This window comes from Tenebrio molitor, chromosome 5 (genome assembly GCF_963966145.1).
Source record: "Tenebrio molitor chromosome 5, icTenMoli1.1, whole genome shotgun sequence".
Lineage (NCBI taxonomy): Eukaryota > Metazoa > Arthropoda > Insecta > Coleoptera > Tenebrionidae > Tenebrio > Tenebrio molitor.
In genome coordinates, this window is record NC_091050.1 from 7,162,689 (window position 1) to 7,263,749 (window position 101,061).

At 34.2% G+C, this 101,061-nt stretch overlaps 12 protein-coding genes across 18 annotated transcripts; 8 read left to right on the forward strand and 4 right to left on the reverse strand.

The window, feature by feature from the left end:
* Nucleotides 1–220: 220 nt before the first annotated feature.
* LOC138131513 (zinc finger protein 271-like) lies at nucleotides 221–3,836 on the forward strand. The gene is made up of 8 exons (XM_069048570.1): nucleotides 221–401; nucleotides 496–757; nucleotides 810–1,277; nucleotides 1,620–1,846; nucleotides 1,913–2,292; nucleotides 2,455–3,128; nucleotides 3,184–3,530; nucleotides 3,585–3,836. Exons 1-8 carry the CDS (start codon nucleotides 261–263, stop codon nucleotides 3,765–3,767), a joined length of 2,682 nt encoding a protein of 893 aa, XP_068904671.1. The 5' UTR covers nucleotides 221–260; the 3' UTR covers nucleotides 3,768–3,836.
* Atg3 (Autophagy-related protein 3) lies at nucleotides 3,807–5,825 on the reverse strand. Its single transcript, XM_069048575.1, has 6 exons — nucleotides 5,597–5,825; nucleotides 5,137–5,469; nucleotides 4,967–5,086; nucleotides 4,763–4,912; nucleotides 4,236–4,363; nucleotides 3,807–4,181 (listed from the first exon to the last, which is right to left on the reverse strand). The coding sequence occupies exons 1-6, from the start codon at nucleotides 5,666–5,668 to the stop codon at nucleotides 4,022–4,024; spliced, it is 963 nt and encodes a 320-aa protein (XP_068904676.1). The 5' UTR covers nucleotides 5,669–5,825; the 3' UTR covers nucleotides 3,807–4,021.
* Nucleotides 5,826–5,967: 142 nt separating this feature from the next.
* Nucleotides 5,968–14,511, forward strand: LOC138131517 (ankyrin repeat domain-containing protein 39). 4 transcript variants are annotated; one of them, XM_069048579.1, is made up of 3 exons: nucleotides 5,968–6,101; nucleotides 13,619–13,929; nucleotides 13,989–14,511. In XM_069048579.1, exons 2-3 carry the CDS (start codon nucleotides 13,629–13,631, stop codon nucleotides 14,210–14,212), a joined length of 525 nt encoding a protein of 174 aa, XP_068904680.1. In that variant the 5' UTR covers nucleotides 5,968–6,101; nucleotides 13,619–13,628; the 3' UTR covers nucleotides 14,213–14,511. The 4 variants fall into 4 exon arrangements, with proteins under 4 accessions (XP_068904680.1, XP_068904678.1, XP_068904677.1 ...); XM_069048577.1 differs by lacking the exon at nucleotides 5,968–6,101 and adding an exon at nucleotides 11,981–12,126; XM_069048576.1 differs by lacking the exon at nucleotides 5,968–6,101 and adding an exon at nucleotides 12,920–13,062.
* LOC138131518 (uncharacterized) lies at nucleotides 12,133–12,771 on the forward strand. Its single transcript, XM_069048580.1, has one exon. The coding sequence runs from the start codon at nucleotides 12,298–12,300 to the stop codon at nucleotides 12,628–12,630; it is 333 nt and encodes a 110-aa protein (XP_068904681.1). The 5' UTR covers nucleotides 12,133–12,297; the 3' UTR covers nucleotides 12,631–12,771.
* A 570-nt stretch (nucleotides 14,512–15,081) lies between the features above and the next one.
* LOC138130265 (uncharacterized) lies at nucleotides 15,082–20,310 on the reverse strand. The gene has a single exon (XM_069046694.1). It carries the CDS (start codon nucleotides 20,308–20,310, stop codon nucleotides 15,082–15,084), a length of 5,229 nt encoding a protein of 1,742 aa, XP_068902795.1.
* A 681-nt stretch (nucleotides 20,311–20,991) lies between these two features.
* On the reverse strand, nucleotides 20,992–23,963 carry LOC138131514 (putative ankyrin repeat protein RF_0381). Its single transcript, XM_069048571.1, has 3 exons — nucleotides 23,682–23,963; nucleotides 22,540–23,631; nucleotides 20,992–22,243 (listed from the first exon to the last, which is right to left on the reverse strand). The coding sequence occupies exons 1-3, from the start codon at nucleotides 23,758–23,760 to the stop codon at nucleotides 21,705–21,707; spliced, it is 1,710 nt and encodes a 569-aa protein (XP_068904672.1). The 5' UTR covers nucleotides 23,761–23,963; the 3' UTR covers nucleotides 20,992–21,704.
* Nucleotides 23,964–24,677: 714 nt separating this feature from the next.
* On the forward strand, nucleotides 24,678–34,129 carry LOC138130268 (uncharacterized). The gene is made up of 9 exons (XM_069046705.1): nucleotides 24,678–25,456; nucleotides 25,516–25,728; nucleotides 25,785–25,820; nucleotides 26,547–26,812; nucleotides 29,073–29,188; nucleotides 31,882–32,122; nucleotides 32,175–32,709; nucleotides 32,762–33,205; nucleotides 33,611–34,129. Exons 1-9 carry the CDS (start codon nucleotides 25,003–25,005, stop codon nucleotides 34,066–34,068), a joined length of 2,763 nt encoding a protein of 920 aa, XP_068902806.1. The 5' UTR covers nucleotides 24,678–25,002; the 3' UTR covers nucleotides 34,069–34,129.
* Nucleotides 34,130–34,223: 94 nt separating this feature from the next.
* On the forward strand, nucleotides 34,224–40,065 carry LOC138130269 (zinc finger protein 11-like). Its single transcript, XM_069046706.1, has 6 exons — nucleotides 34,224–34,644; nucleotides 34,697–36,187; nucleotides 37,747–37,941; nucleotides 38,007–38,880; nucleotides 39,198–39,413; nucleotides 39,465–40,065. The coding sequence occupies exons 1-6, from the start codon at nucleotides 34,507–34,509 to the stop codon at nucleotides 39,857–39,859; spliced, it is 3,309 nt and encodes a 1,102-aa protein (XP_068902807.1). The 5' UTR covers nucleotides 34,224–34,506; the 3' UTR covers nucleotides 39,860–40,065.
* A 253-nt stretch (nucleotides 40,066–40,318) lies between these two features.
* Nucleotides 40,319–43,796, forward strand: LOC138131515 (repetitive organellar protein-like). 2 transcript variants are annotated; one of them, XM_069048572.1, is made up of 2 exons: nucleotides 40,319–40,493; nucleotides 42,398–43,796. In XM_069048572.1, exon 2 carries the CDS (start codon nucleotides 42,399–42,401, stop codon nucleotides 43,692–43,694), a length of 1,296 nt encoding a protein of 431 aa, XP_068904673.1. In that variant the 5' UTR covers nucleotides 40,319–40,493; nucleotide 42,398; the 3' UTR covers nucleotides 43,695–43,796. The 2 variants fall into 2 exon arrangements, with proteins under 2 accessions (XP_068904673.1, XP_068904674.1); XM_069048573.1 differs by lacking the exon at nucleotides 40,319–40,493 and adding an exon at nucleotides 41,257–41,373.
* A 799-nt stretch (nucleotides 43,797–44,595) lies between these two features.
* On the forward strand, nucleotides 44,596–59,283 carry per (period). Of its 3 annotated transcripts, none has more exons than XM_069046929.1 (22): nucleotides 44,596–44,842; nucleotides 53,131–53,244; nucleotides 53,296–53,376; nucleotides 53,430–53,605; nucleotides 53,654–53,761; nucleotides 54,088–54,230; nucleotides 54,339–54,546; nucleotides 54,599–54,814; nucleotides 54,860–55,045; nucleotides 55,105–55,268; nucleotides 55,321–55,440; nucleotides 55,521–55,685; nucleotides 55,924–56,165; nucleotides 56,219–56,383; nucleotides 56,439–56,769; nucleotides 56,824–57,016; nucleotides 57,068–57,375; nucleotides 57,526–57,645; nucleotides 58,072–58,236; nucleotides 58,327–58,488; nucleotides 58,787–58,921; nucleotides 58,984–59,283. In XM_069046929.1, exons 2-22 carry the CDS (start codon nucleotides 53,159–53,161, stop codon nucleotides 59,068–59,070), a joined length of 3,561 nt encoding a protein of 1,186 aa, XP_068903030.1. In that variant the 5' UTR covers nucleotides 44,596–44,842; nucleotides 53,131–53,158; the 3' UTR covers nucleotides 59,071–59,283. The 3 variants fall into 3 exon arrangements, with proteins under 3 accessions (XP_068903030.1, XP_068903031.1, XP_068903032.1); XM_069046930.1 differs by having other exon boundaries at nucleotides 55,521–55,667; XM_069046931.1 differs by lacking the exon at nucleotides 57,526–57,645 and having other exon boundaries at nucleotides 44,597–44,842.
* A 1,655-nt stretch (nucleotides 59,284–60,938) lies between these two features.
* LOC138130270 (putative gustatory receptor 28a) lies at nucleotides 60,939–63,538 on the forward strand. The gene is made up of 6 exons (XM_069046707.1): nucleotides 60,939–61,289; nucleotides 61,331–61,673; nucleotides 61,725–62,122; nucleotides 62,572–62,640; nucleotides 62,694–62,783; nucleotides 63,394–63,538. Exons 1-6 carry the CDS (start codon nucleotides 60,939–60,941, stop codon nucleotides 63,505–63,507), a joined length of 1,365 nt encoding a protein of 454 aa, XP_068902808.1. The 3' UTR covers nucleotides 63,508–63,538.
* Nucleotides 63,539–64,876: 1,338 nt separating this feature from the next.
* Nucleotides 64,877–86,691, reverse strand: LOC138132100 (junctional adhesion molecule A-like). The gene is made up of 7 exons (XM_069049476.1): nucleotides 86,558–86,691; nucleotides 86,191–86,499; nucleotides 73,783–73,988; nucleotides 69,294–69,429; nucleotides 69,099–69,232; nucleotides 67,362–67,626; nucleotides 64,877–65,673 (listed from the first exon to the last, which is right to left on the reverse strand). Exons 2-7 carry the CDS (start codon nucleotides 86,237–86,239, stop codon nucleotides 65,585–65,587), a joined length of 879 nt encoding a protein of 292 aa, XP_068905577.1. The 5' UTR covers nucleotides 86,240–86,499; nucleotides 86,558–86,691; the 3' UTR covers nucleotides 64,877–65,584.
* Between the last annotated feature and the right edge of the window lie 14,370 nt (nucleotides 86,692–101,061).

Below are 101,061 nucleotides of genomic sequence, written 5' to 3' on the forward strand. Positions count from 1 at the left end.
CAGATCGATCTTTTACATTTGATGCTTTTTTTTAATGTAATACTGCCTTTTATTACTTTTTTTGGTATTATCAAGAATAAAAAAGAAACAGTGTTTCATATCTACATCTGCTCAACACATTACTACGTCTTAACTGGTCTTAACGTTTATCAATTTTTAATCCAACTATCAATATTTTCAAAGATGACCACGTGACTTTGAGCTCACGTTCTATTGGCGTTTGTTTGGCAGTAGCAATTGACAGCTAGTAATAAAACAAAATGGAGTTGACAGGCTTGATATGTGAAATGTCTATTTGTAGACTGTGTGGCGAAGAAAATGTAAATGGAACTGAACTATTTTCCACTAAAGAAAATGAACCAGATTTAAGCGAGCTTGTCAATAAATATTTACCCTTAAAGGTAAGCTTTAATTACAAGCGACGGAACCTGCTTTGATTCCTTTATTACTTGCTGTGAATTTTTGCGGGAAATTTAAGTTGGAATATCATTGCAGGTTGAAAATGACAACAAATTTCCGACGAAAATCTGCCCGGGATGTAACATACAACTGGAAGCGACGAAGTCGTTCATGGACTTGATAGTGGAAGGACAAGTAAAATTAAGGCAATTGTACAAACTTCAACAAGATAAATTGTATCGGCAAGAAAAGCAAAGAATACAACTGGAAGAAGCTTTGAAGAATGTCAATCCTAACTCAAGTGTGGACACTTACACAATACAGTCAGATGAAACTGGTGAAAAATTTGTTATACAAAGTATTACCATTATAACATAACTTTTGTGATTGCTTACTTATTGCAATTGTAGTTTTCTCACAAGGTCCTTTATTTCCTCCTGATCATGAATTATCTTTAAAAGCTGAAGGACTTACTAAACCTAGAAGAAAGCGGGGAAGGCCCCCAAAACCACCACAAACAACAAATAAAGAAGATGAAGCATCAACTAGTTATGACAAAGAAACAGAAAAGAATGAAGATAAGGCTGAACAATTTGATGACACTATAGAAGATGGAAAGAGAAAAAGAAGAATCAAAGTCCCTACTAGATATTCTGAGGCTATACAAGGCAAAGAGTTGGATAAGGTGTTCAAGCAAGAAGGTGTTATAGATGAGGAATCTATATCAGATGAAGAGGATGCAAATTTAGAAGAAGGTGAAAATTCAAATAAAGTTGAAGAGGTTATTGGGCGGTTAGAGACAGAGAATGGGGAAGATTTAGGACAGCCAATTATCATAAATAAAACTTTGCATAGGTCAAGACAGAAAAATAAAAGTGGTAAGGTTTATTATAATTATATTGTGCAGGTGTTTGAAATAATGTGACATGAAGTTTTTTGTAAAAAAAAAATACTAAAAACAGTCAGTATGTATTACAGAATGTTCTTTAGAAAAAAATTTCTTCATCTTAAGTACATACATAGTTACAAAAAATCAAACTCTGTGAGGATATTAAAACACTTAAAATTTTTTGGTTTTTAAATTGATTCAAATTTGGTGTGACGCGAAAAAGTAAATTTCGTAATTTTTTATCAAAGATACATAATAACAAAATTACGGCGTGATGCAAATATTTTAGACCACAATATATAGATACCAGATTCATTGATGATTTTAATAGGTGCAGGTGGGCAGTCAAAAAGGCGACGAAAATATCAATGCGAAATCTGCGGTCGAGAATTTTTGCACCACGGAAGATACGAACTACATAAAAAGATGCATGAGGTGGAGTACAGTTGTGCTCACGAAAACTGTAACTTTGAATCAGATAACAGGAAAACGCTAGACCAACACCACAAAGATGCTGGTCATTACGGTCTTGTAATATCAGAAAAAGTTGATAAATATGTAAGTTGAAACTTATGTTTGTCTAAAAATCGTTTTTACAAGGTACTTACATAATTGCATTTTCAGGGAACTCTTCAGCTACCAACAGACCTGAAAACAACGCAATCTCTTCTGAAGCAAGACCAGACTGACAAAGTTAACAACACTGTAAATAACAAAAAAGAGTTTCTGTGTGAGAAATGCAATAAAAACTTTTCCTGCAAGCAAAATTACGAGGTCCATCTGAAAGCCGTTCATGAAGGCGAACGTCCATTTGCTTGTGAACGGTGTAATAAACGCTTTTCTTATGCCAATAGTTTGAAAGTGCACCTCCTTCAGCATTTTCCAAAGTCAGGCGCTGATGACGAAACTAACGCACAATATAAATGCCCATCGTGCCCCAAAAGTTTCCGCCATCCTAGCAGTCTACAGTACCACAGAGACTCGGAACACACCAACGGAAGAAGGTCATTGCTTTTAACACAATTTATCTATATTTTCTTAATACGTTTTTTTTTCGATTTCTGAATTAATTTTACGCGTGATCAAAAAGCTTGACTTCAGATGCAGACAAGCCTTTTGATGACGCATTATCGTAAGATGTCACAAACGTGCTTTTTCTAATACAGATTCGTTTGCAACAAGTGTGATAAACCATTTAAGCATCGCCAGCTACTTCAGCGCCACCAACTCGTCCACTCAGATGAACGACCTCATCGGTGCATTCACTGCAACTCCGCTTTTAAAACCCGCGCTAATCTGATACACCACACCAGAACGGTTCACGCGGGACAGCGAAATCATTGGTGTTCCCAGTGTGACAAAGCTTTCGCTCACAAAACAGCACTCAAACTTCACCAACGATGGCATGCTGGAGTGCGACCCTATCAATGCGATTTCTGCAAAAAATCTTTTTCACAGAAAGGCAATCTTGCCGAACACAGGAGAATCCACACTGGAGAGAAACCGTACCAATGCGATCATTGCGGCAGAGCTTTTACCACGTCTTCACAATTTAGGTTGCACAAAAAGAGACATTTGGATGAGCGACCGCACAGGTGCGAATACTGCCCGAAAAGTTTTCTCCACAAAGTCACTTTGAGATGTCATATGAGGAGGCATTTTGACGAGCGACCTTACAAGTGCCAACATTGTCCAAAAACTTTCCCGGAAGCTTGGGCTTTGAAGAAACATGAAAGATTGCACACAGGAGAAAAGCCTTACAAATGCGATCAGTGTTCTAAAGCTTTTGCAGACAGTTCAAATTTGGCGAAACATCGCAGAACACATCGAAATTTCAAAGGTATAATCTTTCAAGCGCGAATAGAAAGGAAAAATTACTACAAGCTTTATTTCAGATAAACAAATGCTTTTTGTGACCTATGAAAAAGAAGGAGGCGACGCCATTGTTACTTATATTGAGCCTCAAGACCCTGTAGTGATAGAATCAAAACAAATTGTAAACGTCACTGAAGATGTTGAGAATGTGAAAACTATACAGTTTCAACAATTGGTGGATCCTGAAGGCAATCCTATCAGTTTCATCACGCAAGATGGGCAGCAAGTAAACGTTGTGACTAGTACTGAAGACGGCGAAGAAAACATTCAAGGACTGCTTACTGATGGAACTTTGGTCCCAATCAGCTTAACTACAGTGCCAGATAAAACCAGATCTGTTATGACGCAGATAGAAGATTCCACTCAGGTAATTCCAAAGTAACTAAAATTAAGTCACAAATAAACTGTTACTGATTTACAGAAAACAATTGACGTGCCTATTGAAGGACAGCTGTTGACAAATAATATACAATTTTTATCAGATGACGATTCCAAAGTTCACAACAACATCCAGTTTGTTACTGAAGATAATCAAAATATGTGTCTGGTTACCACATACAACATTGAAGATTCAATTAATCCCCAGTATCTTAATATGCCTTAACGAATTGGTGACGAATAGGTGTTAACATAATAAACAAAATTTGTGTAATATACTTTATATTTGATCGTATTTATAACTTGTATAATTGTTTCCATGATTGGTGGGTATATTTTTCAAGTTGCCAATCTCATATGTAGATATTTATTACACAAGCATTTTAATAAAAAAATATAATAAAAAAAACCGCTCAAATATTTTACGAATAAACATAACAGTAATAAGCAAGAGCACATTTAGGATGGCGTAAAGCGAATCTAATTACTATTAATAGTAAAATTTTGGGTGTAATCGTATTCAATGGTTGGTATAACTGATTGCATGAATTTCAAGAATATGATAAGATACATGTGAACCCCCAATTCACCTCCACCCTCAGTTACTGTTTCAATAATGCTTTTCATAACTTCAGCATGTCTGGAATAATTTCACCGTTTTATAAATCATTCGTTGTGTTAAAACTGTACATACCTGCATGGATGAACTGACGCCATCTTTGGAACACTTAAGTGAGGATGAGTCTCCATGGTAACAGTCTTCATCGCATAATCCTTGCTGACGTCTTGGTACAGCTCTTCAACACTGAGTGGTTTGTGGTGCTAACAGATGCAAAATAAAATAAAGAAAACATTTGGAAAAATAGTACATATATCAAAAAACGAGTTTCATAAGAAAGTGTTTTTTCATGAGTCCAAGTTTATAAAATGAGTCGCGAAGTCCGAGTTTTATAATGGACGAATGGAATAAACGCCTTATGAAACGAGTTTTTTTATACTATTTTTTTCTATTTTGCACCTATTAAGCTGTTTTTAAATCAAAAGTAAGAATTTTAAAATTCTGGTGAATTTTATGATTGGCAAAAAACAATTGAAACACTTTGGGATATTCGCGCGTATTGGCTGACACTGGCAGTACCAACATGATAACCGTAAATTGTACTATCGCTATTATAGAACCGCTTTCAGCTGTTATGAACGCAAAATAGAAAGATATTTTACCTCATTGTAACCAGTTAACCATAACCTTGGAGTCTGATAATATTTGTCATATGTAATGTGTAAATCATATGTGCGAGTATGAATTATTTCACCATCTTCATCTGACCCTTTGACTTTAACTGATGATGTGGGCTGAATCACTGTAGTAGCCTAATTAATGTATTGTAATAATAATTCTCTTCATGAAGTTGTTTAATTACAAACCTGTTCATCATCTAACATGCCACTTTCTTCAAAAGCTTCCATGTCAGCTGCTTCTTCATCATCTTCATCTTCATCATCATTCTTCTCATCATTTAAAGCTGCTTCCTCCATGCTGTCCCCCTAAATAAATACTATATTTTCTCATCCATGAAAAATAATTTTAACCATACCTTAGAATTGCTTAGGGTCATTTCTGAAATTTTCTCCTCTACCACAGCTGTGGTCTGATCTTGATCATAATGATGAGTATCTACCCATCCATTATCAGCATCATCAGACACAATAATTCTTTCCAACTCTTCTGAGTATTCCATTTGTTCACATCTTCTTGTACAGGGTACATTTCTAGTTACTAAAAATTGTTTATCTTTAGGTAAATATGGTTTGCTTTTGCTCTCATCTCCTGCTGCCCACTGCCATGTGGGACAGTGGTGTACCAAGTGGTCTCCAGCAGCTACAAATTCTTCAGGTGTTAAGACTCCAGTTTCTCTAAATTTGGATTCCTGTCATCAAAAACAAATAATTTTGTTGGACACGTGGTTGTGTATTGTACTTTGAAACAAATGAAGTAAATACAAATTCTAATCACTTTAATTGTTGCCAGCTCTGTTTATTTCGACGGAAACGTACCTTTAAGACTGGAGTCAAATATTCGGCCACTCCAAGTGCCGTCCCTTTTACGCTATTAATCACGTTCTGCATTTTTACGTACAACTATAATCCAACTATTTCACTTTTTTACTGAACTTTTTGCAAAAATTTATAATCCATACTTTTGAGGTTATCGATCGCTCGTTAATAATTTGACAGATGACAGCGGCGCTGATGATTTGACAGAAGTGACAGAACCCAGCTGATTTTACGAGATTGTCTTCACGTCACGACTTCCATTGATATTCTATTTATTTAGCATCTAAATGTTTTACACTGTGGTTTTACCCCTAGTTTTACCTATTTCACCAGTCATCGTCTTCCCTGTTTATCCACGATTTATGGCCGATTGAAAAGAATGTTTTTGAAGTTATATCATTAATGGCTTTTTTATTACGTCTGGTACATGTAGTGGCGTGTGGAAATTTATTTTTGAACTTTTACTACTTTTTATAAATCCGGGTGTCGGAATAAAACTAACAAGGTGGGTAATGAGAGAGAGATATTTATCAATCGATTCATACATTCTCAAAATTGCCATAAAGATAAAAATGTCACAGTTAGAAGGGACTGTTGTACAGCCGCCCGCAAAAGAATCGAGCCGACCCTCTGCAAGGAAATAATCACCAATCCATATTTCGACAAAGGGACCTGACGACTGTCGTAAACTCATAAATCTAATCTCCAACATTTTCAGGCATTTCGATATACGAGGACAGTACCATTAGTTTTTGTCCATTATTTAAACGGTGTTGACTGACAAATGAAAAACTGTAGAGTTTTTATTGTGCATTTCAACGTTTAATGACGAATATAATTCGGTTGCATTTTTTTTAAATTGTCATACAATGACGTTTATTGGTTAAAAAATCGTATGATTACGAATAACAAATAAACAAAAATTAATACGCTAAAAAGATTTTCACTTATAATCTCCCAAGTGAGTAGATTTATTATCGAAAAAAAATTCCAGTTATTAATCTACTCACAAGGGTTGATTCGATAAGAAAATCGCACGACACAAAGAAAAATTTAAACAAAAACCATATAATTTTCCTTATATCAAAATCCCAAATTTTCTATAGTCGTCTTTGGAATGTGTTCTGTCAACCGCATAAACAATAAATTGTAAAATGTGTCATTCAGGTTTTGGAGTGAACGCACCATTGGTATAAAAACACAAATAACGGTAAGATTTAAACAACTGATTTGTGATTCGTAATCCGCAGTGCGTTCACAATCGACACTTCTACGACAAATTTGACCGGAAATTTAAATGAAGATAGATGAAATTCAAACAAAAAATACAAAACGAAGCAAGGCCAATGTGTGGTGCCAGTTTCAACAGTTCTTAAAAGAGCCCAATGTCAAGTTGGATAGTTCCTTGATTCTACTATGCTGTTGAAGGGGTGGACTGGAAACATGAAACGCAAAAATGGGGCAATTATGAAGAGGCTGTTATAAAACTAATGTGAAAATCCACAGCGAAACTGTTAAAAGAAAAATTATCAAAAAATTACCGCTTATTAATTTTGCTTGGGTATGTAACATATAAAATATCAGAAAATTTTTGAGTTGCTAGGCAGTTATTAAAAGTTCTAATTCATTCATTAGCTGATTTTGAGTGCCGTGCGATTTTCTATTGAAATCTTAAAATAAAGAAACTCCAGCTAGATTGCAAACTATGACATTAAACTTGAGTTTTTTTTTTAAGTAATAGAGAAATTTGCTATAAATAAACCTATGTACAAAAAAGTAAAAATTAAATTAGATTACCACCAAAATAAATAGTAATACATAGTAGATATTAACAGCAAACTAAACATTCTTCCTGGTGAAATCTAATACAACTATCCATTTTACCCAAGACTGTAAAATCTTGCCTGGCTGAACCGGGGATTTCCGTCAGCGACAAATAATGGTTGTCTTGTTAAGATTACCTGTATTCTGTATTCTAAAAATCTCGATTTTCAAAAATTTAATTTTTTGTTCGACACTGTCAGAATTTGAGAAATTTCTCCTGTGCGAGCGGATTTTGATAAAGGTCACAACTTGTCAAAAGGAAATGTCAAGCTAATTTTAAAGATTTTAAGCGATTTTGAGCCTTTAAGGGGCTCGTCGAACAAAAAAACGTTGTATTAAACTACTATTTTACATTATACCGGGTGCCCCAAAATTCACGGAACAGCTTAGCAGTACGTTGTTAAGTAGTCATTAAAATACATATCAGGTAGAAATGTTAAAAAAAAAATCAATCTTCTTTTTCCAAGGAGAAATGGACCTATTCGTTACAGTAAATGTGGCAATATTTTTTAATATGTAGTATGTAGTTTATTTAACGAGTTCGTGTGCAAATTGGACTTTTTTTGGTATGAGTGGGCCCACAATTGAAAAGTTGTGACATTTATCAAAATCTGTTCACACAGGAGAAAATAATTCTCAAACAAAATAGTTATTTTTATATTAAGTGCGCGAAGAAAGTGTTTTTTGTGCATGAAAAGGTCTTTTACGCCGAGACGAAGGTCGAGGCAGTATAAGCCTTTGAATGCACAAAAACATCTTCGCGCACGAAATATAAACAATATTTTTTCTATAATTGATTAAAAAAATTGAAATTAAAAATTCAAATTTTTGAAGGAACTCTGAAGTTTCAATGCAGTGACCATGTTGCTAGGTAACTAATAAAAAACAGTGCGTGAAACGAAAAACAGAAATAGTCGTATGCGTGAAATTGCATTTCACACACTGTTTTGTATGGTTTCTATGGTTTCGATCTTACTAACAATGCAAAAAAAATACACGTCAGAAAATGACCCACTTCAGGCACAGATAACTATGCGTGAATTTCAATTTTTTGAATCAATTATAGAAAAAAAAAAATTCTATGTATCCCAATAGTCTGCAAATATTTCATTTATGTTGTATCCATGGCTATGAGAGAGAAAAATCAAAGCCATGTTTCCATACGTTATTTGAAGTAAAACGAACAAAAAATTACTACTTGTAAATGCTGGAAATAATAAAGAAAATAATTGTAAACCTGATTACAGTCGTTCAGAATTGTTATGCCACTTGCTAGTAAAAGACAAACCGAGAGGACTAATTTTGATTTCTATTTATTTTATTCGAACAACTTACCTAACAACCACACCTTTCAGCTGAAGAACAAGAAAACAAACAATATCAAAAACAAAACAGCAACAAAACAAACAAAAAAGAATCATCACACAATTAAATCCATGTGATTTCAATTGAATAAATGATTTGTTATCTAACTGCATTTATATTTATTTCATTCATACATAACCAAATTTAGCAATAGCGAAGCATTGCCCGGTGCTAGTAATTTATAAAAAAAATACCTAGAGACCAGGCCCGCGCTAAAGGGCAAATCGATGATTTTCGGTAAAGAAAATTTTTCTGCCTGGGAATTCCATTACAAAACAACTTGCCACAGGTAGTTCGGGGAAGGGTTTAGTTACCTACATATTTACAAATTGTTTCTTGTAGTAATTTTAGTTCAGTTCAGTGTGGTTTGCTTTGTTGAATAAAATTATGTTTTAAAATCCGCTTTTGGTGCTTTTATTTTCGCTAATAAGAACACAAGTAGTGTAAGATACAAATAAGTTTCATTAAAAATTAAATGGCACAATTGTTCACTATTTCTGTTGCGTTTCTTTAATATTGATCTTAATCAATTTTCGATCGTTACACATGAATTATCATTACATGGGATAAAATACTCGTAGTTAAAAAATAAATAAGACTTAGATAAAAGCAGACATTCACTATTTTGTAATCGGTATACCAAAATTTACAACTCTGTCATAAAACCCTCGATGGTATGAAAGCAAGACTCTCCGTTTACGGCACCTAACAGCTAGAACTTGTTCAAACAGTAAAAGAAACATAAGCCCTGATTAATTTATTATACCTGACGATTATTTCACGATTATTGAGATTCTTATTTACGTCTGAAAATTTTATTTAAAATATGTTTGGCCATTTTAACCTCCCCGCCCCAATGTTGTTTTAGTTTTGTTTAATAAAGATATTTTACCTCTGCAAATTTACCCAGAATTTTCTTAAATATTGTAACGATCCATTTTGTTACGTTCATTATTACAATAATTTTGATTTTAGTTACATATTTAAGTATTTTTTCTATTAAGCACACCGGTTATTTCGATTGTGTATCATTTTATTGAAGATTCAACTCATCATATTAAAATCAAAAATTTCGTTAACGTCTATCCATCACTGTAACTCTTTCTCTAAAATAAATTGGTGATTATTTTTGAAAGCAAACTCTTTATAGTAACTAATAAATACGTTTCACATTTTTTAAAATCATGCGAATTGTGTCAATTTGTTGTAAAAATGCATAAATCGGGATTGGGAATGGCATCACCTTTGCAAATCAATGCGATGTTCAAGTCAATTGTTATATTACTACAGCGTGATCAACAATGACTGAGTCTGTTGGCAATGAAACAATTGAAAATACTGGTGATTTTTGTCTAGTAATTGGCACTGACCACGCACTGACCGGATTTTTTAACTTGAGATGACATTAAACACATTCTTGGTTATGCAGGTTATGTTTATACTATTACAAAAATGAACCTTCGTTGGTAAATTTTAAATTTGCCAAATTTCATTGTTACCAACAGACTCAGTCATTCTTGATCACCCCGTACTTACTGATAATTATTTTATTTTATTAGCTCTATAATTCAATTTTTTGGAGACATGGTTTCTATTATCTGTTACAAAACTAAAAAAACCACCAACACTGGATTACGTAGAAAATACAACCTACAACGTTGTATGCTTACAGTTGATTTTTGACATAGGGGAAATAGAAATATTTGGTTACAGTGATGTCAATGATACCTTATGAAAACTATAAATAAAAATTCGATTTGTTGTAATCTTGTGTTATTTAAAAGATTTCATTGTTTTTACGGCACTCACTTTTTGACATAATAAAGAGATCGATCAAAAGGTCTAGCTGGCATCCTAGTAATATAAAAGTTATCATTTGGACATTTAGGCCCAGTTTATTCACCCAGTAAATTTATCTGGCCAGTAGTTGCTATGATTTAGAATCTGCTATTGGTAGATCCACGGTAATTATCAAATAAAGTTACTTGAAGGTGAATAAACTGGGCTTTAGTGTAATTTTAATTTTACCAACTTAATTCAACAGGTGGTAGTTTTTAAATTTCAGCAGCGCTAATACACATATTTTTATAGTTTTACTAAACGTCGGCCGTTACAAATCACATTTATTGCAATCGAATTAAATCAATAATTTTTAAATATAGAGACAGACAAACTCTAGGGATATCTAAGAAAAGAAACATTTTTAATTCAGAAGCGTCTAAGTAATGACCAAAAATTAATGAAACAACCCTCGTATACCAAACTGTCCGAAATAGTTGCAGGCTAGATTTACGAGTTTATGAGAGGTGATTATTCCCTTGCAGCCGGGTAGGCTCGATTCTTTTGCGGGCGGCTGTACCCCACAAAAGATCTCATAAATCCTGAAGCCACTTAAAGCAAATAATACGAAAACCAACAATGTTTAACGTAATTAACATAATCTGTAAGATTATGAGGATTTTATCTGAAATCGGAGTAGTTTTTCATTCATTCCATTAAGGTCAAGGATAGAATTCAAATTTTAAATTTCAACGGTACCTATTTACAAATAGATTAGATTCTGTCCGAAAATTTTTTTGAGTGCATTGCTGACAAGGCAATTTTGTCAGCACGAAATACAATTTTCAGGATATGAATCTATCTACGGAATTTATGCAGAGGGATATTCGGCAGGAAAATCGCATGAATACATTAACCGTCATTGAAGGATAAAAAAATGTATCTCAAGTTTTTTAAAAATATCAAGACTGTAGAATTTGAACTTTTATTTATTAAAATGTCGTAATTTGAATAAAAATTTTGCAATTTTTATTATTCACAGTGGAAATATTTTTCTTTACACCTAGAGTTGTCAAAATTCTTTCCGGAAATATTTTATGTAGGTATCTATTATCCATGGTTTTGGTTATAATCATGGTTATAACAATAAACGTCGGTTTCTCATTGGATATTGGAAAGTATTAGATTCATGAATGCGATTTTCAAGTTAATATTTTTCAGAGATATAATTTACCGTGAAACCAACCGTACAACAAAAACAATCATTGCTTTTCTAATTAACGGTTTAACTACGATCGCCTCTATTAGAAATATATGTAAAATGTGTTACACGTAAGTACGGGAGCAAAAGCATAATTTGAACAATGCTCGGTTAGGTATACATATTATCGTAGATTTCTAATCTTGACAGTTATTTACGATGGGCTAGACGCCAGGCCGGGCCTGTAGTGGCAGTGGCTTACGTTTCGGTGTGACCTTGATGACGTGAAGTTAATTGTATCCACACGAAGCAGGAACGAGAACTCCTCACGTTCACGTTCTGTCTTTGTACACTCGACAAGGTATGTAGTGCACGTTTGTATCCCCGATTTTTGTTGTTTAGCTCAACCGGAAGCTTCGGCTTTTAAACAATGTGATAAATACTCATCATTACATATCGATAAAAAATGTTATCAAAACCGGAAAGTGCGTATTATCAGTGAGAGGCTTTATCGTGAAAGGAGGCGTGCCCGATGCCCTACATTCTGGTGCGCGGTAATTTGGCGGCCTACGGACAGCGTTACCCCTGGCGAGTACTCGTCTCCGGCCTCAAAGCTGCAGATATCGAACAGCTGAACCGATTCTCCTCTGGGGGCTATTGCGATGATTGTACGATCGTGTACATGCAACACCCTTGCGTTATTCTGACGGCCCTGGAAGTGTTGGGGTACAAAGTGGTCGCCTCGTCGTCCACCTCCATCAAACAGGACTACAACGAATACATGTGGACGATGCGCAAGGACTTTGCCGAACCGGAGCCTCCCGTCTCTGATGTCGCTGCGTCCGCCGAGCTTAAAGAAGATTAGCGTATCTATCCCTGAGTACTCAGTTATCAATCAGACAACATGGAAATACCAGCGAGTTTGTTGATGTCGTCGGGGACGTATGCCTACGTGGCTGTGAAGGCGTCTTTGCATGCCGCTGATAGTGCAGTGTTTGGCCTCAATGAAGACGAAACTATCGCTTTAGTGAAAAGGTTTGAAAACTACAAGAAAGACGTTATCAACGGAATTTTATTGAAAGCATCTCCCTTGCAAGTTGTGAATGCGTTGGGACAATTGGGATATCGGGTTGTTGGGACCACAGGAGAAACCGAGATCGTTTGGACATTACAGCGTGATGTTTAACAATTATAGTGCCGTGTGTGTGTGAAAATTAATAGTATACCAACAATAAACTTCATAAAACAACTACTTATTACTAAACGCAAAGTAAACTATCCAAATTTGATTTATAAGGTGAGTGTGACAATAAATGGACCACACAAATTATTTAATAGAAATCAAGTTCTACCTAATACTAAACAGCACTAAACAGCGTCATATGTGTCATATTTTGTTTTATAAAAGAAAATACATCCTAAAAGGTCAGAGAAAGGTTAGTTACTTATATCACTTTGTTATCAACAGTCCCAGCCATTCTCAACCTTGCATCTTACTTGTAGCAATTATTTACCATAGAGGACGCCACATGGCACAGACAACAAGCTCTAGATTTTAATAAATCTTTGAGCTTTTAATCTGATTAAATACTTCGTTTCATGTATTGGTAAATTGTAAGAAGGTAAAATACAAGTTTTTTTATAAAACAAAATAAAATCTCCGTTTAACTCTTTTTTTACGTGATGCCCTTTTTGCGCTGTAAGATTCCAGTCGGGTTTTTTGTTTGACAACGTGGAGTGTTTACACTTGTCAGTAACACCTATGAATAGATTCACAAGTGATTTAATTGGCATTCAACAACAGTAAATTTGGTCCTTGACGCTGTTGTGTAAATGAATCTTGTTTGTTTCAGAAAAATTGCAATGTGCGAATGCGGTGGACATTCAGGATCATCAAATTCAGTATCTCAGTCTTTAGATGAACTAGAATTTGAACGCGGATTATGGTATGCAGCTCAGTACGGCGACATAGATAGAACGTCACATTTGTTGGATAAGGGTTTTTGCGTGGATAAAAGGGATGCGGCGGGTTACACGGCTCTGCACTATGCCGCCAGAAACGGACACTTGAACGTTTGCAGGCTTCTTCTGGACAAGGGTGCTTGCGTTGATGCTGTCACTCACCAAGGAAAAGCCACACCTCTTCACAGAGCCGCCACTGTAGGTAACTTCGGATTTGTCCGGTCGCTTTTCACTCTAGATCTGTCAATTTTTCCTCCACAGGAAAATTTGAAATAGTCAAGTTTCTGATCGAGAGGAGGGCGAACTGTCGTTTGAAAGACGCGGATGATAAAACAGCTCTGCACAGAGCCGCCGCAAATAAACATTTCGATGTTTGCGAGTATCTGTTGAAGATGGAACCTAGCTTAAAAAATGAAGTGGACATCCATAACAAGAGACCAGTGGACTATGTTCAAACTACTGAACTGTTGACATTACTTGACTAAAAGATATACTATATTTTATACTGCTATATCAGGGTTAATTTAAATTTAATTACATAATCACCAAATTCATATATTCACTTTGTAATTTTTGTACCTAACTGTTTAGTGTAATGACTAGTTAAGTACAATACATGAGATTAATAAAGGCTGCACTCACACACATGCAAAAGGTTAACTTTTATGTGATTATGAATTGTTGATGCAATAATTTGTATCATATCCTCGCGTTCGCGCCCACGTTGGACGTCGAGATGTTGACATAACTAATGTAAGAACAAACAATAAAAGGTCCAATGACATCTGTTTTTATTTGTAGCGACGGGAAACTGTCGTGTTTAATTCGTGTCTTTCAACTTTCATTTTCTTGCGTGACGGCGAGTTGATCAAAGAATTAAGATATATCAACGGTGAACGATTAATCACTGTTGGGTGGTGATATTAGCCGTTCAAATGATATAGTCGTCTTTGTATAACTACTTAAAAACTTTATTGTATGACAAAATGTTGATGTACAAGTGTTAAGTACCAAGGATAGTGGTAGACTCTGGTTTTTACCGCTATATCTCGACTTAAATAAGAGTGGGTGATTTCACCCCTCTCACAAAGAAAGTAGGCAGGACTACCTGCTACAGTACCTCTTTCTAACAATAACATTCAAAATTACATTATTTTGTACATATACCGCCCCCCTTGAAGGCACGGACTTCAAAAATATTGGAATTAGCAAAGATCGAACATGGTTATTAGAAAAAGGATTGTTACATAATAAACATGACAAAAAACATTAAAAAATACAAACATTGAAGTCAATTGTAAAAAAAAGGGTTAATGCATAATTATAACAAATATTTACACGATACAAACATAGTCTATTCATTCGCTGGCAGAACGCACACCTTTCGCGTGGCTCTTTTGAAGATGCCATTGACAGTCTTTACGGACACTACGCGCACAACACCGTCACTTCCGGGATGAAGTTCTACGATGCGTCCCAATTTCCATTGTAGTGGCGGCGTGTTGTCCTCAACTAGAATCACCATGGAACCAACTTCCAAGGCGGGGGTGGACGGTCTGGAACCGGAACCACGGAGCTGCTTGGAACGATTGATGTTTTGAACAAGGTACTCCCTTTGCCAGCGGTGCCAAAAGTGCTGCCTCATCTGTTCCACTCTTTGCCATTGCGTCAATCGGTTGATCCTCGTCGTCGTAAGATCTCTTTCGCTTATAGAAGTTAATGGCTCTCCGATGAGGAAGTGACCAGGGGTTATGGGATTAAGGTCATTAGGATCGTTACTCAGGGGACACAAGGGTCTGGAGTTTAGGACTGCTTCAATTCTTGTTAACAGGGTATACAATTCTTCGTAGGAAAGCACGACTTCTCCAATTGTTCTCTTTAAATGACCTTTAATGGATTTTACGTTTATTTCCCAAATACCGCCCATGTGCGGGGATCTGGGGGGAATGAAATGCCACGAGATACCCTTATTAGCCAGATTTTCTGTAATTTGACTAAATGAAGCTGACTTTAGAAATGTTCTTAGTTCCAGTAATTCTCTATTGGCGCCAACGAAATTTGTAGCATTGTCCGAATAAAGATGGTACACATGACCACGTCTTGATATGAAGCGTTTTAGCGCATTCAAAAAGGTTTGAGTCGTTAAGTCACCAACTAGTTCTAAATGAACGGCTTTAGTTGAAAAACAGACAAAGACGCAAATATATGCCTTCACAGTACGCTTACTGCGACCACGACATTCCTTGATGTAAATAGGCCCGGCATAATCTACGCCACTGATTGAAAATGGTCTGGTTGGTTCGACACGGGATTTGGGCAAATTACCCATAATAGGATACATAACGCTTGGTTTGACTTTAAAACATTGCAAACACTGGTGCAAAATCTTGCGTACCACACTGCGTGGAGAAATTATCCAAAAATTTTGACGTAACGCGGCTAAAGTTCCCTGAACACCAGCGTGCAGTTGCTCAATGTGCACGTGTTTGACTAATGCCTTAATCAAATGGTGATCGTTTGGTAGCACGATGGGATGTTTGACATCGTAAGTTAAGGATGAGTTTTGCAACCTACCTCCCGCGCGAATTAAATTATCATTCTTGTCGAGAAAAATATTTAAGCACAGTAAACGTGATTTCTTGTTAATCGGTTTGTTTTGTTTAAGGCAAGCTAATTCATCGTTGAATGCAACTTCTTGAATTAAACGCATGATGGCCTTCATGGAATCTTTTAATTCTTCACATGTTAAAGAACTAGAGATTTGCCTTTGGTTTGGCTTCCTACAATTGTTGATGAACCGTAATACCCATGACATTACGCGTTCAGTTTTTTTGTAATTTGAAAATTTTGTAAGAAGCGGTAGTTGTCTTTCGCGAGAATGAATATTGGTCAGAGTGACAGTTCGCCGTTCTGGAATTTCAATATCCGAAAGATTTACGTTAGATACGGGCCAAGTGTCGTTGTTTTTTGACAGCCAATCAGGACCGTTCCACCACAGTTTATTAGTTTTGAGTTGACCAGGTAAAGCACCTCGGCTTAGTACATCCGCAGGGTTACTTTCGCTTTTGACATGATACCAATCTTTCGCATCCGTTAGCGTTTGAATTTCGGAAACTCGATTTCCTACAAATGTTTGTAAGTTTGAAGATGTAGCGTTTATCCATGCCAGAACGACTGTGGAATCTGTCCAGAGAAATTGCTGATCAATTTTGACATTTATCGTTCGTAAAACTGTATTAAATAATCGCGACAACGTTAAGGCGGCACACAGCTCCAAGCGTGGTAACGTAACAGCGCGAAGAGGAGCCACACGAGATTTAGCGCAAATTAAGTGAACTTGATGATTGCCACTATGATCAGTTGTTCTTAGATAGACAGCAGCGCCATATGCGATTTGTGATGCGTCACCAAAACCATGTAGTTGCACCTGTACGGGGCTTGATTTTATTATGTTTCTGGGAATTTCGATTTCGTTTAAGTGAGCGAGTTCTTGCAAGATCTTAACCCATGCACAATAAATAGTTTCAGGTAATAGATCGTCCCATCCAATTTTCAAACTCCAGCATTGTTGAAGGATTATTTTTGCTTTTACTACTACTGGCGCCACAAGACCCAATGGATCGAATACCTGGGCAGTTTTAGACAGGATTTCGCGTTTTGTTAGTCTTTTCGGAATGTCGCACTGTTTTACCTGATAGCGTAACGAATCGTGATTAGGATTCCAAAAAAGCCCTAACGTTTTAGTGTAAGCATCCTTATCGAAACTGACGTTGAGATTAGGCTCGTGACTATCTGGAATTAATGCAGGATGATTGGCGGCCCATTTACGTAATAAGAAACCACCATGAGCTAAAATTTGAATTATTTGATCTCGTAAAGTGATTAGGTTTTCAAGTGAGTCTCCTCCCGTCAGAAGATCGTCTACGTAAAAATCCTGTTGAATTGCTTTAGCGGCTTCCGGGTAGTGATTTACGTTTTGAAGAGCTAGTTCTTTAAGACATCTTGTTGCTAGAAAACTGGCCGGTTTTGTACCGTAGGTTAGAGTGGTTAATCTATACGTTTTTAGCGGATCTTCGGTGTTCTCGCGCCAAACAATTCGTTGATAGTCACTGTGATCGGGATGTATTTCTATCATACGGTACATTTTAGCTATGTCCCCGTTTACGACGTATTTAAAAGTTCTGAATCTCAACAAAATTGCAAAAAGCTCTGGCTGGATTGTAGGTCCTGCCATAAGATTGTCATTTAGACTTAATGCATCAGCTGAGCGAAATGACGCGTTAAAAACAACTCTTAACTTGGTCGATGTAGAATCCTTGAGTACCGCGTGATGGGGCAAATATGTACAGTTCGGTTTATTTAATTCGCAACCCGGAACTTCCTCCATGTGACCCAAAGAGATGTAATCCCGCATGAATTGCACATAATCTGATTTTAGTGTAGGCCTTTTGTTTAGGTTTCGTTCCAGATTGTTAAAAAACTTTACAGCACTATCGCGGTTTGACTTGAGAATTGGAGGATCATTTTTTAATGGCAGTTTAACAAGAAACTTTCCGTTTGTTTGTCTGCACGTATTTTGAATAAAATGTTGCTCGCACATAATCTCTTCATTTGAAAAGCATTTTTGTTCGGAAGGGTTGCTGCATTGTTCTAGTTCGAAGAATTTCTGCACCTGGTTCTCTAAAATGTCGGTTACCGACGTTAGAGAAAGCGAGCAGGTGCTTGAGCTATTGTTATTGTTCATATTTAGTGACCCACCCGCAATGAAACCTAAATGGGTATTTTGCAGCATTAGTTTGTTATGGTTCTTCAGTGTTATTTCCTTGCGGTCTTGACATAAAAGGTTCCAAAACAAATCAGCCCCGATAAGTAAGTCTACTGGTGCAGTTTCTAAGAATTTCGGATCGGCTAGCTGTAATTCCTTTGGAATATTTATTGCAGACATGTTTATGGTCACCAGGGGAAGATTTTCGGTTATTTTTTCCAGAACAAAACAACTTAAGTTCGCCGAAAACTTATTGTACTGAGACTTGATGTTTACCTGGACGGCCTGTTTGATGTTCGTCGAAATTTGACCAATTCCGCCAACGGTTATATTTACGGCTTTCTGCTGTAGACGTAATTTTTTGGAAAATGATGACGTAATATAACTGTTCATGGACCCTGCATCCAGGAGAGCTCTACATTTATGTGACTTATTATTACGATCTTCTATGAGAACGATCGCGGTTGATAACAAAATAATTGATGATTGGGACCTCATAGAATGAGCGTTTAAACTTTCTACCTGTGCTGGTGTTTCATTGGTTTGCGTGATTTGTCTTTCTTTGTGAAGCAGCGTATTGTGGCTTTGATTGCATTTACGGCATTTGAATTTGGACTGACAGTTGTTAACAAAATGATTGGTTCTTAGACAATTAAGACATAACTTCAGGTTTCGAGCTTGAGCGTTTCTTTCCTCTACATTTAATTTTGTAAATTCATTGCACTGAAAGATTGTATGATCGTCATTTTTACAAAATGTACAATGTAGTTTGTTTGTGGCAACATAAGATGTAGTGCTTCGTTTTTGTGACATATTGTTTTTTGCATTATTGTGATTCGGATTGACGTTCGATTTGGGGTGCAATAGATTTAAGGATTCCAACAACTGACATTTCTTTTCTAAAAATTCGATCGTTTGACCGTAAGTTGGAACCTCGTCGGTTAATGTAGCCTGCCATTCTCTTGCAAGATTGTCGTCTAATTTGTCCACAATTATTACGACTAGAAGAGCGTGCCAAGTATCAATCGGTACTTCTAGCTGTCTTAACGCGGCAACATTTGAATTCAACGTATCTAAAAAACACCTAAGTGACGAATGCGAGGCTTTAATTACTTGGGGTGCCTTTGTGATGGCTATTATGTGATCGTGAACGATCAGCCGTTTGTTGCAGAACCGTTTCTTTAAGATATCCCACGCTACATTATAATTTTCTGATGACACCGTTAATGACTCGACTGCTCGCAAAGCTTCACCAGATAAACATGATCGCAAATATTGGAAACGTTGACAGTTGTTTAGCATGTTGTTTTCGTCTTCAATAATGGATTTAAATGAATTTTGAAATGACAACCATTCCTTATAGCAACCAGTGAAAGATTTTAAATTTAAAGTTGGCAGATTCAATTTGATTGATTGATCACGATTAGAGCAATGTGAATTAGCGCTGGAACAACTACCGTTAGGATTCGCTGTGGCCGCAGTGTGCGGTGGAGGCGTCGTTTGTCTAATTTTTGTTTGAATTGATGATAATACATCGAGATACTTTAAATCAATTTCGTCGCGGTCCTGAGTCTGTGTCTCAATCGCCTCTGATGAAAGATCGAGTGATTCAATTTCAGTCTGTACCTCGTCATATTCTTTGAATATTTGTTCGATGAATGTTTTTCTAGTTTCTAGTGGAGACACATCATTATCATTTGATTGAAAATTAGACACAAAGTTCTGAATACGCGTAATTCTAGCTTTTAATGAGGTTCTTTTCCTTTTTAGAGCCTCTAATTTGGCAATTGATTCATCTAATAAGGATGTCTCGGGCATAATGATTGATTTGATTTACGTGGTCGAGATGAAAATTTGCGAAATTAGGAACAATAGAAGAAGTCGTACGTAGTAATGCAGTTTGGAAGGGAAATTGAAAGGATTGAGAGCCACTAACCTTTGTTGATGTCTTGAGTGATGATCGCTTCGCTGCTACCCAATTCGGTGACTATTCGTGCTGCCCTTTTGCCCTTGCTGAAGGTGACGAAATCGTTGCTGCCCTCTGGGTGTCGAAACTGTTTCTTGAATTGTTGTTGTATTACACTTGTTATTACACTAGACGACCGTCGTGTGATATGGATTTAATCATCCGGCTCGAAGGACCAAAATTATGAACGATTAATCACTGTTGGGTGGTGATATTAGCCGTTCAAATGATATAGTCGTCTTTGTATAACTACTTAAAAACTTTATTGTATGACAAAATGTTGATGTACAAGTGTTAAGTACCAAGGATAGTGGTAGACTCTGGTTTTTACCGCTATATCTCGACTTAAATAAGAGTGGGTGATTTCACCCCTCTCACAAAGAAAGTAGGCAGGACTACCTGCTACAGTACCTCTTTCTAACAATAACATTCAAAATTACATTATTTTGTACAAACGGAAAGAGGTATTTTTAGCTGGAATTTGAAATTAAGTAAAACAAAAGATCGTTATCTGCTCAAGTTACGAGAATTAATATTTTATACAAAAATTTATTTTTATTTAGAACACTAAAATATCACAAAATTAATAAAATTTATAATATTCAATATTCTATAATATGTATATATTAAATTGACTAGATTATACAACATATCTATAATAAAACAAGGAGGGAATGCTATAATTTCTATACTTACAGGCGGTACAGAAATGGAGGCTTATATTTTATGTTTTGATTTTTGCACTTGTAAATTTATATTCTTTTTTTTGGATTTGTACAAACAATCCAAAATAAAAAACTGAACTGAAGACTTGACGGATAACTGATGTCGCTTATAAGCTTTGTAAAATACAAAATTTATTTTCATAAAAAACTTAAGAAAGTTTTTACGCTTTAAATTTAAAAATGCATAGATCTGGAATTCTTACGTTTGTTACAAAGTCTCAAAATGACATCATCTCTTCGTTTTTTGGTGTGTACCCATTTTCCGGCAGCCACCTGTAAACTAATAAAAGAGGGCCGTCTTTAGGCTGTATTACTATTCCAAGGGCACTAAATTTCTTGTTTTCCATTAACATTAATCCATAAATTTCTACACATCAATGGTCCTCCTTTTTGAACATCTACATCCATATTTTAATACTTAAGCCCACACTACGTAAGACAAATTGATTTGTCCGAATATTCGTATAATACTTGTTACATTAATACATAAGAGATCTGCATAAATTCACATCTTTAAGGCTTCACAGAATTTCCAATGCCAAATACCGCTGTAACCACACCGGCAACGGAAGTCTGCTAATTTTACTGATGAGATGTCGTCCCAAACTTCTCCTGATTTTGATTCTGCATATTTCCCTCAGGTGCAAAGGTGTGCTTTTAATGTGAACTAAAAAATCGTGCACGGGATCGTCCGGTTGGCTCTTCAACGAGTTTAAATCGAAAGCCATATTGGCCAAATCGAACCCGGAATAAACTATCAACTTGACCAAATCAAGATTACCGTGTCGTTTAGCTAAACTCAAGTTGTCGAAGTAAGCTCGCTCGTCCCTTACATTCACGTCAACGCCGTGTCGCACGAGGGCGTCGGCTCCGTAAAGGTTTTCCAAAATAATTGAATAGAAAAGAACACTTCCCTGGTAGCTTGTTGCGTTCATGTCGGCATCGTAAGACACAAGTAGATCGATTAACTGTTCCAAGCTTCGTTTTTCGCGGATGTCTTGGACGCAAATGTGGAGTGCCGTCATGCCGTTGATGTTGTTCACTGCGTTGACGTTAGCATCTGCCACAAAAAATTAAACAAAACGTGTAAAACCCAACTACAAGGTCGTTGCCCTTGAGGATTCAGTTGTGATCGAAAATCAATTACACAAGATTCTCCAACGGTTCAACGTAAAAACAGCACATATTATGCAATGAATTTAAAATAAATAAACGAAATAATTTCAGTCAAACTTTTTTTTTATGAACAGACCTGAATTAATAATGGATATCTATTATTTTGTAACAACCTACGCTAAAAAATATTAACAAAAAACACATCGCAGGTACAGCAAAAATCCCCTTAGCTAAACTTACCATGTTTTAGTAAGTATTTCGCCACCGTTAAGTTTTTTCTGGAGCACGCCACCATCAAAGGTGTGTTCCCTTGGTCATCTCTAATATTCAGAAGCGCTCCCGCTTCATGAAGAGCCCTCACCATCTCCGCATTGTTGCTTCTGGCGGCCGCGTGTAACAAATAATGTGACTGGACGACTCTAGCCCCAGCATTTAGCAACATCATAGCAATGGGAGTACAATCGTTCCATACTGCTCTTCGTAGAGGTGTAAATCCCGCGGCGTCTTCTTGATTCAATCTAGCTCCATTCTTTATCAACAACAGTACTGCACTCTCTCTAGACCCCAGCACCGCTAAAGAGAGCGGTGAACGTTCCTTCATGTCAAAAACATTGATGTCAGCTTCATTCTCTATCAACACTTGCATGATTTCAATGTAGCCATGTTGTGCTGCAACATGCAATGGAGTTCGACGTTCCCGACAAGTACAGTTTACATTAGCACCCTTATCAACTAAGTAACGCACTAGAGGCAGATGGCACTTGGATGCAGCTATATGTAAAGGGCTTAGGGAAGCTGCATCACTCTGATTTATACTGATTTCATTGAAAGTTTCAACAAGATAGCGCACTAGTTCCATGTTGCCTGATCTTACAGCATAATGAAGTACATTTTTTCCATGACTGTCAAGTCTAGCAATATCATTGTCTGGAGACTTTAACACCAAAGAACTTCGATTCAGAATGTTAGCATACCATTGGTAGATGTTCATATCTGATGGTTCCTTTTCAGGCTCCACTGTAGCATCTTCATTTATTTCCATATCCCACTCAAGACCCTCCATTCCTTCAGGTGTGGGACCTTCTCCAAAGTCAGTTTCTTCAATATCTTTGCGTACAACAAAGTAACCAATATTTTTGTACTTTCTTTCAGGATTATTTAAATCTAGATGTAATAAAGCTGGTTTTGTGCTAATATCGCCCTTTATGTTAAAATCAATACTGGAGCAATTAGAATAGTCAATCAACATCTTTACAGTTGAGAGATTCCCAGTTTGGGCTGCCATTCCCAAAAGAGTCATTCCAGTTGAACATATTTTGTTGATGTTCACACCTAATAAGTGATGTTTAAATTATTACACCCCATCAAATGCAATTACATACCACTTTTTAAGTAACACTTTAGGCATTTTATATCATTTTGAACAATGGCATGCATCAACAACTCATTTAAACATTCCATGATTTACTTTGTATCATCTAATTGTAAACATGATTTAATTTTTTAATTATCTTCCTGGGTTGCTACGTTTTCAGCCTGCCCTGCATTACGAGCGATTGCTAAAATTACAATTTAATCGAATTCGAACTCCATTGCTCTCTCTGTTTAATTTTGACGTTTCGCACTTTGTTGACAGGTTGACATTTAAAAATCTATTGCTAATGTCACACAAGCCGTTATGAAAAACAGTGACTTTTAAATTCTTATGTTGGTGGTCTTAATTTATACGATTGGTTCATTTTATTTTTATTAAATATTATGAAAAAATAGTCATAACAAATGTTATTTGTTGTACGAAAATTTGATTTGCGTCTTCACAATTGCGTCACATTTGTTTTGACAAGACACAAAGGAATGGTGTAAAATGTGAATTTTTTATTTCGATGGTTATCACATCGGGCCATCGAATAAGTCTACACTTTTTCAAGCAGAGACAACATTCGAAGAACACATTTTAGGAAATATGAAATGACATTGGGGAGTATTCTGTAACTGCTCCGCTAAATTTTAAAGGGCGTTAGATTAAGTAGTCATAGCAATGACCAATCAGGGCTTGAAATTTTAAATTTTAAACGACGCTAAAATTTTAACGCCCCTTTAAAAATTACTGCATACGCCCCATATAAAAAAAGGTAATTTTCGATATTTCTGTAACTAGGTATAATTTTTTTCTTGTCCATAACGGTGAAGATCTTATGAATAATTTTGTAGTCTAAAATTCAAATCCGTTGTGTGGACGATAAAGAAAATATTTTTCATTTGTACGTACACTTTCCACAACCTTAAATTCTTTGCTTATACCATACTTTATTCTTTTTTTCGACAATTATTACGTTAAAAAACTTATATTTTATAAAATAGGTTCCCTCTGAAGTTGGCTGCAATATTCTTTTGTGGTGGTAATAGTGGTAATCAACTTGACATACGACAAATTAACGCAAGTTTTAATTATCACAAAATTGAACTGTGAAAAACCAATTTCAAAACGAATTTGAGTGAATTCTCTGTTAAACCGTTACAAAATCAGTGTTTCAGTGCATGACGTAATTATTGACCCTGTGAATTGAAGTTGACCCTCTCGTGAAGTGGTGACCGCTAGTTAACTGTACCAGTGTAACCGAATGTTTACGTAGTAGTAACTTGTTTAGTTAACTCGATAAACCTCTAGTCAGACCAAACCAAGTATCGAAAATAGTGTTTAAAATGAGTTCAGAAACAAATAAAGAATATTCCGTAAAGTGGAAGAACCATTTGACTCACATTCAAAAATCATTTGACTATTTACTTAATTCGAACGAATTAACCGATGTGACTCTACATTGTGAAGGTAAAAAAATTGGGGCTCACAAAATATTGCTCTCCGCGTGTAGTACCTACTTCCGTGACACTTTCAAAGATGTGCCTTGCCAACACCCTGTAATAATTTTATATGGAGTTGAATATAATGTGTTATCTGACATTCTTCATTTTATTTACAATGGTGAAGTGAGTGTTGACACATCTAAATTAGACTCTTTCTTAAAAACGGCACAATTATTGCAAATTAGTGGACTGACTGAAGATTCTGGTGACAGAATTACAAGTGAAAGTGAACAACCTACAGATACACAAGCCTTAGATCATGAAACTGAACAAACTTCTGTAGAGCCAGTTGCATGTAAGTAAATCAGTGTACAGTTTATTTTCAATTTACTGAATCACTGCTGTTGGGTTTAGCATCAGTGAATGAGGATGCAAAAAGGGGTGTGAAGAGACCCAAAGTAAAAGAAGCAGATACTTCACGGGATAAAATTGTCAGGCAAGACAGTGACACACTGTTTATATCAGATGTCAAGTGTGAGCCTAGTGAATTAGTGAACTTTGAGGATCCCTTGGAGGATCCTTTGTTGCAAACAGAGCCACCAAATGAACAAAAATTTTATGGAACTTGTAAGGCAAACTCTATATTGTACACAAATTGGGAGTAATTTTATATTGAATTGCAGCTGCAGGTCAGAATACAGGAGAGGAAGAGTTCAAGCGTAAGTATTTAAGATTTGATTGTGTTCATTTTTTTTTTATTTTAAAACTATTTGTTGAATTCATTTTTATGAACATCAGCCCAAAATATTATTATAATTTAAGCAACTTTGTTTTTACAGAGATCCAATTTACCTGATTTTTTTCACAATTCCCATAACATAATTATTGTGATTATCAGTGGTCTCATAAAAACTATTTTTGATGAAAACCACATGTTTTGCTTTCACAAGGAAGGTGAACTTGATGTTCACATTTGCATATACATAAAGTGATGCAATTAAAACTAAGCTGCTAACATTTTCACAAATGCTGCATAACAGGTAAAAAATTAAGGTTTTTACCCAAATTATACTTTCGTCAAAATTTTCAAATATAAATAACAAAAATAATAAAATAAGATACTCGTTTTTAGCTCAAGTGCACTTTTGAAAACCACACCAAATTAACATGATTATTTGGTTGTATTATTATTGACTCTTTGCATTCGAAAGATGGTATTATCAAAAGATCCATAAAAAAATTACATCTATATAGTGCGAAAGACGAACCCTTTTCATTCGAAAACGTCACAGCAGCGTCTCAATCCTCGCCGAACGGTGCGTGGGTCTGTTTAAACCCAGGTGTATAAAACAGCTGATTTTTCGGCACAAAGAATTTGTTGTATGGGCAAATAATTGCATTACAAAAACCAGAAGAAAAACATTTCTTAATTTCTTATCAATTAGTTTCAGATAATATATTATATAAGAGGGATACTGCATTTGAAAATAATACTATAAGTGTCTCCAAACAAAGTATCTATGCAATTGAAGCTGCTGGTCGAAAAACAAATAAACGTAAAACTACAACAATGCAGAAAAAACGTTCAAGGTGTTACATATGTACTGGCAATGATAACAAATACAGAACAAAATGTGATATTTGTCATAAACATATATGTAATGTGCATTCAGTTTGTGAAACTAACACTTTTTGTATATACTGTGAAGATGTGGAATAAATGTTATTTTTTTATCATTCTTTGTATTGTTCAATTAAGCCACTGCCAGATCTAACCTTAAAGATAAACGAATTAGTTATTGCGATTGCAGAAATTTAATTGGATATAATTTACTTGGCAAAGATGTTACGGGTCAGAATTGACCCAAGCATCGTAGTCTGTGCCGTTGCTGGATTTTATTAGTATTGAGAGTTTGCCGATTTGATAATTCAAAGTAAATGAACTGGACAATAAAAATCTTCATATCGAGTGACTCAATAATTTGACATCTATTCTTTTTTATTATACAAACATATTGTGGCAATGTTAACTGCAATAAAACAAAAGATATCAGAAAAAAATAGTGGCGTAGATAGAAATAAAACACTAATTCTTATGCAGAACATCGATTCAAAGAATGGTAGTAATTTAGTCAGAATTGATCGGCCGAACCAGTATGTTTGATGTTGTTCTCTGAGAGAATCATGTGTTACAAATTAATGTATATACTGTATAAAGTACCGAATGAAAAACAAAAAAATGCGATAAACCAATCATACACCCAAAAATCTGTAAAATTATTGATGGATCAATTGACTGGAAGTTTTCTTTAAGGTACTTCCTTTCAAGAACCTACTTTTACGGCGGACGGAGAAGATAGACTAAATAACAAATTGCACATCATTCGCACGGGGCCCAAGAAAGATTGCGTAGTATGTTCCAACAGGAAAATTCCGGGCGGGAGACATGAAACTCACTTTTTTTGTGATACCTGTATTCAAAAACCTAGAATGCACCTTGGCGAATGTTTCGAACGATTTCACACATTAAAAAATTACAAGAAGTAGTTCTTCCATAAAATAACATCTGTATTTATTTTCGTCATCAATAAATTTTTTTATCAAGATAAAGCCACACATTTTAATTTTCAATACCTATCAAACTTTCGAATGCAAAGATTTAAAATTTATCGAGTGCAAAAGAATAAATGTTGCATCATTGATTGAAGTCATGACGGAACAACCATTCTGCTAAAAAACAGCAACAGTTATAAAATAAGACTAATGGATCGAAAACGTAACATCATTTCTTAACTAAACGTTTCAGTTTTTTTGCTTACAATTTTATTCAACTGATTTTTATTGTACAGTCAAAAAAAAATTGCAATTGCAGGTCTCGAAATTATTCGAAGTAATAATACTCGTTTTTGATTTTTTATAGACGTCGTTTCTATCAGTAACTTAACGGATGCAATCCTGTCGTTACTACGATTTACACTGCAAGTTTCAAATAAAGTAGTTTGTAGCACATTGATTTGTTAAAATAATTGTATCAAATTAAACTAAAAACGAGGAGCAGATTACCTTTCAATTTAAAAGTGATGTGAACGTAACTCATATTTTGGACATGTTTTGTTCACGATAATCTTGTGTTATGTTGTGTTTGTCCTAACGATGTTTTCGTTAAATTGGGAGGTAAGTTATGCAATTGACACTTTAATTCTTTTCGTAATATTTCAGTACATAACAATCTAAACAAACCCTTTCATTTATTAACCCTCTTAACTTGTGATTTGAAAATTTCACGATCAGTCAAGCTATTTATCTGTTATTCTCAATGATAAAAATTTTGCAGCATACAGAACGAAATGAAACGCATAAATAAATTAAATAAACGTCTAGAAAAAACTTTTTTTTTTTTCAGGAAGATTTAACACATTGTACAGCTTCCAGGAATATATCTTCCATTTTTGAAGCATTATTTTGATAATATCTTATCCTGAACAAGCTGTAAATAACGTGCTTCAGTTAGTTTGAAGGTAAAGATACTACTCATTGACAACAGACAATCTACTTTGTTATGATAATTATTGTAGATAATACGTTTTTTTTTTCTTTTATTTACACCGTATTTAATTATTTCAACTCACTTCTAACGAAAAGCATACAAGTAGAAAGGGTTAATAATTAATGAATTTACAAATAAAACTAATTAGTTGCAATAACAACGCACCTACAGCTTTTCTGCGTCTTTGACATAATATTCAGCTCTAAAGTTTACATTGGTTAAGGGTCAACTCTCTATAAACCCCGTTGTCGATAAAATCACCAGCTTAACCAGACATTAACTCTTCCAAAATTTAATTTCGCTTCTTAAGCCTAAAATAAATTTTAGTTCTGTGCAATTACAGTCATCCTGTACATTTTAATAACACTAAAAATTTATTTTAGGTGGATCTCCGAGAAAACCTCTTGTCCGTCTAAGTTTCCAGTTGGCCCGTAAAGGTGGCAGAAGCTTATGTTTGAACGGGTACAAGTATTTAATTGATAAAAGAGATCACACGAATTCGAGAGTGTACTGGAGATGTCACAAATATAAAAATGCCAGGTGCAGCGGTCGACTCATCACAGATATGGATTTCAATTTAATAAGAGTCTCAGCGGAACACGTGCATCCTCCAATTTTAGCATAAACGAATAATTCGATTGTGGTGATGATTGTTTATTTAATGTGGCATTTTGAGTAAATATTGTAAATATAAAATATACCTAAACCGACTCGCAGTATTTTATATTGTACAAATAAACAAAGCTAATAAAGATTGCGACTTGAAATACATTTTTTATTCGCAAGCATACCGATAATTAACGAAAGAATGTGATCAAAAACGAGCGTTCTCAGTAAATTATGTGTCGAAATTTAAAGTCACTGGCATCTATTTACAGATAGGTAGTATTTATTTCCCAGGTTGTTGTCTAGTAAAGATTTTTAATGGTTTAATCTACCTATTTATGATTTTAAATGACCATAGAAATCAAATATGTATTCAAAACATTTTTTACTAGCAGAATAGGTAGTAAAAGTCGTTTGAAACTGTAGTGATCACGGTCATCAGCAGCACACTTTCACGGAGTCAAAACAATTCAGTAGGCAACAACCGGATTTGTAACATCCATCTGCAAGCTTTTTTTGTTAATCAAAAATTAAGCAAAAGTATGTATATATATCGCAGCGTTAAAACCAAGTGTGTAGCGACTTATAAATATACTTATGAAAAAATCTACTTTCTGTATTTTTGTTACATTGTCACGTGAGACTTGTAAAATGTAACGAAGTAGCTTTGCTCGTCGTTTTGTAGCCGACTGTCGCGTTCCATTTACAAGTCTTGCAGATGCGAGTTACCCATCCTGATTGTTGTATTGTTTTCCAGTTGAGAGGGCTTTCCTCGAGTCGACGACGGTGTTGGACGCCGACACAAAAGTCAAACACAGTAATTTTTCCGAGGACTGCCTGAAGTGTCCCGTGTGCAGCAAAATGTTCTCGCACCCGTACAGCTTGCACCACCACAAGGCAGTGCACTCGGGCAACACTCAGTGTCCGATTTGTCACGCCGTACTCTCGCGAAAATATAACTTGAAAATGCACATGAAGGCTCGGCATAATCTTTAAAGCCTGAAAGAGGAATGAACTGTGTAAATTCTGTTTGTGTTGTTGCAGAACAAGCGAACTCTACTAAGAGCACGTGGCCCATTAATACTGTTAAGTGTAACATCTGTAACAAGGTCTTCTCCCATCCGTACAGTTTGCAACAGCATAAACCTGTCCATGCAGGGAACACGCGATGTCCAATATGTAACGCTGTTCTCTCTAGGAAGTACCATCTCAAGCTGCACATGAAAGCCCGACATAATCTGAACTGACACACCGTAACGGTTGCCACCTGTTAGTGCTTGTTCGTGTTCTGTTATTGAGCTTTAAACATTGTATTTTAAGAAGTTTCTTTTGTCTAATGTAGCGACTACGTAAATGTAAGTCGATTAAGACTCAAAAGTTGACATTTTTATGCAAAATGTGATTCAGGTATTAAGCGACAATGTTTAAGACTTTGCCAGTAGGTAACGTATTTGGCGGACATCAACAAATTCTATTCACATATTAAAATTATACACTTATTATGTTAACATTTTTATAATAATGTCATTTTGCAACCGAGATTTTATATTTATTGTGTACTTATGTGTTGGAGCAAATTTTCATTTTTAACCCGCCATCCGTTGCCGTTAGAAAAATCTAATATCTTTTATTTTCGGATATGTATTTTTTTATTTATAAGTTTTTTAAAATGAAATGTACAAATGTTACACAAGGTCTAACACGCAATCTATCGTGGGTTAACTATTTGAGTTTAATTCATTTTCATACGCTCCAAAAATAATATTTACATTGTCCACCAAATGTGTCACCTTAATTGTCTTTTTTATTGTAAAGAATTTCCTTTGATTTACGTATACGTTGAATTTACTAAAAACAGTTTTATTGTTTATATCTTTTTAAATATTTTACGAATGGATCTACATCATTTTATATTTGTTTTAAAGTTACCAAAAATACTTTTGTATCAAGTAAGTACAAAACCAATTGTTAAATTTCGAATGAATATTTTTGTAAATTATTGTTGTTAGAAATAAGTTAATTGATCAAAATTGAAAGCATGAATTTTTTCAGAGTTGGGTATATTACTTGTAAGAACAGGAGAATTACTTTTTAGTGTTTTTATAATTTGAAATCACATAACATTAACAGGTAAAAATTACTTTTCAATACGATTTAAATTTTATAAAAACAATTTTATAGAAATGATTAGGCGCATTTTTATATACTATTATAGACTTTTTTATTATTAATTTGTAATTATGTAAAAACTGAATATTTTACGTGTTAGTTTGTCATTCAAAATAATTATTAGCCAGAGTTTTAACTCATTAAAATATACAATATTTACAGAAGTGAAAAGTTGATTATTTTATTTTCCACAAACAAATTAACGAATATACATAGGTGTAGCTCAGGTACCCAACTTTGTCGTCTTAGTGGATTATTGCCTTAATGGAAGTGGGTATTTAATAACTCTGTTTTTTTCTTGAAGTTATATCAATATATAGATAACGATATAATTTTTAAAAAAAGTCAAACTGCTTTTTTATGATCCAGATTTTGAAAGACAGATGGACAGATCCACGATCACAACTGAGATGTTCCCAACTTCACTATTACTGAATTTCTGTTACGCCACTGACTAGGATCGAACACGTACAAATAGTACAAATACGGATTATGCGGTGTACTTCTTACAAACATTCCGTAAACATAATATTATTTTCGTTCGTGTTTACTAGGTTAGCGATGACCGAAAATAATTTTGAAAAGGTTTGTCGTATTTGCATCAAAGAAGCGAGTGAGAGTGTACATTTATTTGATACAAAACTATCAGACAGTGGCACTTTTGTTGTTGATTTTTTACGTCAAATCACAAACTTGGAGGTTAGGTCGTTGTTGACAAACAATTTCGATAATAAATTCTGAAACATTTCAGATTTTAGAAACAGACGGTTTGTCAAATATTTTGTGCATTGCATGTCTTCAAAAACTATGTAACGCATTCGAATTGGTTCAGATGTGTATTTCTTCAGACATCATCTTGAGGAACACTGCCAAAGATGAGTTTACTGAAATCTTAGAGATAAACTGTGACTCAAAAGATCAAAACGATGACTCGTTAAAATCAGAAGAGAGCGTTACAGAGGATGAACCAGAAGAAAACACAAATTTGCCAAAAAGTGTTAAATATGCATGTGACATTTGCAACATATTTTTTAATAACAAAACTAAATATAATAAACACAAAAAGACACATGATGATAGCAATCCATTCAAATGCAATGAATGTTCACAGACGTTTTCAAAAAAATTGCATCTAAATGTTCATCTAAGATCACACACTAAAGATGAAGATAAAAAGTTTATCTGCAAAAGTTGTAATAAGCAGTTTATGTATGAATATCAGTTAAAACAACATGAGTACAAACACACAGATGAAAAACCTTATCCATGCAAGTTTTGCAGCAAAGGTACATTAGGTAAAAAGGAAAATGAAGATTAATAAATGGTTATGGTTTTTAGGATGTCTCACTGCTGAAAGTCTGAAAAGACACATGAAGATACATGACAAGAATTATGTTAAAAAGAAACATTCTTGTCAAATTTGTTTTCAGGAGTTTGCATATCCCAGTTTTTTAGCAGAGCATATGAAAAATCACACTGGAGAAAAACCACATTTGTGTTCAATTTGTGGCAAGGGTTTCCGCCAAAGCGGTGCTCTACACTACCACCAAAGAGTACACACGGGTTACAAGCCATTTGTTTGTAAAATTTGCAACGGAAATTTCATGTCTCAAAGTGTCTTAAAAGTTCATATGAGAAAACATACAAATGAAAGGCCTTATGTGTGTCACATCTGTGGAATGGCATTTAGGCAGTCCACAGATTTAAAGAGCCACCAAAGAACCCACACTGGGGACAAACCAGTTTTATGTACAATATGCGGAAAGCGCATGTCAACTACAGGTAAACCTACGTTAGAGTTTGATTGTGTAACTATCAGGGTTTTTTTTAAATTTCACCTCAAAGTAGGCGTTGAAGATTCTACTGTGAACCAACACTCGTGTAAAAACAGGACCGTATCACGACACCGTTCCCGTTAACCAGAGTCGTGATTAAAGTAAGCATAAAACGATATAGATTTATGCAATTATAACCCGCTAGAAAGAGATGAATTCGTCACCAAGGTAATTAATGATTAAATTTAATAAGGGTGTCGTGATACGGCCCATAAAATTTAAACAGCTGATCCGTAATCCATATAGTGCGTTCACAATTGACTCTTCTACGCCTGCTTTGAGGTGAAATTTAAAAAAACACGCCATACATTCCCGGTAGTATTTTTTGTATTTTTATTTTTGTTATTTACAGGTCAGTTAACTATTCACATAAGATCTCATACTGGAGAAAAACCATTTGCGTGTTCTTGTTGCTCTAAAGCCTTCACAACCAAGACGATGTTGGTGAAACATGAACGAATCCACACGGGCGAGCGACCCTACGTGTGTGACATTTGCGGTAGAGCCTTCAATCAAAGCAGTACCTTGAGAACACATCGAAACACTCATCAAAACAACAAGAAGAGAAAGAAAAGTGAAAGGCAGAAAGAAAAATCGAGCACAAATGAAGTTAGTGTAGAAAAAGACTACACTAGCGCCAGTTGTGTTATATACAAAAATGATATTGTCAACCTGGGAACTGAGATTGTTGCTGAGGAGTTCATGAGTGATAGTGTACAAGACATTGAAGTTAAGAGTACTGACGGGAGTGTAAAGACACAATTCACAGTTATTTTGCCAGCACCTATACCGCTCTTACAAAATCTCTAATGTATTACATACATAACTACAAAAAATAGTTTGTAAATAAAATTTTCACCTAATATAATAACTTGGCAGTTTTTTGTAAATTTGCGAACAGTTTTCGTCGTAATTAATATCACTTTTTCCCATTTGGATCAACTGCAAGCACGTCACTGGAATTCAGCAGCCATATTCGTTTCGTTTAGATATTGGTTTCTTAAGTATAAAAATGAATCTACATATGTATATGTGTGCAAATGCTTTTTAACAGTCAAAATTAGTTGTAGTAAACGTAAATAGTTGATACTGGGCTTGAGTAATTTTCGTAATATTGTTTGTGTCCGAATTTTAATGAGCCTTGATCCTTGATGTTTTGGGTTATGCGGTGTACTTAATCAGGTGTTATGTTGATTGTTTATAAAAAAATTCTAACGCGGTCCAAACAGGCTTAAATTTGATTTTGAAATGTCCAAAATAAAAGTTAGGATGAGAAAAATAAATCTCAATAAAGTCTGCCGAGCTTGCTTAACCGAACGTGGCCACTTACGAGAAATATTTTCAACAAAACTCCCCAAAATGATGGAGAGTTGTGCAGTAATACAGGTAAATAAAATGAACTATGATGAAATAAAGAGGGTAAATGCTTGATTTTTAGGTGTCTGATGAGGATTTGTTACCGTCACACGTGTGCGTCACATGTTTCCACTTAATTGCGAAATTCTATACATTCAAAAAGAAAATGGAGAGGAGTGACAGAATCTTGAGAAACTACATAAAACAACATAAGTTGAAGCAAAAAGATATCTTAGACATAGCAATAAGCCAAGCACAAATTGAACAGTCAAACACTGATGACCTTGAAAATATCAGTGAAGAAGATGTACCCTTGAGTAAAAGACAGGTAAAGAAAAACCCCCGTCTCATGAGAAAGAGTAAAGTAAAAGCAAATAAGATAATTGATGACATCCTTAAAGATAACTCAGAACTAAGTGAGGATGTCCCAGAATCAATTAAAGTTGAAATTGAGGAATGTAATCTTAATGTGCAAAATTTGCAAAGCTTTGGGAGTGGACCCCCACCTTTAGTTCCTCTTGAGCCTGCCAAGAAAACAGACAATAATGGAAGTTCACTTATTAAGAGTTTGCCAGAAGATCCACCCCCTTTGATACCAATAAAGCCATTAATAATTGCTGATAAGGTGTTAACAAACGTAATTGAAAACCCCATTGAAATAAACTTGAAGTGCAGTACCTGCAGTCAAGAATTCAACTCACTAGGAGCCTTGAAAGATCACAAATTGAACAGTTGCAAGGAAAACATGCTGAAATGTAACATTTGTAGAAAGGAATTTAAAGAAAGAAAGCGATTAATTGGCCACTTGAAAGGTCACATGGTTGTGAAAGATTACGGTTGTAAAATTTGCGGAAAGCGTTATCCAAATCCGAGTACGTTTCGTGTTCACATGCGCACGCACACCGGCGAAAGACCCTTCAAGTGTCAGATATGCAATAAAGGTTTTGTTAGATGGGCTGGAGTAGTGGGTCACATGAGGACCCACCAGTCTCACAAGCCTTACAAATGTGACACTTGCGGGAAAGGTTTCAAAATCTCTTCAAATCTTGAACGTCATAAAGTTTTGCATTCTGAAAGTTTGCCCTACTGTTGCAATTACTGCGGCAAGACGTTCAGTCAGTCTGACAATTTACAATTACATATCCGCACTTACCACACTAATGAGAGACCTTACCTTTGTAACGAATGTGGCAAAGGATTTGTCAGTTCTACTAGATTAAACAGGCACATGTGGGTGCACACTGGTTATAAACCTTACCGCTGCAAAACCTGTCCTAAAGCCTATTCCAACTCGAACGACTTAAAAAATCACGAAAGGAATCACTTGGGGAGTATTAGTGATGACGATAAGCCTTACGTTTGTAAAGTTTGTGAGATGAGATTTTATCACCCTTGCAGGTTGAGTAAGCACATGAAGACGCACGAAAGGCCATATTCGTGCTCTATGTGCTTTAAGAGCTTTAGTACTAGTGCTTTATTAAATAAACATTTGACAGGCAAAAAGAGCATGCACTTTGTGCAAGTGGAAGAAGTGCCACCGGAAAGTGGCGTTAATGAAATATTTATGGAATATTAATGTCCCCCACAAGATATTTATGAAGGATATGGCTTATATGAAGACCAAAGGTTCGATTTAACATTTGTAGATCTGAACCTAGCTTGTTTCAATATTAAGAATCACTTTGTATAAAAATGCACTTGGAGCAAGTAGACAAAGCGAGAAACAATTCTGAATGCCTACGCGAGATTATGATGGGAAGTGCCACCGCTGCCGTAAAATAAAATATGGAAACGTCATTAATTTTTGCCTATAGCTGGATTTTGTAAAAGTAACTAAATACACGTTGATCATTCCAAATGTATAAGAACATTTATTTTTGTGCGTGCCTGGCATATTTTTTTTAGTTATATGTGATTAGTGATGTTATCACTACTACAAATTTTACTGTTAACTGTAGTGATATTTAAAGATAATAAATCCTTTATGTGCTGGCAAAGCCTCATCAAAATGTGTATCTGTACATTTTTATTATTTTAATCAGTTTTCTGTAGTGTCATTGAATTAACATTACGTGATTTATAGTGAAGCAATAAATGAAATTACATTTTTTTATTATTTAGAAAGTCTACCCGGCACCTCCACCATGACTTCATAATCACCAGTTGTACAATGTCTGAAAAAACATATCTACTTATACTAATAGGACAAACATAAACCTTAATCTTCGTATTTATTCGTTAGAAATGAAAGAAATATGAATGAGAATAAGCCCTGGCATCTCAGGACACCAACAGATTCTGCGAGAGCAAAACTTTGTGAATACGTTTTAAATTTCAAATTACATAATTATTATGACTTTTATTTTCCGAAAGCAATTTCCTTAAAATTCAATTACTATTAATAGTCCCATTTTTTGTTGCACAAGTTCAATGAAAAACAGTACATCAACATACTGCAAGAAAAAAGAACAATGTTTTTAATGTACACTCGTGAGCAATAAATTTTGATGGTCAAGGTCGTTCTTTGACGCAATCAAAAATGCTCCATTGTAAAGCAGTCGTAAATATCATAACCTATCATCATGTTGTATGACATTAATTGTCATTTTTTTTGACACTTTGTTGACATGCGCATAATCAGGCAGGGAAATTTTTTAAATTTGTGACAATCTAACCAAATTTTGAAATGACATTGACGACCAAAATTTATTGCTCGCGACAATAATTATAAAGAGTAACATTCTTGATATAAAATACTGCCAGGAAGAAATATTATCTTCATTTATTTTTTGGTGCCAAAGAAATGTTTTATTGGAAAATCAACTAAAAACGTTTCTGAATTTGAGAATTTTCTCCTATGTGAACGGATTTTGATAAATGTCACAACTTGTCAAAACGAAACGTCAAGCTAATTTTAAAGATTTTAAGCGATTTGGAGCCTCTAAGGGGCTCATCGAACAAAAAAATGTTGTATTCAACTCGTTCGTGTGCCAAAAAACCCCAATTTACACACGAACTCGTCAAATAAACCACTATTTATTTCACGCACGTGTGAAGAATAGTGTCATAATAGTGTGTTGACGTCTAGCGCCATCTATCACTACTTTCGATGGAAGTGTCACAAAGCTCTAGAAGCGTTCGATTGATTGTCAAAAGTTTTGTTGCAATTTTAACCTATTAAAAATAATGGGTGAAGAAATTTCAACAAACCTTTGTCGGGCGTGCTTGACCGAGTTCGGCGAGTTTCAGTCGATATTCGTTCCCGACGAAGCGACAGGGTTATCGATACATATTTCAGAAATGATAATGGCATTCGCTTCTGTACAGGTAAACCATAACACTTCAACATTTTGATGATTCTTTTCGTAAATTTTTAAATATTTTTCTTTTAGGCAACATTTGGAGACGGTTTACCAGAACAGATTTGTTCTACATGCGCCAAAGACACAGTCAAAATGTACATGTTCAAGCTAAAATGTGAGGAATCTGATAAAATTTTACGAAACCGTCTGGGCAAAAGTCCCCTACAAGAACAATTTGTAATTGAAGAGAAACACTACGTCGAAAATAAGGACGACGTAGACGTGTACAACATAGTCATTAAGCCAGAATTAAACTCAGAAGATTCTCAAATTAATCAGGATGTGTGTGATGATTTTGACAATTTTAATTCACAAGAGAAAAGTGATAGTGACATTGATGCTGAATTTTTTGATGATGATAGAGAAAAAGAGTTCAAATGTCCACATTGTTCCAAATTATTTAACAGGCAAACTGCATTAAACCGTCATGTTAAAACTCATTCAGTTATCAAAGCATTTCAGTGTGATACTTGTGATAAGAGGTTTACTCGAAATGATTTATTATTAAGGCACAAGATAGCTCATGCCATGAAAATGGATGACCCCAAGTTTGATTATGAAGATTTTGATGATGACATCGATCAAGAAGATGACACAATTATAATCAAGACAGAGGCAGCTTTGTATCCTTGTACAGAATGTAACATAATATTTATTAAGAAGGAAGAGTTAGATGTGCACATGCAAGATCATTTGAAAAGTATGGGAGGCATAGTTTGTAAAATTTGTCTGAAAAAATTCAGTAAACAAGCACATCTCAACAGGCATTTGAAAATTCATTCCCAAAATAAACCTCATGTGTGTCCCACCTGCAAAAAGGGATTTGTTCGAGCTGAACAATTAAACAATCACATGAACATACACTCAGGGATCAAACCTCACGTTTGTGCTATTTGTCTCAAAGGTATAGCTGTTTTTAATTTGATGTGATAACAAAAACAAAAGCTGATCTTAAAATAAAAATAGAGTCAGACTGCATGCCTTAATCTGATGGCTGGCTGCGCCACCACGTGGCGGTTTTCGTAATTACCGGGTCATAGCTTGATATTTTTAGTATTTTTCGATTCGATTTATATTCCCCAAAGTTCAGTAAAACATATGGTTGGCTTATTTTTTAACAAAACTCTTGTTACGAATATTAACGAACGAACGAAATATTACAATATTTGGTGCTGGTAAATTTTCGTGTTAGTTAGTTTTGAAGTACTGGTTTGTTCCCAGGCTTTAACCAAATATCAAACCTCAAGGATCATATGCGCACGCACAACGGAGAAAAGCCTTTCCTGTGTTCCACCTGCGGGAAAGGCTTCAATCAGTTGGGCAATCTTCGACAACATACTATTAGGCACAGCGGTATCAAAGCTCACCTTTGCAGTACGTGTGGCAACGGTTTCGCCAGCAAGGGAGAACTTTCAGCTCATCTGCGAAAGCACACAGGTAACAAATTCATCGCTTAACATGAATATTTAAGTGAAACTTTCATGACAGGTGCCCGACCGTTCGTGTGTCCCATATGCAATCACGGTTTCACGACTTCAAGTTCGTTAACGAAGCACAAGCGGATTCATTCAGGAGAAAAACCGTACGAGTGTGACGTATGTAAGATGAAATTTTCAAGGTCGGGAATTTTGGCGAGGCATAAAAGGACACATACGGGAGAAAAACCGTACGTTTGCAAGTTCTGTACAAAGGCGTTTTCACAGTCAAACGATTTGACGTCGCATTTACGTATCCACACTGGAGAGAAACCATACATTTGTGATGTGTGTGGGCAAGCCTTTAGACAGAGTTCAGCGCTGAAGACACACAAGAAGACTCACATTGATAGAAACAATATTATTGAAACGAGGAACGTTATGGGCGTCATGCATGCTCCTTTCTAGGATAATGAAAACTTAGTTATTAGCTATTTAAGTATTATTGTGGTGACGATATTGTACCAATCAATTTTACTTTATTATTTTATTTATTGCAAACTGAGGCATTTTAAATATATTAGGCGTAAAAGTAATTATCTCGAAAATTATTTTGTTATTTCATTCTGTTGAGAAAAAACCTATTGCTGCAAATAAAATTCGGGCAATTAGTTGATTTTTGTTTTTGTCCATTCAAATATAAAACAGAAAATGAGTTTAGTATACATACAATAATTAATTAAATTTGTGTCAAATCGAATTACGATTTTTCTTTTGTTAAACGTTTTATACAAGTTAAATGTTTAATTTATCTTCTGTGCAAAAAAATAAAATGATGTTAATATGCAAAGTATTATTTTAAAACGCACCACATAACCCACAAGGGCTATTTAAAATGGATAAAGTAGAAACCTACTTTACCGACTGAAATTTGATATCCTTATAATCTGGTAACGTAACGGTCAATTTTGTTTTTTGCTTGTAGAACTTAGAAGATTGTCAAGTTTTGTGATATTTGTCAAGTTCGTTGGTTTTAAATAATATTTTCAACACAGTTGTTGAGTCAGTGAATTAAAAAACAACAGTTTCATTGAGGCAACAAGTAAGTAATATTAATTTAACCTTCATTTCTCAAAAAAAAAGATAAGTTTTTTAAATTAAACTACAAATTTACCCCAAAGAACCACATCAGTAAACGGTTTTAATAAATGAAGTTTACTCAACAAGCGATACAAGTGCCTATCCAAATAATTAATGACATTTTTGTAACCAGTGTGGTTGAATAAAATAGGTAACCAGTCCAGCAGTGTTTAAAGTTTAAAGACTTTTTTGCATGACCTCTACATAATTATAGTTTGTCCAGCGAGAGATTGGTTGATATAAAAATCACTAAATTTAGAGAAAGTAGCATCTGGCACACGTAAAATTTGAAATATATCCTTCAAGCAGTAACATTTTCGCCGTGAAATTATGCTTTAATTAATGTATTCTAGTGCATTTTGTAATTTTGGATTGATTTAATACAATTTAAAATCCTCCAATCTGTCGCTGGACGAAGTTTAGCAACTTTACTCCTAGATTGTAGGGAGTGAAGTGGGTTTTTTTCTCTCTTGGAAAAAAACCATAGCCAACTCAACCTTTTATGATACATATACTTTTTTTTACTGGAGGTGCAGTTTGGCTCGACGACGAAGCCCGAGGTTTCTACAAAGCACCGAGGGTTAAAAATCATGCACATACCGGAACATTTTTTTAACTTTGAACATAGTCCATTCCATACTTATTCCCATGTTCAGTTTAAAAAAAATGTAATGTAATCATGTAACCAAAGTTACGTTAAAATAGTTACTTGACAATTAAAAATAAACTGTCAAGTTTTTTGAATGGCTATTGTTATAAAATAAATTTAAAAAATGTATTCAACTGAAGAAAAAAACCCATAATGCGTTTATACCATGGCTATCAGATACCTAATAAGAAATGTGCGTATTCTAACGTTTTTTCAGTCATTTATCCCGATAGACCAATTACATCAATCGGAAAAATTTTTAATATTACCTATTTCAAAATTACTTTTTTCTAAATTAGTCAACTTAAGTACATAACATTTTTGGTTTACAATATAAAAATTTCCGATAATAATGCGGAATCTGGAAAAGTGCCCCGAATGCTTGCAGCGTTTCCTCGTTGAATAGCGAGGGAAATCCTCCCGAAAAGGAATTTCTTTGATTTTGAATCGCCTGATTCATAATTTAATCATGAATTATATTATTGTAGTCGACATTTCGACCATTTTTGACCGGTTTGTGGTATAATTGGTTGCATAATAAATACTCGCAATGCATTGATCTGGGGTTTTTTAAACTGAACATAGGGACTATGTTCAGTATTTAAAAGATGTCCCGGTATGCTATTTTTTGCACGACCCAACGATTTTAATTGAAAAAAGCCAACAGTTTTAAAATTATTTTTAACTGGCAACATGACACTTAAACTTCTCGGTAAAAAATCAAGCACTTCACTCCCTCGGTGTAGATTTTTTGTAAGCTATTCGAATTGTTAATTCATATTACGCATTACGATACGCCGTCGGTTATCCAAATCAGCTTACGACCTCGTCGGAGAATTTTGCCATCTTGTATCGTAATGTGATACCTTACATCTGTATAGTAAATAACTATCACGTCAAATAGTGATTTTTCAAATTGTGTCGCTGTATTGCAGTCCATGAACGATATTATCAGTTAATTTCTACATAAGTGAGATAGTTGAAAAAAAATTTAATCGCTCAAGTATCGTTTTATACGATATATAAGTCTAGAGTACAAATCCTTGAAGCTATACATTTCTCAATATTTTTTTAAGCAACATGTCTGTTATGTATATCATAAAAAATTTGAACTCTAAAAATACGTTTTATTTTCTCACTATATACTCTTCCGACTTGTAATTATGTTCATTTTGTTATTATTCGCTAATAACAACGTTTTTCTTTATGTGTTCCAGAATGGCCAGCAGTGATCTGATGACCACAGTTGAATTAATCAGCAATTTTTGGCCCGATTTATCTTTTGACAAAGAAGATCTCCAATCTGGACGGCCCGATTTCGTTGCTCGGTTTTACACTGCTTTCATTGCCGAACTCAACGATAAACTTTCTTACTTAATCAACGAAGAATTAATTCCAGACGAATTTGATGATATTCAAGTGACCGACAAGGAAGTTATCTTGTATTGCAAGGTGGCAAAGATTTTCAAAAAAATGAAATACAATTCGCTTCACCTGATCGACTTTTATAATCCTAATCCTAAAAAGATGTACCCTTTCATAAAATTTTCAATTCATTTTGTGATCTACATTAACAACTATTTAGACGAGATCTTTAATATTATCAACGATAATTTCAAAAAGCTCGCCGATTGTCAAAATTTTAAAGTATTGAAACAACAGTGCTTGCAAGATAGTGCCGAAAACGCGGAAAATTTGGCGCGCACTCAAGATACACATCACATGTTGAAAGCAAAATTTGAACATGTAAAAAAAGCACACGAAAAAATGATAAAGGATCAAGATAAAGAAGAACATATTTATTCAGAAAAGATGGCAGAAGCAAAACGTTTACGAAATGAAGTAGACAATTTAGAATATGAGTTGTTGTTGCTGGAAGGCAAGGAACGGAATTTAAAAGACAGCATTATCACGGAAAGAGATTTTGAATGTTTGAAAAATACAGAAACATGTCTGGAAAGGGAACACGAAAAATTGTGCAATGAAGATTTTGATACTGATTGTATAGACAAAACGATTGAAGATGTAAGACGTCTTGAAGAGTGTGCGAATAATTTAGACCGTTTAAACTTCGACTTATTACGTGTTACAACTATGGAAGATCTTAGGCAACAACACAAGGTACACCAGGACCATCACAAGAAACTTACAGATGAAATGAATTCATTAAATGCTACAATTCTTGCGAAAACACAAGAGGTAGAAAAATGGAAACAGTTGTTGGAAATGGCACGGACAATGAATACAGAGCTTACAAACAAGTTCACACTTGAATTGGAAAATCAAGAAGAACAATTAAAGAGTAAATCTGTAGAGTGTGCAGCGAATTTTGAAGAGTATCACAGGTTAAAAACTGAAATAATATACTTGCAAGAACAAATTGATAAAATAGAAAACGACGAACATACTTTAAATGCTACTGTGGCCGAAGAGTACCAGAAGATATTACGAACGGACCAGAAAACTATCGAAAAATTTTACAACATGTTAATAAACCTAAAAAATCGTCAGTGAAATGTAGCCATTTTAATTATAGTTAGTAATACATAATTTTTGTTTAACAACATGTTAAATGTAGCCATATTAATTATAGTTTATTATAACTTTCCAATTGAACACCTGTTATTATTCGGTGTATCAATGATAACCACTACCCCAACCCCACTACAGCTTGACCACTGACTATCCACTACGCTTTTGCCAATATCCAAATGATGTTTATTGCTGTTAATATTCAAGAGACCTAAAGTCAATAGGACATGTCCTCAATAAATTTTCATTAGATAAATTGTCGTTGAGGTACTTATTCCAGGACTCCTCAGAAGGTGTCAAAATAAGAAATTTCTTATAAGTACCATTTTGCTCATTCATACAATCATATGAATACGTCATTACGTGTTAGTCTATCACTTTGATGATTTGGCATAAATACATATGTGACAGAAATGTCCAAACCAAAGGTACGATTTCTTGCGGTTGTGCTATCTGAATGGTAGCTCCTTCAACTTCTAGGAGAACTTAGAACACCTAAATCATCACACGCCAAGCTTCAAAACGTACTGCATTTTTTAAAACAAAACCTTGGAGCTACCACGGTATTACCATTTTGAAATAAAGGTAAGTTTTAGAAGCACCGATTTTACAACTCTTGTTTCATGGTGACAAGAAAAGCCTAATGTTGCGTCGGTAATTTTTTCCCGACCAAGCGATTTAAATTTCAAACTTATTGAGTCACGTTTATTTAAAAAAAAGTCCGACAATCAATTAAATTTGGGTTTTGTAATGTTACTTTGCGAAAATTATGCGACGTGAGTGCGTGGTGTGGTAGCTGCATCCGTCCAAAATCAGCGTTGGAGTGAGGACAAAGGATAGTAATGCAGGCTTGCTCCAGGGAAAGACAGCTCACGTTGCCGAGAGCGTGAGTAGTTGTCGGTTGCGTGCCTTCTTGGTATCACTTTCTTTCCTTTTCGCACATGCAACGTGTAATCGTAATTGTCTCGTTCTGTCAGCCAGCCGAAGGAAAATGTTGCGCCAGTAAAGTTTCAACCAAGCTCACGGTAATGCGAATTAATTTTGTCGCTATCAAGTAACGCGGTTCATAGTGAAAGGCTCAATTTTTTCTCCAAAAATAATGTTTGCCATTGTAACATTACAGTTTTTTCGTAAGTACTTAGATATTTTATGTGAAATTGTGTCTTTAATGTGAAATTTACAAATATTTTGTTGCGATTTGTCTTTTATAAAATGAAATATTGTGTGCGATTGATTTATTGTTTTCATTGAATAAACTTAATTGGAAGCAATATAAATTCAGTTGTAGTAGATACACAGTAAAAGGATAACAATTTGTGCATTCACATGTGTTAAAGTGTATCTGTTTCTATGTTGGTAAATCTCACAAAATGCTTAATGAATCTGAAATTTATGAAGGTTAAAGCAAATGCCTAAAATGTTTCCCAATAGAAATTATGATTATTTTTAAGTACCTACTTTGTAATGTGTAATATTAGGTATGTTTCGTAGTTTTAGATCAAGAGTAAACTTTTGGAGTTATTTTATATTACCTTACCTATTTATATTTTTGTAAGCTTAAAATATATACCGGGTGTATCAGAAATGGGTACAATAATTTTAAGTGGTAATAAAACTCGTCAAGAACAACCAATAAGTTTAGTAACTTTTTGAGGAAAAATTGTCCTGAAGCGTTATAAAAATCGTCGAAAATTTTCCAGTAATTGGCTCATCCGTCCATAAAAGCGTTATTGTGTTTAATAAAAAGAATAAACCCACAAAAAATGAACGTAAAGTAAAAGTGAAAACATGTCGATTCCATTTAGTTTATTAGGAAATTAAATAATAGTAATTTATTATACAAGTTTTATAAGACATCATTTTGTCGCACGCGTTTTTTAGAGCACGACGAGCGCAGCGAGGAAACACGTGCAATACAGTTTTTTTCTATTTTGTCCCCATTTTAAATTTAAAAAAGTTCAAAACATAATACTAGGAACATTATTGTGGCAAATATTGGTTGGTAACACTGGTAACTGGACGAACAATTCAAGTTTTGAATTTAAAGTGTCAAATAATCACGTAGCCACTATGCCACTACTCACTATTTTTTTTATATCAGTCACTGCCAATATTAAAAATTTAAGTTAATGTTCCTGAAACCGATATCGAAAAGAACTCCTTTTCGAAACCCATTTTTATGTTATAATTACTGTGGTAAAGATGCAAATTAGAAAAAATAGTATACAGGGTGTATCTGAAACATGTGTGTTGATTTTGACCAGTGAAAGATATCTCCAATTTATGAAACTTTTTCTCTATAACATTTTGTAAAATTCGCAAAAGTTTTCCAAGATTTCTTGCCCCCCAATTTTTACTAAACGAATCGTTTTGTTTGAATAACTAGTCTCTATTTTTTTGTAACCATGAGAATTAAGATTTTAATTATTTAATTTTTTTCTATAACAATGTAGGTAAATTTTTTGACAAAACTCCTTTTCCATCACAACAGAAAATTTTCACCCTTACCCATAGGCGTATATACATTTTGATAGCTAATTTATTTCAAATTTTAAATCAGTTTGTAACGCTTTTTCGTAAAAAAATAATAGAAAAAACGTTTCATTTAACAAGCTCTGCTACGTTTTTTTCACTAATCACTTTTCACTCGGCAAGCCTCGTTGGACAATACGACGTGTGAAGAAAGCACTCATTTTACTACGTACATATATTATACGCTATTTTTTGCAATTTTGAATTAAAATAGCACAAATCAAACCCACAAAAATTTGAAATACATTTCTTGACAAATTTTATTAGGTATATGCTGGCATATTTTTTGGCATCTATAGTAACCAATATACGATGTCGAAACGATTTTTTCGAATTTGCGTCTCTAACAGGTCTACTATTGTATTCAAGTTGGAGTCGTTTATGGCTATCTGTTAAAGCGCTCGTGGTTTAATGGATCTCTAAGAAATTTTTTTATCAATATTTCGTCTCGTCTCGTCTCGTCTCGTTTTCTACACCTGGGACTCGTGCGCCAAATCAACCCTTATAAAACTTGTTCTTTAATATAGGTACTACTTCGATACTGGTTTTTTTATGTAGGGTGAAAAAAAGGCTGTTTCGAAATTCAAAATGACAATTATAATGACACTATGTATTTAAAAAAAAATAGTAGTTTACACACAATTTACACACGAACGAGTTGAATACAACGTTTTTTTGTTCGACGAGCCCCTTAAAGGCTCCAAATCGCTTAAAATCTTTAAAATAAGCTTGACATTTCGTTTTGACAAGATGTGACATTTATGAAAATCCATTCACACAGGGGAAAATTCTCAATTTCTGACAGTGTCGAACAAAAAAATTAATTCTTGGTTGCTCTAAATAAAAAACATTGCAACATAAATAAAACATAAATGTTCAAAATGCCCACCACCACTGTTTTCGCATTGTTGCAGGTATTTGTCAAAGTGCTTATCTATTGTTATGCACATTAAACACACCTTCTCGAGTGAATAAATTACATTATTTAAAAAGTTTGATTTTTTAATTCATCATTTTCTTGTGCTAAAATCCATTAGCAAAATTCCTGTCTGCGTGGAAAATACCAGACTGGAATCACTGAACTTTTTGCACATCTTTAATGGTTATTTGCCAAACAGTACTTTGTGAAATGTCGTGCAAGGCTTCTAGAACTGGTACATACCTGATGGCTGATCTTCAAAATATCTTCCTCCGTCCACGACGAGGACGTTGTACACCACGATCTTGTGTCGGAGATGCTGAACTATTCTCACAATTGTACGAATGTTAATTATTCGAGGATTAGGAAGGAAACTGCTCTTAATAAATGTGTCGGGCTTGGATCGCGTTTTGACCGGCTTGTCCACATGCGAGCAAAATATCGGTTAATTTATTATTTGTAAGATGTGCCATTTTGACTATGTACATATTACAGTTATTATTGCTTCCGCAAATTAACACAAATCACCGACAACGGCAAGACGACAACTGAACGATGGCATTATTTAATCGCTTTTTTTCAGTTGCAGTTACGAAAAACTAATGGAAAGAATTACGAACCTAACAACTTTTTACTTCTCACTGCTTAATTCATTATTTTTTTCACGGTCGACGTTTTCAATTAATACAGAGATGGCAAACCGCTCGTGGAATTAAAAATTTGCAAAAAATTTGCAAAAATGTTATTTAACAATAATTATGTTATACTTAACGAGTTCTGTTACCACTTAAAATTATTGTACCTACCTATTTGTGACATTTCTATTTAACAATTTAATAATATAAACTATATGTTTGTAAAATTTAAAATATAGAATGCAGTGTTTTACTTTTTGAAATTATTAGGTAGGTACTACATATCCTATTATTTTATAATAGGATTATTTATCATCAAAGTGATACGTTTAATGCATTATTTATTTCTGCAAAAAAATCGTACATTAAGTAGTCAATCACATGGTTATGCTACGTCGTGAACAAAAGAAGCAAAAGAATAAGAAACAAAGTATTATATTTTACTTACCAATAAAATATTTTACATCTTTAATCTTCACAAGAATGCGATCTTTTCTGATCTTTTGTTTTTTGAGAAATTAACTAACTACATAATTCTTAGGTTGAATTGGAAAAAACTTACGTTTTATGTATGGTAGGTGGTAGTTATCATATTAGTAACACAATTATCTAATTATACAAGATATTAATTTACAGCAACCTTCACTCTTTAGAAGAACAGAATTTTTAACGAGAAATAATTTCTGCTTTTGATTAAAATAAAAATATGGAATCCTAGACGTACTTGATCTTGTTACTATGCAAGAAATTCTCATAACATAACCGATAAACCTTAGGTCTTATGGGATTACTGCCAATTATTACTAGGAAACTTGTACTAAAACATATTTAATTAAGAGAAACTACGACTTTAATGTAAAAGTGTTCCTTCATGGATAATTGATACAAAAATTATAACTAAAAGCTACATTTCAGTGTTTGATCAACTAATTAAAAACATAGAGACTGATTCACATAACATTCCGACCCTAACGAAATTTAAATGCAGCCAGTAATAATACGTTTTTCATTTATAACTTGATCCAAAAACATGAATAATTTTAAACTTTAGTATCGTTTGGACATCCCTCATAAAACTCACAATGATAAAAATTTTAAAATGGCAGTAATTGACAGTATTTTTTTTAAATTTAAGAATCTGACTCATCATATATCAATATCTTATCGACCCTTTCGTCATTGGAGCACATTTTAATTAACAAAAAATATTTCAGAATTATACAAAAAAGAATTGTCAAGTGACTGTCAATAACGACAGGAGTGTCCAGATTTCATAGTAAATAAAGGCGAAAAATCTTTATTCTAAAAACACAGGGCCGTATGATTTCCCATTCGTTAAGCCTTTCATTAGTTAAATAATTGATTAGTCAAAGTGAGAGTATTTGCCAAGCACTATGTTAGACAGAGACAAAACAATTTAACGACGTTCTTTAACATTAATGAAAGGGAAATCATACGGCCCATTATGTTTTGCGCTGATTTTACAAAAACTATTATTTCATGGCCACTGTCATTGGGTAACCAGAAAATAGACAGCCCGTTAAAAAACATTTTTTCACAGGAACAATTAGTTTATCCTTCTAGGTTTTTAATACGGTGCGATCAATTAAAAAATAAGTCGGCGTGTTACCTACGGCAACCCATGCTATAGCATAGGCTCCAAAGCAAACTCGATTTATTTTTTAAATGATCGCTCGGTATTATAACACGCCCCAAACAACACAGATAATTAACAAATTTTTCTTTTCAATATCAAAAACCATTCGACCGAACACCTCCCGTTTTTTACTTTTTTGATTACTTGTATCTATTATAACTCTAAATAAATAAATCGATGTACTCGTATAATAATTGTATTGGAATTTTCTCTTAAGAAAAAAATCAGTTAGCTTTAAAAACCCCTAAATGTTGATTCTAACCCTGTGGATGTATTTTCCCCCTAAATATAAATACCCACTTAATTCTCTAAATAATAGCTACTTAATGGATCGTTACATAAATAATATTACTCTTTCCACCTCCAGCATTTTGCACGTTCATGACAACGTGAATACACAAGCGGACTACCAAGTTTGACAACTTTATTTTAACAGTAGATATTTTATTGGTTACTGTATCACATGTACATAAAAAGGTGGCATACATTTCATTTTAATATACCGAGTGACTATAAATGATTGAAAGAAAATAGTGGATTGGCAACACTGATGCAGTTGGTAGTGCAAGTCTTGTCGTGCATTATCTGTCAGTCCTTTCTATTTAGGTTAGGTTAAGTCACGAAGTACATTGTCGATTTAGATTTTTTTGACGTTTGTTTCAATTTTAAAAATTACGTGTGTCATGCCAACGATGTCGCCAACTAAAGATTTCAAATGTGTTACCAACATAACAAAATAATTTTCATTCATTTATAGTCACTCGGTATTTCCACCACCGCATACCTATAAATTTCACAATACAACACGCAATAAAAACAATGTCACTTGTTGCACGAATCCAAAAATATTCTCTCTGAAAAGCGTCAAACCATAAAATATAGCTAGCAACAATGCTAAAGTAAGAAATGACCGCTTCGTAAAAATAGCAACTGTGTTAAGGTGATCCTCTAAATACCATGTAACTGAGGCGAAAGGTGAATGCTAGAGGGCAGACTATAAATAATTCTTTTTTCTTGGGTATAAAATTGAGTGTTAGTTTTTGTTCTGAAATGTGTCACGTAAAGACGAAGTACCAGTTCACATAACAACGTTGCTATTGGCATTAGCAGAGCCGATGTCCTTTGCCCAATAAGACTATGTATTAGGCGGCACGTTGTCGTGCATGGGATTTCCTGTTACGACACGGCTAACATGAAATTGCAGTACGGTGAAATAGTATATTGTTTAATTAGTCCAGATCTTGCACTCACTTCGGTATATTTAGCGTGCGAACAATGGAATCCTTCGGGTCAGTTGACTATTGTTGCAACCTACCGCAACAAACAGAAAAGGGATCGGAAGTTGACAAGTTGTTACAATTTCCTACAAGTAAAACTGTTCATTTAAAAAAAAAAAGATAAATGATGTAAATAAAGAAAATTAATGAAGATTTCTGATGCGTTTAGTTTAGCATTGAGGATTGTACTACTGCAAACATGTCTGATAGCAGTGATACAAATAGCGACATTACTGAAGATGAAAAAAAAAATTGCAGTAAAAATAAACAATATGTATGATTGGGTCAAATAACTTTTTTTTTCAAATGACTTTTATCCTGTACCCAATAGTGAAAGCAGTTTTTGAATCGGCCGATTAAAAGAAAAATAATTTCAAAAAATTTTAGTACAAATAAAAATATCTCCTCAAATTAAATTCTCAAAATGAATTTCACAAGATATTTGCAGGTAACCAAAGGATATTCAAATTCGTTCATAACATTAAGGACCAGTTTACAGAAGCGAAATTAACTTAATCGTAATCAAATGCGAGATTAACTGAACACGTGATCAGATTGAACCAATGGAAGTTTCCGATTCACGCATTAAAATTTAATTCCAATTAAATATTCTCTTTCTATAAACTAGCCCTAAGAATGAATTTATTGTCGAATTTACTTAATTTCGTACCTAATCCTATCCCTTAAGCCATGGATGTTTAAAAACTGCTCTCGTTATTAGATAAAGTATGAAAAAACCTTTCGAGAAATATAACTTCTGACCCCTACTGCCGTTAAACTCTTTCCGCTATTCTCCAATGCGCCACCAATTGGTGGAATATTAAAGCGTAATCTATGCCAAAAGATGAGACGCATGAATCTTTTATTTTCACGTAGATTAATTCGTTCAGCATAAAGTAAACGTATAAATTGAAAGAGCTAGAATTCCTAGATATTTTACTTGTCTAATTAAACTACAACAGTGGTGGAGATGGAAGAATAGGAAGATCACGTTGCATCATCATGTAAAAAAAATACCCTTAATATCTTGGTCTTCTCGTTAAACTGCGTTATATAAAATACTTGCTACAACTTAAATCCCTTATGTAACAAACTTAATTATATGAATGAAGTCCAAATTAGAACTGTATTTAAAAAGCAGGTGGATTGCTCGTGACAAGGTCATGTTAAGTAACCTATAATATTAAAATGATATCGATATTAGTCATAAAAAATAATATTCCTGAGTGTCCAGTCAAAGCCATGTTCAAAGAAGCGCCATTGTTATCAAGACGATTTATTTTGGTATTTTTCTGACATATTTTTAGAACAATGAAATACTAAGCTTTAATTGGTTCTAATTGACAGGAGCTGGATAATAGTCCAAGAACAATCATTGCCCACGGGTTTATATATATTTGACAAGCCAATGAAATTATAAGCCTTTCCTGTTCAATCAGTCTATTCTTACCTTCACGTTCACGTAACCGTGCTCGGAAACCCAGTCAAATCAATAAAATTACTTTAAAACGCAATATGGCATCAGGATATTTTTCTTCTGTTTACCTACTAATTAACCATGTCTTCAATCTTACCTCAAACTTCTTTTTAACAGCGCTATTAATAATCTAACATTATTACACGATGCAACAAATGGTAATTATCAATTATTGGGAGCAGGATATAATTAAGTACACTTGATTTGAGTGATTGATTAGTATTAACTGCTAATTAAACTTCTTAATTTGTCATACGCCAATTAGCATTTATATTTTTATCAAATTTAAAAACTGTAGTTTCAAAATAAAATCATTGTGCAATACCAGAAATTATTTTATTTTTGTCTTTAAAATCACGTGTAGCGTAAAACTGAATGACTCACGTGTTTCAAATGGAACTTCATGTTTTCTTGAAACTATAACCTTTTCATGAAGATGTTTCTTCAGCATTGACATAATTTTTTTTTCTTGTCGCAGATAATGCGCACACCTATCTACTTTCTCGTCATATCAAAACCACTATAAGTAATACTAGACCTTCCCAGAGAAATTTATAGATCTTATTTAAAAAATTAAAGATAAATATGAAGGAATTTCATACTGTGATTGATGTTTCGTTTCAGTTTATTTAATTAATTTAATAATATTTGAAGTTGTTTGCTCGTGTTTAACCATGAACTCGATTGCTAAATGTACCTAATTGTAAGATTGTTTCTTGCCATTCTAATAGCTCCACTATAGATGCATTCATTACCACATGATTTACCGTAAAGTTGTTTCCGATTAACCTATTCATGATCGACATTATAAACTCATTCTCATTGAAATTCAGTTAATTAATTTGTGATTAATTAACTACGTGTATCTTTGTTCACAACGTTCAGTTTTTACAACATATATTTTTTCTATTCGTGTTGTAGATAATAGTTGTTAAACGTTGAACAAATTATGGAATCAGAATCTGGAACTACAAATACAAAAATTTCCGATTCTGGATATTCAAACAGTTGCAGCAACAGTAATTCACAAAGAAGGTACGAAAAGAGTAATAGTTTATCGTGTGGTTTTTAACTGGTGTCTTTTAGCGCTAGTTCTAAGTCTAGACATAGCGGAAGTAACTCTAGTAGAAGTAGCGGTTATTGTGGAACAACTAACCCGGATGAAAGGTACATAAATGCGAGTTCAAATTTTGACAATTGCAACTGAGAGATATTTCTAGTGGTGAAATTGGGTTCCAACCTCCAAAGCGTAACAAAGAACACAAAAAGAAAAAACTCAAATCTGCCAGTTCTAGTACCAACGGAGGTAACGTTACTTCGGCTACTGCAACTACACCCTCAGACAATAGAAACACTTGTATTATTTTAAAAGAGGATAGTACCGAACAAGCTATGGGTAAGTCCATCTCCAGTGAAGACCTCTTTGCAATGGAATTCTTTCTAGGTGTGGAAGTACTGCCTGTACCTGTCGCTGAAACAGCAATTCCTGTAACTGAACTCGTTGAAATAAATGAACCTCCTGCTACCTTATCGCCAGTGGTGCCAGTCACAGGTAATAGTTATGAAATATTGCTTATAAATTTCTTATCACGTGCCAAAACTAACAAATAATTAATTTTTTACCATTTACTTTGTTCTATTAAAACCAACTTGCAATCAAATTTGTTGTCCTTTTTTGAATAACATTCATATACACTTTATGTTGTGTCCCTAACAGAACTACTAACAACTCACTTTTGTTTAATTTTTATGCTTTTGCCATAACTTCAAGGGTTATAACTTCCTAACACAAAACATTTCGGGTGTATGCGTTTGAGCTTGGTGTAAAGATTTAGGTGTAACACATTGCCTGTGGTATGTCCTTTTTGCATATGTCAGCGGAGATACCGCCCCCAGATAAAGAAATGTCGTGGACTGATCAACAGAGTCAACAAGTAGAAAATGACAGTCCATTGGACATGTTTAACGTTACAATGGAAGCTTCGGCAGAAAAGAACAAAGTATCTTCATGTCAACCAGAGGTAAGGTAGACACACTCCGATTAAAATAATTCAATACGTTGTAAATACATAAATCACAGCGAATCACACATATCAAATGACCGAGATGCATTGGAATATTATTTTCAGGACGGCTTCTGTTGTATAATTTCAATGTATGATGGCGTTGTGTTATACACGACTCCAAGTTTAACAGCAGTATTGGGTTTTCCTAAGGACATGTGGTTAGGAAGATCGTTCATTGATTTTGTCCATCCCAAAGATAGGGAAACTTTTTCTAGTCAAGTTACAACCGGTATCGCTTTACCATTAGTGGATTCTCAAGGAACGTACAAAGGTACAAAATTGAGAATACCTTGTACTGAAGTGTACTCACGTACTTGTTGTAGATATAAAAAATTGTCTATACGTGTGTCTTCGCAAATACAGAGGTCTAAAATCGTCTGGGTTTGGGGTTGTCGAAAAAGCAGTATCGTATCAAGCATTTCAACTGACTGTAACCTTTAGACATATAAGTGATACTCCAGATTCAAAGAAATATCTTGATACGAACGGTGGAATGTTCTTGGTGGTTGTAGCAACCCCGGTGTACTCTTCCTATAAAGGTAGTTGAGAATCGAAAGTAGACTGGAGTTAACAGTTTTTTCCAGTTCCTGAAGAAAGAGTCAAGTTTGGCAAATTTGGCATGAGACACACTGCCTCATGTACTTTTAGTCATGTAGATCCCGATGTAGTCACTAATTTCGGCTTTTTGCCTCAAGATATGGTAGGAAAATCTATTTTTGATTTTTACCACCCGGAAGATATGTCATTTTTAAAAGAGATGTACGAATCAGGTATGATACTAGGAACTGATCGTGTTTATTGGAAGTAACTTCTAATTTTTCGCTTTTAGTTATGACAATGTGCCAAATAGCTGGATCAGTTTTTCGTAGCAAACCTTATAGGTTTGCGGTACAAAATGGCGGTTTTGTAATGATAGAAACCGAGTGGTCTAGTTTTGTTAATCCCTGGTCTAGACGATTAGAATTTGTGACTGGCCTCCATAGAGTACTACAGGTACTGTAAAATCTTATTCTAAATATTCCGTAATTAAAATTGTTCTGTTCAGGGTCCAAGAAATCCCGATATTTTTGACCAAAATAAAAGCGATGAGAAGAAACTGATTCCCGAAGAAGTTTTGAAAGAAAGTAAACTAATTCAAGGTGAAATCTTACTACTATTGAACAAGGTGACAAACACGGATTGGCATTACTAATGATTTTGCGACCTTCGTTATATAAAAGAAATATTTATTTTGTTATTTTGCAGGAGTTGTCAAGGCCGTCTGAAGCTGCAAAACATGAAGTGTCTAGGAGATGCAAAGATCTTGCAAATTTTATGGAATATCTCATGGATGAAGTCAACAAATCTAATTTACAATTAGACTTACCTCAAGATTCCGATCCCACCATCTCGGTAAGTCTCAGACGAATGGTAAGTGCCCTACTTTTTATCAGTTTTAACACGCTTTGGGCACTGGTGATTAACTATTTCTTATTTTAGTAATTATTTTGACACTAACATAGTTAAATAAATTCTAGTTATTAGTAAGGTGGAACCTACGCCGTAACCTATTTTTATTAACAATTAATAACAGAGGTTGTGGCAACTTGAAATAGATTTTATTTAGGTATACTTTACAACGGAAGATTATACATTATTTAAATTTCAGGAACGAGATTCTGTGATGTTGGGGGAGATATCTCCGCATCATGACTACTACGACAGCAAGTCTTCATCTGAAACTCCTCCAAGTTACAATCAACTAAATTACAATGAAAATATAGAAAGATTTTTTCAAAGTAAACCAAAAACAACTGTGTCTGATGAAAGTAGCGAACGGCCTAGTGCTTCAAATGATACCGACCCCGAAGGAAAAATTATGTCTGCTGTACCAGATTGTGCCAACAATCAGTGAGCATCTTATGATTTTATTTATAAACATTCTCTAATTTTTTTGTTTTCAGGAAATGTCTTTCTCCAGTTGGAAACAGTGGAGCGTCTGGTAGTGGAAGTGCAGGAAATCTCAGTTCTGTCAGTAATCCCAACATGGAAAGTGCCACTACAAGTGCTACTAATACGTCTAACGATTCTTACAAACCTCCGCATCTGACGGAAGCGGTTTTGTACAAGTAATAACGTAGGTGAATTAATTAAGCGTTGGTTTTTGATGTAAATGTTTTACAGACATAATGAAGATATGGAAAAGATTATGATTAAGCGTCACAGAGAACAGAGGTCGGTAACTAGAGACCGGGAAAGCAAAAAGTCGCACCATAAGCTCGACAAAGCCAACATCGGTGATAAAACTAATATGGACAAGAACGAGTATCTTGCTCAAGGCCATGGGATCAAGCGTAGCGTATCTCACTCCTGGGAAGGCGAAAGTCATAAAATTTCCAAACACAAACATCAAACGGGTCGCCTCAATAACAATGAAAATAATGAAGCCCCACGACTGAAACCTCTGCAGAATCAACAAGTGAATGCTAATAATGAAAATAGCAACCAGCAAAGGGTCAGTCACCGATTAAGCAAATTCTTTTCGTTCTAATAAAATTATTTTTTTTAGCTGAACGACGTGAATTTGTGGCCGCCATTTTCTGTGACTGTGACACCGATGAACAACACTGAAACTAGGAACGTGAGCTCCAATGCCAATTCACTGGGTGGACTCGCCACAGGGATGTTTCCTGTTTATTACGTGCCCACTCAGCAAAGAAACTTTGGAGACAATGATTTCCTGGCCCAGTCCAGATATCACGGTAACAGTGAAAACATGGCGTCTTGAACGGTGATGAAATGTGAAGTTTTAGTTCAATACATGCCGGGAATGATCTACAATTACAACCCGATATTTCCCGCTCCTCCCATCATTTGTTCCCCGCTCCCTGTACTTCCGATTCCTGTAGGTCCTTCTTTGGCTACGGTGAATCCGGATTTGTGCCAGAACAACACCGCAAACCTCCAGGCCAACGTCGACACTATAGTTGACCACAAACCTAGTCCCCACAGCGGCGGTTCGGTTCCACAGTTCCAGAGGCCAGCGTCTCAAGCCACCTCGGTCAAAGCGGAGCCAGGAAGCGCTTTGGGGTCCATCGCCTCAGCCAGCGTCGCCAACAAGGTTAGTACTTTTGCAAAACTTTTGACAACAACTGATGAGTAATGCTTGCTTTTAAAGTTGACTAAACTGCACTAAATACAATTTCAGAATTTTGTACCGTAATGTAGATGCATTTGGGTTTGGGGATTTTTGGTTTTGTTTTTTTTCCAGGCAATGTCTGAATGTTCTCGCAAGGATTTGACGCTTCAGTCAGTCTGTTCGCCAGATTCCCCGTTGGTCAGTCCTCCTGATGGAGAGACACATATGGAGAATTTTCAGTTGAACCCAAAGGTTAAGAACACACATTCTGTTTGTGTTTGCATGTTATATAATCATCTTTAGAAGTTTTCTCGCTGTCAGATTTCTTACATTCTCAACTGGAACTTCTTACATTTTCTCTTTTAATCTGTTAATAAACATTTACATCTTATATGCAACTTTTAAACAAATTAAAATATTCGAATTTCGTTCACATTGATGTTACCATTTTGCTAACACATCTTTGTTGTGACCCATGCGGTTTGAGATAAATGATCCGACCATTCACGTGAGTATACATAAAGTACAAACTTTATTAACGTTACCTACATTAACATTCAGTAATAACTTAGTGCTTTTGTAACATCAGTTTAATCCATTTTGAAAAAAATCATTTGTATAACTGTTCCGACACTTTTTAATGTGCTGAAGTTTTCAACGATTTTTTAATACTTCCAGATGAACAATTTAAACCAGCGAAGTCCCATTTTTCGTGATACTCACGTTATTGACGATGAAAGCTGTTTTTCATCGTCATATTCTTCATTTTTAAAAACCGATTACGGATCTGGATCAAATGATGATGCTAATGGCTCTGAAAATAAAACATCTCAATCTAACGAGGTAAGTTAACGTTTCACTTGTCCGTCACACTCGTGCTTTAAAAAAAAATACATGTTTTGAAATGAGATAACTGTTGAATCTTACTTTAAGGCCTCAAGGACCCGCAAAAGTTTTCCCGTAAGGAAAAGAGATCCGCCGTGGTTAGAAACCGTCTCTGTCACGCCTGATATTATTTACAAATATCAGATGACAGTGAAAGGGTTGGACGACATTCTCGAGGCGGATCTTCACGCTTTGAAGAAAATTGATCAGGTTCGATTTTAATTCATTTATTTTTGTGTATCTGCTATTCGACCGGCCTCGCGATTTGAAAAGTACTTGTGGTCGAGATATAAATTTTTAATTTGGTCTAACATGAACGTCATAAATCGTGAAACTAGGCTCTACGTGGGCGAGATACAAATCTGGGATTGGCCATTAATTTAATTTACGTGATAATGAAAGAGATATTATTATATGCCCTTTGAGCTCATAACAACAAACATAAAATTTCGATATTAACCCGGCGCAACGAGTAAATGATATGGACCAATAAAAATTGTGATTGCAGCCGATGCTGGTGAACGACCAATTAAACCAGCTTTATATCGAAATGGAATTAGAGGGATTATCGACGAAATTAACGTTGGAGGAAGGAATTACGTCAAGCAGCAGTGGGGATGAAATTAGTACCAACTCGTCAAAAGTAATTTTCTGCCGTCGTCGTTTTGTTCGCTCTCTGATTTACCATAAAATGTGTTATTGCAGCTTAAGAAAAAGAGGAGATCGCAGAATGCGGTGATGATGATGTTCTACGAAGAAAATGCTCCGCTACCGTCTCCGAACAAGTCGTAAACTATTCCTAAATGATCAATGAAAATGTTACTATTTTTATAAAGTTACCAAATATGCACGTTTGCATTATTCTTATTTTTGTATTACTATTGCAGTTGCAGATTTTGATGTTGTAGTGTTTACACAAGAGACTTTTTACACTTTTTTTTCTAAAATTTAGATAACGACACTTGTATTTAAGTCTATCTACTCGTAAGAATATAAATATTTAGAAAAAAAAAACACTCTCATTTCCAATCCACCCCACCAGCCAATAAAATCACCAATTTTTGCTAATAAAACATTTGTAATTAATTTTCCAAGCGCTCTCTCATATAAATTTTCCGAGTTGCAGAGACTAGAAAGAGATCAAATTAGTTAAATTGGTTGCTTTACATAAACCTTTAAGATCTGCGCTGCATAATTGTCATGAAATTGATTAAAAAGCTCTCCAGAGTAATGGCTCGAGTACAAAGTACTTAAGGCTTTTAAGCCAATAATATCTACCATTAAGACCAATTTCGATTGTAAAGAACTGTAGAAATAATCACGGTTAAGTACTAAAGCCAGATAACTTGCAAATTCAGACGCAGCTGCGACTCGTAGGTGACGATTTATCTCGTACGGAGAGCGCTCAGTATAGAATAAAATGTTAAGAATTTATTTCTCATTCCAGATGCAATTAGTATAAGATTTATGCCTCCAATTAAGTCTTTATACATATAAATTTTAAGTTTTCAGCAATCATTTTATCCTGGACATTTTTGAGGAAACATTCTTTTCTAATACATAGTCATAGACGTTGGTGACAAATTTGAGAATTTGTAATGCTGAACATAATTTTTCAAGAGCTGCCGTTTTTATATTTTCATACTCGTACAGTCTTTAAAATCAATTTGAACCTTAGCCGTTTGGACCGTTGTTGGCAACGATTAAATTTTGCATAGAAACTTATTTAATCGTTCAATCTTGGCAGTAAAAGTTTTTGTAGGGCAAACGAGCGAGATTTATGTGTCTCTTAATTTGAATTGTGTTGGATAAGCGCGTTGATATAGTGGCATGTCCTGGTAATGTGAGAAGCAATAGTGAAAGAAGACGAACATTTGGAGCATTGAAAAGGTTTATTTTGAATAGAAATGGTGTTCAATTGACTTGATTTCAATTGCAAATTCAGCGACAGTTTAAACAGTTCTCTCTATTTGAGATGGCTTGCTTTCAGGGATTTTCACCAACAGTCTTTTATGTTATTGCCCCATGTCAGACCTCAAAACTTCATTAATTTGCCAGTCTTTCCGAATTTTACAATTATTTCAATAAATGATTAGAACCGGCTTAACGAACTCTACTCCATCAATTTCTCCCTGAAAGCCTCCCCTCACATCTAATAATACGTTCCAAGGTAATAGAGTTGTTTAAGCTTAAGACCACAATTACTACAGGGTTATTATAAATGTTTCTAACATCGTAGATGGCTGCGCGCTTTACTTAGGTGCGCCGCTACGCCAACTAGATGTTAAAAACATTTATAACAACCCTGTATTCAATGTACTCAAAACCCACTGTTTTTAATAACATTTACCTTTAATTTATGTATGATATAGTGAAAAGTACCATCTTCACAACATTTTTTGATGCTCATAAAAAATTGTTTTCCTTTGTCGTTGTTGTTGTTGTTGGTAGAACTGTCATCTTGTTAATACATGTGAGTTCATTCGATAAATTACCGATAAACAATAAAAGTAGGACATTTGTCCATAGCAACCTGACAAAAATACTGCCAACTGTAACATCATAATTACAAAATTTCATCCAATAACATTAAGTAATTATCGATTCATTCCATTAACTTCCAATACTCACCTCATTTTGGTTTTAGTTGAAGGTTCGACATGACGTTCCTCAAAAGGTTCTACAGATTTTTTAAGAATCCTTGTGACGTGTACTCCGCCATTCATCCCCTGTTTTACTTGTGCACCCTTTTCGGATTGGCTCCTTATTCTTTGATAAGAATAGAAAATGGAAAGAAAGTGTTTAAGTTTGCGTGGTTGCCGTTCCTTAGAAATATAGTTTTGGTTGCATTACTCTTGGGTAGTCTGATTTACCACGCCATTTTTGATCTATTAGACTTCAAGAATGCCAATTTAACGCAAAGCTTGAGATATTTCCAAGAGATTTTTTCTAGTTTGCTCTCGTGCTGTGCTGTCATTTTCGGATGTATATTTGCCTTAAAGATAATAGAGGTTTTCAAGAATATCGAAGAAGTTGATGTTTCATTTCGCAGTTTGGCTGTTTGGGTTCCTTACAAGTAAGCCCCCCACACAATGATTTATCAGTATTTGAAAAATACTTTTACAGAAATTTATATATCAATATCATAATGCATTTGATAACTCTGTTCTTGATTGTGTCCATGTTGACTATGAACTGTGTATTCTTCGCATCTCTTCGATACGGAACTCAACTGTATTCTTTCTCAATCACCTTTTTAACAATAATACTGCCGTACTTCATCAACCTGCTGATGGAGTTGCAATATTGTCATTACTTGAACATATTGAGGATCAGATACAAATTGTTGAATGAATATTTGGAAACACTCGTTCAAGAAACGAAGACGCACAGCGGTAAGCACAAAACATTGTGAATCACTTAGATTACGATCATTTGAATCTCAGTTATCGAAGGATGGACTGATGAGGAAATTACGACCATCAGCAGTAACAAGAAAAAAGAAAGGAAGGAATTGTTTGGGTCGGGCAATAAAGTCCCAAAAAGCATGATGGCAATTTCGGACCCCGTTTTCATAGTGGACCAAGTGGCGGCCCTCCACATAAAATTAACCGATACGGCCCACATGATTAACTACGCGTTTTGCGTGCAACAACTCTTGAGGATCACTGTTGCTTTCATTAGCATCGTGACGGCTCTGTTTCTGGTCGCTATTAATTTTAACCAAGCTTCGACGGCAAAAGACGACAAATCTCAGCTGGATTACTTTTTTACGTTTTGGGCTTTTTCCAATGCCTGCGAGGTAATGGCCATTGTATGGATCACCAGCGAAACTTGCGAGGAAGTAAGAGAACGTTTATTAATTATTTACGTATCGAGGCATGCAATTTAATTGAAAATTTTCATGCGATCTGGCTGATATTAAAGGCAGCAAAAAATACAAGCACTATTGAAACTTAGTGGGTTGTGATTTTTCGTTTGATCGGGGCTTTTAATAACGCCGTATTAAATTTTAATGTTGTTAAACATGGGCAATAATGCGAGGTCCGATTTTTCGGTGGAGCTTGCGTAAAAAGTGGAATGATTATCAAAATTTATACTTCCGACGTAAAATTAAATTGACAAAGTGGCTTTATCGTAAATTGTTTTGGTTTTATAACTAACGCAACAAAGAGAGTAAATATTTATTATTGTGTTAATCGAATTGAAGTACGCAGACGGGGTGGTAAATAATATTTCGTTAGATAATGAAGTATGTATAAGATTAATTAATCCTACCGTAACCTATTTCAGGCAAATACGTGCCCTAGAATCTTGCACAAAATAAGGAATAATACCACGAATACCAATCTTCAAGATACGGTAATGCATACGCTGATGATATTTTAATAAATTTACCTTGAGGGCAATTTCAGATTGAAATATATTCCCTACAAATGTATCACAATCGACTCTATTTCACAGTATGTGGTTTATTTCCGCTTGATTACACTTTACTGTACACGGTAAGTTCGCAGATTGCTCCATTAATAAGGTTTCATCGATCATTGGTCAGTCATTCTAAAATTAAAATAGTGCTTAAATTAATTTACCATTAAAATATTGATTGAAACATTGATCAATAATGTTATCTTTAAAATTTGGTTAAGAAAAATAAATGTTTTTGTGCAACCGTACGCGAAACCAGGACTTCGCGTACAATTCTCTTCCCACACTTTCACGATTATTTACAAAATGACAGTGAAGTAAATAATACTTGTTTATTTTATAATAATTACAAATTTTCGGTTGCACAAAAAATCTTGGCCGCAAAATCCTTTAACAAGAGAGATTGTCATCAAGCGGCCTCGGTGACAATTTTTCTCTCGGTACGTTAAAGAATCATTTCGCGGCCTTGATATACAAAAGGACACAGTTAAGTCACCATCAGGTGACTATAAATCGTCCACTAGTACGAAAAATATTTGAAGTGAAGACTGTTTTTGTGATCGTTGAACCATAAACGCAAATCTGCAATTACAGGGAAACATTTTTTTATTTTTAAATTAGCTTTCACGTTCCCGGCGGCAAATTTATACGTGTTTTTCCCTCGTTGAAATTATGTTTGTTTTTCAGATTGTGGCTGGCGTAACGACGTATCTAGTCATTTTAATACAATTTAATAATTCTGATTTCTTGAAGCCAAATTCAACAGTTCCTGAATATCCGAACGCCACCGAAGGTTATTAAATAAGACTTTACCACATTCATTTGGTCGTGATGTTTTGTGTTTGTCAACGGTGCCGTGTATATAATACTTTTGTTAAATATACATAATGAAACTAGAAGTAGAATACTGAGTGTAATAAAGTGTGTGAGCAAAACTGGGTGTTGTGTTATTTTGTCACAGAGATGAGAATAATGTTATTTCCATATCATCCCGCATTCTCTGATTCTTTGTTGAAATTTGAAAATATAACTGGATAACGCTAACTGAAATACGAAACCCCTTGCCGTCCAGATTGAATATTCATCGAACTCGTAATTAATATTTCGCCTCAGTTTCGGAGAGTAATTGGCAAGTTGACACTCGAAATTGTTTTAAAGTTGGCCACTTTAATAACCAAATATTAGCGTTGGACTAAAACGGCCCAACTAAAATAACCCCGTGATTTATGACTTACTCCGGGGTGGCCAAGACTTAGTTTTAGTTATTATGTATAAGTTGGGGGCACACGTGATATCCAGAGCGATCCCAAAGTCTGGAGTCCACTGATAATATTGAAATTAGTTGCTCTAACCGTATCACACTTAAAGTTATTATCTATGGCCGCCTAGATTTAAATATCTAACAGTTTGTAAATAAGTTTTGAGCGTCTGCGACGCAACTTTGCTCTTCCGTCGGTAATTCCATGGACGATTCTTTATTTGCACTAATGATTCTTTATCTTCGCCGGCACCGTCTTTGCTCCACTGCGAAACTAATTTAAGTTAAGGAAAGATGTGCATCAACTCTTGCAAAACTTAAAGATGACGATAATTTTGATGATTCACTTTGATATAATTTCATTTTGGGACAAAAGTTTTAATCTCGCCTAACCAAATATTAAATTTGGAAATCATAAGCGCTCCCGGGAGGGGCTTATTAACGACGCCATCCTGTATAGACGAGTCGGATGTGAAAGTGCGTCCTTCCGCCGGTCCCATTCAATGTCGCACAGGATTAAGCCGAATTAAATGCAAGCCCGAAAATAAAACTTTTCCACCACTCAACATTTAAATAAATTTTTATCTCGACGCAGTTATAATGAAGTCGCGCCGGCACACAAGCGCCCGGCCTAACTTTCAGTAATTTAGATTTATTTCAGCCACTCGACGCCGTAACTTCTGATTCTTTACACGCTTTCCACAAATAAAAAGCGTTTTTATCACAAATACACACCCTCGCGATATGCCCACCCTTCTTTATATAGAACGTTAAAAGCAATTCCGCTGTATTTGTTTTATTACTAATAAAAGAAAGATTCCTCGAACGTGAAAGTTGAGTGTTTTTTAAAAATTTTTTATTAGCTATTGTCGTCAGCGTCGAGGTGGAGAACACAATGCTACTAGTTGAGGGTTCAAGATTTTATTGCCTAGATTAAACTCAACATCTACAGAGTTGCATTACCTGGTATACAAACCAAATATATACTTCGAAAGCGCTTGATATATACACATTTAATTGTGATTCTATTTTAGACAACCACCGGAGAAACGCTATATAAAAGTTGATACAAAGTCATTTTCCGTATAGTGTTTGACCCATAAATTAAAAAACTCTACTTCTATAACAATAACATTATATCTTACATTCTAAATAGTATCACATTTGTACATACTAAAATTATATTTATATATATTTATACAAGATCTATTCATTTCTCTTAAATCGTTTTTCATGTACTTTATTGCCATAGGGTATCAAAAACAACGCTCGGTAACAGGAACAACTGTTTGAAACAACGTCGCAGTTGTGGTGAATTACATCCTTTAATCTAATGATTTCACCCTCGAATTTTACCGCTGCCCAAAAGCGTGAATTGAAAACCGGTGATTTAAAAAAAATCAATGTAAACACTGTAAATTTGAATTTTTTAAAACCTAATAATTCTAATAAGTTAGAGTTAAGTTTTTGGTGAAAGTTTTTAAATTTCGAGTGTTGATAGCGAAAGCATCAGATCAAGACATCGTGTGTTGGTCTTAATGGGCTAAAATTATACAGGATGATAGAATATTACCGAAACAAAATTTAGGCACGCTTTACTTTCTACCATTAACCATTTCATTATCTTAACAATAACACAACAATAAGCACTAATAAAAAGTTTATCGCACTCGTTATACTTAAACCTGGTTGGCCACTTCCATTTCCTCCTGAAAAAAATTACAAGGTAAAATAAACTTGTTGTGAACAAACAAGCTCTACTTCTATTTGAAATTTGTCAAAAAATGTAATTATTTTTTAATGAAAATCTGTATCTTGCGTTTACGACTTGTTCAACAAAAAAAAAAATTAATGTTCATTCACTTATCCAGTTTCGATGTAAAAAATTGAAGAAAACAGATCCAAGTTTGTCAAAAGAAATACTTAGATGTAAATACACACAATAGTTGTTTACACTACGAGTGGGATATAGACATTATCGCACGCTCGTCTTAGGCTGAGTTTTTGTAATCACACAAGTGGGATAATATGAGATTTTATAAAATCAATTCAAAATCAAAGAAGAAAAAATAGATGTTGATTAATTTCAAAATGATAGCAACGCCTTAGCAACTACGTAAACAGTAAAATTTAGATTTTCGCTTTTGTGAAAGTTTTGGGAAGAGAAAATAAGTTATTTAGAAGAAATCCGCCTTCACACATAGGGGTAGTATTGTCAATGGTTGTTTTAATTCTCGTTTTTAAGAAAACAACGGTATAATATGAATTAGTCAAACAAAAATATTTTCTTAGCTGATTACTTCTAGAAGCAATTACTATTACAATCGAGAAGAAATTTCAGAATTTCAGAATTAATATTTTATTGTCAGTGCTCTATGTTTGTAATGCAAAAAAAATTCTCTCGCTTTCGGAACTGGAGTTGACCTGATGTCCTCACTGATGAGGTGTATTCTCGTTATGTATTAAAATTTTACTCTGTTTGGGACGTCACTGGAGTAATGGCAAAGTTGTCTAGCTGCTCATTCCTACATTATTCTCTGTTTTATGTATTAAGTAATTGTGGTAATTATTTGTCACAATGACAATACCCACTCCATTCTCTGTGGAAATAACAATTCTGTTTGTGGAAAGTATTTACTTGGATTGCAATTTAGAATTTTTAAATGATTAAATTTGCTGTACGTTTACCTTAACGTGACTTTAAACTAACTTTGTCAAAAAAAAGTTGAAAAAAGTATCTAATTCCAAAATGAACCAAAATTTAAATTATACTTCTTAATGTTACCATTTTCGTATCTATTAAGTTTCAGTAATGAACCAATAAAATACGAGTCAATAAAATTTAATAGGTGCCATTAGGATTTAAGCGGGGATTAACGTTATTAAAATCATACCAATGAAAGTAATTTTTGGCCGTCTTTTGGTTTTATTAATTTTTACTCCAGTATTTTACGATTTTTGTTTGATGACATTTGAAACAATTTTAATTAATTTTTCACGTGAAAATTTACAAATACATTTTATGGAGAATTAAATATAATGTAAGACCAAAACAGAGTCTATAACTTCAGGTCAGTCACGTTTGAGAATTTTTGAAATTAGGTTGTTTGGTTGATAATCTATTATCAGAATAACAAACTGAAGCTTTTAGGCGTTAAAAAAAAGAAAAACAAGAGGCAACAACGAGCCCCGACTCGTATTTTTACTGTTAGAAAACAGCGTAATTAGGGAATGTGTTAATTAGATTAATTTACGAGTGAACTTTATGTACAACTGTAATAGTATTTTTATACGGCGCGATCGTTACATTTTCACTAGAAAAGCAATTTTATGAGCACCGTCATAAATTTTGGTCTGAAATATTTGCTAGAAGCGCGTATTACGAGAACAGAATTACCTATTATCTCATCGACTTGGCTTTGCGACGATGTTGAACCTAAAACCGGTGCTAATTGAGGCGTATCATCTCTGACGTGATCTTCTACAACCTTCTGCCAGAGGGTGTAGATTTTTGCCTCGCACTTTACAACCATGAGACCGAAAATGAAGTGAGCCCTGTTTGCAGTTATTTCTATTCGGGACTTGGAAGAATGTAGTCCTAAAGCGCTGTCAGTTTCAATCTCGATCGGGTGGAGTTTTACACTTTCATTTTCTTCGGTAATCTGAAATAATGTGATGGGCCATTAACAACTTTTTCGGAACTTTATTAGTTTAGAAAGAGGAAATTATAATGAAACAGTTCTGTTGTTTGTATAGGGATAGAAGGGTGGCGCGAGTTCGCAGATTGGGATGCTCGAGGGCGTCTCAAAGATCCCTTATATATAAATTGGACATGTCGGTAAACGTCGTAAATCGATTATGGTTATATGACTGAGCAATTGTAAACGTCAGAGAAAAACACAGCGACGCTACAAGAATTATTACGATAGTTTAGTATCAATGATTTACTTCGGCACAAATCACGAATTACAACGAGTGTCAGGTTCAGATTTCGATATGATAACAAATAGAGATACGCAGGGGAGAAATTTATGAATACACTCGTAACTGATTTTATCCTAATTTATGCTTTCTTCAGGCTACTACCGTTTAATCTTCGCACAGCTGAACAATCACAATAGTAAAACTGAAATTAATAAAATTTTATATAGGTGGGAATCAGGGGTATTCCGTCGCCTCCACCAATTTTAGCACAAGATTTGGTTTAATTTAATTATCATTACATAATTAAATAAAATTGGATTGTAGTATGTTAAATAATACCCCACAGAATGTTTATTTTTTATTTATTGAATCTGTTGACGTCGAAATATCTAACGCAAACTGAAATGCTACCAACTTTGTTCGGAATTTGTCATTTTGTAAGCAATCTCATGCCTAGCAAGATTTTGCATTCTAAAATGATATGCATCTGTTTTACGACATAATGCACTGCTTCGTAGAACCAAATTCTGTTTTACAGCCTGTAATCCTAACATAAATACCTGGAAATTTCTCTGAAAGTTCTTGCTGACATGATTTCATACTCCAAATGTAATTACTTCTGATGAAACTAAATATTATAACTACGAACGAATCAGTTATTTAATCTTCTCTGATGTATGTTCAGAGCTCTTTATAAACGAAACAAGGAAAAAAGAATGTAATCTATAATATTATTAACTTAATAATGTAGTTTTAATTATTTAATCATCATTAATCATTAATTATTAGGATAAAATATCTATGTAGAATGCATTTACGTTGTTTTGGCATAATGGGACGCCATGGAAATTTTGCATTTAATTTGGTATATAGTAAAACTGTCTGTTGAATTAGGTTAAGTTTGAGGTTATAAATAGCGTCAATGCTTAGTGCGTTGTTGTCAGTTGTACTAGCTTGCAATAGAACAATACAACATTTTGTGTTCATTGTCAGGCACTTTAATGACGGAAATGAAACAGTGTGTCCAACGTTAAAAAAATAAATCATGGCCTCCCAACGTGAACGGTGTTTATGCAACGAGCATTAATTCTTAAGGTCTCGTATCTACGTGGGTATAAAATGTATCAAAGCCCCAGGATATCTTGACAAATCTGACCTTACACTCTAGATTTTTTCCGGTGAAATATTTCTTGATAAGAAGTTTTTATACCTGCTCGTCGTTGATATACCAGGTGAGGTTAGCGGGGGGATCGGACCCTGGCGAGTAGCAATCGGCCTTTATCTTCTTCCCAATCTCCACCTTGGTCTGTTCGATATTCATCATGGGATTACCGTTAGGCAGCTCTGGAAAGGTGACTCGTTTATTAGAATGATCTCGGATATCCTCCAAAATAAAACATCTGACCTGCCACTATCATGTGGGCCACTTTCATATCTGTGTGAAATAAAGGTCCGTCTGCGGACACTTCGCATTTGTAGTATCCGGTAAGTTCACGACGCACCCCCCGAAGAGTTACCTGTGTCGGACCCGAGCGGGATATCTAAAAAAAAATGCGATAGGTCCTTATTTATGGTATCGGAGAACCGATTTATTGTGAAATTTCAGTGATTTGTGCGGCGTGTCCGTCAAAATTCGAAGGGCAATATCTTTGCTATAATAAAAGTTCGTCCATCACTAGTGAATGTATGCAAACGTCGATACCAACTCGGATGTACACATTTACACGGCGAAAACCAGTTTTCACACATAACTCGATCTTTCTTAAACATACTAGGTACCTTAACGATACTGCAACTTTTATTTTTGGGATAGGAAAGTTAATTTCAACCTTAATGATAGCGTGCTAAATTAAAATATATTAGCACTTTTGTTAACTAAGTGCTTCCCGTTCGAACATGCTATTTGTACTTCCATCAGTTCACAGTTCATTAAATAAACGTGCTTTTATAACGACAATCTTATAAAGTTACGTCCTATATGTCCTTCATGAAGGAAGTTCAAATGGGGTGTGAAGAAAATGTAATGTAATTTAATTCTTTGTTGAGTTTGCCTTCTAAAAATAAGTGTATTCTTTGTTTCCATGCTGAATATATCGATTTATCACATTTCACGCTTCAATTACAATTTTTTTTTTATCCAGAGTCAGATAATTATTTTTGTCTAGTGTTTCTTACAGCAAATCAAAGTTAAGTTAAGCTTTTGTAATGTTTGTCAATCGTAAAATACTAACGGTGATGAACAAGTATTGTAAATTGTAAACAAAAGAAATTAATTTGGTTTTTGAATAAAGAAATAGTTATTTGTATCACAAGGCCTGAAACTGCACGTTTGCGAGCATGAGTACGGTTTGCACTACGAGTCGATAGAGGAGTATTGCAAGTACGAATGCTCGCAAAACAGTTTCTGGACGTGTGATACACAAAATTTTTCGTGCCGACTTCTGCAGATTTTTGTTAAATGGAAGTTAAAGTACTTGTTTTAATAATTGGTATTAGGGACTTTTTGTGTGTTGGCAACACTTACATTTAAACATTTAAATTTTAAAATCAACATCGTTCTTGTTTCCTGACATTTATTAAATTTAATTAATTTGTTTTGTTTTTGACATTTTCCTGAAACATTTGTTGTAATAAATACACCAACCCATATTCAAGAAGTGGTTCGAAACGTAATTTTAATTAATTAATTTTAGTTAAATATTCCTTCTTTGTAGTTTGTACGTTGTTATAAATAAAAAAACATTTTTAACGAGCCATCCACAGAACAAACATTGACGTTTGATAGAATTCTGATAACAAATGCCAACCGAAACCGATGATAACTCGAAATCCCTACTTTTAGCCGGACTAGGCCGGCAATGCATGTGTTTTTGGACGATTTCGAGATCTGTAATTTACCAAATTCCGGCCGGAGGCACGAAAAAATAATTAATTGAAAGACTATTGAAAATCACTAATCAACACATTATTATATCGTATGATAAAAAAGTCTTTGGATCAGGGTTGCCGTGGAATTAACAAGCTATCTATGAAATAATTTACTTGACAACTTTTAAGTTAGCAGGTTATAATTCAAATTGTTTCAAAGAGAACATAAAATTTTTATTATTAAATCGTACTACAGTAATGGAAATCGTGGTGAAAATGGTAATTGGGTTTATTCGCCTCGTTCCGTGAGAGATTAGTGCTACTTTGAACTACAATAAAGACTACGGGCAGTAGAAGTAAATAATTCTATAGATGGTTTTTATATTTCATTGCTATCGCGATCCAAAGACTTTTTGATCATACGATATAACTAAAGAAAAGTTTGATGTTTATTTTAGCAATATTTTAAAGAGAAGATCAAATATATTATTGTTTGTAAATGTGCAGCGACCGAATTATTAAGGGATGTTGTAGATGTCAGTTCATGACGCAGGTCCAACCTTCCAAAAATTATAGTGAACGATTTACATTTTTATGAAACCGCAAGCTATATATCCTGTTTCTTAATTTACCAATAATTTATTTATAATAAAAATAGAATTTGAAAAGATCCAATTTTTGTAATTAAATTTAATAATTTCCATTTAAATAATTATATCACTCTAATATCCAGTTTTAAAATAAGAAATGACAAGCATTCCAACTAGAAGAGTAAATTCTTTTCTTATTCGGAACGACAAATGCATAATCGGGTGAACTTTAATCTTTCATAAAGTTTGAAATTTATCATCTTCAAATTTCTGAGATTGCAAGATTATAATAATTCTATTCATCTCAATTAGCCGAAAATATTCCCTCTCGCTATAACGCAAGACGTTTATTTGTTACATAAGTATTCGACGTTTGATGTTGGGCTTGCTTTATTGAGGTTAATAGCGTAATTCCGTTTATAATAAAATATATATACAACGACATTCTCTTAATTCGCACAGTTCCTGAAGCATGATTTCCTACGGAATTAGAGTGTAAAGCCAAACAAGTTCTTTTTTTACTTCCAGTCACGTTTAACTACGTGTTTCCCTCTACGGGTGCAGCAGGTGTCTCAGCTGTCGTATTACGATCATATTAGTCAACTACGACTACCATGTGGGCCGATGTAGCACAATTTTAAAAATAGTCTATTTTTAAACAAAATATCTTCGTTTTTGAGCATCATAAAAACTAACCATATTTTTAAACAAAATACCACTGTGTTTAATAATAATAATATAATATATAATAACTAAGGAAATATTTATAAGACGAAATAGAAAAGAATACAAAACATTCTGTTTTATCTATTGTTAGAGCATTCTTAACAGCTTAACAGGTATGTATTTGTGTATTCGAGTAGAATCAACAGCACCACTAACGCCTACCTAATTAACGAGAAAGAGCCATTATTGTTCGATATTACTGTAGGTAGTGAATAGATAAAACAATTAACTCAAAATCGAGAATGTAACAAAAAATTATTAAACATTCAGGTTTTTTTTAAAGAATAAAATATCAAACAAAGGTGTAATATGGCTAATTCTTGATGTTTTAAAACACAAGGTTATTGTGTTTAAAAATATGGCTACTTGTGATGATGCTTAAAACGGATGTATCTTATTTAAAAATAAGGTAATTTTTTGATTCTTAAAAAACGGAGATATTTTGCTTAAAAATGGGCTACTTTTAAAATTATAGGTTCACATAGTACTAATGTTCTGTAAAGTAACTGTTCCTTAAGTCAACAATAATCAAAGGATAATTCACGAGTTCATTCGAACGTCAGCAGAACATATTTAACGAGGGAACTCGAAATTTCTCGACTTTTCAACAATTCGACTCTTATTCCAAAAACCTCCTCATAAGGATAAACGAGCAGAATTTTAAGACAAAGGGTACGGAGACGCAGATATTTATTTTTATCGTCGCTTCTCATTTCACACTTTTGCTTCTTGCAAAACTCACTTCACAAGAACGGCAAACGAAAAGCTATTAGTTTTGGTTTGAAATCTGATACAAATGGTCAAGCCAGAAAGAAAAAAATACACAAATTCCTTAATCATTTTATCACGAATTAAGTTCTAGTTAATATCCTTATCACATCAATTTTGACAATGTCAGAATTTTTTTAACGTAAACTTATGTTACTTAAGTAGGAAAACTATGCCGGTTCTTACTCAAAATCCCATGTACTCGTAGTTTCTCACGGAGGTTCAATTTAGTGTTCAAGGTTATTTGTCTGCGTGTATGTTTGGTTGCCCAGTTGTCCGGTGACAACCCTTATGATTTTGATGATTTGTTCATTAACTTTTAAACTGATTGCAAAACGTTAATCAACCAAACACACAACCAAATGAATGACCTTGAACGCTAGTTTGACCCTTCCTAAGAAAATACATGGAATTTTGGGTTAGAACACGCATAGCTTATCTATTTACGTTTTATCGTGAATCTTATTCGCTTGCTTAATATCATTATTTAAAGAGAAAATATTTCTTGACAGGCACTTGGGCCATGTATGAAACTATTCGGATCCATTGCACGAGTGCTTAATCAATTTGTTTTTGGCATTTTTAGGATTATCAAGGTATTTAGTTGAGTGTTTATACATTTTTAATTGCCTACTTATAAAGATTGCAAATTTCTTAGAAGGATGATCTCGTGCTGGATAATATTGGTCGCAGGAATATTACCTGTCGTCGAATCCGTGTGTGTACAGAGGCACTTATTACAATCCCTAAATCTGCGCTACTTAACTTTTATTGCCGGCAAGCTCATCTTCGAGCGGATTCGGCCATGCTGTAGCTATGGCAATTCCAATTTCAGCATTTCCTCGATATACTCAAGGCAAACAAAACAAACATAACGCGCCCACATACAAAGAAATCCGTTTTTGTTTTCTTAATTGGACATAATTCATAAATCGGACTCACGTCGACGTTAATGTACTTCATCGTAAAAGCTCTAAATGGCGGAGATTCTTTCGGGACGAAACGGTAGAATTCAACTTCATTCCAATACCATTTGTATGAGTACAGAGCTACTTTTTCCAGATCGTATTCGCACGATAACGTCACTGTTTCGCCAGATTTGACTACTTCCGGCACTCGGATCCTCACAGATTTCAGAGACGACGATTCTGAAACAAAGAAAAAAACTCGTACTGAAAAAGCACACAAGATGCCACCTAATTGGCACAATATGAAGCGTGGATTTTTTTTTCCGTGGACGATTTAATGAAAAAACTTCTATATGAGATTTTCAGACGATCGTTCCACAAGGAATAATGCTGGCGTGTACCAATACAATTTTATAATAAATGTAATTGTCGGATCCATACTGTACACGGCTCCTTTATAATAGGAATTTCATTAAGTCTAAAGACGAAAATAATTATATCCTTGTTAAATTTATATTGCCCTACTTTTCTGCAAAATAGCGTATAATCCTCAAAACTGCGAATCTCTGCACAGTGAAGCTTCTGAATGCTATTTTCTTGAATATTTCATATACCTTTCAATGTGTAGTTAAGTAATACCTAAAGGAATTGATATTTAATTTAATTGAAATTGAATTTCAGTTAAATATACGTGTATACACAAGGGATTAAAGTTCTTGTTCACTCTACTATAATTATTAATTACATCCTGCAGAAATATTTACTGCTTAATAATTTAATCTGTTCGGATTTGTAGATGTTACTCATTAGTCAAAACTTGGCACTTCATACTGTTTATTTGAACACCTAGATTTTAAACTACTTGAAAACATTACTTTTCCGGTAATTAATATTGGAATCTAAAAATGCTAAAATATCATGGTCATGGTCAAATTTACCACAGCATTATTGCCGTATACAGGGTGTATCTGAAATACGTGTGTTAATTTAAACCAGTGAACGAACTCGCCAATTTATTAAACTTTTCTCTATAACATTTTTAGGAAAAAACATTACAAATTGATTTAAAATCTGGAGTAAATTAACCATCTTCGCGAATTTTAAAATATTTTTATAGAGAAAAGTTTCATAAATTGGCAAGCTCTTCCACTGGTTAGAATTAACATACGAATTTCAGATACACCCTGTATACCAATTTTTGTTATGATGTTTGGTTTCTAATTTCCAACATTCTACATAATAATGTATTGTATTCTCTTTAATCTCGATTTTATTACATATATTTTCTTCTATATTTAAAATACTCATCCATAATACTTCATTTGTCCGACCTCTGAACTTTCTTGTCCTTTCCATCCCCTGACTTCTACTCCATACATCATCACATTTTTAGCAGCCCTTGAAACAACATCGCCATGCATCACATAGCAACCATAATATTCCATTCAAAACCTTTCAAAAATTCCCAATTACAGAAAAAAGTGAAACGACTAAAGTCTTAAGATATAAAATTTCACTAAACGTACATTTTTATAACTAATTCAGAAAATAAATCAAGTCTTTTTTTGGAAGATAAACGTGATTCATAATAGTCCGAAACACGGCACGAGACACGATTGTTGCGTTCAGTTTTGGTGGAGGCGCCGGGAAAGATTCTGTCATCTGGTTTTTATACTCTGAGTCAGTTTTATTTATTACTGCGATTTTGAGTGAGATTAAAATTTATAGACATTCAATAGACAACAATAAATTAATTCTTGAGAGGCCTTTTTTCCACTAACTTTAAGTGGCATTCAATGGACAAGTTTTCCACTTTTGTTGCGTTATACGTCTTTTGTGCTATCAATTTTTGTGCTAAATCCATTAGGCTCGAACGTTTTTTTCTTTTCTTTTATAGAACATTTTGACCGATAATAATTGATGTTGACAGCCGAAATCTAGCTCATTGTTTTTACTTCTCCATAACAAAGTTATTATTTTTATGCTGTCTACGGACGACAGTAAATTTTACAAATATCAGTTGTTGTTCTTGAATTATTCAGCGAACGAAAAGTTTTGGTTGCGTAATCGGATTCACAAACTAAACTATCCGAGTTTGCAGATTAGCCGGTAAACGGTCTCTTTTAACATGTTGCAACTTCGTATTCAACCGAAAGTGAGCAAGATGTTGTGCAATATGTGTGACGTAAGGGATCTCGTAGCGACTTGAAAATAACGGAAAAATAACGAGATCGATGCCAAGCAGTGAAGTACATGTCGTGAAATTCTTTTATTTTGGTTCTGGACTCTAGACGTATAAACAGATCCGAACGGATTTGATTGGATTGCTATCAAGAGTTATACGGCTGGTGCACAACTATCGTCTTAACTAGACTAAATGATCGGCCCGAGGGGCATAAACATGATCATTAACCGCAGAATATTGTTTCGAAATTTCGGCCTTTTAGCAGAATTAATCTTGAATATCGTGGAGATGTCGAGATAAAATTAGACCTGACGGTGGCGTTTTTATATTGTCGATTTCTAATTGGGTCGGAAAAGGCGAAACGGCTCTTCCGAGAGGGTGTGCCAAGCGTTAGGAATCAGGTGGCGAAAACAAAGCGGCCCAGAAATTAATAATGTATTATTTGGCGAGGCAGAAGAGGCGAAAGGGTCCCATAAAAGTGCAATATTTTGCAATATATCTCTGAAGAGGCAGAACTAAGTAAGCCATTTCTAAGCGCATAACACATACAGCAGACTTATTAGAGTCCGACTTCAATATAGCAGTTTTGTCGGAGACTATAAAATATCTTTTATTCAAGAGCCTGCCGCTCATATTACATGATTAGTTTTTGTGCATTCAGAAGTTATACATAAGAACGGGAGTAGTCGTTGCCTTCCTTCTCTCTACTACTTTACTCTCACCCATAATTCATTTGCCAACTTCACTGCGTATATTTTATGAAGTCGGCGTCGATAGCTCACGTCCTTTTCAGATTGTGGTTTTGTTTTGTTCGTCTCAATACATATTTATGATTTACGACACGTGTGTCAGGTGGAATCACCTTTTTACTACAGTTATCCCCTTCATAAATAACGACGCTCTTCATCAATCTCCGATATTAATTAATTCAAGGGCGGCAACCTAAAAACAAGCGACCGTCGCGTCCGCCCTTTGACCAAGATGTCCACTTGTCTTGTCGCGGTTTTACCCTCGGGTTTATTGAATTCTAAATCTTGTTTGTGCGTTTTCACGGGTGATTTGCTGCTTGAAACAGGTAAATATGATAAATTGTATATCAAAATTAATTGCATGTCATCTCCAGGACTCTATTCAAGATGAAGACCGGTATTGAAAATGATAAATTCGAGACTATTACCAACATAGTATGGATTATCGACTTGCATAAACACCACAACACTGACCCTCACTTTATATTCTAGTACGATACTTGTTTTTGATCGTATAAAACGCTGCAATACAAACCGCAACCAAACGTTCTGCAGGATTCATTTTTTCAATAAACAAAAAAAAAAGCATATCAAGAAGAATTTTATTATTTAACTTAACAATGAATGATAATTAAAAAATTTAAAATATTCATGCAACAAAGAAAGGAAAATACATTGTAAGATTGTAACAGTAACCAACCTAGATTGTTTGTGTTCTTAGGAAAGAAATCACTTTGGGGCTTTTATTCTCTATTAAAATTTTTTATTCTGTATTTCATTTGCGAATTCCTTATAATTTTACAAATACCAAAAATTTGAAAATGAATCTACCAAAGATCAAGGTCAGTGGACCCCCAGAGGGCTGCGTTGTACTCATATGGATGGTTCGAAGAAATGTTATCGACTTATACGGTCAGAATAAAAAAGAAAAGATGGATGGAAGGAAGAAAAGAAAAACTAAATGAAGGACATAATCTAATTTCTCTTGTTTATTTGTGTAACACTTGGGTTTTATAACCTAGCGTCTCCCTTAAAAACAAACAAAAGTGAAAGTGTTGGTGTCTCCTCACCCAGCAGCAGATTAAGACGGCTCTGAAGATGTGTCTGATTCATTTTAAATAAAACTTAACATCAGGTTACCAAAAAATTAAAAGAGACCGCATTGTGAAAAGTTTAGTCCTAGACAACAACAGGAATATATTTTTAATAATTTCATTAACAACAATTAACACTAACGAAATCTTCAGCCCGTCTACATTGGAGGATTGGAAACATTGTATTAGGTAGAAAATCTATTACAATTTTTAACCTAGTTATTATTTAGGCATCTGATTAATACTTATTTATCAAAAGGATTAAAATTTTTAGAAACATTTATGTTTAGCCATTCTTTGATTAATTACAAGGTCATCTTTAAAAAGAAGCTTAGTTTCATACTTAATCAATAAATTATTATTTTTCAAAATATGTAGCTAGGAAAACCAGGTCGATAATATTTTGTACTAACGGCATTTATACTCAGTGTCTTTGTAATCCTGCCAATGGTAAAGATTTTGAGTGAATGTATATTCACTCAAAATGTCCAAACTTCTTGCAGACAACCAATATGGGATCATAGTGGCGTTTTATGTATACTTTGTGGTTGAGGATTTAGCAAACTGATTTAAACTGTGGATCATTGATACTAAAGAAGTTTCAAGATTAAGACCGTAGTGGAAAATCACTAAAGTTCCAGTTGTTCCTTCAGTTTTTTCAAGCATATACTACTGGTGCCCAAACACCACTTTCTTACATTTGACAACTTACCTACAAGAAAATTTGTACGGTAGATATAGAATTCAGTTAAACAACTGTTACATCTAGGCAAAAAGCTACTCAGACATTATCTAGGATAGTTACATGTCTTGAGATTTTGGAAGGAACAGATTTTTTAAGACAGATGATGTTGATATCTGTATTTGTCGTATCTGCAAATTTTAATGTAATATAAAATATATTATGAATAAACAATATTTCTCATCAGACAAACATAATTTTTGATCAATACAGAATACATAATCCCAGTTTTTTATTAAGTAAAGTCAAGATTGCATAAAAAGTAGTTTGTAAGCAGAAAAAACCGCCATGGACAATATTTTAACATGTCCCCAACCATATTGATGACAATTGATGTATAATATTATTCAAATATTAAACTAAAATTTTCCTTATAAATAATTTAATTAAGGAGAAAGCTTATTAATTTTGACCCCTAATGATATTAAAATTTAATTGAATTAATTTAAAATACATGAAGTATATTAATTATCTGGAACGAATTTTCATATTAGTGAAGATTTGGAATTAACAAAGTTTAATTTTGAAAACAATTTTGTGTTGCAGTTGGGATTGTGAGGGTGCGAGGGAGCTTCAGAAAAAAGGTAAATGGACGTTAATTTCTCTTAGTAAATTTAGCGGAGCGGTAATTACGTGCTTTTGTAGACTTTACTACCACCGGCCATCAGTTAAAGTGGATTGGTTAATTGGAGATTCTTTAAAAAGTGCTCAGTATTCTAATATTCTTTCCGTAAAACTTTACTTTTGTTTATTTAATTAACTGTATTGAGATCTTTGATACGGTTAATAATTTTGGAAGAAATATATTTTGTGAACTCTTATAAAAAAGATGGGAACAGCTGAACTTAAAAGGCACAGAAGGACATTTATCAATTTTAAATTATTCTGTTTATAAAAAAATAACTTAGGGGAATATAAATTTCGCCACTGCCAGTGGTTTTCGAGAAGGATGTGATGTATTAGTAGATAAGTTCCTTTGAAAACATTTTTTAAATAAAACCAAAATTCAGTTTAGTTTCTTTTGTCTTCAGTAAAGCAAAACAACTTACAATTACAAGTTCATTAATTAAATTATTGCAATGGAATTAAAAGCAATGCAACTTTTGCATCTGTCTCTAGAGATTATTTTTTTAAACTTTCCTAATGCGGCAAAGCTGTCGTTATACACTCAAAGTTTTGTAATTTAACATTGACGCATCACCACTTATTTTCACCCTTCAAAATGCACATCATCAATGCGAAAAGCAGTAACTCTGCCTCCCCAATACGCACATCCGCTTATTTGACCCATCTACGCTACAGAGTAAAAGTGCTGTAATATTTTCAGTGCTATAGATCTCATTTTTTATAGACACCGAAATATCGAGAACGCCTCATATAACAAAAATCTCTGCAGAACTGCGCTTCCATACTTGAAGTATTTTCACAAACTTGTGAATCGAGTTAACCTGGACAAATTCAAATTGTCCGATACTAGACCTATTGATTTTTTACACACTTATTGGATGAGTAAAACGGGCATTATAAAAAATCAAGTCACGATCACACTTTCAAGTCAAGTAGTCCCAAGTTTAAAATTTGAAATGGTAACAAACCGACCTTTTGTAATGCATAATTTAAGCTAAATGTTGGAAAACTGTTACTTTAGCATTCTCGGTTATGTTGAAACTACTGTTCCTAATAATTACAAAATTATTAATCAGAATTAAAAGAGTTTCGTAATTTTCAAATTTCATACTCCGATTTTTTAATTTAAATTGAATTAATAATTGTGAATTCTAATATCAGTTTTGTAGTAGTAATTAATCATCAGAGTTGTGCCATTTCCCAATTATACACTACAAAACCACTGTATTATTTTTTAGGAATTTTTCATCAACTGGCACATCCATAATAGTAAAAAAACTTGTTTTAATTTTCCTCAGAGCAAATAAATCGAACTATTTTTCCTGTCCAGTGATGGAAAAACTTTTAATTGAGCGGCAACAACGTACATTCACAAAAATTGTTAAAAAAACAAACACACACTCCAAATGTTTTTTCATTTTCCAGGACATTTTGCACATGTTCACTTAAAAACACACCATGCAATCCGTCAAATATATAAATTCTTTACAGTTTTGAAATCTAAATGAACAAATAGTGTTGAGTGTTTTTTGAATGACATTTGACGTTTTCTTTTTTAAATGAAAAAATAAATAATGTGTTACTCAATTTTCAATACGCAACTTGAAAAAGTGCTAAAACCTATGTTTTACTATTAACAATATTTATTTAAAAAATAATAGAAACACAGCAGTAGTACACTCATGTCACACGATTATTCACACAACACGACTTGTTTGAAGAAGAAAATAATGAAAGTTTTTAACGGCCTATTAGTCATTTTACTTTCAAATATTGTGTTATTTGAAATAATGAATAAAAGCGTATAATACGTTTCTTATCAACAATACCTTTCTGCAAAGAAATCCCTATTAGTGTAACAACTTTTTTTCATAAAATCCAGAACTTTGAATTAGGCTTTATCTAAAGAAGCACCAATGATCGAAAAACAGCGCAATTATTATTATTGACGTCAATCAGTTAGATATCTACATATTGCTATGCTACACTTGCTGTGATTATGTATTCCAATTATATTCTAACAAGAAATAACAACATCGGATTGGGGACAAGATATTTTTTATCTGATTGCTCATTATCGTCATCGTTATTTTTGTGTCCTCATACATATCTGAATTTTAAAAAAAATTGTTTTTGAATTGGTAATCTTGCTTCTTCTTGTAATAACTACAAATACCTCTAGTTCTTCCCGGTAGCTAGTCCCACGTTAAGTTTAAAATGATTTATAGTTGAGTGTAAGTATCCAAAACCTTATTTAATTCGGAATCCCCAGTAATTTGTTTTGAAAATCAAACTTATTCATACTATTTGTTTAAGAAGTGTAATTTAAACAGATGTAATAGCGTAAGGATAAGTGCAGAAACTACAAGAGTTTGAGTCCACCATAAAATATTAACGTCATGTTTGCGACACCGTAAGTGCTCTAAAATAACTAAAACTAACAAAATTCCTCAGTAAGAAGAGTACCAACATTATTTGCGTTGAGCGTTATGCATATTCATTACCCAACAAATTACTCTAGTTATTTGACTAACACTGGAATAAAAATGTCTACTCTACACGTATGCATTAAAACGGTTGCAGTGAACCACAGCTATTAATCCGAAAGAACGGCGCCGTTAATAGTAAATTTCAACAAAAATTATAAATGCTTTACATAAAGCTTTAGCAGTGTTTGTGCCGGTGAATTTAAAAAAATGTTTATCATTTTAATGAACTCTGAAATCTCAGACATTAATTTTAATTTATTTGATAACGGACGAGCCGTAAGCAAGCTTAAAATTTCAGATTTAATTAATTTCTCGACACTTGAAGGCAGAATTATGTAAATAGGTATCCAAATCGATCTCGGTACGTTTGCAAAGAAGTCTGCGGGCCGATGCATAATTTTTCCAACGTGCCAAGTTAAGGTGGCTGAAGATTAAAAAAATTAAGAGGCCATAACTCATTATAATTAAGTAATTCACTACCTCTTGGTTCTTTAAAAGGCACCACAGCGCTCTAAAATTTTGCTACATTTATTTCAATCTCTTTCTCCGAATAAAGAATAAACGAGAGTTTATATAAACTATGCCCTTGAGGGGTTGTGACCTGTGATGCGAGAACTCGGAAACTTCCGAACGGATCAGGGCCGTACTTAAAAAACACATTCAAATTTTAATAATCCGGCGACAATATATTATTTAAACAAGGACTGCTATTTTATCTGAATTAAATGATTTATCTCCGGGGAATCGATCCCTTAATATCGAAATAATGTTTTAATAAATCGTAAAGTTTGCGAAGGCGCTGCTCAAATTTAAACCGAGCTTCCTCTCACTCTTTCATTGTTCAAAGCGCGAACGACCGGGGATTCCTCCGAGGACCCCGCGACGTCCCCGGATCTTAATACGCCCAAGAGTATTTGCCTGAAAACTCGGCGGCCACGATAAACTCACTTAGTGTACTGTGCAAGAACTTGCGCATTAAAAGGTTCGCCCAGAGTTTATTTGAAAATATTACGTGAAAATTTTGACTTTCGAGGGTTAAGGGGTTTTGGCGCTGCACAGGTGTCCATCGGGGATGAATAAGTGAAACGATATGGATTGTCAAGCGCGGGCATTAGAAGTTAGAGACAAGGATTTAGCGATGCACGTCATTTGGAATGTAAATGTTCCAGTCTGTATTGATAGTTGGGGGTGTGGAAAGGCTGGATATTTCAGGGGAGCCCGGAGCTATAAAGACCCAGATTTACATAGTGTGATTTACATGTTTAGTGCTTCTGACATTTTAGTATTATTACACAATTATATTTCTTTGTTGAAGAGACCGCGATTGCTTATTCGAAATTACCATAATAATACTTAGATGATGTGATTCTGAGCAGTCAGCGGCGGTTTCAAGTTGACAAATCAATATTAACTCCTATTTACATAAAACGTAAAACTTAAAAAATGGTACGATCAAAAGTTCGGGGCGAATTTGTCCCGAATTTAATTAATTAATGAATTAATTAAGTGAGAAAGCATTATCGTAAAAGTTGACACTATTAAACTCTTATAACTTGATTAAAAGTTAATTTACAGAACAAATTTAAAAGTTTGCCTGGCAAAAACCATCGGAGAAGTATAAACGAGTTAGCTAAAGGAAAATCCTCAGTTTTGCTTCCGTTTCTTGTAAATTATCTTCGTAATTGTCTCACAAGATTAGATACGATCAAAGAAAAGCACAACACCAATAAATAGCAATAAAGAAGCGATTAAGTCCTGAATTGCTTCCTTTTGTTTGCAATTAGCCCATACTCTTCATGGACAAGTGTAAACTTCAATCTGGCGATTTTTTGTTGAGAAATAAAACTTCAATTCGGACAGACTAAAAGGAGTCGAATCTATTAAGATGTTGAAAGGAATTAAATCTGAAATAGCATTATTCAGGAAACTGACGCTGAAGCAAGTTCAACAAACCTATTTCATTGCACACAACCCCGGCCGGAAAAGACCACTTCTGTGGACAACAACCGTGAAAGCCTATTTCGGTTTTTTCACAAGTGATAAAATTAACTGTCGAAATAAATGGCGATGTAAATTTTTTATTAAAATTTCTAACCTTCTCATCGAGCCGTTTTACACGAAAATATTCAATTTCGGTTCGCGTCACCTGCACTCAAACGTTTATTAAACGTAACTGCCTAACACGCTGGCAAAACGATTCTGCAGAAATTATTTCGTTACACACATGTCTGATATTCAAAGCAGTGGAGGAATTTTTTGATAAATTCAAACATTTCCATTTTATTCGTTCCACAAAGCTAAGCTGCACAAACCGATAAATTAAGCGGCTCCTAAAAACTATCGCTGTAGGACCTAGAGTGGTTTACAGTCACTGGAAATCCACTTTTATTATTTTTCCAGCCAGCAGGGTTGCCACAGCTGGCTAATTATCATAATTATTTACCAAAGGACTAAATGTAATTCAAATTTATGTTGCAAATGTTGTGTACAAAAAATTTATCACAATGTGTTCCTTAATGCAAGAGGCCAGGCTTAAGTGTCTCTGTGACGTAATTAAATTGGTGCACGCGGAGCGTATTGTGAAGTATTATTTTTTAATTAAAGTACTACACACAAAAAATATTATCCAATTAAAAATTAATTCGGTTCTCTAAAACGGTGAAAGGATTAGGTATGTGTAACGTCAAGACTGAGTCTTACATTCTCCAAGCCCATACCAAGCAAGATTACGTTTTAATTGGATGCATCCTACAAAATTAAATATACAACCATACTTTATAATTAGTTGGGTCGCGTTCCAATTTATCCTCCACTTATTAAAAACAAATCTTCATCTAAATTTCCTAATGAAATAACAATTTTAGCCATATTGTACACATTCGCAGTATTTACAGTCGAATTAATCTCAGTCCCGGCTTTCTGTGAGGGAATATTATTATTAGATTAAAAAAAATATGGGGTACTGATGTATGTATATCAGGCGGTACTGCGATCATTAGTATGTCTGTTAGTTTGAGAGATACCAACTTAATGGCATTTTGCGGGGGCGAAGACTGCAGTTTAGTGAAATCGTCTCAAAATCGAGCAATGACCTGGAATCGTAATATTTATTCCGATAAATGCAACGGAATATTCTTGAGATTAGAAAAACCTCAGAGCTTTCCTAATGGTTTTCTAACAGTTCCGGTCTTACAAGAAATTCCACAATAGTTTTCAATTTTTCTTTGATATCAAAAATATATCTTCAAGAATATTTTTACTATTTTATACGTGTATAAAAAAATCACTGAATACCCTGAATAAAAAACAAAATAATGTATAAATAAACCAAACCAAAAATTTTTTTTCTTATTTTTTTTGAGTAACAAATAAAATTTTGCTTGAATTGATTTTTTTATTTGATATTCAATTGGAAATTCTCTTATTTAATTTTATTAAATTCAATTTTATTTATTAATTAATTTAATGAAGTGATAAAATAATTCCAATCATCTTAGAAGAGGGTGCTATGTTCTTTGAACAACTAGCACGAATTACGTATAGCACCAGTTCTAAATGCCACGGGCTATTTATTGAATTACTCGGCAATTGTTGACCTAATGGCTTTAATACGCCATAGCGGTGTAGCAAATTAACTTGGCAATTGAAAATTCCGCAAAGTAGTTTGCAATCTTGGCTTTTACAATTGTAACATTACACACCGCTTCACAAAGTAAACATTTGCTAAATTGTTATTTGAAAGTAATTAAAAAGATGTAAGTATTTATTACTGAAACGTTTTCATATTCAGAATTTTATGTTTTCAGAAGAAATTATTTTCCTTGTATGATTTTATCTACTCATAATTTTTGATAAAAACAAAGAAACACTAACGCCTGTTTTAAAATAATCGTCATTAATTACATTAAGTAGTTCTTTGTTTGTTAAATTTCAACCAATTGTTACGGTTACTGGATCTGTTCTTATTGTATAATAACGTGTTGCTGTGTTAAAAACGAATATTCTTCTATTTCTTTTCTTCGTCTAAGTAAATAGTCGAATGATAAATTACCTGAATTCGGCTAAAAAAGTATTTAAATTTTATCTCATGATTGTACTCGGTTCTATTTATTCGCCTGGTACAAAAGAATTGATTACCTGTGGGACATGATAACTTAGAAAGTCAACAAACAAATCCTTTGAGAATTTGAAAGAGTTTGGACCTGAATTTTTATGGTATTATCGATGTTACAGTGATTGATAATTTTATGATGCAATTATTTTGCAGAAGCATGTTGTTGCAAATGTAGCCTGTTAGGTAAAGTAAGATATTTCATTAGGAAATGGAGAGGTACTAATGAAAGTTCCGATAGGAGCATCTCTGCAGGAAGACAATTATCGATAAATTCACCCGTCAAATATTTATCAGAAGTAATTTATTTATGTTCACTTCTCTGATCCAATTCTTCTATCCGCCTAGAACGAAACGAAAATAAAAATCTAAAGGCGTCCATCGGGAAATGAGTCGGTTACAGCTCCAAAACGACACGAATTTATCTTACAAACGCTTCACTTACCTTCAGCCAAGAAGAAGAGAACAGAACAAAACAAACGTAGCCAGAACATGGTGCTACACAATAAATACACAAAACTAGCCCAGTTTTAAGTTTCCTACGTTAAATGTGCTGTAACACTTAATCTGGCATTAGTTGAATTGTAAACACTTTTAACGATGCCTAAATGGCTTAATAAAGTTTTATTTCTTATTGCCCGGCAATTTGCAGAGCTTTTAGATTTGCTTTATGGCCGGTCTGTCCGTTTTTATTTATTTTCCTTTACAATGGAAGGACGCCACCGTAAAAACTTTAAATTAATCCGGAATCCTCCTGCAAAATAAAAATATTTTAAATGGGCCCTGCCGTCTACCGAATTGGTGTCATTTACTCGTTCAGTCAGTTTTTCTAAATTTAAACAGTCAAAATTAAATGCGATGGCACGTGGACTAGCGTCGCGACGCCGTTGAGTATCAGCGAGCGTCGTCGTCTGTTCGACTCGGAAAACGGCGCATCACTAAAGGAAAATATCAGCGAGGGGTAACACAAGAGTCGAATCGCATGCTCCCATCTATAGTGTGGCCAACTCCCATTTGCCTCTAACTCGAAAGTGTACCAAGTTTAATGAATCATTAATTTAAATTAACTAGTAAATTTTTAAGTTTGTTCGCACCAAACTTGCAAAAACCATTCCATTTCGTACCTCCAAATGATTTTATTATACTATTCAAACCCTCCAGTTGGCCGAGTCATGCTAAAACAGAATAATGGAAATGTTAGTCGACCAAAGTTTTACTTTTGCGAATGTAAAACTGATGGCGGCTGTATGGCACGCTTCAAACAACCTCAACTTTCCAGATTGCAAATTATGCCAATTAAAACTTATTTTCCAACCTTTTCCAAGAAAAAAACACCGTCAGACAAGTTTTTCTTCTTTTATTCTTCGCATCCAACAGTTGTTTCTTGAATAGTTGTTGACAATCAAAGCGTGATCAGTTCGGTTAAACCTAATTAAACAGTATTCGTTACAACAAATGACAACTCGCTCTAGAAAAGTAAGTAAGTAATCCTTCTATTTTAGTTACAACAGGACTACATTTAGTTATTCGATTTTATTTTGAAATGTATCGGGTGTTGATTGAAATTTGTCCTCAAAGTTGGCGTTGAAAAGTCGATTGTGAACGCACCACTTGTCGGTCTGCAGAGTAAAAACATAAACAAAGCAAAAAAGTGAGGTTAGATTTAAACAGCTGATCCGTGATCTGTAATCCGTTGTGCGTTCACAATCGATTCTTCAATGCCTACTTTGAAGATAAATTTAAATGAACATCCGATATAAGACACTGCATTTTTATCTTTTTAATTATTTTTTAATACATTGCTGACTTTTTGTCGTTAATAATTTTTTATCCCTTTTAATATCTCTTTCCTATAGTTTTTATTTATGATTCTTATTTATATGATTGATATGTTTAATCCACTTAGTCTACGATACGTATTGTTTACTTGTCACTATTTTTCATTAAATAGTGTTTATTTTAATTTCCTAAGAGCCTTTTTGGCGAATTAGTTTTTGTTAAAGTTATTGTAAGTATGTAATCACACTAGAAACTTGAAACTTCGCAGGAGTTGAAAGTTAGTAATATTTCAAAAGTTGAATTAACTCTTGACCATTGCTGAACCCATCAATCAAATAAAATAAAGAAACTTTGATTTATAAGAGCATGTTTGCGGAAAATTGACAATTTTTCTCGAGTCTAAACAACACTATGACAAATTATTTGAAGAAATTCTATACCTACAGATTAAATCAGTGTTTGTCATTTCTCGCTAAACAACAGCAAAGTTTATGAAATCGTTTACAGGATAAGGTAGGAGCTGGAGCAAGGAAGTGGACAACTAATAAAATTTTAATTTCGATCCACTTTAAAATAAGAAACGTCTTACGTTTGGAGCGGACTTCTATAATTAAAGATTTATTACTGTTCCGTTGTACAAAAATAATTTCAGCGTAGACCATAAAAATATCCTGATGAAAATTCATGGACGAGACAATCAAATTAGTTTCAGTTTTTCTGAATTGCTCTACTTTACGGTCTCATTTCGGTTTAATTCGATCTTTTGTGGCGTGGTGCTTAAGCTTTTAAGGCACATTCACGATTGAGCGTCTTCGAGGTTCAACTAATTTATCTGCAAGAAGCCAATGCGACGTCAAAGACAAATAGCAATAAGCCGTCAAGGTAGGTCGTGAGAAAATCAGAAGCGTGAAAGTGGACAGCCGCCTAGATTTATCTTGTCCCCAAGGATTCAAACCGCTCATCCAGAAGCCTACTGCAAACACGTCGGATATCACCATCGTCAATATCCGCAAAGGTATAATGAAACCCGAAAGGTAATTAATTTTTCCCCGAAGCATTCGAGATGAATGGAAGGTGCACCCCGCTCCAATGGAAATATTTTCCAAGACCGTTCTTTGGCCCATTATTCTTTTTTTGGACACCATAAAAGCCAAATATATTTTCATCTTTTGGAATTTAATTTCCTACACCAAATTTAACTACACAACAAGACTCAACAACATTGTTTTTTTTTAACCTAAATTGAATGCAGTAATATAACAATAAAGAAACAAAATTATTCTAAGGATTACTAGACATACGTTTCTTCTCTAATAGAAAAACTTGACGGTTATCAAATATAGCAATATGTATTTAAACTAGGGCTGCCAACTGAACCACAATATTCATGGCTTACTCGATTTTCGCACAAATATTTCCAAGGTCACAACCCATGAGAGAATCCAACACCTCTACCAGTTTTGTTGCCAACTGTACAGTCATGTCCTAAAGGGTTGAATTATTGACCGCTTTTAGACTTTGTATTTTTTGGTGTATTAAAATACATGTTGTATAAATAACCATAATAATAACAGGTTTCGCCAGATATTAACATTTCTGTTTACTAACTGTTCAAATGTAGTTAAGTCGCTTATAGGCAAGTTAGCCACCAAAGTGTTTGCGGTACGGTTGCAAAACACGAAACAATGCTTAATTAATGAATTTTGAATCAACAGTACGGGACAACTAAGCATGCTTGGAGAGGTTAGTCTGCTTTAATAATTTAATAACATCTCTCCTATTTATCCTTCGTTGTCCCTTATTGAGTAGGTACAAAATTAAGCAGCAAGTAGGTCGTGTCGGTTAAGGCAGTGTACAAAAAATGTAACACAGTTGAAAACAATTTTTAAATGAAATAACGACGGCTGCTATTTAAATGTCGAAAATGGCGTAAAGTTCGCCTTTTGTGACGAGTTATTCAGCAGACTTTTGCTGTCGTTAACAAGTTATATTATCTTCAGCATCTCAGTTGGATTTAAATGAGGAGATCAGAAAAGTTTTGCACTCCAGTCCCGTCCTAGGTAATCTGAAATTTCTATAGGGGTTGGAGAGGCGAAAATAGTTCGTCTCTTGAGATGGTCCGAGGCCCGGTACAGACCTTCGATCCCCGAGTGGACTTGAAGGACTCCAACTCTCCAGAGAGCCTGCCCACTACACAGCAATCCTCGTCCTTGTTATCCCGGTTTGTTATGGTAATTAATGTATATTTCCCACACACGGTGTAGCAGGATTCTCGTAGAACCGCCAGCTGTGGTTACCCACTTCTCAATTTGGTTTTCTAATTACCAAGGGGAATATTATGCCACGTAATAACGCTCCACTTGCCGGCCCGATGGTTGATTATAGATCTCTGCCATCATTATAACATTATTTATCGAATTAATGCCGCATTGATTGGCGACCGCATCCACGTCAATTCCTTGTCTATATTTCCTGGAAGTAAGGAAAGGCGGAGGTCGTGATTGCAGCCACACGCGAGATCAATGCCGCCTTCAAACGGCCTTTTGTGCTGCAAGAATCCATCTGGAAATTTTCTCCACTACAATTCAATACATCGGAATAATTTAACAAGGCGTGCATATCTAAATAAAATTTTCGGAGCGAACTCACAACTTCAGCGCTCGAATTTGCTATTTCATTTACCAAAAATCCTTTGCTCTAACTAATTTAGGAGAGTAAATTTCTTTATCCTGCTTCGCAAAGTGGTCTTATTTATAGTTTACAGCGACGTCTTATTCAATAGACCCACACTTTCACGTTCACGAAATTTATTCCTACATTCAAAACGTAACGTGACAACAACTTCAAATATGTCTTTGTTGCGATATTAACTTAATTTGCGGTTTACCTGCAAAACATTTCAGTTTTGAGCACCTGGAATCTGCTTTATATTAGCTGCAATATATAAGCTAACTTTAAGTTATTCTTATGGTGATGCAGAAAGTGCTTTGAGGCGCTCGTTTCTCCCAAATTTACAACCCAAACGTAAAAAATGCAGAGATAAATCCGTTGTAAATTTTGAAAATAACCTAAAGGCTTTATTCGCGAATACACTAGGTATGTCTGTAGGACAAAAAAAAATATTTTCATTTTGCTTGGAAGCTTATTGCAATTTTTAGAAATTTATTAGATATTCTAAAAAATATAAATTTTATAAATAAATTCAAAAGGAAATGTATTCTCAGAGAAGCAATATGTACAACATAAATAAATAATTCTCTGGCACTCTTTCGTATTAACTAAAATTGGTACCCGTAACAATAACTTTAATTTTGACAGTTAATTTATAAGTGAACAATTTAAACTATTACGTTTACAAAGTTCTTTTCCGAAAATCATTCATAAAGCATCTAATAAAAATACATATTAATAGAATGCTGGTGTTGAAATTTTCTTCGAGAAATAGTCTGCCAAAATATTCGTCGACCATGACAAATTTTGTGCGACCGTACGCGAAATGAGCACTTCGCGTACCTAAAACAGGCCACGAAATACAAATTCAAGTACGAAAAAAAAATGTTTTGTTTTAACTGTATGCTTTATTTTAATTTCAATTAATTTACAAAGGAAAATGCCAACATCAAACGAAAATATCTCGTACAAAGCTGCAAAACCTCAGTTGACTTGATGTAGTTAGGAATTCTTGCGAATACGTGAATAATCTCTACGCCACATTATACGAAAGGAGTTCTTCATTAAAACTTGTTAAAAGTTGTCACTTAAAATGTTATAATAATATAATACTACACTCAGTAGCGCCTCGTTATAGGACGCTACAGAAACTTGACTAAACATGTTTACAACAATACAAGATTCAAATAAGTCTTATTAAAAGTTTCTGAAAGGCTAATTTTAACAAACTGATTTTTTGGTAGGTCATTTTAATATTATAAATAAAATAACGTTCGCTTAAAAACCTATTTTCTAATATTGTTGGAAGACAAATAAACTTTCGCTTGATTCAAATGTATTTGAATGATTTTATTTTCTTTTTGAATCATGCTTTACTGATGTGTCAGATTTCATACGCACAAGATTACTTCCAAAGTAATGTAAAATCAATAATTGTCACAGAATGAAGGACAAAAAATATTGACATGAGCACTGAGTCTATTAAAATTGTTAACAACATTTGAATAAAAATAAACTCAATAATTGGCTGAACCCAACGCTACAAATCTGAGCCGCCACTGTGTACACTTACACCTACAGTGCTTTTAAGCGACAGTTTAATTACATGTCCGAGACTACCTGTTTATCTAGACTGTTTTATTATTGAAAATAATTAACTCTCAAGTTCCGCTACAGTTTGCTTTAATTAAGTAAGCAAGAGGTAAATAAAAAACAAGGTAAATTCGAGAGAAAATTATTTTCAATTCAACGAAATCATTTTCATTTCGGGAACACGCAGCAAAAAGAAATAAAAGTATTATGATAGCTCATTTTGTTAAAATAATTAGTTACGTAGGCTACTTTTTACAAAGTATTCACTACTTAGTTCAATACAGTTCTGTACTCAATGCAAGCGCACCCTTCAAAATAAGAATTCCACTCTTTCTCACTCTTCTCAAAATATATAAAACTCGCAACAGCTTGAAAAATCAAAACACTTATCGCGAGATCGTTAATTTACGTTTGAAATGCAGGCTACATTATACATATGTGCTGTGATAGGTGAGATAGGAATGCGGTGTTCAGGTGTAAAGTTGTAATTGTCACATGAACAAGTCGCGTCAGATGTGAACATGCAGTGCAGCAGCACAATACTGTTATTGTGACGTGTGCCGCTTGCAGTTTCCAATTATCCAGGTTGGGAAGTCGGATCGTAAATATTTTGGGCAATAAAATAAATTCACCGAACAAACCTCTTTGAAAAATATCAATTTGCACATATAACAATAAATCGGAAACAATTCAATTTGCATCCCAGCTATATATTTCCGTTTCCCCAGTTTAAGATCGAATCTGTGGCCAAATAATAAAATATAGCTCTTAGGCGCTATTCGTCTTCCAAATTTATCTTGTATATTGGTTTACAATACTGCGGCCACCCCGCATAATTCAGTAAGGAAGGAAAGCTAAGTCGTCCCCGGCTCACCCTGCAGCAACATCCGCCAGAATTAACGCCGAAAAGCTAACATGCAAAGCATTTTCAGCGGCGTCCACCTGAACGCCATAAAAACTCGCTTCAGCGCTTTCAACTTTTCATTATCAATTCAGAGCGGTGCCTCTGTACATATTTTTCGCATTCGGACAATCGAAATGACCTTTAAAGTCGTATTTTATCTACCGAAGTGAACCTCCGAAATGCACTCGCTTAGTGCTCCTCAAGTCGCGTTCATATTGCCGCCGAGAAGAATTAAAATATTTTTACTGCGTCGGCGACCATTACCTCCCGACGCTAATTAAGTAAATTTCATTCAAGAATTCTCAAATCTCAGACAAAGAGATTTTATTAACGTTCCTTATTTTTTATTTCTCGCTGGGAAGCTCTCTCCGTAATTAAAAATTAATACACTTCTAAGCGCTCGCTTAAAAGTAATGATCGGCAACACTGCAAAACGTTGGGAATAACGGCGCAGTAAAAATTCACACTCTGTTCCATTTTTTTAAAACTCGCTGCTTGTCATTTTATAGAAGTGTAAAATATTTATTGTTTGTAGAAATTTCGTATAATTGTGCAAAGCGCGATGCGTGATTTATGAGTGTCGATTTTTTCTTTAGGAGGATAACGTAAAAATTTGCATAAGTGCACAAATCTATATATCAAAATAAAGCTTGATGGAACAAATAATACCAAATGAAGAATGGGTCGACTAAGTAAAACGGATGGTCTCCTAAAAATCTACGTTGTTAAAAAACCATAAAGTTGCGCATCATAAACATGATCCCGTATTCCTACCCACAATAGCATAAAAGTTTCAAGCACCTTTTACAAGAAAAGATATGGTGGAAAAAAGTGAAACGAACAGTTTTTAAGCACTTGGTGTCCATATAAAAGCAGTATACTTAAACTTAATTCTGTCAATTCTTTATTGACGGATCAGATTAGAATTTATGTATTTATTGTAAATGTGCGCCTTCTAGCGCCATATAACACTGAAAAATCTGCGTTTTTCCCATTCTCGCCTTCCTCCGATTTTCTAATGTTTCAGCAATAGGTCTAGTTGTAATTCTTATTTGTGATACGAGATATTTAACTTCTTTTGGTCTTTGAAGAAATTGAAAAACTGGGTGCTAGGACTTACATAGTGCCCTTATTTTTTTATTTACACACTAATGGATTATAATTTATCGCTTGAGAGGTCTCCACTGCTACAATAAAAATTATATGTGCAATTATTTATACGTTTCTGTAACAGGAAACTTCACCTAACTCAATTCTTAGTCAGAGATTTTTTTTATTGAAAACTACAGCATCAATTATAAAATAAATTTTTGTTGGGTTTTACAAAGAACACATTAAAAACACATATAATCCTAAAGTTTTTAATCTACCACCAATTTATAATATTAATACATAATGAATATAAAGGAAAATCTCAGTTTTTTAATCATTTGCTCTCTTTACTTTGCTCTCAATACATTTATTAAAGTACTCATTTAGAATGCTCAAAGTAGCAAGGTACACATTTTCATTTCTGCAATTCCTTTATACGAAAAGATGAAGTTCAATTTCAATTTTACAAATGGGTAACAAATAATTTCCAACATACAAGAATCTTGACAGAACAAATGATTTCCTAGGTAAATAGTTTTAAAAAAATTATCTAGAGAATGCTCATTATAACTAAAATGACGTTTTAAAAAAACTTCATTTTTATTTTTAATCTTACTTGGGTCGTGAAAAAAATCGTATCTACACCTCCGGAGAGAATACTATTTTTCCCTGGGTGCTTTGTAGCCCCGGGATTCCTCTGGCTACAAATTACACCTCAGGAAAAATCATTACCTCCCTAGATATACTACAATTCATTAACGACTTTTTTTGGATACAAATGTATTATAAATAGTTATTTATTTAACGAGTTCGTGTGTAATTTTGGCTTTTTTTTTGGCATGAGTGGACCAGTTTAAAACTCGAGTGAAACGAGAGTTTTAAAGGTCCACGAGTGCCAAAAAAAGCCCAAATTACACAAGACCGAGTTGAATACAACGTTTTTTTGTTCGACGAGCCCCTTAAAGGCTCCAAATCGCTAAAAATCTTTAAAATTAGCTTGACGTTTCGTTTTGACAGGTTGTCAAATTTATCAAAATCCGTTCACACAGGAGAAAATTCTCAAATTCTGACAGTGTCGAACAAAAAATGCAATTTAATTTTGTTGAGAAATAACAAAAATTCATATTTATATTTAAAAAATTTCGCGATAGAAAAAATAATATTCTTTTATACATTAATGCAGTTTTTTTAATCTATACTAAACATTTTTTGTAATGTTAAAGTATAGCAAAGTAATAATAAAATTAGGAATTATTCGATAAGAACTTGCATTGTGATCTAAATATATCTATCTATACCTTTGTTTCAAACTAACTGTGCATGTGTAATGAAAACTTTGAAAGACATACACCGCAGCCTCTTCAAGAATAAAGTTGCTTTCTTATTCCCTTTATGTGAATAGTAAAGTACTTATCATAAATTTATGCATGAGACGCAAAATAAATAAAATAGTTTTTATTTTTATTAAAATTTTGCTAATAACCTCTTAAATGTTTTATGTGATAAATAGTCACTCAGTAGTTAAAAGATTAATGAAAAATCTGTGTGTATAAAACAAACTTTAATATTTATTAATAAATACACGAATGTTATTATTTTTTGGGAATGTGATTTTTAAATTATTATTAAAATAAATGTTGGATATTTTAAAGGAATTGTATACAACAGAACTCAAAGTGTGAAGACAAACTATTGAACTGACTTCAATATATCCACATGAAAATTTAAAGTGGTATCGAGAGAATACAACTAATAAATAATCTAGAAATGCTGCGAAATTTCTCGTAAATTTAAAAAATGCCAAGGATAAAATAAGCATTTAAAAATCTTGGATTTCAGTAATACTTCCACCAGGAATTTCTTTCCGTTGGAGAAAAATAAGAGAAGGTCATTTAGTGACAAATTAGGGTTGTAAGCCGGTAACTTATCATCCTCCTGAAAGATAACTTAGAAGCTGAACCATAAAGCGTAATAAATTAATAAAAAAAAATCACATTTATTGATGATACCTCAGCTGTGCATGTGTCACATTTAATGTTCCCTGAAAATGAATAATTTATTCACCAACGGAGGGCGTTAAAAAAGGTGCGTCGGAATAAGTGGCACATAGTGAATATTTAAACCACCACCGAAGCCCCGCTTCAAGCAAACAGTCTCGACTTACAAAAATGATATAAAACGTATTTTGAAAGTCGTTGATTCCTTCCGAGATTCCATTATTGATGCTCTGCAGAGACAACAAACAAGTCTCGATCATTTAAGCAGGAGCGCATTCGACGTCCTTCATTCCCGAAAACAGGAAACAATCTCTCAACTTTCCAGCTCGACCCTAAACCCATTACTGCCATTTTTGAGGATCAGAAACCACGGCTGATTAAATTCCTATTACGTTCATCTGGTATATCATGTCCCATTGTCGTAAATTGGCGGAGGCGCCGGGAACCGTAAACCGTTCACCTCGCCCCGTCCCACGCTAACATACTTAGGAAGTCATTCGAATGGTTCGCCGTCAGGGGGCGGGCCGCTCTCAACCCAGACAATATCGCATCGCACCCGATTGTGTTCTGTTTTTCCCCGCAAACTGTGATACATGCCGCGGCATACACTCCGAATCTGATGTCATAAATATCCGCTTGAAAAAACTTGCTGTCAACACAGGGCCGTACTTTGCTCCTTCTTTATCGCTATCACCTCATGAAAAATTTATAACCGCGTACGGTGGGTTCTTCTTGGACGCCACTCGGAGGACCACATGGAAATTGGGTAATGTCGCCGATAATGTTTACCCTACTAATAAAAAGAGCTCGGGTTACGGCACCCCAAAAATATATTGCGGACCTGTGCAAACAATCGAACGATCGCGAATACGGAACGTTGACAACTACATAAACCATAATACTTCTACAATTTCGTTACTCAAGCACGAAAATTTACAACCGGATTTATCATTGTTTTTAACTACGTTAATCATGAAATTGGAAGTTTAAACATCAAATATCGTCGATGCAATGTAGACACGGATATTTGCTCATTTAGATTATTTCAACTAAATTGAAACACACCTCGAATGGTCGCTATTCCAAATCGATTTCTGCAACAAGTAATACGCATGAAACAAAGAAAATACTTACTTTTTTTTTAGTTTTTACTTGTATAAGCGGATTATAAAAGACTGTGAAATAATTCTTCGATATTCCGTAAATGCCACACTAACACCAATAACATCTGCTCAAAAAATCAAATTTTGATTATTTTATTTATTCACACAAGTAGAGTATCTTGTTTAATGTCGCAACTTTACTATCCTCTATGTGTGCTTTTAGATTTAGGGAATTTACCTCTTTAAATAGAGGCTTAGTGAATATAGATTGAGAGAAGTGCAAGGCTCTTCAGTGACTCTCCACCTGACAGATATTTCATTTAGAGTAGCTCTTATTCCATGCCTGAGACACTATCTTGTTGAAACTATACCTGCGATAATATATAAATAAAGCTACACAAGCGAACACTGCTTAATACTAAAATTTCCTACAAGAAAATCCTCTGATGAATAATCCTTCACCAAACTTGTTGAATATTCTATGTAACAGGTGCAAATAATCTACAAAACATGTCCACCTCAGAACATTTTGATCTTATTATTATTTTTCTAAAAAATTATTATCACTACTTTATAAAATTGATACATTTTTTGGTTATTTTTTTAATTGTACATCATATTAGGCATATGTATACAGGGTGTATCTGAAATACGTGTGTTAATTTTAACCAGTGGAAGAACTCGCCAAGTTATGAAACTTTTCTCTATAACATTTTGCAAAATTCGCAAAAGTTTTGCAAGATTTTTTGCCCCCCAATTTTTTCCAAACGAGTCGTTTGGTGTAATTAACTTTAACATCCTCGAAATTGTCCTGCCCGGCCGCAAGCGGCCTCGGCGACAATTTTTCTCTCGGTACGGTAAACAACGATTTCGCAGCCATGATATACAAATAACTATTATTCGAATATGTAATTTGAAAAAATTCTGGATCGCAAAATAATCAAATTCATAGCTCGTCCCTCGAGCACATTGGATTTATGAAAGCACGTCTCTTTTAGTCGTACAGTTTTTGTTAATATTGCAAATACAATTTAGTTATTATTCATGACAATTATTCATTTGTGTCGTAGAGTCAGCCACATTTTCGAGTGGAATATCCAAGTGGATTCTATTTTTAAAAATTGCGGCCAATGTTTCATTCGTTGGACTGAATAACAGTCAAAGAGGTCAATAGATCGAGATTTTTTTCCGCTAAAGTATTTATCACAGTGCCAAAACAATAAAATCCGCACCGACATGAGTGAAGTGCACAGCGTGGGTCCGTGGTAGGGCCCAAACGGCGCGCCATAAATAAACACAGCATGAACGAATGCAGATATCTTTGCGGCGCGTTTTTACGAATCAGAACTTAAATAAATCCATTATTCTTTTCCTAATCCAGTGCGCTCGCTTTATAAATCATCGCCGAATGAACAACATCCCGAAAACACATAGCCTTCCGACTTATTGGAATTTTAAAGTTGGACGAGACTCGAGAGGGAAAAATTTTAACGATATGAATTTTTAGCGACTGTGAAGAGTCTGCGAGGAAAATCCCGACCATTCATTTGAAAACTAATGAAAACCTGAGAGATACATAAATTCGGTCGCAACACTGAACAATTATTGACAATACATCAAGGAATGCCTGCTAGCACTCAGATAAGTTGGATTTCTTCTTCGCCATTACGAAAAATGAAGGAGCGATGTTCATTATTAATTTTAAAGCAAAACAATTAAACTTGCATGTTGGGGATTTCGTTGATCGAAGCGGGGACAAATTACTTCTTAAGGTCTAATTAACAAGATGGCATTGATGCTGAAGCTACCCTAAATCGTGTTCCTAAATCAATCCTCGTAGGATTTATAACGTTAAACACTAATTTCGTCTTGAGATTCAGAGTTGTACCTTAATGTGGAAGCGGGATTTGTTTGCCTACCTGTTTTCATTTCAGAAATTAACGAAACAATCTCAGATCCTACTCCCTCACGACTTCGATTTTTAAAAGGACTTATCTCGTCGACTTGCACGAATGTACAAATTTCATTACAGAATAAAAATTCACCATGTAAGCATTTCTTATTTAAATATGAAAATCAAACATCTTTATACAGTCAATTTGAGTGATTTATATTCAACGTAAAACTTCCACATTCGGATTGTTTGCAGAAAATTTTGTCGTACTTCCAAAATAAACTGGTTAGCTGTATTTATTTATTTACACAAGGATTGGCATATTTAATATTTACAGTGCTCGGGTATTTTTTGCGTTTTTCGACATGGAGGTTCATATTTTGTATTTGCAATGCTTGGATATTATTTTACCTTTTTGGATATGTAGATTTCGATCTCTTCATAGAATATTCTTTTTCTCTATCAATTTGCACAGGTAAAGGATTGCGCTAATTAACTCGTTGCCTGTATCAAAGAAGAAATTATTAATACACGTAAGTAAGAGAAAATCAATAATATTTACTAATGTTTTAAAATTCAGAAATTCTGTGGAATGCCCAAGCATATCATAAAGTACCTAATAATTTTAGGCATACGAACCTAACAATTTATTTTACACTTAGTCTTCATTTTGGGATACTTTAAATAAATATTAAAATCGTGGTTCTCTAAATTATCACTACTTCAAAAATTGAAACGTCGTACTTTAGCAACAAGACAAACCATCTGAAACATATTCCTGGCCCAACAATTGTAAAAGTTTGGCAAACCCTTTCAGCAGGTATTTTTTCTTCTGCTTCTCCATAAAACATAATAAAATTAAGTGCCTGTAATTAAATGTAATTAAATTTTCTCCAAACCAACAAAAACTCAACTTCCACTCACGAAGTTCTTGCTACCACATTCTAGTTATTTCTCTTTATCTCTGAAGAAAAATCTTTTCCGTAGAGTTATTAATTTATTTTATTTCGTTTTAGGCTTTTTACCCTAAGATTTTTTACACCTAAGAAAGTTGTAACAATTTTAACGATTTAGCCACCAAACTACCCACATCTCTTTCAGATTTAAGGGAGAGAACATCTGGCTGGCAGGCTGAAGCGGTTTGTAGCACCTTATCAGCCCCACTTGCGGACCAGCCCCAGCAACCGCCTGACCTAGACCAAGGGGAGGGCTTGTCTTACTTGTTCATCTTATAGATCACAAACTAATCAGATGCAGATACCTTACAAAACTGCTCATCAAAACCTTCCCAGCAAAGAATTTTGCAACTAAAATTAGCTACAGTTTTCATTTGAATAATATAACAATAAAGTTCAAAGTTTTCTTTGTAGTTTTTGTACACTTAATTAAGTAGGTACACAAATTTTACTTACATCCTAAATTTTATCGATTAAAGACTGTACCGGGTGGGGCATCGTATACGCGCACGCGAGAAATCGCGACTTCTAATTAAATAAAATTGTCGAAATTTTTCAGACTTACCTTGCTATTGGTACGTAAGGTACATTTCATAATTTTTTGATAATTTTTCACTTACAAATAAAGCCAAAAAAAAAAATAAAATGTAAATTTCAACCAAAAAGTCAAATTCTGATTTTTATACTAACCTACCCAGATTCACTTCCTATAATTATTTACGAAATCTACGGAAAAAAATACCAATTAGATTTTGAATTAAACGCAGTTTTACATTTCAACTTTCAAAATCATTTTTATTTATGACCTGCTACTTGTGCTGTCGTAAATTTAGGTGACAAAGGAAACTGTCAATTTTATGGCAAAAAGTTTAAAACGGTCGGCTATAGCTTTGTTGGGAAATTATACCATTGTGCCGTAAATCACCCGTCTGGTTTACTTTTAAATAAAAAAGCGAATTATTTAGCTAACCAAGTCAAAATTTGTAATTGTGCCACCAGGATTTGATGGGCTAGCAGATACAGATTCATTTAGTGTAAAAACTTTATAGGTAAATTAACAGTTAATTTCAGAAAACAAATAAAACTGTTACGGCCTTATTTATTTAAACGCCCATAGCTCCCTTATTAAGCAAAAAATTTACCTGGATTTTTTTCATTTTAGAGAAAATCGCAAAAACCCAAAAAATCCATATTTTTGGCTCCCACAGCAAAAAATGGGTTCAATGGCCGGAAATTTTACTATACCTGAATTCAACTGACCCTATACAATAACTGAGAGCAATTTGGTTCGAATCGGCGACAAAAAAATTTTCGAAAAAAACCATGTA

Coding starts and splice junctions, on each gene's coding strand:
- LOC138131513 (XM_069048570.1), top strand. CDS start 261: ATGGAGTTGACAGGCTTGATATGTGAAATGTCTATTTGTAGACTGTGT. Junction 1,847..1,912: donor CAGAAAAAGTTGATAAATAT/GTAAGTTGAAAC, acceptor TTGCATTTTCAG/GGAACTCTTCAGCTACCAAC. Junction 2,293..2,454: donor GAACACACCAACGGAAGAAG/GTCATTGCTTTT, acceptor TTTCTAATACAG/ATTCGTTTGCAACAAGTGTG.
- Atg3 (XM_069048575.1), bottom strand. CDS start 5,668: ATGCAGAACGTGATTAATAGCGTAAAAGGGACGGCACTTGGAGTGGCC. Junction 5,087..5,136: donor TGACCCTAAGCAATTCTAAG/GTATGGTTAAAA, acceptor GTATTTATTTAG/GGGGACAGCATGGAGGAAGC. Junction 4,364..4,762: donor GGTTAACTGGTTACAATGAG/GTAAAATATCTT, acceptor TGCATCTGTTAG/CACCACAAACCACTCAGTGT.
- LOC138131518 (XM_069048580.1), top strand. CDS start 12,298: ATGCCCTACATTCTGGTGCGCGGTAATTTGGCGGCCTACGGACAGCGT.
- LOC138131517 (XM_069048579.1), top strand. CDS start 13,629: ATGTGCGAATGCGGTGGACATTCAGGATCATCAAATTCAGTATCTCAG. Junction 13,930..13,988: donor TCACAGAGCCGCCACTGTAG/GTAACTTCGGAT, acceptor TTTCCTCCACAG/GAAAATTTGAAATAGTCAAG.
- LOC138130265 (XM_069046694.1), bottom strand. CDS start 20,310: ATGCCCGAGACATCCTTATTAGATGAATCAATTGCCAAATTAGAGGCT.
- LOC138131514 (XM_069048571.1), bottom strand. CDS start 23,760: ATGGAATGTTTAAATGAGTTGTTGATGCATGCCATTGTTCAAAATGAT. Junction 23,632..23,681: donor AAAGTGTTACTTAAAAAGTG/GTATGTAATTGC, acceptor ATCACTTATTAG/GTGTGAACATCAACAAAATA. Junction 22,244..22,539: donor GAAATACTTACTAAAACATG/GTAAGTTTAGCT, acceptor TTTTTGTGGCAG/ATGCTAACGTCAACGCAGTG.
- LOC138130268 (XM_069046705.1), top strand. CDS start 25,003: ATGAGTTCAGAAACAAATAAAGAATATTCCGTAAAGTGGAAGAACCAT. Junction 29,189..31,881: donor CACAAATATAAAAATGCCAG/GTGCAGCGGTCG, acceptor GCCACTGACTAG/GATCGAACACGTACAAATAG. Junction 32,123..32,174: donor GTCAAATCACAAACTTGGAG/GTTAGGTCGTTG, acceptor GAAACATTTCAG/ATTTTAGAAACAGACGGTTT.
- LOC138130269 (XM_069046706.1), top strand. CDS start 34,507: ATGTCCAAAATAAAAGTTAGGATGAGAAAAATAAATCTCAATAAAGTC. Junction 36,188..37,746: donor ATGAAATATTTATGGAATAT/TAATGTCCCCCA, acceptor ACAAAGCTCTAG/AAGCGTTCGATTGATTGTCA. Junction 39,414..39,464: donor TCATCTGCGAAAGCACACAG/GTAACAAATTCA, acceptor CTTTCATGACAG/GTGCCCGACCGTTCGTGTGT.
- LOC138131515 (XM_069048572.1), top strand. CDS start 42,399: ATGGCCAGCAGTGATCTGATGACCACAGTTGAATTAATCAGCAATTTT.
- per (XM_069046929.1), top strand. CDS start 53,159: ATGGAATCAGAATCTGGAACTACAAATACAAAAATTTCCGATTCTGGA. Junction 54,231..54,338: donor TATCTTCATGTCAACCAGAG/GTAAGGTAGACA, acceptor TATTATTTTCAG/GACGGCTTCTGTTGTATAAT. Junction 58,237..58,326: donor AAACATCTCAATCTAACGAG/GTAAGTTAACGT, acceptor TCTTACTTTAAG/GCCTCAAGGACCCGCAAAAG.
- LOC138130270 (XM_069046707.1), top strand. CDS start 60,939: ATGACGTTCCTCAAAAGGTTCTACAGATTTTTTAAGAATCCTTGTGAC. Junction 62,123..62,571: donor CCAGCGAAACTTGCGAGGAA/GTAAGAGAACGT, acceptor AACCTATTTCAG/GCAAATACGTGCCCTAGAAT. Junction 62,784..63,393: donor ATTACACTTTACTGTACACG/GTAAGTTCGCAG, acceptor TTTGTTTTTCAG/ATTGTGGCTGGCGTAACGAC.
- LOC138132100 (XM_069049476.1), bottom strand. CDS start 86,239: ATGTTCTGGCTACGTTTGTTTTGTTCTGTTCTCTTCTTCTTGGCTGAA. Junction 69,233..69,293: donor GGCCCACATGATAGTGGCAG/GTCAGATGTTTT, acceptor TCACCTTTCCAG/AGCTGCCTAACGGTAATCCC. Junction 65,674..67,361: donor CCAAGTCGATGAGATAATAG/GTAATTCTGTTC, acceptor AATTTTTTTCAG/GAGGAAATGGAAGTGGCCAA.